Raw genomic sequence first — 107,385 nt, 5'->3', positions numbered from 1 at the left:
CTGGGACATTATCTGTGAGGCTGACAGTCCCATCCTAGAGAATGTCTTTAAGCTGTATGCAGTCACATAGGTCATAGGCAATGGAAAGGTGTAGGGTGACCAACTGTCCCACTTTGCCCAGTCTTAGGGGCAGGGAATCCCAGAACTTGCAGTGCCAACACTGAAAAATTCCTAGGCAAACCAAGGCAGGCTGGTCACCTCAATGAATAAATCAAGTATAGAATCATCCTGAGGGCTGGCTTCTTGCCGACTGTACTATCCAGGTAGTGTTTGAAATGATGACGCTTTACTCACAAAGGCAGATTATAGCTGAGCTTGGGTTGGGCCTATTAGAAAGGCATAGAGAAGTTACAGGATGTGTGGGGACTGTAAGAGAATTGGAGATACGCAGCTCTTAATACCTGAGATGCTTAATACCTGAGATGCTTTTATCAGACAGCCTCAACTTTAGATGGGAGACTAAAAGAAAAATAATCAAAGCTGTGCCCTTTAGAGGTATTTCACTTTATATAGAGAAAGCATTTTTGTTTTACTATAGAGTCGTTGTTTTAAAGTTTCCTACCATTTCCTGAACAACAGTAGAGGAATACTGGCCATAATTTTTAGCCCAACTGAAAGCTGGACAGCTTTTGGCACAGATAATGTCCCAACTCTATACGTTTTAGGTGTTTCTGAGACACTAGCTATTGGCAGTGTTTTTAAAATATGGTCGGTGCACCACTTCCAACAGAATGGCCTGGGGTGCTTGTTAAAACTGAAGCATTCTTCAGACTTAAATTAATAGAATCACAATCTCTGTGACTAGAGTCTGGAAATTGCATTTTTAATAAGCTGCCCAGGTGATTCTTAAGCACTCCTTCCTGCTTTTGTCAACAAGTAAAGTTTGCAAGACATTTCAAATTTTATTTGCTATAAAAACAGTATAACAATATAGTATTTCTTCAGAGAAGAAAAAGCCTTTAATCCATCCAGTAATTATTTTTATTTTATGATCTTCTAATAGTTGTCCATATATACACACCTTTTTCACATAATTACAATCATAACATATGCCCAATTTTGTATATACATAGCTGTGCATTTCCTTAACATTTTATATGAGCTGTTTTTTCATACGCTACAGCTTCGTAATTGATCACTTTTCATGTTTGCACAATATTGCTTCAGGCAGATGTGCCATAATTAATCATATGAAAGGGTTAAAATTGTAGTTTTTTCCAAATTGGTTTCAGTAATTTGTCCTAGTTCAATGACGAGATTTTAGAGTGAGTTCTCTTACCAACCAGAAAGAAGAGGGTATCTCTGAGCAGCCATTATTCCAGTGACATGATGGGTTTTGATATCATTTTAGAGATCTTTTAGATCTGAGCACTGAATGGCTAGGGCAGGTAGTTTGTTCTAGGTGGAGTCTGGGTCACAATATGAAAGATAATAAACAGAGTTATGGAGAGAAAAGTGCTGCATGGTGTGTCCCTTCTTGCCAAAGAGGGCCTAGAAAGGGAGACTTAAGACTTAAGGGGAACTTCTGGAAAAGTACCCTTAAAGAAAGAAGTTATGCCCTTCTTTGCCCCTTTGTCCTTCCTTGGTCAGGAATATAGATGTGATGGCTGGAATCTGAGCAACCATATTGGACTACATAGGTCTCACGTTGAGGACTGTAGAAAAACAGGAGAGGAGTCTAATACTAGCATGGGATTACTTTCAATACTTTTATATGAGAGAAATTAATTTCTATTTATTTTAATCCACTCTATTTTGTGTGTCTTATTAATGCAATGGAATTAAATTCTAACTCATCCAGAATTTTTCCCTTCCAGAAAGTTTTCCCTGACTCCCAGAGACTAAATCAATTCCTGCTTTATATACCCACAGGACCTTCATTTATATCTCTTCCTATACTGTAAACTCCTTGAGGGACAGCCAGGGCCAATATCCTAGAAACCAGAAAAATAAACATAGTGGTTAGCAGAATAACAGGCACAGCCCTGTATTCTCTACCTCAGTGGCTAATGGAATTTATAGGCTGGCTGATAAGCAGCCCATGTCTGACTGCCCATAAGCATTAGCACAGAACTTCAAAACAAAACAAAACAATACCCCGGACCTCTAGAATTTGAATATTTCAGGATGGGAACCGGTAGTCTATGTCTTTTAAACTCTCCCCACATGATTCTGAAGCCCACCAGGCAATGATTAACAAATTGACACCTGGATATCCCATAGGATAGCATCAGGATTTTCCTCCCACCAAAGTCTCTTTCTTTCTTGTCTCTTTCATCATCATGTCACTTTAAGAGCCAATAGTTCAATGTCTTTCCAAACTCAAATTAATGTAATTGCTGAACTGTCTTTGAGATTGAATCCCAACAAATAGATAAAGCGGTGTTAAACAGGAGGGTTTTTATACTACTAATAAATACAAGCATAGAAATCATTTTGTGTTTTCAAAGCACTTAGCACCATGAAATTATTTTGTTTCCTTTTCTATTTTCTCCCCACCAGCCCACTGCTAGAAGGTCCAAGAGAAGGAAAACATTGTTTTTCTTGCTTGATCCATGATGCTTAATACCTAGCACTGTGCTTGCAATGTATTACATGTTCAGTAAATATTTGTCGGATTAATTGATAGAAGCTTTGCTTTGTTGTGCACCAACTATGTATCACTCTATCTGGTATTTTATGTAATTATCTCACTCAATCCTTCTAACAAGTGTGTACATAGGTATTCTCATCTTTATTTAACCAGTGAAAAAACTGAAGACTTAAAGAAGTGAAGTGACTTATCCAAGGCCACCCAGCAAGTGAGCAGAAAAGATGACAGTTACACTCAAGTTTCTCTGCCTCCAACTCAGACTCCTTTCTGCTTCACCATGTTGCCCTTACTAACAAACAATGGTAGGGTAAAATCCACCATAACTGGAACTTTCTTCCATCAGATACAGAAACCTGAGCTGGTTTAGGATGGAAGAAAACATGACAGGAAGCTGCAAATTTAAATGGGCCATCAACTCATCCCTAATGTTGTCACTACCTTCCAGAACATAACTAGCTGCCTGCATTTTCCCTCTATTTGTGACCACCACCGACCACCTATATCTTAGGGCATCCTTTGTAACCACATGATTCTGGTGTGGGTGATCACAGTGATGTGCCCAAGGGGTGGATGATCTTTTCAGCAGGCCAGAGCCTTCACAAGGACTTTGCTGAGCGGACATGGTGGAGCAACGGTGCTTTCCTCATAGAAGATGATTCTCTAGGAATGTGACTTTGGATCTGCCCATGGCCATGTTCTTTTTGTTTTGGGTAAAGCCCATCATTGGTAGGAACGAATGACACCAACACAGAAGCAGAGACAGAAAGACATAGAGATAACACAGACAATGAGTCTTTCATTCCACTTGCTAGAGCTCAACTACACCTACACTGGTCCTAGCTAATTCAAGCTTTTTTATTTTGCTGTGGTAGTAGGTTTTATTTCTTGAAAATTAGTCTGGACAAGCATAGGGACATATAAGAAGGCCACTTTATGTGGTCCAAGGAGCCAGCCAACTTCTTGGCACCCAGTGAATACTCTTCACATTGTGCATCTTTCACTTCCAGTGATGCTGTATAGTATAGTATTTAAGAATTTCTATCCATTTTGGGATCAGGCATAACTGTGAAAGAGTTCTGGCTCCATTACTTTGGAGCTATGTGACATCAAACAAGTAAATTCACCTCTCTGAACCTCAGTTCTCCTTTCTGAACAATACAAATAATAATTATACATACTTCACAGGCTTGTTGTAGAGGTTTAATGATTATACATAGTGTTGGGTGCATATTATGAGCAGTAGTTGTGTACTGATATTTCCCTTTTGTGTTTTTAGCAACAACACACAAAATGCTCTTCCCACTCTTTTTTATAATGTCTGTGGGACACACATTTAGAATCTTCCTAGTTGCTAGAACAAGGCTAACCTTGAAAAAAATGATTGGGAGGGAAATTAATTTGTCTTATTCAGGTGTCCACCTGCTCCAGTGTTTGGCTTCTCTCTTAAGATATGATGGTACAAATGTTTGGAGGGTACTAGCCACTGTCACCTCCTCACATCTGTCTAAAACCTTTCAGAACACGTTGCTTTATCCGTTGAGTTTCATGAAAAACATAAGTGACAAGGAAAGAAAGAAAGACCCAGAGAGGAGCCACTGACTCGTGCCACCTCAAGCAGCTCCTCCTTGTTGGAAGAACAGAACTAAGGTCTGCCAGGGGAAGAGTTCGATTTTGTGCAGAGATAAAATACAGAAACTGGTAGTTATGAAGTATTCAAACATTTTCTTAAAATGCCTTAAAGTAAATCTGAGTTTCTTGGTTCTAAATTTCTTTTCACAACAAATTATACTCTTTGTAATGAGTTAGAAAAACACAGAAAAGCCTCATAGCCTATCACCTGAAGGCATGATCATTCTATAACTTTTTCTGTACAGTTCTGCATAATCTTGTTCTAATTATCAGTAGATTTATTGTTATTTTCTGTTTGTAAGAGAAATAATGATTATTGTAAAAAATTCTTAGTAGTGGACATAATAAAAAATATAAATCATTGTAATTCAGTCATTCAGAATTAATCATAGTTCATTAATCACTCTGGTTCATAAAATTTTTGCAGACTTTCCACATGTATACTCACATAGTTATAAAAATGAAATCATAGAGGGACTTAAGATACAACCCCCTTTAGACTCTCTTTCTCTTTATGTAGTATGTCATAAACGCTTTTCTATGACACTAGGTTTTCCTCTATAACATGATTTTTTAAAACTTTTTATTATGAAAATTTCAAACTATATAAAAACTTCTATACCTATCACCCAACATTTACCAATTTTATACTCCCAGCTTCCTACACTCAATGGAATTTTTCAAAGCAAATTGCAAAATTTTATCACTTTAGTACGTATCTCTACATAAACATTTCAGTATACATCTCTAAGATTAGGATTCTTAAAAAGCAACCAAAAATTACAGTCATTCATTAGTATCATCAAATATAACCAGTGTTCAACTTTCCCAATTGTTTCACAAATAATTTTTTGTTGTTATTGTTGCAATTAAGATGTTCAAATCAGGATTCAAGCAAAATCTCCTCATTACATTTGGTTCAGACATATCCTCTCTCTTTCTCTATATGTTCCTATTTGGTCTTTTTTCTTTTTTTTAGTATTATTTGTTGTTAAAGAAGAAATTAGGTTTGTTTTGTAGAGTACTTACATTCTGAATTTTGCTGACTGCATCCAGTTGATGTTATTTAACATGTTCCTGTGTCCCCTAAATTTCCTATAAATTGGTAGTTAGATGTAGAGGCTTGATTAGAATATTTCCTAGATGGTAGGTTATACTTCCACCAGGAAGTACTAGTCTAGAATACAACTTTTAATGGTTTACTTGTATAGATAGATAATAAAGTCTTTTTATCCAATCCCTTACTATTGGAATTTAAATTGTTTCTGACATGCATTGTGATTACCAACATTTAGACAACATGTTTATAGAAAAAACAAATTCTTTTCTTTAGAACAGATTACTATAAGTAAATGAAGAGCCAGAGCTCAAAAAGTATGACCTCTGAAAAAATTCCAAGGAGTTAAACTTTCCAAGAGGTTCTCCTGGTTACTCTGAGGTAGGCCAGAGCATGAAGGCTGGTTGGGTCTGAGGATTAATGAGAGGATATTTCACCCTAGTGAGATTGTTCTCACTTTGATTTACTGTGTCCTATGCCAGCCAGCAGGGAAACGTCTTCACATAGAATCAGGGGTCCGTGATGGCAGATGCAGCTGCCCTTCACCCCCATGCCAGGGCTTCCTTCTTCTCAGGGAGGGTTCCACACATCTTAGGCTTAGCATGCAGAGGAGCCCGTGATGGACTCATTCCTTGGGATCATTTGTTAGGTATATAATGCCCAGATTCTGGGTTCTATGACTATCTGTGACCCCACAGATACTTAGCTTAGTTACTCCCACATGATAACTTATCTGTCATTGGGCCTGGTCAGGGTGTCAGTATAGCAGGCTGGCCCAAGGCTCCTCCACAACTTTTTTTTTTTTTTTTTTTTTTTTTGTGAGCCAGTTAAAATTTTATTATTTGTTAAACGTTACAGTAAAAGTAACAGACAAGTTTGGGTGTAGGGGAACCCTGAGATGAAATATAACCAAGAAATGCAGAGGATGAGCAATCATAAGTAGATGAGGTCAGAGGTAGAGTTTAGATAGGACATGATTTCAGTCTGGGGGAAGTCAGGAAAGGATTTCTGCTCAGACAGCGATATTACAGCAGAGACCTCATGAATAAGAGCTGGGTATAGCCCTTCCCTGATGGAAAAAGGAGCTGGATGGCAGGTAAAGATGTATACACAAACTGTACAAGAAACAAATAAACTCTATTTGTTTAAAAATACAAATGGCAGAAAGCTGCAAGGTAGCCCAGGTCCACAACTTTTGATGGGAATCAAGATGTTTGAGTCATTCCAAAAATCCCTAGAAGCTGAATTTTTCAATAGAAGTTCAAGTAGCCCCTTCTCCATTCTCTGGTTTGATGGAAGAGGGAAGGAGGTGAAACCTCTCCTACCTCCAGCCTGGGTGTTGAACTCTCTCATGTAATGATGCAAGCCTGTGACAGGCGAGGCTAAGGCAGATCAACTTCTGACTCCCCTTGGCCTGAGAAGAAAGTCCACAGCACTGACAAATACAGAAGCATTTCGCATTTGCAAATTATCTTACTGGAAAGGCAGTGTGACCCAACAGGTGCCTTTATGGAGCTGGGTAGAAGCAACTTGAGCATAGGTCCTATGCTTTCGATGCCCCAGTCTTGAGCAGGACTATACCTTGCAAGAAAAGGGTAGATGTTGAAAAAGATTTGGAAGTAGGAAAAGATGCATAATATAAATGAAAATGATAATAGAGGTTACTGATTCAGAATACTGAATTCTGCTGCCCTGAGCAACTCTGGAGTCAGCCTTTGTAACAGTCCAGCCTTGGTTAGCTTATCAATCCTGGACGAATAAAAGCCCCAGGATCTACCCACTCCATCAAAAACAAGTCTGAACAAGCCTGGCACTGTCCATCAAATAACGAGGCGTTTTGATGGTTCAGTTCTGACCACCAGCCAAATGTAAATCGAGATCTCCAAGTCATCCATCATGCTTTAGCCATGCGTGAGGTTAATGCTCTGTCTTTTAGAAGCACACAAAGGACCATTTGAGTAGGAAAGTCCCACAAATCCTGCTGAAACACACAGCCCACATTCGAATCATCTTTCTGAACAGAGTCTTGGTTTGGAAGGCACAGCTGTTGCTGAGATCCCTGAATACAGCCTGCTGTTCTCTGTGGGCGCTAGGGTAGATTAGCGTGGTTAACTTGAGATGCATTAAAGCCCTCTGGACTGCTCCTTCCTCCAAATAGCCAAGCTGGTGAGGGCCAGATGCTGATGTTTGCTGAAGTATCCATGTCTACTTGACAGTGGGCAAAACTGGGTGCTAGCTGAAATTGTTGTATGACTTTCAGAATGTCAACAACCCTCTAGGGAGCCTGGTTCCATTGAGTCAAGACAGGAATAGGCTCTACTTCATACTGCAAAGTGTCCTTGGGAACAAACACTCATCACCTCTGCATTCTGGGAGGATGATGATTAGAAGATGTGGACTCTCTGACTCAACCCCCAGAAGTGTGGATTTTAGAGAATTCCATGAAACATGAGACAAAGACCAAGGACAAAGTTGGAGTCAGGTTTATGCCTCTAGCAGCTGTGGTTTTCACATTGTTTCAGATTGAAGAGCTTGAAACAACAGCTGCAGATTTATTCCTTGATCTTGGGATGGGAAGCGATGGGTGCAAATACAATGGAGACACAAATGCCATGACTATTTTTTTCCTTTAATAAATCCCAAGTCATGTGTGGATTTTGTGAAATAAATTGGAAAGTAAGTGCTCTGGTACAACCTAATCAAAATGAATACATGGAGTTATGTATCCCCAACCCCTGTGGCTTTCCAAATTCAGATTAATATTTTTGCTTGAGAATGACCCAGACTCATAGACTTCTGAGAGACCTGACAGCATCTGGTCTATGTATAGGAGCTGCATGGTCCACTTCGTCATTTCTCATTCTCATGTCCATGACAGGCATTGTTGGTTACCGAGCTCTAGCCATCTTTTATACCTTCCTTCTCATCTCAGTGATCCAGGCCCTCTCTAGTGATCATATGGAGTTGATGCTTAAGATAAAAGTCATTTGCCATCCATGATCTGGCCAAACTCATGCATTTCACAGACTGAAGACTGAAGACCAGGAAGGGGAAGAACCTGCTCAAAGTCATGCAGTGAATCAGTGTATTTGTAGAAAGCTAAATAAAGGGTTTGAAATTCTCAAATATGTTAAGTAAATAGTGGGTCACTGCTTACTTATCTATTGTTTGTGCTCTGTTTTTTCTTTCTGTTTTCTAGATTGATTCAAATGTTTTCCGATTTTTTTTCCAATTAAAAAGCAAAACATCTCTATAGAAATACAAATAGTGAAACAAGAAACTCCACTGAAAACACTGCCCACACATAAAACCATTGTGTTCAAGGTCTATACACCTTTTCTCTATGTATGTATACAGACATCTACATAGCTGAATTTTTATATAGGAGTAAACTAAGTTTCCTTTTCAGAGTTCCTGATCACAAGAAATTCTTAATAAAAACACTACTTCAGACCATGCCTTTGAAATTGATCCATATTATACATATTGTTTTGTGATCTGCTTTGTGTAAATGTTCATTAGTTGTAATGTCTAAATATGCACTGAGTTTCTGTTGTTACACATTTAGACTGTTATCAAAATTTTGCTACACTAGGTAATATCCAGGCTGAAACTTTGCTCTCAGGTTTAATTGTTTTCTTCAAGGGCAAACAGTTTTGAAGGCTTCTGACACACATGGACAAATTGCTCTCCAGCAGAGCCCAAAGCAGGGGCTGGTAGTTTCTGAAAGACTGAAGTCATGTTTTTTAGCTTCACCAAAACAAGCTCTCATTATTTGTGGTTCTTTTATTCTCTCATATGCTTTGTGTACCCAGATAGAGTGTAGAATTCCTAAAGGCAAAACAACCCTCTTGTAGTCCCCTTGGTGAGAGGCATGACTGAACAGATAATAATAATAATGAATTAACATTTACTGAACATTTACTAAATGCCAGATACCAGGCATTAGCTCATAGGGTTCACAACAACCCATTTTGTAGGAAAAGCTCAGAAAGGTTGAGCAACTTGCCTGATAACACACAGGGAACCAATCCCAGGTAAGTGGGGCAAGAGCCTACATACCAGCCCCTTTGCCCTGTTGCCGCCATGTAGTCACTACAAACACATATCTGTACATTGTTAATTAATTGATTATTTTCCTTTGGTAGGACAGACCTGAGCAACCAGAAGGGAGAAGCCATAAACATGGGCTGAAAGTGCTCTCTTAGTTCTCCCCCTCAGTCCTTCCTGGAATAGCCCCAGTGGATTTCAGCAACGTTAAGCTGGGTTTGAGGGTATGACCCGAGGTAGTATTTTTATTAAGGATTTCTTATGACTGAGAACTCTAAGGAGGCACTCGAATTATCCCATATAAAAATAAAGCCATCTAAGATTATCGGTGGCATTTCCTTTTTATAATGTTTGGCACTAATAATAGCCCCAAACTCCTCAATCCAACTTTCCAGCTATTTAAAAGAACAGTGCATATGAGCATGTCTGAACGCTTGTGACTGGAAGGATTTATTCCATTCAGTGTTTCATGTAGCTTCCCTGAAGGAGGTGAAGGGCTCAGGAGTGGACAGCCGTTCAGAGGCTCCATGCTGCCTGGGGAACTGGTGAGGCGCCCTGGCAACTGAGTGGGAGCCAGAGAGGGGAGCCTACGGAAGTGAGGAGGCGGTGTGACGCAGGAGGAGGAGAGGGACCAGGATGGGTTCTTTTACGGAGAACTCAGAATTAAGTCAGAATTAAGTCTGCCCTAGGCCCCAGGCCCCCTTCTCCATATTGTTGTCCTTTGGGCAGCCCTGTCTGACAGGGAACCTGAGGGGGCACTGCACCTTCTAAGAGCATGAAAGATGCTGGTGAAGTGGACAGTGATTTTATAGACTAACTTGCTCCCTGGTGGTTTCCTGCCCTTGTCTCCTTCCATGTCTTCCACAGCATGTGTGCCCATGGAGGCCCTCTCCCTGCCGCAGCACCTGTGGGACAATTCACCATGTTTCAAGGCAACTTTCTAAAAAAAAAAAAAGTGATAATTTTTGGATGCATAATTCAAATATAATAATATGGACCAATTTTAAGTTTACATACAGCTGGGCAAATTTTGACAAATGTGTGTACCCATACAACCACCACCACAATCAAGATTTAGAACACTTTCGTTACCTTGAAGCATCCTTCCCTGCCCCTTCCAACCACCTCTCCCCGCCCAGCCCCAAATCCTTCACCGCCACAAGACACTTCCTGTCAGTACAGCTTATGTAACTGCCTTTTCAAGAATTTCATATACATTGAATTATAGAGTATATTTAGTATATTCATACTCTGTGAATTATAGAGTTTTTTGTTTCTGCATTCCCTCACTCCCCATAAAGTTTCTGAGAGTCGTCATTGTTTTTGCATATATTAATAGCTCCTTTTCACTGTTGAGTAATATATTACTGTTGGCTGTACCACAGTCTGCCTAGCCATTTGAGTGTTCTAGTAGTTGTGCATGTAGTTGTGCACTTCGTTCGTGTCAAAATCTTTTTTTGGGCATATGTGTTCATTTCTCTTGGACAAATACCTAGGGGAATTGCTGGGTCATAGAATAAGCGTTATGTTTAACTTAATCAGAAACGGCCATACTGTTATCCAGAGTAGAACTCTCAGAGTTCCAGTTGCTTCACATCCTTACCAATACTTGGCAGTGGCAGTAAGTTCCGTCATTATCTATGGCGTAAAGTAGCATCACGTAGTGGTTTTAGTTTGCATTTCCCTGATAACTAATCTTGTTGAACATCTTTTCATATGATTGTTGGACATTCACGTATCATCTTTTTTGAAGGGTCTGTTCAAATCTTCAGCCTATGTTTTTGTTGTTTTTTTTTTTTAAACCGAGTTACCTTCTTTATCTTGAATTGTCAGTTCTTCATATATTCTGGTTACAAGTCCTTTATCTGATATTTGTGTTGCAAATACATTCTTTCAGATTGTGGCTTGCTGTTTCAGTTTCTTAATAGTGTCTTTTGAAAGGCAGGTTTTACAAATTTTGATAAAGTCTACTTTGTCAGTTTTTTCTTATGGTTTATGCTTTTGTATCTTTATGAAATCTTTGCCTACCTCAGAGTTACAGAAATTTGTAGTTTTAGCTTTTACTTTTAGCTCTGTGATCAAGGTAATTTTTACATATAATGTGAAGTAAAGGTCAAGGTTCCTCTTTTTATATACGGATATCCAGTTGTTGCAGTAGCATTTATTGAAAAGATCAATTTTTCTCATTGAACCCCCCTCATTTTTATGTCAAAAATCTACTAATCATAAAAGTAAAAAGTTTACTTCTGATTCTGATACTCAATACCTTCATGACCTTAGAGAGAAGAGAGATAAGAGTAAACACTAGAAACATGACTGCTTTTTTTTTTTGGTGATAATAACAATAGCTAATATTTAGTGAGAGCTTATTGTGTTAGATGCTGTGCTAAACAATACAAATTAACATTTAACATATGTGCTGGAGCATATAGAAACATGACTGATTTTCTCTCATCTTTCCTTCTCTCCTGAGGCTCTCTGAGGCTCCATTATAAGATAGGATAATAGTACCTACTTCTAGGGCACTTTTTTTTCCTTCAAAAAATATTTATAAAAGATATGTGTCTTTGGTACAGTAGGTCCTCCATAGCTGTGGACTGGGACTATATCTGGTCTGAATATGAAAATCAATTATATTAACAAAGCTATTTTCCATTTGCAAAGCAATTTTGAGTAATTATTCAGTATGAGCCTGTCCTCTTCTTCCATCTCAGGTTGTAAGACCCCTGAGAGAAAGAACTGTGAGATCGTCATGCTTACACTTCATTTATACTCAATAGAAGTTAGAGGTGAACTGTAAAATTTGCTGAAGGGTAGAGACTGTGTTTGCTTTTCTTTGAATTCTCTCCCAGTATCTAGACAGTGTCTGCTACATATACTAGATACTCACTGGTAGTGTGATTTCATTTAGTGGGACAAGAATTTATCTAAGTACTTCTTGAAATTAGTCATGTTCCCAGTCTTTTCTCTCATCTCTACTCCCTCGGCAGAGATCTCATGGGTTCTGAGCCATCTTTGATGAGCAACCCATGACTCCTGTCTCCTACCCACTGCCTGGCTTGCTTCAATCCCCCCTCGTGTTTCCAACACCCTCACACTCCATATGTTTAAAATGACATTCATCAGCAGTATCTGAATCAAAGCTCTTTTGGTTGCAAGAAGAAGAAGCTCACTCAAATCAGCTCAAGTAAAAAGAATGTTTATTGAAAGGCTTCAGGGAGAATCCCACACTAACAAGGGTGGGGGGACAGGGGAGCTTGCAGGAGAGCGTGCTTGACTCCGGTGACCAAGGACAGCAAGAGCATCTGACATGTCTGGTTGTATTTGAACAAGTGAACCCGGTGTGAGAGGTCTTTTCCAGTAGATGAAACAGCTTGGATAAGGGCCAATAAAATAGGAATGAGCTACTTTATCCCAAATACTGCCTGGCACTCTGGTTATTTGGGAATCCAACTCATCTTCCCAACTGGCTTCTGAATATGACCGTGATCTTTCATTTCGTCATATTGCTTTAGAACAAAATAATAAGAATCATCACCATCATCATCATCATTATTACCACCACACTATTTTTTCTGCACTTAATGATGTGCGATGCACAGTGCTAAATTCTTCTCCATATTTTTATTCTAATATTTTAAAAAAATTCTTCAGAGCATCTTTGAAATTTATAGCCGAGGAGTTTGAGGCTCAAGGAGGTATGTTCCTTAACTCAACTAAAGTGATTATTTAAAAGGCACAGAAGAGAGACTGGAATCCAACCAAGCCTGTTCCCAAAGTCCCTTAATCTTGAAATTTAAGGCCTGTTTAGAGCATGGTCTTAACTGGCAGCTTGCTCATGGAAGGAAAAGGCTCCACGTGATTGGTATTGGAAGTCCCCCCACAGTCATCTAAAAGTAACTATTAAACTCTTAAAGCAATAATGAGCTAAAGATCTTTAATGAGGACTTGGTCCATCACAAAGGTTTCTGGCTCTTTGAAAAAGACAGAAAAGCATTATTTCTTCTGACAAACTCTTCTCCACATGGGATCTTAATCCTAAACCTTGCAGGAATATTGACTGAGAGGAAGTTCATTGCTCAGCCTCAGTTAGCATTGCTAATCTTTGGGCAAACAGCTCTTTTTAAAGTAGCTTCCTTGGATGGCTTTTTACATAGAGAACTCTGGTTGCAGAGAACACATGAGCAGGGATTTGTGACTGATACACGATCAATAATCAGTTTCAGGAGGAAATGACGGACTTAAGTGGCCCCTGGTGACCCTCCCTGAGCCAAATGCATTTTCAAGTTATCTACAGCACTGGCTTTTTAAACCAGGTCTCTATTCAAAGAAAAAGACTACCTTGTACCCTTGTCCTCTTTGAGATGGAATCTTCAGGGCATCAAAGAAAACTCCCTCATCCCTGGTCTCTGAATCATGGCCCCGTATACCATTGAAATTACTCACAGTGTGTAAAAGAGGAAGTAGGTCTGAAGAGAAGGACCCTGGCCCAGGAAGTAGTATGAATCATACCACCCAGCTGGCATTAAATTCAAACTTTATTCTGCTCTCAGCCTCCCCCACATTGCATACTCTGATAATTTGTCTAACACACAGTCTCATAAATATAGCTCTGTTTGCATCTATGTAACTCTCTTCAGTTTGCAAGGCATTTTGCATCATTTATTGATCCATCTATCCATTCATTCAGGAAACATATACTTAGTAGAAGAGTAATATCATGGGCCCACCATGTACCAGGCACAGAGGCTGTACTGATCATCACAAGGGTCATAAACCATCATGAAGTTGGTAATCTAGGATAGTATCTTGCTTTTTCCAAATGCAGTTCAGCAAAATTCAGTTTGTGATGTAAAAGTTATTTCTTACTGAGGATCATGGTCAAAAACATGGAGACATACTGGTTTAGTGTAGATTATTGTAAAATGTTCCTCAAACTATCCTCCTCACAGCCACTGTTGAGTTCCTGAAGTCTAGTGCTGGAGACAGGAAATAACATTACTGTTCTGCTTGTAATAGTATTCATCAGGCATTGTACCTTGTGGGGGAAGCAAAGGTGGTCAAACATATCTGTCTTTGTCTTCAATCCTTTTGGGCTCCTCATACCCTCAGGATGAAGGCTTGACACCTTAGCCTGATTCAGAAGCCCCTTCTGGATGATCTGGTCTCATTCTCTTTGTCTGCATGCTTCCTATACCGCACTTCCTACCACTACCTCGGTCCTCAGATGCCCTCCTGACCCCAGTTGCCTGGAAACACCTCACCTTTGAACACTCTCTGTAGGTGTCACTTCCTCTGTGCCTCTGCCCTGCTCTTTCAGGCAAACTGACTGCTGCTTGTTTTGGTCTTTCACCTTTCCATCCCCCTTTTTCTGGTCACACCTTCTTTCCTTTGGGAAGATCTCCTGCAACTCTCCATGCGGTGCTGATGACAGATCGGACTCATGATCCTAGTCTGGAACCCTGTATTCTGGCTATTGGAATTGGTCTGAGGATGGTGTATAACTCACTCCATGCCAGTCACAATCCATTAGCTTCTGTGTCAAGATGGTACTAGTTGGGTCTCTAAATGTCATGCATATACAATCTCTAACTTTATAGTGCCCTTATTTGTCCAAACCTGTCACCTTTTACCACACTAAGTTCCTTCAAGGCAGTGACTGTTCTTTGATTAAAAAAAAAAAGTGTGTGTGTAAAAACAATACGATCTCTTTGTAGGAAATCTGTGGGTAATTTCTCTGTAGAAAATTTTAAAAACACACAGAAATATTATTAAACACTTATAATCCTCCCTCTCCCAAAGACATTTTAACAGTCTTTCTACAGTGTAGATTTGACACAACTAGGATATAATTGAACATACGATTTTATAACTCATTTTTTTACTTAGTGAAAAGTTACCCATGTAATTAGTATTTTTCTACATGATTTTTAATGGCCACCTATTATTTTGTCAGGTGGATGAAGTATCATGATCTATATATCAAAACTTTATTAGAAATTAGGTGGTTTCTACTTCTCATTATAATAAAAAATGCTGTGTATAATTTATATCAAAGGTAACACTGGAAAGAAAGGTCTTTCATTAAATGATGCTGGTCAAGGAAATATCCACATGGTGGGTGTTTATCTATTGCTCTGTACCAATATCACCACAAACTTGCACTTTAACACAATGCACATTCATTATCTTAAAGCTTCGGTAGACAAGAGTTTGGACATAGCTTCACCGGGTCATCCGCTTCACAGTCTCACCAAGCTACCATCAAGATGTTGGAGGCTCAACTGGGGAAGGATCTGCAATCAAACTAATGTGGTTATTGGCAGAATTCAATTCTTTACAGGCTGCCAAACTGAGGGCCTCAGTTTTTTGCTGACTGTTAGCCAGAGACCACCCTCACCCCTTGCTGCATGTCTCTCTCCAAGGAGTAGCTCACAGCATGGCAGCTTGCTTCTTGAATGCCAACAAGCAAGAAAGACAGAGAGGGTGGTGGGTGGGGGATGGGCAGGGGGGAGAGAAAGAGAGAGACAGACAGACCTCTCCAGTTGGGTGTTATGATTTAAGTGATTATCATGTACACATAATCACATACATCCTGTCCCTTTGCCATTTTCTGCTGGTGAGAAGCAAGTCACAGGTTCCCCAGCATCACTAGGAGGGGCTCACGTAAGAACACAAACACCAGGGCAGGAATCATTGGGACTGCCCTATACTCTGCCTCAGTGAGTTTCCTACACTTTCTTGATACATGGTACCATTAACATCTCAGTAATTTTCTCCAAGACATCTCTTGGCCAAAAGAAATACATAACAATTCTGTTTATTAAGTAGTTAGATCCAAACAACTTAGTAAGTACGTATATCCTAACAACTTAGTATTCGTTTGAAAAAATAAGATACATAAATTGAAAGTAAAAGTTTCTTATTTTTAAAAAACACAATTTTTACTAATGGACTTGTGCTCCTGTTGGGAACTTACCAGAGATAAGCAGAAGTACCATAACTAAGCAGAGCTTCTCAGGCCTTGGAATCAGATTGAAAACCATTATGCTCATCTGATTTCAAGTGATATTTTTTATCTGGAGGGCTGGTCATGTTCTCTTTCTTGATCTGGGCACCAGTCATAAGGATGTATTTAGCTTGTGAAAATAGTTAAGCTGTGCACTCAATTCATGTATGTGTGTTGTACCTCAATACAAAGTTGAAAAAATGAAGACTGCGGCAGTGAACATCCTTGTCACTGCATCATTGCAGACCTCCCTGCTTCTTTTTTTTTTTTTTACTAAATTCCTAGAAGTGGAATTGCTAAATCAAATGGTTTGAACATTTTATGGCTTTCAATACATCTTGCCAATTTGTTGGAGATTGCTTTTATTTATCTTTGTCTCCCCATGCTTAGCACCATGTCACTGCCTCATAGATATTTGTTGAGTAGATGAACAGATGAATAAACGAAGGCCTCCTGTCAGTTCCTTGAATGAGTCAGCCCCCTTTGAGCCTAAGAGCAGTTCCCGTTTGCTCTGTGGAACTCTCTTCCCCCTGTTCTTTATGCTGCTGACTGTCAGGTTAAAAGACACTCAACTGAGGGCTTTCACTACCTCTCAGCTGTCTAAAGTAGTCTTCCTCTCTTATTCTCTTTTTTAGCTTCTCTTGTTTGCAAATCCCAATGTGTAATGGTTAAATTTGGTTTGTACAGTTGTTTTCTTATTGTCACCTTCCCACTAGACTCTCAGTACCATGAAGACTGGAATGGCATGTGTCTTGTCCACTATTATAATCCTAGCACCTAGAACAGTGTCTAGAATGGAGAGGGCTTCTGTGTAAGTGAGAAATTTTCAACTACAAGGGACAGACTCCTATCTCAAATAAGCTTAAGTGAAAAAAGAAAAATTTGAGTTCATGTAATTGAGAAGTTCAAGGGATAGGTTCACTTCAGACATGGCTGGATCCACAGTTTGAAATAATATTATTAGGCCTCTGTCTTTTCTATGTCTTGCCACTATTGGACTCCATTTTTAGACAGGCATTTTCCCAATGTGGTAGCAAAAATGACAAAACAGCCCCAAGCTTTACTCACCATCTCAGAAGAAAAGGAAGCAACTTTTTGATAGGGCTGCCAAGGGCCCTGGGGAAGAAGTTCATTGGTCTAGCTTACAGCTACCTGCCCATCACTGAGTCAAGCACAACAGGCATGGGGATTGAGTTCTAAGCCAGCCCTTGGTTCCTTGACTGGTTCTGGGAAGGTGGATGAAAGGGAGAGGAAGCTGCACCCCACCCAAACCACAAGCACGGATATGAACAGATGCAAAGCCACCTGGGGCTGCCTTATTTACCTAACTCCCAGTCCAGCCTACCACTAAACCAGCTGCAAGGCCTCAGTTCTCTCATGGGGTATACACAGCTGTTAAACTAAAACCAGGCAGCTGAGACCTACAAGTCATTGAGCTATTTTTCCAGTTAAATGGGGCCAGCTGAAATTATAATGCTTCCTTGAACCTTGATTGTCATTTTTAATCAGGCAATATGTTGGCATTCCCTGAATGCCTTTGCTCTTTGCAATTTATTTGGGGTTTAGGTGAGGTCTGCCCTTTGGAACAGCCATAAGGGTGGAGTTCCTATTTAACATTTTCCTCCTTCCCAGCCTTTATCCTAAATTGGGTCTGTTTATACAACTTTCTTGATCAATTCAAAGATTACACCTTCACCGTCTGTTTCATCCATCTTCTCCTCTTGCTTCGGTCAGATCAGCCCAAAGCTGACTGAGCTAAATGACAAACAGGAAATTTCTCATTGGTATGCAGAGGGGCATCAGACACATAAACTCACTTGTGGCCTTAGTGTTCACCGCCTTGCAGACTCATCACTTTAGACCTCCATTTGGCTCCCTTTTCAGGGTTTGCCCATGACCTTGAGGAAGTCAGTTCCTTCTTTCTGGACCTTGGTAGTGCTAACTATAAAATGAAATAATTACCTTGTCTGCTGAACAGTCTGGCTTCTGAAATGCCCCCTGGGTCTCTGGTCCTGGAATTACTTTTCCCCTCTCTTTAGCAATCTGATGAAAAGGTTACCTTTAAGGATGGAGTGGCTGCAAGATCAGCCACATGATTTGTGTATCCCCATACAAAATGAAAATTAAGGTCCCTTGTCCAAAAATTATTAAGTATTTTAATGTACCAACAGTAGAGCTTTAGTCAAGTATGGGGATCTTCTAAGAATGGAGTCCTATGCAACTCCCCAGTCATACTCCTATGAAGCCAGCCCCTGGTGCCTGGATTAATCAGATAGGATTAACCAGCTCTGCTTATGCCCCTCCTGAAAATTCTGCATTATGGCTCCACCGTCTTTCGCAGGGACAGCAAAATCAAATGCCTATAAAATAAATGAGTGATGTGGGTGGGGATGGGGGTTATTATGACAAAATGGAGAATAAATGGTCTACCTAAAGGGAGCAGCTAATACTGCTCTCCAGCCAAGTGTCACCAAGGGAAATTTTATTATTACTGTTCTACAACCTTCTAATTTTTCAAAAGAAGCCAGGATCAGAATTTTTGTAAAAAAATAATAAATCTCCTGATTTTTAAAAATGTTGATCACTGTTGAGAAAAATTATCCAAAATTTGGAAATAAGGCAAAAGGATGACTGCAATTCATGACATCCAAGAGCAGTGGTTCTCAAAATGTGCTCCCTAATCAACAGCATCAGTATCACCTGAGAACAGAGCATCAGCATATGCTTGTGCATGCTTAGATATAAGTGGAATGAATGAAAGCAATGATACAGGGGCAGGAGGGGGAATTAGGATTATTTTGTTATTGTAAGGTACTCACACTACCCGAGAAGTGGTATATGTTATTTGAAAATGAACCTGGATCAGATGTAAAGGTACATTTACCTTTATTTACAGTAGCGATATGATAGATATTAATCCAACTATATCAATAATCACTTTGAATGTCAATAGTCAAAATGCACTAATTAAAAACAAGCGTTGTTAGAGTGGATCTAAAAACAAGACCCAATTATATGTTGTATACAAGAAAACCATTTTAAACATAATGACATACATGGATTAAAAGTAAATAGATGGAGAAAACTATGCCATGCTAACTATTCAAAAGAAGGCAGGAAACACTATATTAATTTCAGTCAGAGCAGACATTAAAGCAAAGAAAGGTGTCAGCAATAAAAAATAAACAAGTTTTTTTGCTATTACATAATGATAAAGTGGTCAATATTCCAAGAAGACATATAATCCTTAATGGGTCTGAGCCTAACAATAAAGTATCAAGCTATGTGAGGCAAAACCTAATAAAATTGCAAAAAGAAGCAGATGAATCCACTATCATAGTTGGGGACTTCAACACCCCTCTATCACAGATGGACAGATCCAGCAAGCAGAAAATCAGGAGGAACATAGTCGAACTCAACACCATTCATCAACTGGATATAACTGACATCTACAGACTACTTCATCCAATGACAGCAGAGTACACACTCCCCTCAAGATCACAGAGAACATTCTTCACTATAGACTGAATTCAGAGCCATAAAAAATACCTTAACAAATTAAATAAATAGAAATCATACACTGTCAGCTCTCCAACCACAGTGAAATTAAACTAGAAATCAATAACAAAAGATAGCTGGAAAATTTCAAAGTACATGGAGATTAAACAATATACTCTTAAATAACACATGGGTCAAAGAAGAAAACTCAAGAGAAATTTAAAACTAATTTGAACTAAATGAAAATAAAAACATAACATCAAATTTTTGAGGCAGTGGAAGCAGTGCTCAGAGGGAAATTTACAGTATTGAATGTATATATTAGAAAAAGAAAGATCTGATATTGATAACCTAAGCTTCCACTTTAGGAAACTAGAAAAAGAAGAGCAAATTAAATAAAAAATTTAAGCAGAAGAAAACAATAAAAATTAGAGCAGAAATCAATGAAATTGAAAACAAAAAATCAATAAGGAATATCAACTAAACCAAAACTGCTTCTTTGAAAAGATAAGTAAAATTGATAAACCTCTAAGGAGGTTAAATAAGAAGGGAAGACATGAATTACTAATAACATGAATGAAAGCATGGACATCACTAGAGATCATGTAGACATTAAAAAGGTAATAAAAGAATACTATGAAAAACTCTGTGCCCACAAATTTGAAAACCTAGAGGAAATGGACCAATTCCTTGAAAGACCCAGTTTGCCAAAACTGACATAAGAGCAAATAGACAAGCTGGATAGGCCCATACTCATTAAAGAAATTGAATCAATATTAATATCAATATTAATAACCTTCCAAAACAGAAAGCATCAGGCACAGATGGTTTCATTGGTGAATTCTACCAAACATTTAAGGAAGAAATTACAGCAATTCTCTATAATCTGTTTCTGAGGATAGAAGCAGAGGGAATATTTCCTAACTCGGCAAGCATTACTCTAATACCAAAACTGGCAAAGACGTTACAAGAAAAGAAAACTACAGACTAAAATCTCTCATGAACACAGATGCAAAAATCCTCAACAAAATGTTAGCAAATCAAATCCAACAGTGTGTAAAAAGAATTATACACCGTCACCAAGTGGATTTGTCCCAAGTATGCAAGACTGGTTCAAAATTTTAAAATCAATTAATATAATCTGTCATATCAACAGGCTAAAAAAGAAAAATCACATTATCATATCAACAGATGCAGAAAAAGCATTTGACAAAATTCAACACCCATTCATCATAGAAACTCTTAACTTGAATAGAGGGAAACTCTTATCTACAAAAAATCTACAGCTAACATTATACATAATGGTGAGAAACTCGAAGCTTTCCCACTATGATCAGATACAAGGCATCTATGTCTCCTCTCACCACTCCTTTTCAGCATCATACTGGAAGTTCTAGCTAATGCAATAAGATAAGGAAATAAAAGATACATAGATGGGGAAGAATAAAACTGTCTTTGTTCATAGATAACATGATCATCTATGTAAAAAATCTGAAAGAGCTAATAAAAAAAAACCCTGAAACTAATAAGCAATTATAGTAAGGCTGCATGATACAAGGGTAATATACAAAAGTCAAATGCTTTCCTATATTCTGGAAATGAACAAATGGAATTTGAAATTTTAAACACAATACCATTTATATTAGCATCCTCCAAAATGAAATCTTTAGGTATAAATCTAACAACATATATACAAGATCTACATGAGAAAAACAACAAACCCTGATGAATAAAATCAAAGAACTAAATAAATGGAGAGATATTCCATGTTCACATTGTCAAGATGTCAGTTCTTCCTGACTTGATCTATAGATTCAATGCGATCTCAATCAAAATCTTAGCAAATTCTGTTATGGATATCAACAAAGTGATTCTAAAGTTTTGCTTCTATATGGAGAAGCAAAAGACCCAGAATAACCAACACAATATTGAAGAGGTAGAAGAGAGTTGGAGGACTGATACTACCTGACTTCAAGACTTACTATGAAGCTATAGTAACCAAGACTGTGTGGTGCTGGCAAAAGAAGAGACAAATAGATAAATGGAGCAGAATAGAGTTCCCAGGAATAGACCCACATAATATAGTCACCAGATCTTTGATAAAGGAGCAAAGACTATCATTTCCACAAATGGAGCTGTAACAACTGGACATCTATCTCCACACAATATAAAAAATGAATCTAGACAAAGACCTTACACTCTTCACAAAAAAATTAACTTAAAGTAGATCACAGACTTAAATGCAAAATGCAAAACTGTAAAGGTCCTGGAAGATAATATAAGAAAAAATCTAGATGACCCTGGGTATGTGATGACTTTTTAGATACAAAACCAAAGCCACAATCCATGAAAGAAAGAATTGATACACTGGATTTCATTAAAGTTAAAAGCTTCTGCTCTGTGAAAGACAATGTAAAGGGAATCAAAAGATAAGCTATAGATCAGGAGAAAACATTTGCAAAAGGCACATTTGATAACGGACTGTTATCCAAAATTGTACACAAAGAACTCTTAAAATGCAACAGTAAGAAAACAAACAGCATGATTAGAAAGTGGGCCAGAGACCTTAACAGATGCCTCATCAAAGATATACAGATGGCAAATAAGCACATGAAAAGACTTTCAATACAATATTTCATTAAAAAAATTGAAAATTAAAATGAGATACCACTACATATGTATTAGAATCCAAAACAGTGATGACACCAAATAGTGGCAACGATGTGGAGCAATGGGAACTGTCATTCATTGCTGATGGGAATGTGCAATGGGAAAGCCACTTTGGAAGACAGTTTGACAATTTCTTACAAAACTAAGTATCTTAACTTACAATCTAATGATCATGCTCATTGGTATTACTAAACTGCATTGAAAATTTATGTCCACACAAAAAACTGCACATGACATATAGATAGTAGCTTTATTCATAATCGCCTGCGTTTATTCATAAATGCAACCAAGATAAATAAACTGTGGTACATCAAAACAGTGGAATATTATGCAGTGATAAAAAGAAATGAGCTATTAAACCCTGAAAAGACATGGAGGAAATTTAATGCATAGTGTTAAGTGAAAGAAGTCAGTCTAAAAAGGCTTCATACCATATGATTTCAACTGTTTGACACTCTGGGAAAGGAAAAACTATGGAGACAGTAAAAATTTCAGTAATTGTCAGGGCTTGGGTGGAGTGATGAATATGCAGAGCACATAGGATTTTTAAAGTAGTGAAATTATATGTTTTTAACAGTGGACACATGTCATTATACATTTGTCAAAACCTATGGAGTGTATAATACCAAGAAGGAACACTAATGTAAATTATGCACTTTGGGTGATATTTACATATCATTGCAGGCTCATCAATCATAACAAATGTACCACTTTGGTGGGGGTTGTCAATAGTGGGGGACATTGTGCATGTGTGGGAAAGGAGAATAGGGAAATAGAGAATTTTCCATACATTCTGTTTAATTTTGTGAACCCAAAACTGCCCTAAAAATAAAGTCTGTTAATTTAAAAAATATATTTCTTTTATGGTCAGGTATCATTAGGGAGCAAATAAGTATCAAAGCCTCTTTTCTGGCTGTTCTGCCAGATGTGGAGGCACCACCCTCTGCTTGAGGATGGCCTGAATTCAGCCCAATCTCCAGAGTGACAGAGAGGCAATAAGAAAAAAGGCAGTTTGGCCAGGAGTGTGAAGCTGGGATGCTCTGAGAACTTGGACATGGTAGATTCCACAGCCACCTCAGGCAACTGTACCTCTTCAAACCTCGGTTTGCACATCTGTAGTAATGTGAGAGTAGCGCAGTGGTTATAGACCACTATGACATCAGAGGCTTTGAAGTTCCTCACAGTTCAGTGTGAGCTCAGGCCTTGTCTCCAACCTGGACATACTTAAGTTACTCTTCCACTACCAACTCCAGCCTCAGCTGCATCTATAAAGTAGAAAAATCAGTAGTACCTACCACAGAGGGTTGTCCTGAGTGCATATCCTGCACTCCCAGTGCAGATAATGCACTGGACACATTAATTATAACTACTATTATTAGGCTGAACCATTTTTACACTGCCAAACTTTCATCCTTCCTGACCTACAAAATCAGTAATTCCATATGGTTTGACCTAATATCTCTCATTGGACTGTTATGGGCACTAAATGAAATAATATAGGCTCTCTGCTTGGCACCATTTGAGGAGCTCAATACATGAATGTTATTATTATCCACAACCCTGGGGGACAGTACCCATTGTTGAGAAATCAAAGGACTCAAGTTACACATTAAGAAATTTGATTACCCTTTGTAACTATTACTTAATTGACTTGTCAGTTCCTATTCCTGTTTATCTTTTCCCTAATTTGCCCCTACCCTAATTGTTATAGCAGAGACCTTGCCTTAAAAATATCTGTATTTGTAGATTCTAGCAAATGCCAGGCACATAATCAATGTTGTTGAATGACTGTTTGCAAGAGCTTTATGGGTTTCCCAGAGGTTGGGAGGATTTGCTTCTCCTGTGGATTATTGAGGGGGAGAAAAGAACTAAAGACTAAACTCTTGAACATAACCAAGAGACTTGAGTAAAAGATCCTCTGTGGGCTTCAATTCCTTCTACCAAAATGGATCTAATAATCCCAAACTGGTCCCCTCATGGGGCATTTGAATTGCAAAAGGGTTGCTGGGAAACTATACACCTATTAGAATGGCTAAAATCAAAATAACTGGCAAAACCAAGTGCTGTTGAGGATGCAGAGAACTGGAACTCTCATACCTGGTGGGAATGCAAAAATGTACAATCCCTTTGGAAAATATGTTTTTTGCAGTTTCTTACAAAGAAAAACATATATTTAACTACAAGACCTAGCAAGGCTGCTCCTAATTATTTACCCTAGGGAAATGAAAGCTTAGGTTCACATAAAACTTGAAAATCATAATAATTTTATTCATAATTATCAAAAACTAGAAATACCCAATGTCCTTTAACTGGTGAATGGATAAACAATGGTACAGCCACATAATGGAATACTACTGAACAATATGAAGGAAGGAACAACTGATACATGTGACAATGTGGATGAATCTTAAATGCATTATTCTGAATGAAAGAAGTCAGACTCAAAAGGCTACATTCCGTATGGTTCCATTTATATGACATTCTGCAAGAGGCATATCTGTAGGGACATGAAGCAGGTCAGTGATTGCCAGGGGCTGGGAGTTACGGGAGACAAGAGAGTTTTGGAGATTATCTTGATTTGTGGAAGTGGTAATTTGATGGTATATGTTAATCAAAACTCATGGTCATGTCTATGAAAAAAAAGAAGAACATTAATGTATGTAAATTATACTTGAATAAACCAGGATTTTTTTAAAAAGCTGGTGACTGGGAAAATAGTTTACAAAGCAAAGTTTTCCCAGGGTCAACATTATTTCCATAGGACAATGAAGACAATTCTTCCACAAGCAATATGGAAATTTGTGCTGAGTCAGAATGAAGTAATTATTATTAATTATTTAATTTATGATTTAATTAAACATTTACTGTGCCTTCCAAATGCTGAGGGATTGAGAGAAAAACAAGGTGTAGCCCTTATTCACAAAGGGCTCATCACACTGTAGTGGGGGGTAGGGTAAGAAAAAGATAATTATAATACAACTGGGCCATTATCTTTGATAATAATCAAAGAATAAGTACATAATTAGACTCTTCACAATTATATGAGAAAAGCATTATGAAAAAGTTCCCCATCCCTGTACTTATCAGTAGAGCAGGATAAAAGCTATCATTTATTGACTGCTTACTGTGTGACAGGTGCTATTCTAAGCACCCATTTAAGCTTCATAAAAACTCAATGAGCTAGGAACTGTCATTATCAGCATACTTTATAGATGCAACAAAGTTACAGAAAAGTTAATTTGCCCATGGTCACACAGCTGGCAGAGAACAGCAAAGGGATTGAAAGCCCGGCAGGATGGCCGCCTCCTAACCACGAGAGTACACTATCACTAGAGAAGAAGTCACCCGGATTCCCCAGATTTGGAGCCGGTGGCTCTAGCTCTGCTTCAGTTTCCCATCAGAGGATGGAGTCAAGCTTGTGTAGAGAGGTCAAGTATGCAAAAATCTTTGCATAAGACTCAGGATAAACTGTTATTCCTTTTGTATTCTTTTCCTTTGTTTACCACTTACCCACCCACCTGCATTACTAAAATAATACATAATTATTACAGAAAATGGAAGAGGTATGAAAAAAAAGACAAGCAGGAACCAAACTAAACAAAAAAACCTTCATCTAGCCATCGATTCACCATCCAGAGGTGACAACTGCTAACATTTTGGTATGTTTCCTTCTAGTCTTTTTTAAAAATGTCTGTTATTTACATTGCTGAGATCATTCTTCACTGCAGTTTTAGACCCTGCTTTTTGTTACCTAACATGAGAGATAAACTGTCTGTAAACATTATTTTAAATGGCTGGATAATAACCCATCATATAGATATTCTATGATTTATTAACTGTTCCTTCACAGTTGGATATTTAGGTTGTTTCCAATATTTTCATTATTATAAATAACAGTACTATGAACATTCCAGTCCATAAATCTTTGTGTGCATTGCAAATTTTTTTTTTAAGGATAGTTTCCCAGAAATGTAATTTCTAGGCTAAATGTCATGAATATTTTAAAGATTATGTAAGATGTAGTATTCTTTATAAATAACAAATACATTCTTTACAAATAGGTGGAAAGGCTTTGGGGAGTCAAAATATGCTTCTGTGTATGATGTGGAGGAGGGTTGATGAGAGACAGAATTGAGACTTTCTTTCTCCTCAGTCAGGGCAATAATCACTGAACTTTTTTGCTTGTGAGCTACTTCTCAGTTTTCAGGGATTCATGTTGATTAAATATTGTTTAGCTGAGTGCCAGCAAATGGAAACAAATTTCAGGTGTGGAGGTTGTATGCCTCTTGCGAGTAGATTGTCCACAGAATCAGCTGGAGTTGGTACTTCAGCATTTTTTACTTGGCAGAGCACTTCCACTGCCATTATCTCAACAGTTTCTCACAGCTCCTGTGTGAAAGGGATTGAGGCATCTTTCACTGTTCTCAGGTCATTGGTCAGAAACTCAGGCCCAGAAAATAGAAGTGACTTACCCAGAGTCACAGAGCTGGCTGGGGATTGCTGGGACTAGAATTCTAGTCTTATGGCTGGTCAGCTAGACTCCTGTTGGTGTCTGAGTGATATCTTGCTGCCCCCTCCCCTCATGCCCATTCATTCGATGAAGCCCTAACCTTTAGTGTGACTGTATTTGGGATACGGCCTAGAAGGAGGTAGTAAGAGGAAAGGAGGTCATAAGAATGGGGCTTTAATCCAGTAGAGCCCTTCCTTATAAGAAGAGAAAGCCCAGAACTCTTTCTTTCCCTGCCCACATACACAGAGAAGAGGCCATGTGAGAATACAGCAATAAGGTGGTCATCTACAAGCCAGGAAGAGACACTTCACCAGAAATCAACCCTGCTAACACCTTGATCTTGGACTTCCAGCCTCCAGACTAGTAACAAAATGGATTTTTATTGTTTAAGGCCATACAGCCTATGGTATTCTGTTATAGCAGCCCTAGCACTTTGGGTACCACTTTGGTACCCAAGTGGGTGCTTCTGTAATAACTGCCTAAAAATGTGGAAGAGGCTTTGGAACTGGGTAGTAGAGGCTGGATAAGCTTTGAGGTGCATGCTAGAAAAGACTTTTTGGTTGGCTTGAAGGGACTGTCATTAGAAATATGATATTAAAGGTGATTCTGGTGAGGGCTCAGGAAGAAATGAGAGGCGCTATAAAGAAAGCATGTATCACTTTAGAGAAGACACACGCCATAATGAACAGAATGTTGGTAGAACTATGAATATTAAAGGTGATTCTGGTGAGGTCTCAAATAGAAATGCAGAACATGTTATTGGAAACTGGAAGAAAGGAGATCCTTGTTATAAAGAGGCAAAGAACTTGGCTGAATTGTGTTCCAGTGACTGGTGGAAAATGGAAATTGTAAGTGATGAATTTGGATGTTTAGCTGAGGAGATTTCTAAGCAAACTATTGAAGGTGTGGCCTGGTTTCTCCTTGTTGCTTATAGTAAAATACAAGAGGAGAGAGATAAATTGAAGGAATTCCTAAGCGAAAAAAGGAAACGGTCTTGAAGATTTGGAAATTCTCAGCCCACCTAACTTGCAAAAAATGAGAATGCATGTTCCAAGGGTGTGGATGGACAAGTGCTCTGTAAGGAGGTCCCCCATGCAGTTAATCAGCCATTTCAGCAAAAGCCGGGAAGAGCAATGGGATCATATCAGCAGAGACACTGCCCGTTTCCACCAAAGGAAATAGAGACAGAATGGAATAAAGACAGGCTTTTGAATTTCTGGGATTCTAGGATAGGACAACAGAGGTATTTGGCTGTGAATATGCTCTGTCCTTTAAGAACAGGGAAGAATGACCCTGATGGTGATTCAGTGTCAAGCTGCCATTTTCACCTTATGCCCAGAGTATACAGAAACAGGGGACAAGGCCATTTCTTTCTGGGTTTCAGAAGGTGGGTCCCCTCTTGGTGTCAGGGAGCCAGGCTTCCCCCACCCAGTGCTTCACGAGTAGAGCTACAGCAAAGTAGGGCCACAGGTTTGGTGGGGCTGCTGAGCAGGCATGGCCACTGACTGGGGCTGTGGAAACTAACACTACTGCCCCAGTGGGCCCAGAAGGCAAAGTGTTCAGCCAGAGGATTATTCTAGAACTTTTAACATTTCATGGAATTTGTCTTGTTAGGTTTTGGACCTGCCTGGGACTCATCACCCCTTTCTTCTTTCTGATTTCTCTCTTTCAGAATGGGAATGGTATCCTATACCTCTATTTTGGAAGCACATAACTTGTCTGGTTTCACAGGTTCACAGCTGAAGAGGAATTTTGCCTCAGGATGAATCACACTATATATCACTTAGATATTTAGGTGAGACTTTGGACTTGGAATTGGTGCTGGATTGGGTTAAGACTTTTGGGGCTGTTGGGATGAGGTGACTATATTTTGCATGAGAGAAAGACATGAATTTTGAGGGCTAGAGGACAGAATGTTATGGACTGAACTGTGTCCCCTCCTAATTAATATGTTGAGGCCCTAACCCCCAGCATGACTGTATTTGGAGACAGAGTCTAAAGAGGTAATCAGGATTAATTATAGTCATAAGGATGGGGCTCTGATCCAATAGGATTAGTGTCCCTGTAAGAAGAGGAAGACAGCAGATACTGCTCTTCCCACACAAGCAGAGAAGAGACCACGTAAGGACAAGCCAGAAGGAGAGGACTTACCAGAAACCAACCCAGCCAACACCTTGATCTTGGACTCCTAGCCTCCGGAACCGTGAAGAATGCATTTCTGTTGTTCAAGCCACCCAGTCTGTGGTATTTTGTTATGGCAGCTTGAGCCGATTAATATAGCCTCTAAGTGCATCAATGGTGAGAACAATATCTTTTATTTATCCCATGGGTATCCAGTGGTTTTGATAGACCTACCATCATCTTCAGGAGTGCCTTATCTTCCCAACACACAGCCTCTTGTTTAGTTGTGCAAACCTGAGTTTGAAAAAAGAGGCTCAATGAAAGGAATAGATACGAGTTCTGAGGCTCAGTTTCTAGAGCCAGGCTCTGCCAAAATTTGGTGTGAGCTCTTAGGCAAGCCATTTCTCTGATTTTTATTTTATCCATATGTAAACTAAGGTGTGCTGCATCAGGCTTTGGAGTTACACAGATGTGGGCTTGAATACAGATTGACATTAACTGTGCGACATTGGGCAAATTACTTGACCTCTTAAATTTGGTTTCCTCAACTCTGAAACAGTGTAATAGTACCTACTGCAGGGAATCATTGGGCTAATTAAGAGATGATGTATGCAGAGTCCCTGGCACATATTAACAGACAAATAAAAGATAGGTTTTCCCTAGATTAACTATTAAATTAATGTATGTAAAGTGCTGAGCAGTGACTGCACTTAGTTGGTTTCTTAGTTATTACATTCTTATTCTAGCACATAGTAAGCTCTCAGTAAGAAATGGTCATTATTTTCAGGGCTCATCTCCATTTCCCTCCTAAAGGCCTAGATCCTAATCATCCTTAATTCCAGTGTTTCCCTAATACAGCTCATGGGCTTCCCCTCTCCCAGTACACATTGGTCTAGGCCGTTTTCTTCGCCTGGTGCTCCATTTCTCCTCCTTCCAAGCTCAGATGTCTTCTCCTGTGGGAATCCTCTCTTCCCCGCCCCTCTCTTCCCAGTCAGAAGGAATGGCTCCCTGATTTGGGTCCTGCTAAGAAAACAGCTTCCTATAGAGCTTAATTCTTTGCACCTGGTTGTACCATTAACTGTTTCAGAGCCTGTCCCTAGGCGTGGTGGCCTCTTGGGGACTGTGGTAGGTAGCCTCTGAGTGTCACCCAAGGCATCTAGTACAGCGCGGGACAGAGGAAATGGGGAGCTGTGCAGAGAAGGGTCCAGTTTAACTCCTAGAAGCCCGAGCCCACCGTCCCCAGGCCGCGCCCACCGCGAATCCCAGCCCCCCCGCGGGCGCGGACTTCTCCTCTGCCACTAGCCATCACCTGAGCCCGCTCGGATCCCCTGGGGTCCCGCGGGCTCCTCCCCTGGAGGTCCCTCTCGCCGCCTCCGGCGGGCGCGTCCCCTCCTCCACTTGGTGGCGGAGCCCTGCGGGGCCGAGGGCGGAGCTTCGCGGCCGATGGCTGGGAGCCGGGCTGGGAGGCGCTGGGCGAGCAGTGGGTTCCAGACGCACCGCCGCCTGGCCGGGGGCTGGCATGGCCGCGTGCTTGTGAGCGCCGAGCGCGCGAGGGGCCGCTGCCACCATGCCCGGGGGCGTGGGCGCCGCCCGGTTCTGCCTGCTGGCCCTCGCCCTGCCGGGATGGACCAGAAGTAAGTGGTCAGGCGCGGGCGAGACACGGGGCGATGGAGGCGGGTGAGCTGGGTGGCACGGGGACCTGGGATCACCCCTGGCAACTCCGCGGGGCGTGTGCACCCCCGTCGTTCCCCAGCCCAGGAGCCTGGCTTTGTTCCCACGTCGTGCGCCCCGGGAGGTGGTGGAGATCCGGGGGATCCAGAGCAGTCGAAAACAGCAGGTCCCCTCCCAGGCTTGCGACCCTTTCTCTGTTTCTTTTTTCCCCGTTTTTCGGCTTTGGGCTTCTCTTTCCGTTGCTTTCCCAGTCTCTCCTTTTTGCCTCCAGTCTTTGTGTGTGTGTTCCTATAAATATATATTGATAAAATTGGAACCATACCATATGTATAGCTTTGTGTCTTGCATTTTCCACTTCACATTATGAGCATTTCCCACATCATTACATTCTTCAAAACTGATTTTAATGACTATAAATGCCATCAAGAAATTAGAGAAGTATAATTTTCGAAAAGTTAAAGTATGACTCTCACAAATATAGGATGAATGGGTGGCAAGGATTTATTCAATTCATTAATGAGGCAGTGAATCGATCAGCGAAGCTGGTTCAAAGCATTGGAGGAACAGGGCTGATACAGACATTGGAGAAATCATGTTGAAGTCATGTACTGGGATGGATACAAAAGTGCTCAGTGCCCACATAGGGTCAAACAACCATAATTCTTAGTTATCTTTCCACTGGATTGAAGTCATTTGCATCTGTACCAGACAGAAATCTATTGTTAAGATATAACTTCACAGAGTATAGTCTTTTAATTACTCGTAAATTTTAAAAGTCAAACAAAGGTACATTTCCCTAGATAATTCAGTGATCTCTGGCAGGGCCTGTTAAACAATGCTCCAATGTGACATTAAAAGGTCCTGCTTTAGCTCTTAGCCTTATTTGCAAAGTTTTGAACACTTTTTCTTAAAATGTACTGTGTTCCTTTATTATTGAACCTTGCTTTCAGCATTTTTTGCAGTCATGAAGTTCATTCCATTCCTTTAAATACTTTATTAAATATGGTATAATTCCTTTTTGATGCAAAGAATCTAGACTTATTAGAGGTACCAGAGTAGGTACTCTGCTTCTCTGGTTCGTCCATGAATATCAAGCATCTGGCATAGTACGTGGTACATAGTTAAGTACTCAGAAAACATGTAATGAATAACTGAATGCATTGCTTCTGATTTTTACCAATAAGATGAAAACAATGCTTGTCTAATGAGATTATTTTTTAGGATATATTTTGATAGAGGATATCATATATCAGTAATCTGAAAGAGAAGTTAATCTCATAATCTCACCACTCTAACAAAACAACTATGGCCATCTTTTATATCACACATTACAGTCTATGTGACTGATGTGGTTGCTTTAGAAAGAATAGATTTTGGAGTTCTCACCCCATACCCAGGAGTCTTATGAAACTGGCCTGTCATTGTGGAGACTAGTTTGCCTAGGTCTTGGGAAATTACCCTTTTATTAAAATGATCTGCAAACTGTTTGAGGTCTGCTCTGCTGGGAACAACTCTCTCCTCTAATAAGGTTCAATTCTCTTTTCTTGCAAAATAGGAATTCTGCTACCTCCCTTCAAGGGTTGTTGTCTTGAGGATGAAGGAGAACTGGGCTGTGAGAGTGGTTTGGAAAATAGGAAATGATATACAAATGCACACTTGCCATTAGGAAGCTCGAGTTAATGCGTGCTTTGTGGGTCAGGAAGCACTTTCAGTGACTCTCCCCAGCAATGCTATGAGATGGGCAGGCAGGTATCATTGTCTTCATGTCACAGTTAAGAAAACTGAAGCTCAATGGGAGTAGTACCCACAGGCTTGACCTCAGAGTTACCCAGTTCTGACCACTTCATTCCTCTCCACTGATGTCATTTTAGTCTGAGCCACCATCATCTCTCACCAGGGCTCCTGCAAGCCTCCAGCCTTGCCTTCCTGTTTCTGCTCTCACTCCCGCCTGCCTCCCCTCCCCCATCCCCATCTCCACCCAGCAGGCAGAGTGATCTTTTAAAAACTGAATACAGATCATATTGCTCTGTGTCTCAATCCTCTAATGCCTTCCAAGTCTATTTATAATAAACTCCAGACACTTTCCATGGCCTCTGTAATATCAGACCCATGGCTGTCTTGCTGACCACATCTCCTACCACCTTGGCCCCTCGTTTCCTAGTCTCTAGCCACATCTACCTTCTGCTTGTTCCTTAAACAAGGCATGTCTGCTTCTGCTCAGGCGGAGCCACTGCGTTTGCTGGGCGCTTCATACCTGGGGTACTCTGCCCCCAAATCTTTGCATGGCTGTCTTCTCCTGGTCCCTCTGGTCTCTTTTAAACGCCATCTTTGCTAATCATGCTGTCTAAAATAGGCACTCTCTCTTCAGTACCCCTTATTCCATGACCTTATTATAAAATTGGAGAATATTTATGTACTGTCCATCCCACCTCTAGAAGGTAAACGTTGAGGAGTACAGACACCTCATTAGCTCCGTTTACCACTCTATGGCTGACACCTAGTAGAGTGCCTGACCCATAGTAAGTGCCTAGAGCCTGGAATCCAACAGGTCGTCTAATGACCTAATATGGGGTTTCTCTCAGGTGGCAGTGCATGCTTGGCTTAGCCAGGGGCAGGGGTCTGGGATTCCAATGGTGTGCATTCTGTATTGGCAGGAGGAAGTGGGGAAGGCAGCCCCCAGCTACAGCATGAACTAATAATACCTCAATGGAAGACTGCTGAAGGCCCCATGAAAGAAAAGGTAAAACTTCAAAAGATCTCATTTTTAGAGGCCGGAGTTGACAGCTCCATTCTTGGGCACCTACTCAGCTTCCCTGTAGGCCCAGTTATCACCGTTAATTCACCGTCCTTTCTGTGTATGGGTTTGGAAGTCCCAGATGGGACTTCCCTTCACTGTGTGACAAACTTCTAGTGAACTTCCCAATGCTATTAGTTGAGCAATAGTTAACCACATTAATGCTGACACAAGGTAAGTACAAATAAGTGCCACAAAAATGACCAACTTTCAATGGGAATTAATTAAATAGTGTCATTGTTATTTTTGCTCTGCATAATACATACTTTATTTTATTGATAAGGTAATGTTCTTGGAGAGAAAAATAATAATGATAATCCAAACTAGTTTTTTAAAATAAGAAGCAGGGAAGTGATCTAGTACTGGCACCAGCCAAATGCATAAGCTTTATCAAGTAAATTGGGAACAAGACAGAAAACATTCTGATCTTGCTGAGAGGACCTGTGCATCAGGATATTCGTTATGATTCTGGTTTTTTACAGCTCAAGTGATTCATGAGAGAGTTAGAAAGGGAGGTGTGATTGCTGTGTGTCAGTAACCAACTCCGGGACCTTCCACTTTCTGAACCTTAGTTTCTTCATTTATAAAATAGGGCTGAGAGGGAATAAAAAGGAAGAGAGCTGGGAGAGGAGTAATTAATAAGATGCCTTTGGATTCAGAGTATCAGTAATTTATTGGGCAACATATAACGGATTATAGTAGGAGAGAGAGAGAGCTGGGTCAGGAAAGATTTTAGACTCTGTGGCTCTTGAGTCTGGAAAGATAAGCGGAAAGGAGAAATGCCTGGAGTCCTTGAAGTTATGGCTAGGGTAATGAACACATGTCCAAAAAGGTTCCAATTTGGATTTTTAAAGGGAACTTAGAGTAAGTTTTAGGACAAATGAGAGTCGCTTTTTATCCTGTAACATTTTATCCTAAAGATGATAGATGCATGGAATTCATTTAATCAGAAAATAGGAGAGGCTGAAAATAGCTTCAGGAAATGCCGAGACAAATTAATGGATGGCCATTGTACAGCAGGTTATTTTTAAAAATTAAGATCTTGGATGGTCCAGCCTGTCCATTATTGCCCAAAGAATGGATCTGATACTTTCTGTGGAGGTCTTTCTGTTCCTTCCAGATGTGGGATGCCGAGCATCCTCAGGAAGAGCCTGAGAAACAAAGTGGAGCTCCAGATCCTGCCTTTGTTCCCAGTCATTGTCTGCCCAGAATCTGGGTCATTGTACTTTGTAGGGACAGTTGCCACAGTGCCTGGGCTATAAGTATTTGTTGAATGAACAAATGAATGAATGTCAGAGACAGAGAGAGAGGGTAGATGGTAAGTCTCATTCCGTCTCTTATTCTCACTTATGTAATTAATTCTTCTGTCTCTTATTCTCACTTATGTAATTTATCCATTAATTGAACACTCACTGTATGCTAAATATTGTACTAGATCTTAAGGGGGATGCAAATATGTAGGACAAGTTTCCAGTGCTCTCTGGAACTTGAGGATCTATTTAACCTAGCCCTAAAGAGAAACGAATTTTAACCTTAAGGAAGCATAAACAGTGAATCAGCTCCCTACACTTCCTAGAAGTGATGTTACCCCTTCTAGCACAGAAGGCAGTTGCAGGAGAAAAGCTAAGTATAGCTGTACAGGGAGGCCCCATAGATCCTTGCAATGCTGTTTCATTGTTTTGCTTGAAATGTGTCCTGGCAAGAAGGAGCATCCTATTTTAAATATCAGTGTCCAAGTGTCTTCCATACCACAGAGAAATATTTTTGGATTACCCACTTAAAAATAAATATTTGTACTCATGTTGCAGCTTGTATCTCTTTGAGGGAGAGTTGACAGTACTTTGAATTGTGTCAACTTTCGTTTTTTTGTGTGGGCTATCACATGGCCACCTTTCTCTTAGAGAAGGGAGTTGCTACAGCTCTGTTGCTATGTGCTGTACCTCAAATGCTCACTTGGGACTGTGTCCCTGATGTTTAATGTGACTGGGCAGGTCCCGAGTCAGAACTCCGCAGAGTGAAGTGGCAAAGGACCAGTGACCAGAAAAGGTGTTGGCAGAGCTGAATCAGGGCATCAGAAACAGAGAAGTAAATTCCTTAGTGAAAGTTATTGGGCAAACATCCACCCAGCTTCCTCTCCCCATGGTTTTGAAATGTCCCTTCTTCAGAGAAGTCAATTGGACAAATTAGCAGAAAAAAAAAAAATAGCAAAGGACAGGGTTGCTCAAGCATCCTGGATCGAAACGTTCAGATCTCATCAGAGCCCTAGGTGGCCGAAAGTCTTAGGGATGCCCAGGACCCTAATGGGAAGTGAGGCTTGAGGCAAAAAGAAGAGGAATGTGCTTGGAAGAGGCAGATAGAACCAGAGGTTAGCAAGCAGGAGATTCACATTATCAGATGCGAAAACTGAGCTTTGATGTCAACCTGTAAGGAACAGAAGCTCCACTTGAACAAGAGCTTTTGTGGATTGGAAGAGACTTTGAGAGTTTATCAGGTTCCAAGTTAGAGAGGATGCATGTAAAACAGTAAAGAATGGATCCTGCTTTTATTGTGTTTAAATATGTAAATATCATGTTTTAAATAAATAATTTCTTCCTTCAGAGAAACTTCAGCTGCCTTCAATTGAATTATTGAAACATGGAATTTTACTATGATTTTGATTTTTAATTACTTTGAAATTTTCCACAATAATAAGGTAAAAAGATAGCAAGTCTGTTTCTTAAATATAAAAGCAATTATAAAAACATGGAAAGATGCACAAAAGAAAATAAAATTAACTGATGAGCCTACTGCCAAGAAATAATTATGGCAACTTTGGTGTATTTCTTAACTTTTCTCCTTTTACAAGAGTATATTTAAATAAAATGCATAGTGTTATGTTTTGATCCTTTGTATTTAATAACTATAGTGTATGCTTTCTTGATAATTTAAAAGTTATAAAGTCATTATTTTTAATGACTGTCTAGTGTTTTGTCATGAACGGATCACCATTTATTTAACCATTATCCTACTTTGGGACATTTAGGTCATGTGTCATTGGTCATTATTACAAGTCATGAGCATCCACGTGTATGAACCTTTGCGTGTCTATCCATTTGTTCTCTGGAGTCTTACATTGCTGGGTCAGAGGGTCTAAACATTTGAAAACTCTTGGTCCACACTGTCAAATTATTTTCCAGTGAGTTGGTATCAGTTTAAATGCTTGCTCGTAGAGTGTGAGAGTGCCTGTTTTACAGTATGCTCCACTGCATTGTGGTTTATGTTTGAAAAAAACTTTGTCACTTTGATTTTTTTAAAGGCATCTTAAAATTTTTCTTTTTTTTTGGTCAGGGGATGGGCAGTTACAAGTGATGTTAGACATGTTTTTCATGCTCACTGGCCATTTGTGTGATATTTTAATAGTCTTTTCTGTGTGTGTAGCTACTTTGGCCATCAGCAAATTTTCTCTTATATATAAGATGTATCTTGTTTTGGACCTATGAAACCTTATTGGAGGTTCTCCTAGTTATCGACTCTGAGATGGTTGAGGGGTATCCAAACCAAGGACTGAAATAAAATAAAAAAGTGAAATAAAATTAGAGCTCACTGTGAAGAGGCTTCCCTGGGTATTTTAGATTACGGCCAAGATGTACTGGGGGCTTCCTGTGTGCCACACACTGTTATAAATTCTTTACGTGTACTATGTCACTTAATCCTTACAAGATGCCCATAAGGTTGACTATTATGATCTCTATTTTATAAATGAGGAAACTGAGCTGTAGGGAGGCTCAGTAACATGCCCACATTCATATGTACAGTGTCTGAGCCTGTGCTTGAATCCAGATACAACTCCACACAGACTTCCTTGTTGAAGACCGTGTTCTCAGGTGTTGGCCCTACCAGACCTGCATGCAACACTGCAGCCACGTTTCAGCTTGGAGTTTCTTTCTATTATCTTCTGGAGAAGGCAGATGGGGAGGGGAACTGGGTCATCCTGGGACTGAAGTTATTTCATGTTTGGGCTGGACATACAGTTGGCCCTTTCATGTTCCCATCCTGTGGGTTAGTGTCAGTGCATGGTGCCAGGTCCTGCGCCCATTCCTGGAGGCCTCGTGCCTGCTTTCAGGGACTGACATTGTCCTGTTGTTGCTTTTAGCATCCACTCAAAGCTGAGCTCAGGGTGATGGCTGAGGGGCGAGAACTGATCCTGGACCTGGAGAAGAATGAGTAAGTGGACTTCTCCTTTGTCTAAAATGAAACAGCTCATTTCCACGTCAGCACCGGATGCAGGTGCTGCTGTGTTGCACGGAAGCAGTTTGCAGGTCAAGTGACCCAGGCTCTCAATCCGTGGTTCCTTTGTCGGGAGCGTCTTGCAAAGACAACACTTCCATAATCTCTTGAGTTGCTGTGAAGTTACTGGACATTGTAACGTCTTCCCTGAGGGGCCTCTTAGAGTTCATTGCAGGCACAAAAAGCTGTGTGTGTGTGTGTGTGTGTGTGTGTGTGTGTGTGTGTGTGTGTCTGAGAATGGGCAAGGTCAGCAGTCTCGTGGCTTCACTAGGCTAGTTCTTCCATCTTCCTCATTTCACTCATCTTGGGTGGCTTCCTGGCTCAGAAATATTTCCACATTGATTTGCTATCAAGTGCAGTTGTATCTTGATTTATGTTATCGAGCAGGTGAGTAGACATAATGCATGGCTGTTGCCCATTGTTCTGCCCTTCCCAATCTGCGTGGACATTGGAGAGCTTGCTTACTTGGCCAGGGGACTCTGAAGGCTTTGGTATTTTCCCACCAATGGTCCCACTTTCATTCTGCTGCACAGGCTTGCAGATAAGGCTGCGTGGTTCAGAGAACTGCCTGTCTCCTTTTGGCAAACTCCAGAATTGCCTGGAAGCAGATGAGTAATCAAACACATCACTGCCAAGAAAGGAATGGATAGGGACCTTCCCCTGTCTAGAAGGATGGGAATGGCTGCTAAGCCTGGAAGAAAAGCAAGAATATAAATTATTCCAAATTTGGGCATTTGGACACTTGCAAAGGAGTTGGGGTTGTAGTAAAAGCATGACTCCTGCAGCATGAGCAGTAATGGGCTTCATGCATGTCTCTCCTCTGCCTCCAGTGGATGGTGGCCTTCAGGAAGCCAGAAAGGTGGCATCTCACACATTTTTGCTACTTTCCTTCTGAGAGTAAAACCAGCCCAAGAATGTGTTCCTATTGACCCATTTTCCTGGAAAAGACCTGACTGGCTGCATCCCAGACGGTGCAGGCTCTGCTACCGGAGTTTCTCCTTGCATCATCTTCCATTGGTCACATAGGGAAAGGCCCTCAGAGGCTCTGTTCTTGACAGTCTCTCAGGCGCCTTCTTTTGTTTCTCTTGGCCCAGACTTTCAGGTCTAGTCTGAAAGTTCCCTTCTGCCACCTGAGCCTGATCCGTCCTAGTCTGCCCAGGTGGAGCACTTGACCTTTCAGTTTCCTCTGACAGTCCAAGAGATGGACTTGTGCCATGGGCAAATCCTTCAGAGTTGGACTGGCCAAGCAGGGAAACCAAGGCTCATGCTTCCCTCATGTTTTGGAACCTTTGCAAAAGATCATAGGACGTTAGAGCAGCAAGATGTCTTAGAAAACATTGACTGCAGGAGTCTTCTGTGTAGGTGTAGAATGACTCAGAGAGGGAGAAGCTCTTGTCTAAGGTCACACAGCAAGTTATCAAGTGAGACGAGGATCATTTGTGTTGTTGAGTTGGGTCTGGAGTCACAGAAACCCAGATTCAGCTTACCACCTGTGTTACCTGGGGTAAACCGCTGCATCTTTTGGAACCTCAGTTTACTTATCTATAGAATGGGAAGAGTAATGCTGATCTCATAGGGTGGTTATGAGGACCAAAATGAGGTGATGTGCACAAAGTGCTTACAGAGCACACAGCGAGTGATGGCTGTTGTGCGTCTTATTGTCCCACACTGGGTTCTGGAGGAGAGCCCGTGGATGTGGTTCTATTGTCTGCTGCTCTAAGCAGCTATCTGGTTTCCCAGTGAGCAGTGGGGGGCTGGATGTGGTTCCCGGACTCCTTGAGTTGGCAAAAGGCAGGAGATTTGACAAAAATGGAAGCAGCAGAGCCAAGCAATATGACCTCACCAGGTATCCCTCGGGAATGGCTTCCTGCTATTTTCGTCTAAATTGGGCTTTTTGTTTTTGAACATGTGTTAGCAAGAGGAACTTCAACTGCACATGACTTCCTAGTGTGTTTACTTCCCAAAGTCTCTTCATTCATGCTGCTTGCAAGTCCAGATTCAAAACAGCTTTAAGGCGGATGAAGTTGTTATTGGCTTTCCAAATCAATGCATTAAAGTTCTCTTGATCCCTTGATACTTGAGGGGAAACTAGGCCCTGTGCTGACTCCTGAGGCACTGATTCTTAACTTCCATAACTGATTCATTCATTTTTATCATCCACTATGCACCCTTCCAGGCACTGGTGTCGGTACTGTAGACACAGCTGTGAATAAAAATTTCTGCCGGAATAGAGCTTATATTCTGGGGGCAGGAATAGTAAATAAATAAGTGAATGTGTAGTGTATCCAATGATAAGTGCTGTGGAGGAAACTAAACAGCAGAAGGGCTCAGGAGCACAGGGATTGGGGAGGGACGTGCTGGTTCAGAATGGTGGTCAGAGAAGGCCTTGGCAGTAAATTAATACTTGAGTTGAGACCTGAATGAGGCGAGGAAGTGAGCCCTGTGGAAATGACAGTTCCAGGGAGAAGGCACAGCCAAGCTCCAAGTCCCTGATAGACCATGAAGGTTTCCATTTCCCATCCTCACCCCCCACCCCTGATACACTTCCCCATGTATTGGATTCTCAGGCCTCCCAGGAGCTGAGGGCAAGGGCTTCTGGGAGTCTGAGGGGAGGGAGAGGACATTTCTAATTTCTTTTTCATCATCCTGAGGTGTCTGGCCTGATCCCATTAAATCAAAGCCCACGTGCTAATGCACAGCCCAAAATAGCAGTGAGCAAGCCTTTAATGGAATTCACACATGGAGAGATCGCCAAGAATGGTGAGGACGGAGGAGCACAGGGGTTGGGCCAGGAGATTGGGCTGTAGCAAACGGGCCTTCAGCTCAGGCAGCAGACACCCCAGGGTGCCTTAGTTCAACAGCACAGCAGCTGGCAGCCTTTTTCTGCTGTGAAGCAACTCAGGAAATATGGATGACATTCCATGGGAGACACACACCCTTTTCTCTCATTGAGTACAAATAAAATAGAGTGACATCATTGGAATATCTGATTATGGCTTTCATGCCACACAGTCCTGGGTTCAGTTTCTGACTCTGCCATTTACTAGCTGTCTGTCCTCTTTTAGCCTCAGTTTCCCTATAATGGCAGAGGTATAATGATAGTGCCATGCCACAGAGTCATGGGGAGGATGAAATGAGCTGGTGAGTGTAAAGGGTCCAGCATAGTGCCTGGTCAGTAAATGGTGGCTACTGTTATTTCTTGCTTCATGTTTTTTTAATTGCAAAAGCAATATATACTCATTGTAAACCATGTAGTAGTACCAAAATATAATAAGCAAAAGAATGACAGTCTCCCACCCACAAGGAGAATCCACTGTTAACAGTTTGGTGGGCATTCCTTGGACCTTTCTGTGCATGTGAGAACGCATACATAGAGATTCATAGATACAGTCACATAGAAGCACATGCACAGGCTATTTTTGTCAGGGCAGGGAGGAGCAGAAATGAAATTATACTATGCAGAGGGTTCTACCTTGTTTTTTAGACTCAGCTATATGTCATGGAAGTAATGTGCTGCCCTCATAAGGTATATATTACATTGCTTTGCATTTACTCACTCATGTACATATCATCTGCAAATGTTGGTGCCTAGCTGTTGTGAGGAGAACCCGACTTGTGATTGAGGCAGTGGAGAGAGTACTGAGTTCAGAGACAGACGATGTACTGGTCAGCAAGCCAGCTTGGCCCTTCTAGGCCTCAGCCTTCCCATCTGTAAAGTGGGGATTTTATCCCAGTTGGGCTCTAGGAGCTTTTCCTTCACCATCTATTTAGAGGACGTGTGTTAAGTGGAAAAATGGAAAAGGAGTCCCTGCCTCAGGGAGTTTGCTCTCCAGTTGTGGAGACATTCCTGGGGGGCAGCATGATAAAGGTGGGTACCCCCAAAACCATGAACCTTGAAGTTGAGGATGAACTACTAGCTCAGGACCCACTGTTTAAGCAGCATAAACACTAGAAAGGAAATTATAGGGAAGAAATGATGGGCTACTATTTTCTCAGCCCACAATTTTGAGACATAAATCCATAATCTTTTTTCTCCATGTGATTTCCTTCATGCTCTGTGGACTGCCTCATCAACCCAGAAACCATATTGCACAAAAACTTGCTTGCTGAAATCGAACAGAATCTTCCTTAACCACAGGCATCTGGGGAGATGACACCTCTGGGGGGAGGTAGGCCCTGACTCTCTCTTGTCTCTTTTTTCCGCTTTTCCCCAAGAGGAGGGCATGTGGAACTGGTGAACCAGCTTGTAGGAAGCTCATTGGCCTGCATTACCAGAGGTCAGGATTATTACAAGGTCACCTTCAAAAACAAATAAGCAGCTCAACTAGCAGGCACTTTGCCCAGAGGACCTTTGGCCATATACTTCTTTATACTAGTCTCTTAAGCACATTCTGGAATACTCATCTCTTCAGTATATGTCCTTCCTTGAGTCCAGATGATGCTAAGATTCGTTTTGGCTTGAGAAAAGGAGAGATGTCCTTTGGTTTTACCCCATTCATTGTGCACTGGCCCGGTTAGCTAAAGAGAGATCCTGTTTGCACAAGTCTAGCTATTAATGGATATTTGTTTTCTTTTGTGTCTGTGTCAACCTCCAAACCTCATGGGGAACATTAACTGTCAAGACAGAATTTGGGCATTTAGAGGTTTGCTGATTACAGTACCCATCATTGCTTCTGACTTGAATCTCTCTTCATATCTCAAATTTCTTACCACTCCTTTAGAGAAACCATAGGGAAAGAGTCTGCTTTTGTTGTCCTGGAAATCAGGCTACAATTTGGAAAATTAGCAGTCATTCACTGCTAGTGGAGTGATCTAGTTGCCTAATTTTCTTCTTTTTCTCTCAACCTATTTGAACTGTACTACAAGGAGGCCTTGTAGAAATATGTAGCTGATCTGGATCAAAACCCTGAATACTTCCAGGCCATGGAGCTATCCCCCATCCGTCCCAGTCTTAGCTCAGGGGTAGACTTTCACACCTTATCTAGGATAAAGGATAGCTCTCTTTGACCCTCTCTTGTCAGGAGCATCATTTGTTGTTGGCAAAATTCAACTTCCTGGATGAAAGAGAAGCTAAAGAGAGGCTTACATGATATCCCAGTGTTCTTGGTAAACCAGGCTTTCCTGAGCTGTATTTAAATGAGTCACAGACATATGGATTACATTTCACTTAAAATACACATGGCTTAAGAAATTAGAGGATATCATTCTTTAACCAAGTATTTGGCAGATCTAAAGTATTCAAAATGTTTTTCCAAACTCAGCACACAGCTGGGCTCCCCATTCCTCACAGCTGACAATGTAACACCCAAGGAGCCTGGTGCCAAGGAAACCGTTGAATGGACGGGTGGGGACACACCAGGATTTGATGAGAGCTGCCTGTGAGTGTTTGAAATTTTCTTCAAACATTTTTTTGAAATATCAGGAGCTGAATTAACCCTGCTGCATGGGCTCTGAGGCAGCGAATGCATAAGTGGATTTAAATTGCAAGTACTGAACTAGACACATCTTGCTCCAGAGAGACCTCCTGGTCCTGTTTGAGTTGTAGTTTTCAAATGTAGCTTTGTAGACTGAGATTGAGTTCCTTTATAGTTCCCATGGTTGTCCAGAACTCCTGGAGTTGCAGATCAAATGGATTGCCAGCCAATCTGATGTGATCTTTGGACAGGGTCTCCATTATTTCTAAATCACTGGGAACATGATATTGCTTAGGGTACATTGCATAAAATCAGCTTTAGTAATTAGGAGAAGTGATCTGAAGGGTTGCAGCTATACAATGGAGAGTATTCCTGAGTATTTCCTGAGAGCCACTCATAGTGCAAAGGCATTTCATAGACTGTCTTGTTTAATCTTCATGGCAGTCCTTTGAAGGAGATATTCTTGTTATATTCACAATGTTCTAGTAATTTACTCAATATCGAACAGACCCAAGACTCAAACTCAGGTGTACCTGCCTCTTATATATTCTACTGCCTGCATATAAAATAGACATCAATACCTCATTGCAGGATGCGGTAGGCTGAAAAATGCCTCCACTCACCAGAGTGTCCACTTTCGAATCCCTGGAACATGGGACGATGTTACCTTACATGGCAAACAAGAGTCTTTGTAAGTGTGATTAAGTCAAGGATGTTGAGGAGGGGAGATTATCCTGGATTTCCTGGGTGGGCCTTAATGAAAGTGCACATAAATTGATAAGAGGGAGGTAGAGAGAGATTTGGTCATAGACAGAAGAGCAGAAGGCAGTGTGACCACAGAGGCAGAGATTGGTGTGACGCAGCCATAAGCCAAGGAGTGTAGGCAGCCTCTAGAAGCTGGAAGGGGCAACGAATGGAAACTCCCAGAGGGAGTAAGGTCCTGCTGACACCTTGATTTCAGCTCAGGATTAGCTCATTTGTTCTTCTGGCCTCCAGAACTGTCTGAGAATAACTTCCTGTTATTTTAAGCCACCAGGTTTGTGTAATTTGTTACATAGCAACCACAGGAAATGAATAGACAGTATTTATGAAGTTTAGAGATAATAAATTATGATGTGCTTAGTACAATGCCCAGCACATAACAGGCAAGTTTAAATATGTGTTAACTTTCATTAATGCAAAGTCAATGAATAAAAATTTTCTAAAGTATTTTGGTAATGCAAAATGTTGCGTGTGGCTCCTCTGACTGACTTCAAGTATGAAAGTGACAAGAGAAAAACATATTGAGAAACAGTGTGTGTAGTTATCACTTAAGCATTTCCTAATTTCTGGGTCATGTTCTGTGATGCTCAGTCTGCCTTCACATAACTTCTGGTTAAGGAATGATGGCCAGATGTTAATACTGATGTCAACAATTATGGTAATAGCTACACTGTACAAGATACCTGTATAACAGACACTGATGTTCTGATGTTTTTGCATGGTTCATCCAAGTGAATCATTACAACAAGGAGGTGTGGATACCTGTATTAGCCCTATTTGGCAAATGGGGACCTGAAGCATGGAGCAGCAACTTGCTCAAGCTCGCCTGGGTGGGTAGGACAGACCCAGGATGTGAAGCTAGGTCTGTTTAACTCCAGAGCCCAGGCTCTTAGCCATGGTGCTGTATTGCTTCTTGAAGGCCCTGCCCTTGCTCACTATGCTCTTCTTTGGTTAGCATTGGTGTTACTTCTCTGTTTTTCTGCCTCCCTCTTCCCTTTCCTTCTGCCTTCCCTAGGCCCTGGTTAGAATTTGGATTTCAGTGTACTGTACAGTGTGTGTAATCCAGGCAGGTATGGATTCACAGCCTGGTTCCTTGCACCCCCACCACCTCCCCCAACCCCCTCCAAAGTGTGCTTTGCAAGTTACAACTTTGCAAGTTTGCAAGTCTCTTTCCTCATCCACTCCATAAGGCTAGTAATAGTGGCTGCCTTGCTGGATATTGACTGAATAGGATAATGTAATGCCCATACAGGACTTACATGATGCCTGGTGTACTGTGAGAGTGCAATAAATAGTTGCTATTATTTGTGATTTGCAGGGTTGGAAAAACATTTAAGAATGAAGTAAGAGGGAATTCCCCTGTGTTGTTTCCAAATGTCATTAAGAGAAGTTGACCTTAAAACCTGTTGCCCTGGGAGGAAATTCAATTCTGCTCTCAGCCATGCCCAGTTTGACCTAACTGTATCTCAAGAACACGGCTTTGCAGGGTTCTCCAGTCCGCCAAACTGCACGTCTTTTCTGTGCCTGCAGAATCAGTGCCCAGCCCTTCCCTTGGCAAGGCTCCCCACTGTCCGATAAGGAGGTCAGGATTTGTTCACTGGTTCTGGCTCTGTCTCCTTCCAGGGACCCACAGCCAGGGCTGCCTGTATAGCCAGGAAGGATATCCATGGTTTTCTTTTGTCTCTAGCTTTTTTCTCCTGGCGGCCCTTCAGCAGGAGCACAGGGTAACATGAATGGGAGGAAGCTGTCAGCTGCCCTATTGGCCTTAGATGGACCCTTGTCAGCATGAAGGGAAGCCATGCACTTGCAGGAAGCCAGAGGTTCATTCTTGAGTTTTAAGATCTATTTACCAACAGGCTATTTACCTTAAGATAACAGCGATAGCTGGCATCCATGAGTGAGCGTTTATCCTGAACATAGTATTTTGCATAGTTTTCTTTAACCCCATGTAAGCTTATACAAATGGGGTCATACTGTATCCTCAGGTTTATAACCTATTCTTTTAAAATTTTTTACTAAGATGTGATTGATATACACTCTGATGAAGGTTTCACATGAAAAACAATGTGGTTACTACATTTACCATATTATCAAGTCCCCACCCATACCCCAATGCAGACAGTGTCCATCAGTGCAGCTAGATGCCACAGATCCACTATGTGCCTTCTCTGTGTTCTCCCCGTGGTCCCTCACACCATGTGTACTAAACATAATACCCCTCAATCCCCTTCTCCCCCCTTCCCCACCCGCCCTCCCACACCCCTCCCTTTTGGTAACCACTAGTCCCTTCTTGGAGTCTCTGAGTCTGCTGCTGTTTTGTTCCTTCAGTTTTGCTTCATTGTATAACCTATTTTTTTCACTTGGAAATATAGCATGGGTAATCATCAAATCATTTATATAAGAGTCTTTTGCAGTGTTTGAAAACTTTGGTAATAAAATTCTAGAAAAAATTACACAAGTAATGGAGTTTTAAAATCAGTGAGATAATATTTTATATGCTATTTTGTAATTTACTTTTTTATTATTTATCTAGATAAATACACTTTCGCATTAGCACATTTATAGACCTATTTCATTTTTGTTAATGGTGAAATAGGATTCCATTAAATGAATGAGCCAAAATTTATTAATTTCCCTATTAATGGACAGTTAGCTTTTTAGTTTCTTACTATTACAAATAATGCTGCATAATAGGCTTATATATAATCTTTAAGCATATTTTCAAGTATTTTTATAGGATTGATACCTAGAAGTAGAGCTGTATATATTTAGCATGTATGTATAAAATGTTTTAATTTTGGCAAATTGTACCTCTCACTCCACAGATTCCTCCCCAAAGTCTGTACTATTTTACATTCATACAACACAGTATGAGAGTACATGGACACATTTCCATGTAAATTTATTGGTCACTTTTAATGGCTGTATGATATTCCACTTTATGTTTATGCCACAATTAACTTTTAAAATTTCTTGTAATGACAAATTATCAAATACACACAGGAGTAATCAAATACACACAGGAGTAGAGAGAAAAATATAATGAATCCTATATCCATTATCCCAATTCAGTTAATAATCAAGATGTCATGATTAATTTAATTTAATCACTCCATATTGATTGGCATTTAAGTTGTTTCCTTTGTTTTTTCATTTTACAAATGGTGCTGGAGTGAACCCCCTGATATTCTTTGGAAGGTACTTCTAGAGGATCATCTCCTATACATGTATCACTGGCTCAGAGGGAATTTACATGGAACATGTGAATAGATAAAGGCACATTGCCTTTGGCTTTCTGCAAGTTACACTCTTTTCAAACACTTATTGAACCTATTTTCAAATACTGTCAAATCTCTCCTGCCTTAAAAAAAAATAACTTTATTGAGCTATAACTTACATACCTTATGGTTCATCCATTTAAAGTATATGATTCAATGTTTTTTAGTATATTTACAGAGTTTGTAACCCCACCAACATTCTCATTTTTAGCATTTTCATCATTTAAAAAAGAAGCCATTTAACAGTGTTGTGGATTAAATGTGTCCTCCCAAATTCACATGTCAGAGACCTAATCCACAGTACCTCGGAGTGACCTTATTTGGAAATAGACTCATTGTAGATATAATTAGTTAAGATCGTATTACAGTAGGGTGGCACCTTAATCCAATATGATGGTGTCCTTATAAAAAGGGGAAATTTGGATGTAGACATACACACAGGAAGAACGTGGTGTGATGGTTAGTGCCAAGCAACTGCCAGAAGCGAGGAGAAAAGCCTGGAGCAGATTCTCCCCTAGAGTCTCCAGAGGCAGTACTGTCCCTCCAGCACCTTGACCTTAGACCTCTAGCCTCCAAAACTGTGAGATTATGTTTGTTTGTTTAAACCCTTCAGTTTGTGGTATTTTGTTAAGGCAGCCCTAGAAAACTAATACAAGCAGTCACTCTTCATTCTCCCCACCCCTACCTGCTCTAGACAACTGCTCATCTGCTTTCTGTCACTACAGATATCTATTTGGGATATTTCATATTAAAAAGGATTATAAAGTATGTGGTCTTTGTGACTAGCTCTTTTCACTTATCAGGTTGTTTATGAGTTTTATCCATGTTAAATAGCATGTATCAGTACTTTATTCCTTTTTATTTCTATCTAGTGTTCCATTTTATGGATATACCACATTTTATTTATCCATTCATCAGTCAATGCATTTTAAGCCAGAGCTAACTTGTCTCTATTCTACAATTCTGTAATATGGTCTTTACTATTCTACAAGGTGGATTTCAGCAAATATTGATTGAGCACCTATGTGTAAAGTCCTGTGCTAGCTGCTGTAGGAAGTGAATGCAAACATACTGTCCTTGCCCTCTGGCAGTTTACACTCTGTGGGAGAGAAAACATGCAAACAGCATAATTCAAGGCAAATTACAACTTTAATAACAGAGGTGAAAGTACAGTGCTGAGGAGGCAGGAAGGAAGAGAGAATTTCTGACTGGGGGACAGAGAAAGCTTCCCTAAGTAGGATTACTTGGCACTCTGTCTTGCAGGAAGCAAGACACGGAGTCTTTTAAAAAATATATTATTATTTATTTTTTATTGAAGTATGATTGACATACAATATCCTATTAATGTCAAGTGCATATCATAGTGATTCTATATTTTAATACATTATGACATGACCCCCACAATAAATCTAGTTATTGTCTGTCACCATACAAAATTATTACAGTGTTATTGAACATCCTATGTTTTACATTATATCCCCATGACTTATGTATTTTATAACTGGAATTTTATACCTCTTTCTTGATCCCCTTCACCTATTTCACCCATCCCCAACACCTCCACACCTCTGTAAGTCTGTTTCTGTTTTGTTTTGAGAAGTGAAATCATATAGTATTTGTCTTTATCTGTCTGGCTTATTTCACTTAGCATAATACCTTCTAGGTCCATCTGAAGGAGAGGAGGGTTTGAATGAGGGAGGCAGGAGAAGTAAGAGGAATAATGAGAAAGAAATTCAGAGTGAGAAATTAACAGATAAATATTTGGTCTGAATCCAGGGGAACCAAAGCTTTAGTGCTAATAATGTCTTAGGAATTCAGTATTCCAACTAGCTAAATCATTTTAAATCATAAAAGTGGTGTGTGGGAAGGAGGGATGGGTTTTTTTTTTCCCTCTACACCCAGGCTACGTGAGGATTTGAGTGGCTGAGAACTCAACTTTTTATTCTCCTGTTTTTGGCTTTGAGTCAGGCTCAGTCTTGCCTCAGGTGAAACCATGTGGTCAGGGAGGTAGGCGGGATACTGCCGGGCAAGATGCTTCCTGTGTACTTTAAAGGTAAGCAGTTTTCTACACTTTTGATGAGAAGAAGCCCTTTTCCCACCCATCCTGACTGAAGGGAAATTTGGGCTGAGCTGAGGGGACAGAGGTGGAGCCGTGGACGGCAAGGGGCAGAGCACAAGGCAGAGACGGCTTCTTCCCAGCCTGGGGAGGCAGAGGCGCCTGCTGAGAAGCAGGGTATAGTGTGGGCTTGCGGGTGATGGATGAATACACATATGGGTCTGGGAGATGTGCTTTGAGAACCTCTATTTTCTCCCTAGTTCCAAGGATGTGCCTCTGCTCTTCATCCAGACTCCCTGAAAGGTGGGGGATGTTTTTGCTCTCCAGCCTTTGTGTGTGGGTAATGGAGCATGACTACCATGGAGAAAAATCTATGGGAGGAGGAGACTTACACTGGACCTCCGATCTGGTTTTGTATACATTAACATTTCACCCAGGAAATATTTTGATTTTAAGAAGATAAGCTTACTCTTTCTCTATTTAAAATGCAGTGACATACACAGACCTTTGCCTGACACCTTGACCACTAAATGAATAGGCTCCTGGGCTCCTGGGGTTATAGGTCTTGCTCAGACTCAACAGGGGCGTGAATTGCATCAGAGAATCCCTGGCTTTTCTGATGAGAGTCTATATGGTGCTAGGCTTGAACTCTGGACTGTTCACTGGGAATTCATAACTTGCTGGTTTTCCTTCCTTTTCCTCCTTCATTCAAACAGTGTGCGTGTCAACTAGGTGGCAGACGTTGGGCTAAGTCCTGGGTGTTTTGGGAGGGAGATGGCAAGCAGTCTCTTCTGTCATGGGGCTTAGAGTTCAGTGGAGGACACAGAGGACTGAACCATCACCAAACAATGCAGGGCTGTGATGGGGGAAGTTGAGACTACCGTGGTAGCACGGGGAAGGGGAACCTACCCTGGACCAGGGAAGGGAAGGCTCTAGAAAGAAGTGAAGTCAGGAAGGAGTATGGTGGTGGTAGCACGGGGAAGGGGAACCTACCCTGGACCAGGGAAGGGAAGGCTCTAGAAAGAAGTGAAGTCAGGAAGGAGTATGGTGGTGGTGGAGGGTACTAGGGTTGGCTTATACAGGCAGTGGTGGGTTCCAGGAGCAGGAATGAGTAACAGGAACAAAGGCTGAAAGCCAAGAGTGACATTTGAAGATGAAAAGGAGTTCTTAATGGGCACAGCAGAGAGTGAGAGGAAAGAAGGAAATGGTGAGAGAAGAGGTCGGCCGGGTAGGCAGGGGTGAATCCTTGAAAGGCTTCTTAGAGGGGGTGGGTGTTTTATCTTGAAGGCAGTGGGAAGCTGATGAAGAATATTTTGAAAGCCAGATAGTGACAGCATCCAAGGTGCATTTGAGAAGGACTATGCCAACTGATGTGCGGAGGGTGAACTGTTAGGGGCAAGAGAAGCAATAGTAATGAGACCCATTCGAAAGCTGTATCATGATCGTAGTGAGGCATCGTAGTGATCTGATCTAGGGAGGTGTGGCTGATAAGGAGGGAAGGGGATGAATTAGAAAGATATTTTAGGTGGAATCACAGGGATGGGGAGATGGGTTGAATATGGTCTGAGGGAGAGGTTGGCTTCATGGGAAAGTCTGAGGTTCCTGCCTGAGGAAGTAGCAGGGCCATGGTCCAATCCCTGGGTTGTTCCCTAGCTTATGGCGGGACCTCCCACACGCCACTTCTTTTCTCAGATCTTTAGTTTTCTCATTAGATGAAGGTAATAAGCCCCAGTCACCAACTTTGCAGGGTCGTGGTGGAGATCCACTGATAAAAATCTGTGTGAAAAGTAGCGTCCTGTGCTCTTCCCAGGACACTGCAAGGCCCAGCAAAAGCAGAGTCTGTCCTTGGGGTTCTCTCTGTAATCTGGGCTCTTACATACTCTTCACTCCTTATCTGCAATTCTAAGCACTTGCTCTCCCAGGAACTGGGGGCCTCTCTGGGGGTTCTCAAGCCAGCTTTTTATCATTGAATACAATGATATCATTGAGTGGGTGGAGCTGGGCCAGGCTGTCCTCAGCCAACTTAAGGAGAAATGGGGTCTTTATGACTTCTGTGCTTACAGATCTTTTCCAGACCCTCCCATAGCTCCCATGTGCCCCACTGCCCCCCTTCCTCCGCCTTTCTCCCCTAAGGTTACGGGTTTGCAGAAAAACTGCAGCCTCTACATTTTCTCCTTTTACATCAGGCTCCCTGGAGAGAGGTCCAGATGGGCCAAGGGGCTATAATGACTACACTATATCTGGCATGGTTCCTTTTTTCCAAGGCCCTCCAACCCAGGAAAGGAAGGACAAGTCATGGAAACAGGATTCCTTTGGATGGAGACTGGAGTGCTAGGCAAGAAGGTGATCTAAGTGTCAGGAAAGATGTCAGGCTCCTTGTATTCTAGAAGCTTTTTAATCTCTTGACTTTTTGATGCTTGACTTGGGGCTTGGGTAAGAATGCACAGGTTAAACTGTCATGTGGCGAGGGGCATGTGGCTGTGGAAAAGGAGATCAGCAGTACTGAGTGGAGATCTTTAGTTCCTGATCCCTGAGCCACCCTTCCTCTCTGCCCTCAGCACTCACACATGCACACACACACAGACACACACTGGTGCACATGCATCCCTCCTCTGTAGCTGTGCAGGCAGCTTGTTAGGGGAACTTGCAAGTCAGTTGCTGCACTGGTTTGCAGCAGTTCTAGGAAGGAAGGAAGAAGGGATGTGAAGGGTCTTGCTTTCAGAGACCAGAGGGTAATACCCACCTTCTGTGTGGCCTGTTCATGTTTCTAAAGTTCTTTTACAGATGACCCTATAGGAGAGGAAAAATAATATCCCTCTACATTTCTACATTTTCAGCTGGGAACCAACCCTCTGACAAAAGACAGATTAACAAGGTAAAAAGTAGAAGTTTAGTAACATGTATACATGGGAGATACTCAGGAAAAAATGAATTAACTCAAAGAGTGAGAATTCAGGCATCCTCTACAAAGAATAACACGTTTGTAGAGAAGTGGCAAGAGAGAGGAAAGTGGTTAACCTTCCAAAGATGGTAAACTGTGAACAGGTAAATATATGGGCAGTGAATAGCAGATAAAGGCTCGTCAGTAAGATTTGTTGTGGAGATTCCTCTGGTGCCTTCTCCAGGCTAACAGGGTCTAAAGTTGCCTCTGGGCTTTTATCTTTCCTGGTAGAGAGGGGAGGAGGGTTGCTTTCGAAAGTTTTTGTCCTTCTTTTAGGCAAGTAGAGGGTGACCCGGGAGCTTTTCTTGTATCTGCTTCTTCTCTATTGCCCTCAGCTCAGAATAATCCTGTGCTGAAGTGGCATATTCTGCCACCCTTCGGCAGCCTCTGATCTTCATGACAGGAGATGCTGGTGCTGGTGGAGGGCAGGAGGACTGTGCTTGCCTCATTCACATCCCTAGCACCATAGTGCAGTGCCTGGCACACAACTGGCCTCAGTAAATATGTGTGGAATTAGTAAGTGGGCCTGCAGATTCAGAGTCCGAGGCACAGAAGAGGTACTGCAGCATGGCCAAAGACGCAGAGCAAGCAAACACTTGATGAGTTCAAGCCAGGAGGAACCTGTTCTTCCTGAGGCCCTGTGCCCCACTGCTTGTACTGTGTTATGCTGCTTAATGAGCAGTTATTCATGAGGATGCACAAACATCCTTCCTCTCTGTCTTCTGCGAGAGTCCGGACCACCTAACTCTGGATTATCTACCACTGACATTTAGCTTAGTCTAGTTTATTTAGATTGATGGGTTTAGAAACAAAATATGACTGTGTGGTGTTGGGTAAATTGCATTTGCTATTTTTGGACTTCTTCATCAGTAACAGTGGAGGGGGGAGAAGCATTGGGAGAAGAGAGGGTGGCATGTAAATATTCTTCTGTTGAAGTCAGTTCTGCAATTTATATGCTAACCTCCCTTCCCCAAAAAAACTTTATGGGGAGGATATGGGGCAATGCATAGAATGAGGGAAGAGCTGAAGAACCAGGGCTTGAAAGAACAAGATCTGGGAATTCATAGACAGTTTTCAGGTGCCACCACTGGTGTGACTCTGCTCCAGCCATTCTCACCAGGTGTCACTCACCTTGAAATTCAGTGAAATGTGATCTGATTGTCCTGGCTGTTGGAACTGAGTCCAGATGCCCCCAGCAGCATGCAGCAAGGCGGGAACATTTGGCTAAATGCAAACTGGGACACTGTTATCCCAAGAAGGTGGCAGGAATGCCAGAGGCAGGGATAACAGATGTCCACTATGATCTAGGAGGGCTCTTCAACTTCTAACCTTCTTGGCTTGTGCTTTTTGCTTTAGGATGCTAGGAGACATTGGGTGGTGTTTATCAAAGTCACTGGGATGTTTAATCAGAGCCTAAAAGGGACCAAGCGCTCACAGGCCAGGTTGGTTTGTGGTCTCCACCCACCTGCTTTTGTTTGCTCTATTTTCATGAGGTGGCCCACCTAGTCCCCTCTTTGTCAGCATATTCTCAGAGGTCCAGCGATCCTGAAGGTTTCTTTTCTTCATTTCCCCTGAGTCTTAGCAACAGTTTAGCTCTGCACTGGGGCTGTTACCTCTGCATCAGCCCCTCCCTTCAGGTTAATCTGATAAACCTGTTACCAAAATCTGGTTGCTTTAGAGGCAGCTGTCAGGCAATGTTTTCAGTTTCTTATTTTTCTTAGAAGTAATAGAGATAGTACTCCATTTCCCTTAACTGTTCTTAGCCAATTCCAGTAAATACCCATAAGGGCTATTCAAGAAAATACCTGTAAGGGCTATACGTAAAACAGATCTGTGAACCCTCCTTGGGTGAGCCGTTTTCAGTGCCCCCCAGGTCCCTGCCAGTAAGCGCCCTGATCCCAAAACGGTGGCCCTATTTGCCCAGAGAGGTCACTCATTTTTCTGGAGGCAGCCAAGAGGGAGGCACGAAGAGGATTAAATAAAGACCTTGCTGGCCCAAAGAGTAAACAGTGCTCATCCAAACATCCTTTGGTATGTAACATAAAAGAAAAACACAGGACCAGGAGCTGGTGGGAAGGGAGCCAGGTCTTGTGGGGACTGGGAGAAGATGGAATGGGAAGCAGTTGGTGAAAAGGAGTGTTGATTTAAGGCATTGTTTGGAAACTTCCTTAATAGAAGGTTAAGGAAAACATGCCGAGCCTCGGCTTGTTGCCAGGCGTGTGGGTGGCACCATCTTGCTTTGCAGTGCTGCTTCTGGAGCTGGTCCTGCGGCGGTGACGGTGTGTCTTCCAGGGACCTTGGTGTCGGAGGGCGACACTCTTCACGTTAGGAGCAATGTTTAAAGGTCTTCCTACCGTGGCCTTTCTGTTCCTTCCGAAAGGAAGTGGGCCCCTGTGGCCCCCGGGCCAGGCCGTCCCTGATCTGGTCTGAGCGCCTTGCCTTTGGCCCGTCGGTGTGCTTCATTCCTTTGGAGTCAGAGGTGGAAGGAGCACCGGTTTGGAAATCTTGGTTTTGAAACAGCTGCCTCTCCTCCCCCTTACTTTCTCTCCCTTCGAAAACAAAAGAAAACTAAGCAATACTTACTGAATTTTTTATTTTGTCCTAAATATGGCTGAGCCAGGTCTTGTGGGGACTGGCTGTGACGTTAGAATAGCACTGTGCTTTCCGAAACCCCTTCGCAGCCTGGGCATTGCATTTCCATTTGAAAGAAAGGGAGAGGCTGAGTAGCTTGCAACTTGCATAGTATCACCTAGCTACTTACAAAATAAAAATATCAAAATTTTCAAACATACCCAAAAGGTGAAAGACTAGTCTAATGCGCCCTCAGATACCCAATTGTCTGGATTTAACGATTAGTAAGATTTTGCCATATGTGTACATAGCTATTCCTGGAGAAAATAATAATATTTGTAGACCACAAATACCTTGTACTTTACACATTTCTTAACTTAAATATTCATAGGCACTATTCTAACATTCTACATTAACCCTAGGAAATAGAATCTAAAATTCTTTCTATTTTATAGATGAGAAAACTTGAGCCCAGAGAAGTTAACCCACTTGCCCAAGTTCACAGAACTTACTGTCAGGGCTAGTATTTCAGTGTATTTTCTCATTTGATTCTCTCAACAATGCTGTGAGATAGTAATTATTACTCTGTTATTTGCAGTTGAGGAAATGGAGGGGGTTTATGTGGCTCAAGTGAAACAGTTCTCATGCAACTGGTGAGCACTTGTCAAAGTTTTATTTATCTAATTATTGGGGGAACCAGAAAGATGATAAAACTGGTTTAAAATTAGATAAGGGAATAACATATATATGTGTTTTTTTGAATAGTGAAAAAAATAAATGCTGAGATAAGACTGCCCAAGTAGGTACAGAACTGGTTAATATCTTGGGAGCAATAAAATTGGAGTTATCTTTTCTACTGGGAGGAAATCATTTGCATCTCTGTTGTACCGTATGAGGTTTTTAAAAGTTAACATCTAATTTTACAGGGCTGCACACAAGAGCTGCCCTAATGAATTGTGAATAGTCTTTCTAAGCTCGTTTTCCCCCACAGAGTCCAAAGAACCTTTGACTGGCCTCCCAGTGCCCACGCCTTGACAGTGCTCATGCACAACTTTGAAAGGAAGCACAGTCATTTTTGCCTCATTTCCTCCAGGGCTTGAAAGGACAGTCATCTAGAGGGTAGTGCGTCTGGTACTCAGAACTAAGCTTTCTGAGCCCTGGACTTTCCTTCTATGCTGCTCTGGTATCATCTTTAGGTTTGGGGAGGGTGATTAGGAGGATAGAAATGGGGAAAAGAATTTAAAATGGTAAAATTGATCCAGTGGAGTAGGAGAATTCCCAGAACCTAAAAAAGCATCACCTGGAAAAACTATTAAAAATACAGACTTCTGAGTCCTTCTCTAGAGAATAGAATTCTCAGCAGGGCTAGTATGGGGTCCGGGATTGGGCCTGGGATTTTATATTTTTCCACAGCATTTCCAGGTTGAGCCATAACTGGGCTAAGTCCCATGACGACAGCATTAAGAGTGTGAGCGAGAAGCAAGGGAGGCTTGCTCACCAACACGGATGGGCAGAGTGAAGACCCTCCAGGGAGAAAAAGAGGGACTAACAAGGCTGTACCTCCCCAGGTATCACCAGCACCTAAGTGGCGGGATACCCTTGAAAAAGCTGGAGGAAGCAAGATGTGGGGCCGAGGGGTGTCACTGGGATTAACTAGCCACCGGACTATCATGTTTGCTTGTGCTGAGCATGTCTGCCTAGGTTGTTTTTCATGGTAGTTTGGAAATTGTTATCCCTTTGTCTTCACTGGGTGTGCTTATCTAATGCAGAGGAAGGGGGAGTTGAGAACAGCGAAGATGTTTTGCAAATTTGTTTTAGTCCTGCTGCTTCTTGCTCCCTAGAGGGAGTTGCAGAAACCTCACCATTAGAGAGGCATTTGAAATTTGTCTGACAGTAAATTGGCCTTAAAGCGATTGGTTTTGAAAGCCCCGAGCCTTAGGCAAGGAGGGTCAGGGCCATTTCAGACTGCAGTGTGCTGTTGGGGTCTGGCTGTGTGCACAGACAGGTTCCAGGTTGCTACGGGCAATTCTGTTGTCCCCCTGGCAGGTGACCTTATTTTTTAAGTCTGGTATTTGGGAGGCAACTTGTTTTCCCAGGTGGGATTCAGAAGATGCAGGTTTTGCTTGGGGCCTTTGGGGTCTGAGCCCCTTGGGTTGAGCCCGAAGTGAGCAGTCCCTCGCTGGCTGCTACCAGCACTGGGAGAGTGACTGAGGGTCTCTGCCTCTTTGAGCCTGGAGGGCGTGGTGGAAGCACTTCCGCAGAAACTGCTTTCCCCTCAAAGCCAGAAAAAGGAGGGGGTGGGGTGGGAAATCTTGGACAGCCGTTCTCTCTTCCTGGACGCACATCACTCACAACTTGTTTCCTGAAAATCCTAATCCACTCCAGTGGTGAGAGATGGCTTCCTGCCGATCTGCTGAGCCAGCCCCTTGTCAGGGAGGAGATGAGAGCAAGATGTGGCCAGAGGAGGGGTGAGTGGAGGAGCGGGGCTGCTCAGTAGCCCTGGGGCCTTCTCTCTGAAGGGACAGCAGTACCTTTGGTCCTGAGGGCAGCGCCAGGGTGCCCTCAGGCACGTGACCATAGCTGGGCCTAGCACTGGGCAGTGGGGAGCATTTGAAGGCAGAGTTTGGTCTGTCAGTAAAATTGCACAAATGGTGGTGATGAAACACAACCCTTCCTTTTGCTTCTAGAAGGAAGGACCTTCCTGGCAATCATCTGCATCCCCATTTGGGGAAAGGGTCATTATTTGAAAATAACTGACCCTGAAGTTCTTGCGCATCCATCCTATTTTTCCTGCCCTGTGCTTTGCTTCCCCCATGGCTCTTCTCTGCATATATTCACACGTAAGAGCCAGTGGCCTTCCTTTTGAGATATCAACGTATGTCCTCAAGGCTGCTGTCATCACCATCAAATTGTGGTTTGGACTCCTGGTTCCTGGCAGTGCTTTAGTTTTATGCTTCCACCTTCTAAGAGAGACAGAGCTGAAAACTGCCTTTAAAGTGTGGTCTGGGCCAACAGACCTGGGTTGGAAACCTGGCTCTGACACTGCTGTGAGAATTTAGACTCTAAGGCCAAGTTCCCAGTGTCCTCAATTGCACAGTGGGAGAGGGGCAGTGCCTACCTTGCAGGTGTGCTGTGAAGGTGAAATGGTAATGCTTAAATACCTGTGAACTATTTTGATGCAGTTTTTCTGGGTTTCTCAAGCTCAGAATGATCCAGGATGTGGTGGAGGCAGGAAGGGGATGGGGGCTTGGGTATGAGGCACCTTCCTCTGAAGTTTGCCTACCTTTAAAGTATATCGAGAAGGACTTGTGGGCTAGGGCGGTGGTTCTGCATCACAATCACTTACAATAGTTACTACAATAGATGGGTGGGCCCCAACCCCAGAGTTTCTCTCTGCTTCAGTATATCTGGGGTGGAGCCCAACATTTAAACTAATTTAAAATGTAAAACTACCTTATTTCCTGGATCTGCTTTCATAGTCAGCATTTGTTTTAAACAAATTCCTGGGTGACACTGATGCTGCTGGTCCCAAGAGAGCAGTTAGGTAGAAGCAGGTCATTGCTTGCAGATTCAGGAGACAGAATGAGGCCAGTGAGTGCTGGTTATAGAGAGGTAGTGTTTGTTCTCTGTGAGAACTGCCTCTACTATTCTGTGTGATCAGAAATGGAGTGGGTGGTCTTAGGGGCTCCTTATCGCGGAGGTGTCTCCTGCCGAACGGTCTCTGGCAGATTCCTGCACAAGGTAGAAGCCTCATTGGTTCTTTCATTTATTCATTCATCCACTTATTCACAGAATAACCAAGTACTGCCTGCCTGGTAGATGCTGGGAGCTGGGGAGAAACCTGGAACAAGGCAGCTGTGGCCCTGCTCTTAGGGAGCCCACAGTCTGGTGATTGGGGCTAAATGATTCTTAAGGTGCCTGGTGACACTGAGGCTGTGACGGGGGCAGGTCCTCAGAATAAGAAACTGCAGAAAGATGCTTACCCTTCTGAGGACACACAGGAATGTGGACACCTCTGAGGTTCAATCTGGATTGCTCTCACTGGAGCATCTTAATGTCATGGGGTAAATGATTTTTCCTCCTAAGACTCAGAAGAGGCTGACGATGTATCTACCAGGAGTGCATGTCCTACAGGAAATTTCACATCTCCCACCAGCACCGGGGTGGACCATTAAACTCTGGACCACCGACCAGCCGTGCATCATGCTGACTATGAAAGCAGAGCCAGGAAATAAGGCTGTAGGGGTGAGCTAATTGCTTTTTCATTTCTCTCAAGTGTTATGCTGGAGACTTAATGGCTGGAGAGAGTTAGAGCAAGTTAGGTGGATTCCGTCAGTTTTTCTGGGTTCTTGCATCACAGTCCCTACCGAGAGCAAAAATGATACTCACTGACCTTTACTGGGCTCCATTCTGTGCCAGGCCTGGGGGTGAGCCCTTTCATGCATTTTGTCATTTGACTCGTCTGAAAGCCCTATCAAGTAGTATATTGCCCTCTTTTTTGGAGAAGAAGAAAAAAAAGTTCAGAGAGGTGAGGAACTCGCTCATGGCCATAAAGACAGTCAAAGTCAGAGCTGGAATCGAAACTTCAGTCTCTCAGACTCCAGATGGTGTGTGTTCTAAGGTCCTAGTATGCTGATGACTCATCCATCCATTCATTCATTCATTCACTCATTCATTCATTCAGTAATTAGTTAAGTCATTCTTTCATTGAATAAATATTAAGCACTGATACATACTGGTGAGCAAAACAGCTTGGCCTTTGTCCTCATGGGGCTTATAGCTAATCTCCTTCAGACAAATGGGTCACTCTTCCCTCAGATCCTTGGCTGGTTAGATCCTAAGGAGGAAGACAAAGGGCTGGGAAACCAAACCTGGCAAGTTAGCCCCTGACCCAAAGATTCCATGTGATTGAGAGTTTCTCTACACAAGTTGGGTTTTGTGCTTTGCTTTATTTTTACGTTCCCCACTGGGTTTCTTTTCTCTTTGTCCAAGACTGTATGTTGAAGGGCTTGACATAGTGTAAGAGAGAATTCTTGTGGCATTTGCCTTCTGACTGTACTCGGGGGTGGGTGGTGGAGGGGGTGGGTGGATTTGAAAGTCAGGGGTCTCAGAACTTGGAGCCAAAGTGACAGTGGAGATCCTCTCCAATGACCCTGTCTTGCTGGGAGATGTCCCCTCTTCCAAAACCAGGGTGTGCCCTGCAGATTCTTTTGGCTTTCTGTGCTGGTCTCAGCCTGTGTTTTCTTCTTTTTAAAAGCCCTTTCAAATTAGATTTCCAGTTTTCAAAATAAATACATGATGATTATTTTTTAAAATCAACCAATTTTCAGAAATAAGTGACTTACATGTTGTGAACGTCAGCAGTCCCCTGAGATGTTGTGAACGTCAGCAGTCCCCTGAGATAACCACCATTAACAATGGGCGTGTGCTTCTCCTGTTGTATTTAATGTGAACAGTAGTGTCTATTGCTATTAGTTTTTCATTTAAATGGGTTTTTAAAATATACCCTTCCTTGAAATTTTTTTGTTTTAATCAAATTCCATTTTAGACCTTTCCATATTAACATATTTAGATCTACTTAATTCTTATTTTGTTAACTTCAGTTTCTCTTCCATTAGAAATTGTTTTTGCCCCCTCACCTTTACTTTCTGTGGATGCTTTCTGCTTCTCATATGGCTGAGCTGCTTGAAACATCCACTTGGCTTTTTATTTTTCTTTTAACTCTTAGAGAAATTCTAGGAGCCTTGTTTGGTGTCACCATGCCTTTGGTGAGGGACTCTTAGCTTCACAGGGTCTGTGGCAAGAGAGAAACCAATGTCCAATTTCAGAAAAAAGACAGGGAATTTTTTGGAAGTATAATGCACAAACTGCTGGGTCTCAGGAAATAGGACCCACTAGGTCTCAGAAAGGACAAGCAGAGGCCAGGCAGTAGGAACAAAGGAACAGATGAATTACACCTGCTCAGTTCTTGCAGTATTATTCTATTGGCTTAGCTGGGATCACAGGTCACCCCTGGCTAGGGTCAGGTAGGACGCTTGATTGACAATCTCTCTAAAACGTGCAACAGGGAGGAGGTATTCCCTTAAAGGAAGATTTCTGTGCTATACTAAAAGTCGGTAGATTCGGTTTTGGAAAAATCAACCCAATAGGATCCATAGACCCTGGGACGTTTTGAGTATGTGTTTGCATATATGTGTACCCAGGACCCAGAAAAAGTTAAAACCACTGCTGCAGTTCTGTTGGCTACATCTGGTTGTGTGCATGATCCCAATGAAGACAAAGTTAATAAGAAACTTCCTCCTGGTCTTCTTTTTGTTCCTTAGACCCTTATGGCTGCCCAGTTTCTCCTACATGGTGATACACCCAGTTCAGTTAGGATGACTGGTCACTGTTTGCAGGAGGGTGGATTCCATCAGCAAAAGAGACAAATGTCTGTTTTTATTCTTTGCAGGCACCTTTTTGCTCCAACCTACACAGAAACCCATTATACTCTGAGTGGCAGCCCTCAAACCACCACACTGAAATCAGAGGTAAGTTCAGGTCAAGAATTATCTACTAGCTGCTGCCCTCTCCCACATCTGGGAAGTGAGGAGATGTGGGGAGACAGTCCCTTCTCTGAAGGGACTGTTTCCCCTCGTTGGGGACCAAGGGAATGAGCAGGAGAAGTAGGATGTGAATTTGTTGTTTCATAAGCACACCCTCTCCTTTGCTGGCTAAAGTGGTCAAAGAAACAGCATATTTCAGGGTAATTGCATCTGATTAAAGTTGGTATAAATCATCATGAGCATACATATCTCAGCCAGGGTGCAAACGTCTAAAAGAAAATGACTATCAGTCATTACAGCTCAGACTGACTTAGCACAATCCCTTGAATGAGGAAAGGGATGCAGGACAGCTAAGTTTTCATAGATCTAGGAAGTCTAGAGCATAGTAACTCTGTGTATCTCATAGTAACTAGTAGCTGAGGGCTATGTTGGTTTTTGCTGGATGTGAGGATCAACACTGCCTTCTTTACCAAGACCTTCCTGGATGGGGCAGGAGTTGGCCTGCAGCTGGCAAACTGGTTCTATCTTCTCCTCTCTGGGGAGGCTGTCCAGTTGCGGCTCCACACCTTCAGGGCTCTGTGGTGGAACTTCTTCCTGCGCTGAGACTTCTGCCTCTGCCTCTGGGAAGTGGGGAGGGGACAGGTCTGCCTCGAAAGCACCTAGCCGTTACGACCTCATAAAGCATCCCCTTCTGGGTTGGCTCCTGCACTTCTGTACCCACAGCTCCAGAGTGGGTCCCAGTGTACACACTGCCATGAGCTCATACTTCCTGTATGAAAGCCCCTTCGGGATGGCCCCTCAGTCCGAGGAGCTGAGAGGAATGCCATGACTTCAAGGCTGTTCATTTACTTGTTCTTTGTGCTCTCAGAATCGGGCAGAGATGTTGTTAAGGGCCTTCCAGAAACAGAGGCATGGAAGACAACTTCCCCTCACTACCAGATGGCCCTCCTTCCTAAAGCTCTTGCTGGCTGAAGCATATCCTAGCTGAAGTAGGGGACAACTCATTGTTTTCCTACATTCTCTGCTACTAGGCTCTTGCAAAGCCCCCACCCAGCCTCATGGGGCTCCTAGTTTGCTTTCTTATTTGGTAGCTGAGGACTCAAAAACAGATGGGAATGGAATGAATCATGTAGTTGTGCTTGACCCAGATGTTGAGGGCCATCCTCTGCCACCAAACCTGGCCTGGGGTAGCGGGAGTTCTGGGAACCTTCTCAGACCCATCGGCTGGATCTGTAGGTTACAGCCCTAATCTGGTCAGGTCACTGGGGAAATGGGTTTGGGAATATGTTCCAGTAGAAAGAGTTACAGAGTTTGGGGTCTGAAGCCAGGATTGTAGCCTTGGCTTTAAGTAGCTATGTGACCTTGAACAACCCTTTGACCACACCAGTGTTGAATTTCTTCATCTGAAAACTGGATATGCTAAGATCTGACTCTCAGGACTATGGATGGGTAACATGAATCACTGATTTTATGGGAATTTATAAGTATCTCTTCCGATGCCACATAGTACAGATGAGGAAATTGAGAGGAGAAGAGAAAAATTAACAGGCTCAAGTTCAAATAACCAGTGAGAGGCAAGGCTTAGACTAGAACTTAAGCCTCTGTTGGTGCTAGATGATAACAGAGCTTTGACGAATTAAGTCCTATGCCCTTTCCTGGGGCTGCTTTTGCTCGGAGAGGCAGAACATGGGGTCTAGACTCAGACTGCTGGGGTTTGAGTCTCCACTTTGCTGTGTGGCCTTGTGAATGACTTAAAACCTTTCCAGCCTTTAGTTTCCCTTTTAAAAAAATGAGAATGATAATATCTACCTCATAAGGCTGTAGCCAGAATTAAAGGAGAAAAATCTATGATGTTTTCTCATAGTGTTAATAACAGTAAATTGCAGGTGTTATTATCACATGTGATGACATGTGTGAAAGCCCTTTGTAAGTATAAGGCATGTTACAGAAATCAGTTGTTAGGCCATTTCAAAAAGCACCAAGGCAGTGAATACTGTTAGCATCAGTCCAGAGATGGGAAGATGGAAAGCGTTTCTTTACATCCCTCCATCCCTACATTTGAATTCTCTTTATTTGTAGAGGTTACCAGATTTTGAAACTATAGCTAACCCACATTTCTGAACTTTTTGGCTTCCCATCATTTCATCTGTGAGCCCTGTTTGTCCTGTACAGGGCCAGCCCCCTCTTCCACCTGTGTATGATCCTGGGCTGTGGAGTTCAAAGCCCCGTTGTTGAATTCTAAGGATCAGGTTTAGAACTTGAGAGCTAGATGATGCGGCGCCAGGTCCCAGAGTCCGAGGGCAGGTGGAGGAGCTGCCGAGGTGTGACAGGCTGCCTTTTGAAAGCAGATGGAATCCTGACTGGATGGAGGGTTGCCTGCCTCACCTTCTCTTCCTGGTGCAGGGGGATGTCCACTGGCACGGTGGCTTTCCTTTGTGCTCCTTTAAAGGTCAGGGTCTGACTAGTTTAAAGTCCAGGAGAGTTTGATGCCAAGGAGGCTGGTGCCTGTCCCTCCTCCCGAATACCTGAGCTTGAATGGGCAGAGGTGTCACTCTGCCGGCCGAGCATTATTAGCTGGCGAAAGGGCACCAGTGGTCTGGAGACTGACACAGAGGTGAGTGCCAACCTAGTCTGTTTCCTGGGATCTGGTTGCATGGCTCAGCTGGGTAGCACCTAGAACTGGTGCAGCTAAGGCTGAGGGGGTAGCCCCTTGGGAGGGCTTCTAGCTCCCTCAAGGTCATGTTCTGCCTTTGAGAGAGGAGAAATTAATGCCGATGATATGATCACTCATGCTTCTGGCCAGCTGCTCTTGGCCAGGTAACCTGCATTAGCTCTGACATGTGGCATTCTGACAACCACCTCGTGAGGTGGAGACTAAAGACGCTAGAGGTCGGAGGGAGGTTGTGGAACTGTTTACGTAGCTGGAAGGAGTGGGAATTTGAATTTAAATCTGGCCTGGATATGCCAGAATTTAGTTATTAGGCTGTACTCCAGCCTAGATTCGGGTGGGAAGTGGAACCAGATGATACAGACAATTGGGCTAGCCGCTTCCTGGGTCACATCCCTGCCAGTTGCGGACTAAGGAACAACTATGACAGGCGTGGTCCCGCCGATGGGTCACTGGGACTGTAATGGAGGTGAATGCTGGAGATTTCTGACTGGCCCTGCTCAGGCTCAGGGTGTTGGTGGGGGAAAAAAAACTATGTAGTCTGCAGCTACATAGTTTATATCCTTCTAAAGACCTTTTCAGAACCTGGTTCTGCCCTGGGGATTGTACCTTCTCCCTCTTCTGACTTGTTTGGGAATAAGCTTGTAGAAATGAGTCCCTTGTCATCACCCTGACGTGTGCGGGGACAGTCCTGGTTTGTGCCCGCCTGGCTGGGTTGGCACTCTCGTGTGCTCAACGGGGTCCTGGTTTGCCGCACAAATGCTCTGGTTACCCTACTGACACAACACTCTGCTGGCACCTGCAACTTGCATTTCAAGCCACTGTTCACAGTTTGTAATTAAATCTTTTACAGCTTTTTAATTAAGATTGGCTCTCATAAGACAGCGAGTCCCACAAAGGCTAGAGCTGTGTCTGGGTTTGCTCATCGTGTGTCTCTGGGGCCCAGCCCTGGCCCTGGCACACAGCGGTGCTCCACAGCTGCTTGCAGTCACGGAGGAATCCAGCCCGGCTGGCAAGACCAAGCGGCCATGAGACACACTGGCTGGAGCAGCATCAGATCCCCTGCATCTGTGTACGCTGGTGCCAAGTCAAGTCTGACCCAGGCACCCAGGGGTTCAGGGAAGGAAGGCCATCATGAGCTGTGGAAGATGGGTGTTTCCTAGGGCTGCCATGACGAAGGACCGTGAACTTGGTTTAAAACAATGGAAATATATTCTCACAGTTCTGGAGGCTAGAAGTCCAAAACTAAGGTGTCAGCAGGGCCAGGCTCCCTGGGTAGTCTCCAGGGAAGCATCCTTCCTTGCCTCTTCCTGGCTCCTCATGGCGCTCAGCCACCCTGGTGCTCCTCCCCCGGGAGCTTTGTCACAGGTCTCTGCCTGCTCTGCCCTCCACTCTGTGTGGGGCTGTCCGTGTCCTCTCCTCTTCCTATCAAGACACCAGTCCAGTGTCTCTTGCTCTTAATTTAATTGCGTTGGCAAAGACCTGATTCCAAATAAGATCATGTTCTGAGGTTCTGGGTAGACCTGAATTTTGGGGAGACATTACTGAGCTCTACAGGGCTCATGGGCTCTTCAGACACCAATGTTTCCCATGGCCAATATCATGTCACAGAAAGGGCCCTAAACTACATTTGAAATTGTGGGCTCTCCAACTAGCGGAGAGACCTTTGGCAAACCTCTCTGTTCCTCTGAGCCTCAGCTTTTACATCTGTTCAGTGGGGATGATGACATATCTGCCCTGTCCTACCTATGTCTCCCAGGACTATTCTGAGGATTGAATAAAATGGTGGCTTGGAAAGTTCTTTGCAGAGTGTAAGGTCAGGGTTGGTAGGTACTCCTCCCTGACCTCCATGAGGCATTAACATTGCTTATCGGTGTTCTCTAGTCTGACCACCCCCTTTCTCCTTGTCAGGATCACTGTTTCTACCACGGGACAGTGAGGAAGGCAGAACGGTCCAGTGTCACACTCAGCACCTGCCGGGGAATGAGGTAAGAGGTCCTGACAGTGCTGGGGGGCACCTGGCACTCTTTCCAGGAATGGAATTTTTAGGACAAGCAGAGCTGGCCTCGGGCGGGGACCTTGAGAAGCTGTCTACTGAGAATGTCTGCAAGCCAGTTCTGAGAAGGGCTAAGCTTCAGAGGGACAAGGGAAACCTGGATAAATCATAGGTTCACTGGGATTGAGCTTTCTCTTTCCTGGGGAATTTGAGATTTTATTATTACTATTATACTGTTATGTGTCAACTATTATTTCTTAGGTATGGTGAAGCCAACAGATAAGGAGATGACTACCATTGAAAAGACAATTTGTTAGACTCAACATCCCAAGAGGCAGGAGCGTGCCATGCTGGGGGTGAGGGGGCACACAGGGAAGCGCGGAGGTCAGGCAGGAGGCAGGGGGAGGGAGGAGCCTGGGAAAGAGTCTTTATTGTGGTTTCTGCAGGAAGGAACAGGCGAGGCACGGTGAGCAGGCTTAGGGCTGGCTCGTTTGAATGATTTCAGTGAGATCTGGGGCCCAGGGACTTTCCATAGATGTTTGGTACTCAGGCCTGGGATGAATAGGGTGAGATAGTGGCCCTCGGTAGTGGCCCAGGCAGTGAGAGCCCACATTTGATAGGCACTCTCTCTGGGGAGTTGTTTAGTATCTCTAGGAATGGGCTGGCCCTGGAGGGGCAAGGCCTCAGATGCCAAAGCACCAGAATATAGAAAATAAAAGACATGGTTCGTACTTGAAACCGACATGTTTGAGCATTTAGTCCCACTTGCCCTTTGCTGTTCTCTGCCCTTTGTTGTTCTCTGGTAGAAGTACTTGTAGGTGGTGAAAAAGGAAATGGGCAGCTAGTAAAGAGAGAGGGCTGGAGGGAAAAGGAGAAGCAAGGATAATCTTCAAGACAGATAATTAACTGAAAAGTTCCAACTTGGTGGCGTGTAGAAAAGAGAGTGACTGTTCATTCCCTGAGCCAAACTCTCAGGTTTGAGGCAGCAGCAATTTATCAGCTGGGTGACCTTGGGCCTCGATGGCCTCATTTGTAAAATGTGGATCAGAGGAATATATCGCTAGTGTTGCAAGGATGGGCTGTATTAATAGACATCCACCATTTAGAACTGGCTGGCACATAGGAGCGCTCAGTAACCTTCCAGGCCCTTGCTTCCTACATGGGGTTTGCTGAGGGGAGCGGTCTCAAAATGCACTTTCTCAGTCACACCCAGACCTTCTGCATCCTAGTCTGCATTTTACCAAGAGCTCCAGGGCATATACTCATTAGAGTTTGTATCTCAGAATATGTGTTCCTTGAGAATATGAATTATATCTCAAATATCTGTTTCTCTTCTCCAGCCTACCCTTGTACTTTGCATATAGTGATATCTATACATGTATGTTGAAGTAATATTAGTTATTTAGACTCTTCCGACTTTCCCCTCCTTTTGGAAAAGAGATGATGATCTGAAAAACCTGTATTCTAATTACTTATACTAATTTTATGGGTTTTAATTGACTATACTGTGTGGTACCTATACCCAGTGTGTTGATAAACTGGCTCAAGGGGAGTAAAAACCCTGATTTGTAGCATCTGCTTATATGCTGGTAAAAATACTCCCACTGTGACCAACCTAAAGCTGTTGACGTGATGTTCTGAAGGCAGAGTTGGGAAAATTTGCCCATGTCTTGTTCTCATGAGTCATTAGGAGGTGTTTCCACTCTATACCCTTCCTCTCTGTTGATTGATTCACTCAATAATCGTTTCTTTCATTCAACAAATTAATATTCGGTGCCTGCTGTATGCCCATGCCCTACATAGGCAGAGGAAAGACAGGCATTGAAAAGTAATTTCTGGGCCCTGAGTTTCCTTATGTGTAAATGAGCATCAGTGATAGGCTCAGTAGAGAATGAAGTACTGTGTTAACTCTACAAACATATAGGATGATTATCATTTGATAAGAGTGAAGCCATGCTAAGACTTACCCAAGCTCACATGCAAATGGAAGGCCCCTCATGCTGCAGAACCCACGTGTCTGTTTACAAATCGGGCCATATTTCTGTAAAGCTTCATGGTTAGTTGACTGGAGGGAATTAGGACGGAAACAAGCTTTGGCAGGGAGGCCTTAACAGTGTTGGCTCCAAATCGCCTGTTTCAAGTGACCTGGTTGAGCCCAGCCAACTGACCACCCAGTGATGTTTACAGGCCCAGCTGCTGCCACCTGCAGCCTGCAAGTAAACATCGCCTGTTCCAAGGAAGAGGAGAGGGAACATGCAGGTGCGACTTCTCTCTGCTTTTCCTCTGTCCTCTTACTCTGGAATAGTGGGAACTTAGCTTAGCCTCTTGTAAATCATTACTGCAGCCATGCTGACAGGGAACTGGAGGAGCCGCCCACATGTTTCTGTTTTGCATGCTTCCCTCAGGTGGGGTCCACCAGCCTCACTTTCCCAGCTGTCTCACTACACACCTTCAGAAACCAAGGGTGTCTGTGGGCCTGACTGATTGAAGAGCTTGAGGCACATGCCAGCGGGAGGGCTCAATTCTAACACTCCAGTCACCCCAATGCTCACAAAGCCTCACTGTGATGAAAAATCTCCATAGTGATTGTGCTTCTCTCCTGGAAACGTGGTCCTTGTGATTGGAGAAAATAGGTAGGATTTATACCAAATGGGATCTTCAGGCTGGTGGAACAAATACAGAGGAATACACCTGAGTTTCTAATGGTTGCTGGGCCCCCTCTTCTCTCCAAAGCAGTACTTTAGGCTACTTTAATTGAGGTAGTATGTGATTGTAGCAGAAACAAATTCAAATAGTACAAGAGAGTGTATGATGAAAAATAAGTCTCTTTCTCACTCCAAATGTCCAGATTACTACCGGTTTCTTGTTTATCCTTTTAGAAGTATTCCTTGTGAAAAAAAAGAACAAAAATATGTAATACTGTATTTTGTAACCATATTTAGGCCACTGACCCCTTTAAGAATTGAGTGGCAGCTATAGATACGTATTAAATACACCAATAAAAAGACGTGTCATGCCATTTCATTATGGATATTGAGTTTTTATGTCCCCCAAGACTGACTCTGGATAAGGATACATCCTTTAAATGTCTGCACGATTTCTCGCATGCACCAGTGCTTGCAAACTAACATGGAGTATAACTGCAAGGAGCAGTGGTTCTTTGTGAAGAAATCTAGACTGTACTGGGATTGTTCTGGCCTGAACCTGTGTGTGTGTGTGTGTGTGTGTCTGTTTATGTGTCCCTAGCACATTGTCTAAGAGCAAGAGAGGTACAGATTGCAGTAAAAACATTTTTTCACCTGATTGGTAGATCATTTATTTTTAAAGAAGATGCTCATTAAAAATTATCGTTATGTAACTAATTAGCATGTTAACAATCAAGTAATAACAGGAGTGTAAAACCAAAAAAAGTGAGGGTTCTTTATCCTGTCCCACCCTTCCAATCACTGTTGGGGGAATACATAATTGAAATATAATATTGTGTATATGGGTGGTTTTTCTTAATCCAAAAGAGATTACTCTATACATAATGGTCTATAATTTTTTCCCAACCTAAGGTTATATCTTAGCTATACATACAGATCTGTCTCCTTTGAATGACCATGTAGTACCTTATGTACTAATGTCTGGCAAGTTTAATTGCATAAAAAGTCTTTGAAAGGCATACAATAAATCATCTATAATGATTTTTTTTTTGATGCATCACTCTTACAGCAGCTGTGTCCTCAAAATTCTGGGCCACATTCACTGTGGTTATGACTTACCTGTGGTCCCAGGACTCAGACTCTGTGGAAAAGGGAAAGAGAAAGAGGACATGAGACTGAGAATGATTGCAAGAGAATGTGTGTGAATGTGGGCGTGATGGCTGGGAAGGACCTCAGAATTTAGAGTCGAGGGACTGGAGTTTGAGGTCCAGCCCCATACCTCCCGGCTGTATGATCTCAGAACTTTCTTCTCCCTATTCCATTTTCTCCTTGTCTTTGCTTTGGCTGGGTTAGTGCCTCCCGTGGGCCTTAGGCACTCCCACAGCCGGGGCCCCTGGTGTGGGAGGCTGCTGAGTCCGCGAGCATGCCCCACTCCAGAGTAATAAGCCACACGCCAGGAGGCCTGGGTCTGCCCCTGGTTCTAAGAGCAACTCACTGGGTGACCTGAGGCAAGTTCCTTCTCTTCTGGGCTTTGGTTCCTCATCTGAAAAAGGAGGGCAGATCAGACCATGAAAGACTGTGAAGTTCCACACTGCAGAGTGGGCAGAACCTCAGGAAAGTGGGTGCCTGGGCAAGAGGAGGTGGCTCACATGCATGCAGCCAGTCCATGTCTGTCCGCTCCCTTGCCCAGGAGTGGCGTGGCCCTTCCCCTTTGAATACCTGGCCTTCCTTCTGCAGAACAGATAACAAATGCTGCCTCTGTGTCAGGCGCAGAGTTCATCCTCACAGGGCAATACTGTTCAGTTGTGGCAAGTGTAGATTCTGGAGTCAGACAACTCCTGGCTTAAAACCTGACAGATTACTTTCGTTTTTTTCCCATCAGTTGTCTCACCTGTAGAATGGAAACAATGGTGACACCATTGGTGGATATACATTGGGTGACGAGTGCAACCTTTGTAAGGTCAGGGACTTGATTGTTTGGTCATACTGCTTCCCCATGCCTGGAATAATTCCTGGCACATAGAAGCTTCTCAATACATAGGTGTCAAATAACTATCAAATAAAATACTTTGCATGCTGCTTGACGTATGATACATGTTCAGTGACTATTCCCTGTTGTTTTTAAGTGTTCCTTCAACTCTTAATAAACACTGCCTAACCAGTCAGTTATTGTAGCAACGCTGTGAAGTGTGCAGCATTACTGAACAGCTTACCACAAAGCTGGTTGACAGCAGAGCCAGACTCAAATCCAGGTGTGTCTCACTCCTGAGCCCCAGCACTCCACTTGCCTGCTGCCCTATCCCAGTGGGGACAAGTCACCTGTGTGCCTCCTTTTCTCCCTTCCGTGCTGCATTCGAAGTTCCCTGGAACTCCTTCCCAGTGGATGCGGATGGGAGGAAAGCAAGGAAGAGTAACAGGGTGGTCGCCTGCTAAGGCGGTTCTGGATGTAGGGTGGGGGGTGTTTCCCCTTGGCTTTAGCTCTGCCCCAACACATTCCCAGGAAGAGGTTCTTGCCTGATTCCCTGAAGGATGCATTTGGGTCTGTGCTGCAGTCATTCAGGGGTTAAACAAGAATTGCCAGCTGCCTGCCTGGCCTGCCTAGTGTGTGAGGTCCTGGCCACCCAGCCTCTTGGATCCCCCTTCCACGTCCCCGGCTAAGCTTTGCTAGCACTTAACATTTAGCAAGTTAGATCAACTGGGACTCCTAGAAGGATAAATGATGGTGGGTGCTCAGGGGAGGCCACCTAGCAGGATGTTGGAGGGGGTGGGGGATCATAGGGGAGGGCCTCAGAAGCTAGATTCTCAGAAATCTCCTCCTCCATCAAAGCTGGGGTTCACTGCGAAGAGCTGGGGCTTGTGCCAGCCTTTCCCTCATCTCCAGGCAGTCCGAGAGGATTGCAGCTGTGACCTGGAGCAAGTCACCAGGCAACCCAGTAGGGGAAGGGAGAGGAGTGGCCATGAGTCCGATGCTGGAAGGACCTTCAGTGGCCTTCTGAGCTTGTGTTTCTCAAAGTACAACCTGCCCACTCCCTGAAGCAGAATTGTCTGGGGCTTTGTGAAGAGACAGGCTCCTGCTGCAGAGCCTGGGCTCCAGGCCAAAGCTCCTGAGGCCTGTGGCCATCTAGGGAGTTACTGTGGGACTCATTAGCAGTGTAGACTCAGGCCTACAGAATCTGAGTCCCCCACATCAGCACTCTTAATATACTCTGTAGAATATTCTAATAGCTAGCTCCAGGAGCCGTGACCCTAGGGATCTCCAACCCGTAGGCTGGAACTCACTGATGGAGGTAGGTAGCATAAATAGGTTAAGGGCATGGGGTCTAGAGCCTGCCAGATGTCGCATCTTTGGCTTCAGATAACCCATGAGAGCTTATTTCCTCTCTTTGTGGCTATTTCCCTATCTATAAAATGGGACCCATGATGGTGCTTTATAGCATTGATGTGGAAATGAAATAGGCATGATTGTTGTAAGCATAAGCATGGTACCTGATGTACATGGTTGACTTTCAAAAAGTGGTATCTAAAAATGAAAAGTAGGCTGAATGCCTCCTTTGTCGTCTTATCTCCCAACTCATGCCTTACTTTAGACAGGCCAGTTGGGTAACTGCCAATCACACCTCAGAGGAGAGTTGCTGGCGCCTGTTTCTTGTAACCATCCGTAAGCTGGGGATATCTTTCTAACCCACTCTTAACAGCTATTCTGACAGAGGCAGTGTGAGGTCATGGTTCAGGTTTGGGGACCTGGAACCAGACTGCTTAGGTTCTTATGACCTGTGTGGCTTTGGGTCAGTTAATTTAACCCTGCTAAGCCTTAGTTTTCTCATTTGTACAATGGGGATACTATTTGCAAGAATCATAGAAATTGTTGTGAATAATAAAATACTCAGCACAGTGTCTGGTCCACAGCAGTAGCTTGATAATTTATAACCACCACGATTAGTATGCACCATGCACCGAGCTTCGGCTTGCTCTCAGTCCTGTTTGGTGCAGAGGCTTATTCAAATGATGCCTGGTCAAGAATACTGGAACTTTCACCAGTCCCACTGTGGAACTTTCCAGTCACTGGATGTTATCTCCACAACCACAGCTTGATGCACACAAAGCCATCAGCTGGTTTGTGGTCAAGCCCTCTGAGTATCCAATGTTTGTATCCATTAGGGGAAACTGAGGTGACAGGAGAGGCCTTGGTCAGCCTGGGAACAGGATGCCCGCAGCAGCTGTGCCCTCTCCCCTTTCCTGTCTGGGCTCAGGAGTGGATGTGACCCTTGCTGTTGCCCCACGCCCACCCCCAGCTGTTCAGGGAGCACCTTGGGTGTCCCGCTGAGGGGCTGGCCCAGGATGGCTGCGTCAGCCCGGGCAAGGCAGCCAGGAAGTCGTCAGGCAGGATCCCTGGCACCGGAATGAGGTCAGCCAGTGATGGATTCCAGGAAAGGCTGCTGCTGTTCAGAGCCTGGCATTGTCTGTCCTGAGCATCACAGGCTCTGCCCAAAGGGCAACACCTGGGTGGGGACCTAAGGGAGCAGGGGTGGGGATGGAAGCCGAGACAGCCAAACAGAGAGGTCCTGCCAGTTTGGAGTGGCAGAGGCTGACTTGGAGATACTTTAACTTTCTGGATGCACAAAGGCCGGAGGCAGGCCGGAGGCTTTGGAGAACATGAAACAATGCCCCTGGGCCTTATTGCTGAGCTTCTTCCTCTCCCAGAGCCCTGGGTGTGTTCCCTTGCTACAGTATTCTGGGTGTGTTCCCTTGCTACAGTATTCGTCTCCCTGTGTCTAGGATGGCAGATCCCTCCTCATGGGCCTCTTCTCACCCTTCCATTGACTGTGAGTCATGGTGCTGTTTCCCACTGAGTCCAGGTACCACTCTCAGAGGCCTTACTGATGTTGCACTCCAGGCAGCTGCATCCAGTCCCTCAGGATTAGCACGCAGGAAACCTTGTTGCTGTCTCTGTTACATGCCATAGTGATTTAGTCCTGTGTTCAGACGCTAAACTTCATGAGGGCAGGTACATTGTCTGTCTTGTTCACTATTCCATCCTCAGCAGCTGGCACATAGCTGGAGCTCAGGAACCATTTGTGGAATGAATGGCTGTCTGTCCTCCAATGGGCTGTGAATTCTTGAGGACAGGGATTAGGTCTAGACTACATCTGGTATAGTGTAAGTGCTCAGTGAGTGAAAGAATATGATGAAAAAACACCTATCCTTATTCTGAGTTCAACACTAGTATCTATAACCAAGAGAAGGGGAAGAGTACTCACACGCTTGATTGCGGAGACCACTTTACCAAAGAGCTGCCTTGCTGACACGGGGGAGCTGGGGCTAGCTGGAATGCCATCAGTGACACCTCTAGCTTTGGTTTCCAAGTACAAAGACACTTGTCCTTCCATTTAATCGTCGCAAGAATCCAGTTAAGTTAGTAAATTATCATTTGCATTTGCACATGGGGAAATTGATCCTTGGAGTGATTCAAGAGGTTTGGTGAAGAGCACTGGACAATTTAATGTTGCAGCTAAGACCAGGACTCCTCCCACCAGGCCAGCGGTTGTCCCCAGTCACCATAGCCTGAGTCTATAAAGTTTCAGCTTATGATTTGTCAAATGCCAAGTTTGGATTTGGGAGGCTTTTGGGAATCCTGGTCCTACCATCCTTTGTAAGTATTAACTGTCCCAAATAAAGCCTTTCTAGAACCTTTTGAGCTTCTCTGTGATAAGCTTTTTGTATCCCGAAATTGTGCAGTGCATTTCGTGTAGTACATGTGCATCTCTCTGGAGAGGGAGGCTGAGTTTGCATCAGATTCTCAACAAGGGGTGCATGATCCCATAGTAAGGTCAGGAACCAATGATCAAAACCAACTGTATCATTTCGTGTAGGGGGAAACTGAGGCCTAAGCAAGGAACCTTTCCAGAACCACAATCTTTGACCAGAGATTCTATTTCTCCTATTGACAGAGGGCTGATTATGGTGAACGGTAACCTCAGCTACATCATTGAGCCCCTCCCTGACAGCGAGGGCCAGCACCTTCTCTACAGATCCGAACATCTCAAGCTGCCCCCAGGAAACTGTGGGTTTGAGCACTCCAAGCCCACCACCAGTGACTGGGTCCTTCAGTTTACGAACCAATCCAAGAAACGACCTCGCAGGGTGAGTTTCTCAGTGCAGGAGTCAACTTGGGGATAGACTTGTCCCTTCTGAGAGCCCTTGCTTTGGATCCAGGAGTATTTCTAAAAGAAAGGGAGATGGGTCAGAAGGAGGAAATAGCTTTTTTCTCTTACTCTAAGTGATTGTTGAGTGGGAGATACCCTTGTATTTGATGGAATAACTACTTTTCTACCATTTCTACATTTGGGAAAACACTAATACATTTAAAATACTCTGAGATGCTGATTTCAGAAACTTCAAAATGTGAGAGAGAAAAAATATGCCTCCCCTTTGGGAAAAGCCACTTAGCCATATGCACAAAATGCTTGTATTTATTTATACCAAAAATAGAGGTATGTCCTTTAAATGGCTTTTAGGAACTTGATTGTCAGTGTGTTCCCTCACAGTATGGTGACCATTGTTGTGCCTGTGCCGGCCAGGGCAGCTCATTATTTTTGAGGATAAAGGCCTGACCCCAGTGTCCCAGAGCAACCTCCAGCCATAACCAAGCTGGTGGGCAGAAGGTGTGGTGAGGGTGATGGCAGCCACAGCCGGGATGGTCCTTAGTGCCCAGGGACAAAACTAGCAAGAAGGGTCATCGTTTATTAACTAGCACCATTTTTCAGCAAGTTTTTGAAATGAGGCCAAGTCTACCATTTCTACAGCTCTGACCTGCTTGTATCTCTTTCTTAGATGAAAAGGGAAGATTTACACTCCATGAAGTACGTGGAGCTTTACCTCGTGGCTGATTATGCAGAGGTAAGAGGGAGGCAGGGGGTTTTGGCAGAAAAACTGCTCCCTGGACAGTTTCCATCCCAGGCTTGGAACTGCTTCCAGGAAAGGCTGAAAACCTTCGTCTTCTGCTAGTTTGTCATGTGATTTTGACCTTAAATCTGACCAACAGCTCTTTCTGCTATTTACATTGCTGGGGAGAAAACAAGGAAAAGTATCTTTTAGCTCAATACATTAATCAGATAGAAAATTAGGACTATTCATGTTATTTGGATTAATACCTCTTGAACTGGGTCAAAGTGCTTATTCTTAGAGAATCCTTGAATTCACTATAGAAATTTAAAAAATTTTTTTACAAAGAGAGTAAGTGTATTCTCAATCATCTGATTGAACACAATTTTCTTGCCCAAATATGGGTCCATTTTAATAATCACATTGGTGCCAAATGAGAACCTAACGCCATGGTCCCCAAAATGTGGTCCCCAGACCAGCAGCATCAGGGGCACCTGAAAACTTGTGAAAATGCAAATTGTTAGCCTGAACCCAAGACCTACTGAGTCCTACACTGTGGGGCCGGAGTCCAGCAATCCATGTTTTAACAAGCCCTCTGGGTGACTCTGATATACACAGGCATGTTTGAGAATTACCAACCTAAAGGAATAGCTGTTTGACCTTTAATTCCATATTTCTCAGATTAGGTTCTCGCAGGCCGTAAGAGCTGATGAACACTCATCTCTCTCACTCTTCCGTTTCATTTAATCATCAGCAATTTCTTGATTCACTGTTATGTGCCAAGCACACTGGCTGATCCCCAGGAGATAAAGACAGACCTGCTCAGCATCTCAGAGTTTCCAACAGCAGCGCAAGAACTCCACAGTTCCCAAGTGTGAGAACTGCTAATAATGGTTCATTACAGAGGACTGGATTGCAGATCACAGGGAATCCAACATGGTTTGGGGATCTGGGGAAAGCTTCCCTGAGGCAGTGATATTGAAGCTGTACCTGAAGAATGGGTTCAGGCTACAGAGTCTGTATTTGCCTAAATGAGTCATATTTCAAATGCAATTCTCACTTTATGTAGCAAGGAAACCACATAACCAAGCACATCTTTAGGGTATGGAAGGTCATGATGAGCCAAGCACTCGCCTTGTTCCGAGTCTGCAGGCTCACTGGTGCTCCCCTTAGGACAGTCGCCACACCTCCCATCCGTCTCCTTCCTCATCCGGATGGGTCAGTGACCAGCTGCCCTGAAAAGTGTCATCCTCAGGCAGCTCTGCCTCATCCACATCCTGGAGCACAGATCTTGGCGGCAGCAGTAGGAAGAACACTGGACTGGAAGAGCTGCCTTCAAATGTTGGTGGCAGGAGGAGGAGGCCCTTGCATTGTCTTAAAGGACAAAGAGTTGTTAACTGGGCAGAGAAATGGAGGTGAAGGGCATGCCAGGCTGAGGGGACATTGTGTGCTGCTCTGACAAGAGTTTTGCTTTTTAATTGATGTCAGTATTGGGTTTTGCAGCAGCTTTTTCTTTTCTCTTCTGTTGCTTTCCTTTCCAAAGACTGCTGTGTGTGTAGGATGGGGGAGTGGTGGGAGCAAACTCCAAGGCTGTTTAAAAAGCTGCAGCTCCCTGATCATGGGAGGAGGTAACGGAAGCTGCTCCTGCCCCTCGCACTGCCCTGGTGGGAGGGCTGCTGGGAACAGCTGAGCTCCTCTGACTCCGGGACATTTTTCCATTTAAGTTTTGCATGGAAGATCATCTAATACAGAGGTCTTGAACCGCTTTTTGACCCACAGAATCCTTTGTTCAGAGGAAAAGCCCCTGGGGCCCTGAGAGTTAAACATATAGAAACCCAGCTGCTCTGATGTGACTCTATAGAGATGACCCTGCTCTTAGGCCCTGCACTCTCCCCAGTGGAACCTGGGAGCAAGGTTTTAAAACCCATGGGGTGCAGAAGCTGAGCAGCCTCAGTATTCCTGACCTCCAGGGTCACAGTGAACTGCCAAGAGGGACAGTGTCTGCCCAAAATGCCTCCAGGACTGTGGTGTCGCCTAAGCCATCCCCCTGTTCCCAAGGAGGAGGCTTTCAGCACCAGCCTCACAGGCCTGCCCTACAGGGCATGCATGTGGAGGTGGGTAGGGGAATGTGCTCATTTCTTGGGCTCCTGGGCTTTGAGTAATTCATGGTAGGATGTGGGGTAGGACCTGTAATAGGCCAGGCTGCATTGCATGCCCACAACCCCACCCCCCAGCTGTACCCTACTCCTTCTTCAAAGGTCATCTCATTGTCTGCAGGCAGAAATGTATTCTTGACAATTAATTAATCTGAGAGGATGGGAAGCCTGGAAGGGGATGCCTGCCTTATCTGTGATTTACAACCTGCTGCTGAGACAGGCCAGGCTCCTCCTCCCGGCTTGGAACTCAGAACAGGGAACAGAGACCCTGGGAGTGTTGTGCCTAAAGAGAGTTGTCAGCAGTCAAAACAACAGAGCAGCTGTTCACTCCCTGGGCACCCCCGGGATGGAGCACCTGGGGTGGTTCTCAGCTTATTTATTCCTCAGGTGAAACAGGAAGTCCAGTCAGGAAGAGCAAGACAGCTATAAAAAAGGTGTGCAAGCGACTCATGATAAAACAGAATGGGAGGAGTTGGGAAAGGCCAGAGGATGCACCGTGTTTTACTTCCTGGGTTACCCTAGGAAGTATTAGGTTGAGATATTCCTTTCATTAGATCAGAGGTCTGCCCCTGGCCAAATCCAGCCCACCACATGTTTTAAATACAGTTTTACTGGAACACATCCATGCTAATGCTGTATGTATTGTCCATGGCTGCTTTTGAGCTACAATGGCAGAGTTGAATAGTTCTGATAGAGACATGTGGCCACAAAGCCTAAAATATTTACAGTCTGGCCATTTACAGATAACATTTGCAGACTCCTGCGTGAGACTCTTCTAGGCAACATGATACATTCCTTAAACTGTAGTGGTATTTTCAGGAAGTTGTTTGATGATAGGTTTAATATATTTGAAAGACAATGAAAGCAGACTCTGATGTTCTAATAAATATTCACTAAGTGATGCAACACTTCCTATCCACTGACAAACAGCCAGAATGAGTAACTTCAGGCTTAACACCTTGGAAAGATCTAAGTCACAGGGTCTTAACATTGAATTTAACTCTGTAGAAAGTAATGGTGAAAGTGAGATGATTGACAGTTCTGATGAGTGACAGCTCTGAGGAGCCCAGGAAAAGTCTAAAAGCAGTGGGCGAATAGGAAATGGTGGGTTTCTCCCCCGTGTTGTGATTGGGACACACCCTCATCCCAATAAATATGCCAAGGTGTTTTATTTGGCTGTTCTTTTTATTTCTTGCGTGGGCACTCTTGGAAGAATGTGAAGATCTGGACTTGGAGTAACGTGTAGGGTGTGCCCAGGGTGATCCGATAGGTACCCAGATTCTATGTAACAATGGCAGTGTACAGGAAATGCCCATCCTTTGCAAAATTTAGGTTGCAGATGTAGCAGATTTTTATCTTCACACTTCATGAAGCTTTTCTTCATCATTGCAGCTGAAAGAGATCTAACCTTTTGAAGCAGGAATGATAAATATGAAGCTGTATACTGAAATGTTCTCCTCCTGGTCCCGGGGCAGACATTTCTAATCAAGCACAGCACTCTTTCCTGCTGAGTTCCGTGCAGTCTCAGAATTCTTCTCGCTGTAGAATGCACTGCCAGTCCCTCTGAGTGTTGTGCCAGATAAAGCCTATATTGCTAAAGTCTCTTGGGTCCTCTTTGCCAGCACCCATATTGTGTCGTTCACTCGGCCCTCCCATTGGGGTTATTTCTGTGCAAGTTTTCCCAGCCCACTTTAATTGTGCACTCCTTCAATACAGAATCTGCTATTGTTATTTCTGGCCCTCTCTCTTCAATTGAAGCTTCTCTACGCTACCAAAAGGATTTTATACTTTGTGTCCTACTTAGTGCCAAGCACAATGCCTTGCATGGGTTCAGCAACCATTTGACTGATGTTGACTGGTGTCATGTGTAGGGAGGACTTGTGGAGCCCCATGATGGTGTCATCACGTTGGGGTGATGACTGAGGCAAGGATGGAATCGGTCTCTCTTCTAAGCCCCAGTGGGAATTTGTGGGAGGCTTTGTAATGTGGAAGACAGGAAAAAAAGGTTGACTTCAAGGGCCAGAGAAAGAACTCAATTCACTGCCCACCTATTACACGCCTCACTGTGCCTGGCACTGAACTAGTAGTTGGGGACACCAAGATGTCTGTCATCCAGGTTCTGCCCTCCCTGGGCTGACACTATGTGTTGGGGGGAGAGAGTTCTAAAAATGACTGATTATAGAACACAGACGAAAATAAATGTTAATTCAAAGACAAATAACAGGGCACAGAAGGGGTCCTGGAAGCAGTTCTGGGGTCAGTCTCATCTAGTTCTGCTTGTTCCGTTTAGTTTCAGAAGAATCGACGAGACCCAGATGCCACCAAACACAAGCTCATGGAAATCGCCAATTATGTTGATAAGGTGAGACCAGGTGTGTACTTTGTGGGGAAAGTGCCAGCACCTTAGAGGGTCCGCAGGACAGGAGACCATGTGGTGCCTGAGCTGCCACTTGGTGGATTGGCTGCCTCAGCCAGTTTCTGCGAGGCTGTAGCAGTGCCACAGAGGTTCAGGGTGGTCATAACAAGGCCCTCAGCTATGTGACCTGAGTCAAATAACTTACCTTCTTCAGGTTGCTGTTTTGTTTTGTTTTGAATTTTCAAATTAATGGGTTGGCCTAAATCAATTGCTTTCGATTATTTTTGTTTTTCCTATTTCTGTGGAATCCTTCTTTTAAATGAAGTGTCATGCCAATGTCTAGTATAAATGTCAGGTGAAAGTAGACTGCTCCAAGCTGAAGCAGAGGTGAGGACTCTGAGTGCTGTCCTTGATCCCTGCCCCTCATCCCTGTGGTGGCCCCTGCAGAACCCAGGACATGGAGAAACCCAGCTTAACAGCTTAAGAACACTTTGAGGTTTCTTCAAGATTCCTTCCAGGTATAAAGCCTAGAAATTCTCTGACTTCTAGAGAACTGAGGTAGGTCAGCATGGGAAGGTTGCAGAACCTAAGTTGAGGAGTGGGTTGTTTGGGCCGATCTGCATGGTTGCTATCTGCAGAACGGTTCTAAAATTACGTCTTGTCTTTTACAACGACTGTGTGGATGGTTAACTTTCTAGATCAGGCCTTTTTAAACATACTCTTCGGAAATACCCAAGTTCTTGAGTTCTACAAAGACAGGCTGGTCTGGTACTTGGAAGTACTTTGTTTATATGAAAGAGGGTATTTGTTAGAGTGCAAAATGCAGTAGAATGGGCAGCCTAGAATGACAATAGCCTCTTGACAGGCTAGTAGTATATAGCTTTTAAAACTAGATTTTAATATGTTTGGGGTCACAGGTCTCTGAGAATCTGAAAACATTTATTATACAATTTCAGGTCATTCACAGATGTCTGAAGCTTAACACTGGGCCTTACAGGGATTCATGGATCCCAGGTCTAAAGGAAAATTTTCTTTTTCTTTCTAAACACTAGAGGATAAAGAAGAGAATATAAATGTTTTTAGGGATTTACAAGCACATTTAGTAGTGTTCTGAAGTCATCACATAGGAGAGTCTATGCCCCTTGTTTTTGTTCTGCCCTGGATGGCTCTGGAAACACCAGGCAGTGGTCAGTGACAGGTGAAAGGTGGGCATTTCCTGGAAGAAAGGAATGCAGGGATGCTGTTTGGTCCTCTTTCTAGCTCACAAGGCACTCACCGATAACATCTAAATGATCCTACATCCCAAACACTCAGGGTCTGAGAAAACAAGGACAGCCTGTTTCCCTGAGGGTATACAGGACACAGGCCCTGTAATCACCCACCTGACATCTGTTCCGGAGGCCTGGCAGGTGGGAGACTTGGCCGGGGCTCCCCTTCGTGGACTCCCCAGCTGGTCTGGGTGAAAAAACCTAAGGTGCTGATGAAATGGAAGAGAGAAATGGAAGAGAGACACCAGCAAACCCTTCCTTTCTTGAAGCCCTCACCTTGCTCACAGCCCATTCTGTGCAGCAGGCTCGGGTCTCTCCTGACGTTAGTCCCTCCCAGCTGGGGTGAAGGAAGGCAAACTGCTTCTCTGAGGCTTGCTGACCCAGCTACTTGCACTGAACTGTTGTTGAACTAAAACTGGAATGAACTGCACTTATTTGCTGAATGATGAACCCAGTCCAAATTGTTTTTCCTTAACTGTGAAAAGCCAAGTCTAAGTCCTTAAAAAGCTCCCTAGTGAAGCAACTTTAAATTGGAATCCAAACCCTTTATTTTCTGTAATGACTGACCTGGCACCAGACAAGAAAATAAAAATTTCCACTGAAATCAACTGATATTTGACTCAGTCTGGAGCCCGTTTTACACCACGATTTCTTGGGGGCAAGTTGATTCTCTGAATGTAAGTAACAGCTCTTATGCAGTGTAAGGTCATGAGTGAGTGGGCTCTGAGGTCTGATAATCTGAGATCTGATCTTAATCCTGGCTCCGCCATTTTCCTGCTAAAGTTTGGGCAAGTTACTGAATTTCTCTAAGCCTTGGTGCTTAATATATACTAAATGCTTGATAAACATTAGTGTTGAGATTGTTATTTTTAGCTGTGGTAATACCTGCCAATTTTGGATTAAGATGGTATCTCCTGCTCAGGAGACCTATGTTTACATGAGCCTTTTTTTTTTCAAAGTCATTACCTCAGTAATCTCTAGGAGAGGCCAAAGAATTCCTTGAACCTACACACCTTCTAGTACTTAGCTCTAAAGAAAACCCATTTCCTGCTTACATGTGTATGAGATGAAAGATACCATATCATGAAGATCAGCTGTTGCTCTAGCTTTAAGGTCCCTGAAAACCAGGTCTCATTTACAGAATTTCAGGATCTCTGGATTGGACTGAACCCTGAAGATGATGTGGGACTTTTGTACTCTAATGCTTGCAGCCTCTTTTTGGTATCCTTGATGAAGACTGAACACCTCCAGTGATGGGAAAAGAAACTTTTGAGAGTAACATATCTATCTATTTGGATGTCGTTTTTACCCATTTACTTCCAAAATGAGTGGGAGACCTCTTACAATAATGTATATCCACACAATGGAACACTGTTCAGCAATAAAAGGGAACGACAAGCTGATAGGCGCTCCAAGACAGATCAAGTTCAAAAACATGCTATGCAAAAGAAGCTGGAGACAAAAGACCACATACTGCATAATTCTGTTCATAGAAAATGTCCAGAAAAGACAAATACATAGAGACAGAGAGCAGATTAGTGGTTTTCTGGGTCTGAGGATGCAAATGGGAAATGACTTTAGATGAACACAAGAGATCTTGCTGATGTGATGAAAATATTATAAAATTGGATTGTGGTGATCACTTTACAACCTGGTAAATTTACCAAAAAACATTAAGCTGTATACCTAATGGGTGGATTTATGGTAAGTCATAGCTCCATAAAATTGTCTTCAAAAATTTATTTTATCTCAATAAAGTTGTTTTTAAAAAAGTCATATGCAAGAGCTGAGGACTATGTAAAGGGATAATTGTACCAGACAGCCAGGCTCAGGGTACTAATTACAACAGCAAAGCTTAGCTCTGAGCTTATTTATGACCAGCTTTATTTGGAATCTTTCTTCCTATTTTTAAATGAAATATGTCTTCTAGTCTGTTTTACCTATTGACTGAGCCCCATGTTCAGGGGAAACAGTGCTGATACTTATGAGAGCCCTGAAGATATTTGAGAGCAACTGTGTCCTATCCCAGTCCCGAGAAGATAGGTCACCCCAGCTCTGCCACCAGAATGTTGTGCCTTTCTCTCAGGATCTCATTTCCTCCTCCTGAAAAACATGGATAGTAACACCTGTTTCCTCCTGCCCTGGGAGGCACATGCAGAGGGGAACTCTGGTATCCGCTCTGAGCCCTTAGGCTAGGAAGGGGCTTAATTATCCCAGGTGGCGTAGACTGAGAACGCTGTGGCTTCTCTGTGTGTGCCTGCAGTTTTACCGATCCTTGAACATCCGGATTGCCCTCGTGGGCTTGGAAGTGTGGACTCATGGGAATATGTGTGAAGTCTCGGAGAACCCGTACTCTACCCTCTGGTCATTTCTTAGTTGGAGACGCAAGCTGCTTGCCCAAAAGAACCATGATAATGCACAGTTAATCACGTAAGTAGCCTTTCTCTGTACACTCTGCCTTGGCCCTGGCTGCCAAGCTGCTTCCCGCAGTGCTGTGCCATCTGCCCCCTTCTTTCCACGGTGCCCAGCAGTGGTTGCACCAGGCTATCCTGACTCCCGGTAATCAAGTATTTCTCAGGCATGTGCTCTGTACCCCCAGCACACCCTGGAAAAAATTTTAAAGCCTGAGTCATAACAATCCCAAGAATCTAGGTGTTTACAACCTAGATAAGAAAATCAGGCTTATACACATTCAGCTCAAACAGTTGGGCATGTGACTGACCGTTGGTCATGGGGCACTTTGAAACAAAGTTCCTAAGGGGCTCATCTTGATCTTGGTGCTTTGTTCTAGTATATGAGCTGATCTCCCAAAACAGGTGCAGGAGGGAGGCTTCCTCGGGTTGTCCTTCACTTGGTTTCCAGGGACTCTGGGCTGACAGCCTGAGATGGCTTAGGTGGCAGATCGTGAAGGAACTGTGTTTGCTGGGAGGGAGAGTTGGGGACCCTTGGGGTGGGGGAGTTGTGTTGGACAGAGAGAAAAGAATAGACACTGTTGGAGTCATGGTGGCATGTGGGGGTCGGGGGATTGTCTGGTATTTATTGGTGCTGACTTCAAAGGTATTCTGAGGCATTTATGACTAAGAGCACATGCTAATAAAACCATTTTCCTTCTGTTTCCTAAATGTCTCTCTGAAGCAACAATCAGTTAAACCTTTGTTTACTCTAAAAGGAACAAAGGGAAATAGTTACTCTAAAAATCTGGGCTATGAGTGGTTACTTCATGATGGTACATTCACCTAGCAAGAGTTTTTGGTGACCAAAATTTTGGCCTGAATTTGGGAAGGCTGGTGTTCTGCTTGAATATAGGTTTCTAAAAGGACTTCAGAGCTGCGTCTAAGTTCCTAACATAACATGTAGGGCTTCATATTGATTTGAATATCTTTCCCACTCCTTTGCAAATGGTTTCTGTGAATAAGAGTCTCCCTTGAACTCAGCAAACATTTATTTAGCACCCACATGTGTCAGATTCCAAGCTAAGTTCTAGTGACCCCAGAATAAATAAGACAGTCTCAGCTCTGAACTATATCTTTCTCTAGATAAGAAGACAAACACAGAGATATAAAAATATCAAATAATGAATTTCCATGCGGATCCTTTAGATATATTACATGTTTGTGGCGTGCACAAAAACACTGGTACTGTATTCATTCCTGTCCCCTGCCCCACCTGTATGCAGCTAACAGAGGGATGTATTAAACTGGGGGAATGCAGCTGGCTGTTGGCAGATTAGGATCACAATTGCAAAACAATGTCAGAAACAGCTCATCCTGGCACCCAGCTGCACTTTGTGAGGCTCCTGATGGGACACATGTGTTTCCTTGGCCTCAGAGTGATGTGAGAGTGAAGCATCAGCTCCCAGCTGCTACCCGATTCCCCACCTCCTGCCAGACACACATACCACAGAGCCAGCGATGTGGCATGGGACCCCGGCGGCTGGCGGAAGTGGGCTTGATTCACTTCAGTGTGAGAACCTTGCCACTCTCCCCTCAAGCCCTCCCTCTGACCTCTTCCTCTGCAGCAGGAATGGGATGCAGCTTTGCAAGTCCTGCCCATTTCCTTCCAGGGAAGGGGGCTCTGGGCATATTGTGGGAAAAAGTGACTTTTTGTTTTTCTGGAGCAGAGAGGGAGTAGGTGACAGGAATTGAGAGGTGTGGTGACCTGGAAGTTGTCCAATTGGCCTAGAATGCCAGGTCCTCTTTCCTTGGGAATGATCTGGGAATTTCAGTGGGGCCAAGGTCTATGAAGAAGGCCACTTGCTCCTGGGCACATAGGAACGGCCCTCTCAGCGCCCATGCAAATCACCCCCTCTCCTTCCTGCAGGGGGATGTCCTTCCACGGCACCACCATCGGCCTGGCCCCGCTCATGGCCATGTGCTCCGTGTACCAGTCTGGAGGGGTCAACATGGTGAGTCTCAGCCAATACACTGATGCTGCGGAAGGTGGGAAAATGCCACACAAAACAGGCAGTTATCTTGTAAAAAATAATTTTATATTTATTACTGCAGGAAAAAAAAGCTTAATCCCAAGAAGGGCAATTGTTTAGAATGAAATCATTACATTCTAAGAGGTAGAGGTATCCAGGGATGAATTTTCATTTATTGTAGTTTATCTCCAATTGTCAAAAGCTCAAGAGAACCCTGAAGCGATTACATCAATACATCACTAGATCTTTTATATATTCCAAACATACAAGGTGCTGGGGATTAGCAAGATAATAGAGATCAAAGACAACATTTTTTATTCTAGGTCTTGTATTGTTATGCATATCACTGTGACATGAGAGCCTATCTCAAAATCTTGGTGAGGAAATTACTGCCTTCTTTTGAAACTGCCTGACTCTGTGAGGGCATTTGACTGTTCATTTCTAACCTGTGAAGTATATGTCAATGAAGCTTGCCCTCCATCTACTTGTCCATCCTTTTAGGGTGTCCGCCCCATCCCATATTTATCAGTAGATATGACATGGTAGCTGAAAGCCTGGGCTTTTATTCCTGTGCCCGTGCGCACAGTGATTGTGGAGTAGCAGAGGGCTGTGAGGCTTGCCTAAAGAAAAGGTAGGGTTAGGCGGGCGAGCTGTCTTCACCTGAACTGTCTCCCTGAGCAGGACCACTCTGAGAATGCCATCGGTGTGGCTGCCACCATGGCCCATGAGATGGGCCACAACTTCGGCATGAGCCACGATTCTGCAGATTGCTGCTCAGCCAGTGCAGCTGATGGCGGGTGCATCATGGCAGCTGCCACGGGGTGAGTCAAGCGGGATGGTGAGGATGGGAAGGAGGGCGGAGCGTGTGAGGCCAGTGCAACCCAAGCGTTCCTCCCAGCTGGCTCCAGGGAGCCTCTCCTGTACCTCTGGTGGAGCCCAGGGAAAGAAATTCGGTTGACGACAGAGAAGCTGGAAGAAGGCCAAGAAAGTAAATCTGTGGAAGGAGCAGTAGGTTTCAAGCAGGCAGTTTGGTGCTGGTGGGATCCTAGGTATACTTAACTCCTGTCTTAGGGCTGTCAGCTGTGAAACTGGCCTGACAGCCTGTGCCTTTTTCCCTTCATGAGTTTTTGAAGAAAACCCATTCTGATAACAGCACGAGCCTTCCTCCTCCCTCCACCCCAAGGGAGTTCGGTCAGTGCTGCTATACCCAGGCTTGACTGAAAGTGCGATGTAGCCTCCAGAACAAGTTAAAGGAAGGGATGCTCCTGTCCATACAGGGCATTTTCAGGCTGGGTTTACCATGAGGAATGAGGACAAGGCAGCTGCATCTCCCTGTCATTTTGAAAGGTTTTTAAACCAGAGCTTTGGAAAGAGAATTTTGGTAACAGCCTCAGCCTTTAGTCACACCTTTCCTATTCGGTGTCTGGGCTCAGAATGCAGAGAGCACTGGGTTCTTCCAGGACCTGAGCCACTCTTTGGGAGTCATGATGGTAAAGGACATTGCGTTCCCCCAACCCAAACCACCGTAGGGCCTGCTTATGCTCCTTAGAGAATGGTGTTTCAGCGTTTCCAGGAGGAAGTGCGCTGTTTCAGAGCCCCAGTATTTTTCTACCATTTCTTGTTGGTGATGCACAAAGGATGATGTTGGCATGCAGGATACGACTCCGTGGGCCCTGCTTGTTCCCTGAGAGCCCATGGTCACACTCGCCCCTTTCTCTCCCAACCTCAAAAGCACTTTTGTAGACAAATAATTGAGAGTTATATTAATTACTACTTACATGTGTTTTTAAACTATTAACAAAGTTTTATTAGTAATAAATTCCCTGTGACATGACAAATTCCTTGTGACATACCTGTCAACTGAAGGAAACCTCCAGATTAAACTTGAATTGGTTTAGTGAGTTGCAATCAGAATAACTCTTTATAGACCCAAATGGTGGTAGTGACCTGCCATCTGGGAATACATGACATTTGATTGTATCTCCCAATCACAGGACCCCAGAACCTTTCATACTCTTGCAATAAAAACCACACGTTTGTAAATTGGCTGGTTTGAATTTGGAGCACTTCCTGTATCCATAGAACAGAGATCAGATCATTGACTCAACAAAGAAATGAAACCAAAAATCTTGGCCATTTTTGGCCTGGTTTTCTATCCCAAGAAAATCTCCACTAACATCAGCTTCAGGAAAAGTTTGGGTTGGCTGGTATTTTATTCATCTGTCAGGCTCAAGAGATTTAGTATAACACATTCATAATCCTCACTTATCACAACCCCTTCCTGCAAAGGGCAGAAATTGCTGTTTCTCATTCTTAAATACTTCCTCCATGCAGAGTGAGGGGAAAAAACATTATGGATGGTTAATATTTTTTAATTCTTAGTAAGATTTGTAAGTAAATGTATTGGTGATCTTCCAAGGGCGCAGAATGTAATGTGCCTTGGTGATGTTCTAAGGGGGAATGTATGCGCATAGGGCGAAGTGGCTCTGCATCCAGGTGGAATCGCAATCAGCCCCATGGGCAGCAGGATTGATGCTGTTCTGGCTGCTTGGTGCTCAGACTCCCAGCTAACTCCAACCTTATTCTCTGCCAGGCACCCCTTTCCCAGAGTGTTCAATGGATGCAACAGGAAGGAGCTGGATAGGTATCTGCAGTCAGGTGGTGGGATGTGTCTCTCCAACATGCCAGACACCAGGACACTTTATGGAGGCCGGAGGTGTGGGAACGGGTACCTGGAGGATGGGGAAGAATGTGACTGTGGGGAGGAAGAGGTAAGGTGTCGTGGTAGGGAAGGGATGTGGGAATGGAAGAATGTGCCCTGGTTTCAAATCACAAAGTTGGAGACAGTGCAGTTGGAAATGTCTCAGTCTCAACATTTCCTGCCTGCATGGCCATCAGAGACCCCCACAAATAAGATGTGGAAAGTAAGCCTTCAGTATGGACCATTTTCACAGATTCTCCCAGTTTGAGGATGGTACTCTTTGTGTCCAAGTCAGGATGGAGTTCATGGGATTGGTCTCACCGAAAGCCTCAGTCTCCTCCCCAGTGGAGCTACAGGTAGCCTCGTTGGCCCTCCAGCTGCACCGAGTTCATACTGGGGGCCATGTAGCTGGACATAGGAACTTGAATGTGGGCCTTATGAGGATGCTCAAAATAGCAAGCTTGTGCTGGTTAGCCTGGAGAAGAGATGGTTGAAAGGGGATGTAGGAAGTACTACTGTCCATCCTGAAAAGGGCTGCTAGGAGGAAGGAGCAGAACTGTTTGTGGATAAGCTGCTTCCTTCCTTTTGATCTTCAAAATGAGTGTGGTGGGCTTCTAACATAGCTGTCATTTTTAGCAGATGAGTGTTGTTCTGCGAAAAGCAGAACTGGGTAGTTTCATCTCTGCTTTTTGAAGCATAAAAATATGTATGTTAACATGCAAAACAATTTGGGAGAGAATGCATGAGTTAACAGGAAACCCTGGGGTGGAGACTGAGAGTTTATGTGCATGTGAAAAGACTATTTGATTTTATGACCTTCTCTATGGTTTGATTTTTTTATATGTCAGCATGTAACTTTCATAAGAAAACAAGAAATAGTTATTAAAGACCCTGCCACCCCCACCACCATGAGTCGAGAGAGATTAACACAGACCCTTCTGAAAGGAGGGAGTTGTATTGTAATGGGGGGATCAGAGTGGGTGAGGAGCAACCCACCAATGGGTTCATCCAGTTGGCTTATATTCAGAATAGCTGCTTATTCAACAAATATTTACTGAGTGTGGAGTACTATGCTGGGGGCTAGAGACTAGACAGATAGTAAAAATAAATGTGGTTCCTATCCTTGTGGAACATACAGTCTAGTCGGGGAAACACACATTGACCAAATAATTGCAAAAGTATAAAAACACAAGTCATGGTAAATGCTGGGAGAGCCAATGACATTGTCCTATGAGAATATGTAGTATGTAGTAGATGGGAGTATGACCTCTGACCCCAAAACCAAAGGCTAAGTTAGGAGTTAGTAAGGAGCACAAGGAGAGAAGGCACGTTTCAGCTAGAGGAGGAACCGTACCTTGAGGTGGGAAGAAACATGGTTATGTTAGAAGAGAAGGAACATGGGTCTGCTTGGAGCCCGAGCTGGTGAGAGATTAATGGAAGGTATCTGCAGGCAGGTGGTGAGATGTGTCTTTCCAACATGCCATACATCAGGATGCTTTATGGAGGCTGAAGGTGTATTAAGTGTCTTTATTTCTTCTTTTTGGGGAAACAGGTGGCTGGGTATGTGTAGTCAGGTGGCAGGATGTCTGTCCAACATGCTAGACCTAGACAATTCTGGCTCTGGTGTGCTCAGTAACCATGGGGTGGACCACAGGCAGACACTGCTTGAATTCAGCTCCAACGCTTGCCTCGAGTCATGTGTGCACCAGTCAGCCACTAGATGTGTCTGACCTGCAGTTTTCCCATCTGTGAGACAGAATAATCCTGCTCCACAGGCTGTGGCAGACCTGTGCGTGGAGCCTGGCACACTGTCAACAACGCAGATCCACCTAGGGATGTAGTGGCAGTGTGATAAGGACACTCAGTCACTGGGGTGTCTCAGCATCTTTTTATATCTCATGCTGTATGTCAGGAAATCAGGACTCATAGGTCAGGAAGGAAGAGAGGAGACCTTGGAACTCCTAGAGACCTTCTGTTCCAGAAACATTCAGGCCAGTGAGAATAGAGCAGCAGATGGTGAGAGAAGGCTGAGGAAACAGGCCCCAGGAGCCACTGTGAACTGTGTGTGGAGGTGTTCCGGCATGCCTTACTCCTGATGGCCTCTTTTTATGATTCTAAGGCCTGGAGGTATAGGAGGCAGGCAGGGTAGCAGTACAAGACAGGGTCTCTGGATTTCCATACAGAGTAATACCATTCTAAACATCATATTTCAAAAGATACATGATTACAGGGGGAAGTGCACATATTTTATTAAGTTAAAAAGCAGTGTGGATACTATGACTTTGTAAAATAAGCATATGTCTATATATGTATAGGAAAATGCCTGCAAAAATATTCACTCTCAAAATGTAGTTGTGTCTAAGCTGTGGTGTTAATCATTGTGCATTTGTATATATCCTAACAATAAATACAGCTTAGTGATAAAGCTATAAAGTGGTTTTTTTGTTAAGACTTCCTAGGGAGCTTGGACTCCAGGAGCATGTGGGGTGGGTGGGGAAACATAGGAGGCTGGTGGAGGCTCTCGCCCTGCCCAGACTCCTGTCTCCCTGCCCTGCCGCCCCAGAGGCTCACGCCCACTCCCACCACCTCCACAGGAATGCAGCAGCCGCTGCTGCAATGCCTCCAACTGCACCCTGAGAGAAGGCGCGGAGTGTGCCCATGGCTCCTGCTGCCACCAGTGTAAGGTAAGCGGCCCTGGCCCCCTGCCCCGCGTCCTGACCTGACAGCCCCATGCTCTGCTGGGGCCAGTGGCCAGGATTCAGACCTCCATCCTGGGGTAGTGACGGCATCAAAGTTTCAGAAACATGGAGCTGGGCAGGCCCATTGAACAAAGTTGACTATTTCCTATACTGGGCCTCACTGCATTCAGATCATCTCAGAGGGCTGTGCCTCCTGGAAGATGGAAGATTTTTTTTTGTTTTTTTTGTTTTTTTTTACAACTTAATTTTTTTTATTAAGGTATCATTGACATACAATCTTATGAAGGTTTCACATGAGCAACATTGTGGTTACCACATTTACCCCTATTATCAGGTCCCCCCACATACCCCATTACAGTTACTAAGACAACTTAATTTCTGCTTTAGAAAATGGTTTGGCAGTTTCTCAAATATTTAAACAGAATTGCCATGTGACCCACCAATTGTATTCCTAGGTATATGCTCAAGAGAATTGAAAACACATGTCCACACAAAAACTTGTACTGAAATATTTATACCAGGACTGTTCATGATGGCCAAAAGATGGAAACAACTTAAATGTTCAACAGTGGAAGAATAGATAAACAAATTGTGGGATATCTACAGCATGGAATATTACTAAGCTGTAAAAAGGAGTAACATTCTGATATATATTGCAACATGAATTAACTTCAAAAATATTATGCTGAGTGACAGAAGCTAGTTACAACCACATATTGTATAATCTCATTATATGAAATATCCAGAGTAGGGAAATCCACAGAGACAGAATAAAGATAAGTGATTGCCAGGGGTCAGAGGAGGAGGGAATAAGAAGTGACCAATAATGATTTTTCTGGGTTTCTTTTTTGACTGATGGAAGTGTCCTAAAATTAGACAGTGAAGATGCTTGCACAATTCTGTGAATATACTGAAAGACACTGAATTGTGTACTTTAAATGGGTGAATGTTATGGTATGTGAATTATAAAAGATTTTTTTTTTAAAGAAGTATCCAGGGAGAGTGGGTTTGATTAATAATAACCATAATTTTGATTAACATTAATAGATCTCTTATTAGGGAATTCTTCACTAGAGAATTTTATATATCTTATCTCATTCAGACCTCACAAAAGCCCCATGAGATGTATATTAATACCCTCAAATTAGATGAGGAAACTGGGGCTCAGATGTGATAAGTGGCTTATCTGGGATCACATAGCCAGGGTGGGGCAAGCCAAGTTTCCCTGACCCTGGAGCCCACCCTCTTAATATTGATGTGGAAGACATTGCTACTAATATTACTATGTGTTTACAATCTCTTATCTACAATTCTGAAATTCAGAAAGTTCTAAAGGGTGACCAAAAACATTTTTTAAACTTGTTTGGTGGCGAAATTTGACCTGAATTGACATGAGACTAATTATAGTCTCTAAAAACAAGCACACTTAAAGTCAATAATTTGTATTTTTTTGCAGAAGTAGTAATATGTTTGATTATCAGGCATAATCCCAAGCCTTGCTGGGGGGTTATATAATATACATATGGACTGTGTGCATGTATATACATATATATGTGTGTGAATATGTACAGGGTCTGCTTTCTAAAATCTGAGAAGTGTGAAGCCCATCCAGCCCCACAGTTTTGGATAGGGACTGTGGATCTGTGCTTCCACCTAGCACCTCTGAGTGTTCATTATGTGTCTGATACTGTTCAAGTGCTTTATTTGAACTCATTCCTTCTAACAACCCTACAAGAGGGTTATTATCCCCATTTACTTTGCATGAACATAGAGGTTAAGTAGCTGCTCCAGATCCCACTGCTGGTTAAGCACCTGGGGTTTGAACCCTCACGTGCTGGTTCCGGGGTGGGTCTTCTCTACTTCCATCCTGCTCCTGGGTGGTAGAGATGCATCCTACAGCCTCCTCCTCAACACGTGGCCCATGTGCACCCTTGCAGCTGAGCTCTATGCTCTTCAGCAAGCTGCTCAGCTGGTCCATTCTCTGCCTCCCTCTTTGGAGGGAGGGCCTTGTGGGTGGTGTGAAGTAACATACCTGGGAGCAGGGAGGGCGCTGTTCTCAGATGTAGCTTTCCTTGCCTGGCCTAGGGAAACTTGTCATCTCATTTGACTGTAGGGTGGACCCAGCATTCACCTAGGAAGGTGCTGGGTTCTGTCCCTAAGGGTCTTGGACCGCAGTCCAAGAACAAGCATGGAGAGAGAATGTTCATCTCATTCACTCCCAGGACTTCAGAAATCCTGAAAGTCTCAGAAAGTATTCCTTAGAGCAAAGTATGTGGGGAAAGATGAGGCTTGGAGTCTGAGTCTTCAGTTCAAGCCCTGATTGTGTAATTTGGAATAGCCTACTAACCATCTTGAGTCTAGGCTCCTTATCTATAAAATGGGAAGAGTAGTGATAACACTGACCCCAAGGGAAGCTGGAAAACTCAAGTGGAAACTCAGTCTTTACCATTCGTCCAAAGGTTTGCTATTGATCAAGTTTTTTTATTTGCAGAATGAGGCAAATAATAGTATCTGTCTCATGGATATTGTGAGGATCACATGAGATGAGCATGTGTAACTTGGTCCAGTGCTTGGCTCAATGATGGGGATATATTTTTGTTGAAGTGCTTTGTAAAGTCAAAGATACTGTGTGAATACCAGCTTAGTGTGTTTGTGTGTGTGTGTCACCCAGATGTACATGTAAATGTTTAGGAGTAAATGTGTATTTATATTTGTATTGCATTTGTAAATACATAAGTGTGCATGGATCTATGTGTTTACATATGGGAGTTTGTATGTGTGTATGTATCCGTATGTCTACATACACATGTATATGGCCTGGCTCTTCAGCCATTACTAACCATGAGACTTTGGATCCATTGCTTAACTTCTTCTGCCTCAGGTTTCATCATCTGTAAAATAGGGATAATTATATTACATAGGACTGTCATGAAAAGTAGATTAAGTAATAGTGGTACTGGGCATGAAAGTGGGAGCTCTGTAACAGTAGCCATTATTGCTGAAGTACTTGGTAAACTGAATACTGTTGCACAGATGTTATTTTTTAACTCCTCCTTATGACTGCTATGAAGAGGAAGGGAGTTATCACTGGTGAAAACTCAAAGTGACTATTCACATTAGGAGGTTAATCATGGTCAGAGCTAATGAGGCCATGTAAAATAAAGGCCTCTGAAATTATGGTAATGGAAATTCTGTTCCACAGAGTGACGTGCATGAGCCCTTTGCTGGTAGAGTTGAGGACAGGTGGGGGATTAATTGTACTTTCCCTCTCATTCCTCGGCTCAGCTGCTGGCCCCTGGCACCCTGTGCCGTGAGCAGGCACGGCAGTGCGACCTCCCGGAGTTCTGCACAGGCAAGTCTCCCCATTGCCCCACCAACTTCTACCAGATGGACGGCACCCCCTGCGAGAGTGGCCAGGCCTACTGCTACAACGGCATGTGCCTCACCTACCAGGAGCAGTGTCAGCAGCTCTGGGGTCCTGGTAAGGGCCCTCCTCCTGCCCCCGCCCCCAGGCCAGCCTCCTGCTTCAGGCACAGGGGTAGCTTAGAATCAAAATAGCATCTCTGGGTGCTTCCTTTCTCATCCCCTTGGCTCAGTGTAGACCTTCAGGGAGAATCAGTGGACAGTGTTCTTCCCAGTTCCTTGATGCTTTAAATTCTAAGTGGATAATGGATAAGAATAATCTACCAGAAAAATGGGCAGAGGATGGAGACAGCAGAGGAAGTGCAAATGGCCCTTAAGCTCTGAAAAGATGTTCAACCTCACTCATACTGAGTGAAAGGAAATAGTCATTCATATATCAGATTGGCAAAGACTAAAGAGTTACCATAATAATGTAATAATAATACCATAACAACAAGAGCAACAATAGTGTGGAGTTTGGAGAAACAGGTAGGTACAACCTTATGGAAAGCAATTTGGAGATTCCAGGATTTTAAGTGCATTTATCACTGGACCCATCCATTCTACTGTTTAGGAATATATCCTACACTTGTATTTGCACACATATGTGGAGATAGCTTTACAAGGATATTCACTGTTAGTGATAGCAGTAACAACCTATGTATCTTTCAATAGTGACTGATTAAATTAATGCTGGTATATCCATACAGTGGAACACTGCAGCTAAATAAAAGGAAAAGGCAGCTCTGCACGTGCTGAATAAAGTCGTCTCTCACAATAAATAAAGTGAGGAATGCAAGATGCAGAATAGTGAATAGAATATGCTGCCATTCTTTATTAGAGAGATCATCTCTAGAGGATACCCAAGAATTGTGTCTAGAAGATAGAGATACAGTTATCTCTTGAAGATACACTGTGAACTGTGATTAATTTTTAGGTTGTGGGGAAGCAAATAGGAGCTGTAATGGCTAGTTAGAAAAATTCCAAGACATACTTTATTTCTTTAAAATTGTGCACATGTTTTACCTTTTTTTAAAAGTCTGAAATGAGGCAGGCCTTCTTCATTAGAGAGAAGGCTTAGCACACAAACTTCCCACAGATATGAAACTTCAATAAGGTGTGAAGAACTGATACAAAACCTTTTTCTATGACCAGTTCTTAATGAGAAAATGGGGGTGGAGTAACCTGATAGGGGTAGGAAAAAAAGGCCTGAATATTTCCTCCCTAAGAACTTTAACCTCATGACTTTACCAAGGGAGCTTCTGATTTCTACTGAAGTTGGCTAGTGTACTGATAAATGTTTCTTGCCCACCTAGGAGCCCGGCCCGCTCCTGATCTCTGCTTCGAGAAAGTGAATGTGGCTGGGGACACCTTTGGAAACTGTGGGAAGGACATGAATGGGGAGCACAAGAAGTGCAACATGAGGTGATGACCCAGAGGCAGACCCCATGAGATGCGGGGTGACAGCAATTTCTGCTCTGTCCTCACTCCTGCCCAGCTCAGTAGTGTGGTGGCCTCAGAACTGGGCCTTTAGATAAATCGGCTGGAGTCAGTCTCTGTTCCAGGCCCATTGCTGGATAATGCACCATTCAGCTACAAGGAAGTCAGAGGGCGGGTGTGGGTGGCAATGCTTCCTAAAAAGCTGGTCAGACCTCCTCTTGGGACCTTCTTACAGAACGGCAGGGAATCAGCCCTTTGGGGTCATTTCTTCAGGGCACTAATTATACCTCGTCTGAATACCCTGTCATTCATTCGCTCATTCATTCATTCATTTCAACCCAACATCCACCCATCCATCCATCTGTCCATCTATTCATCTATCCATCCATCCACCCATCCACCATCTATTAAGGGTTTACCATGTGCCAGATACTATCCTGAGCACATGGAACTTTTAGTTAGCAATGTAGTGTGATAATGGAAATATGGAGAGAGATACCCAACCCAATCTCAGTGGGTTGAGGTGGTTTTCCAAAAGAAGTTATGCCTAAACTAAGATCTACAGAAATGATCGAGTTGAACAGAATGGGGTGCTAGTACACAGGAGAGTAGATAGAGGAGTAAAACTGGCAGCAGGAAGAACTGATAATAGTTTGATACAGTTAAAGTATAATGCTAGGGTGCAATGCTGAGAAATGAGCCTGGATAAGGACCTTCATGGAAAGCCTTGAATGCATGGCTAAGGGAGTCTGGCCAGGCTTGAGAGCAGTTTGGAAATTAGGCTCCAGTGTGGCAAGTCTGGAGGCAGGGAAATCAGTTTCCTGGTGTCTAGGTAAGAGGATGGTGGTGTGAACTTCAGTAAGTACCTAGAAGGCAGGATTGACAGAGCTTTAAAATTGCTTGAACCCAGGACTGAGGGGGAATGGGGATTCAGGAATGGTGCCAGGCTTCTGGGTGCAGCACCTGGGTGCACAGGAGAGGGGCAGAGGGGGCAGGCTGCCCAGATCAGGCAGTTGTCCTTGCAGTAAAGAGGACGTGCCAAGGCCAGCTCTCTGGCCTAGATCTGCTCAGGGACAAGGACCTTGTTTCCTGTCCTTGGTCTAAGTCCACATGGGGTCTCTCCTGCTGGGTCCCTGGAACACACTCATTGCCCCTTGCCTCTCCCCAGCCTAAGCCTGCTGTCTTGGTCAAGAAAGATGGAAGCTCTCTGCACCCTGGCTCTTCCCCTTCCTCTGATTCCACCTCCTTCCCTCCTTCTCTGGGGCGTAGAGATGCCAAGTGTGGGAAGATCCAGTGTCAGAGTTCTGAGGCACGGCCCCTGGAGTCCAACGCGGTACCCATCGACACCATCATCAACATGAACGGGAGGCAGATCCAGTGCCGGGGCACCCATGTCTACCGAGGTCCTGAGGACGAGGGTGACATGCTGGACCCAGGCCTGGTGATGACTGGGACCAAGTGTGGCTACAACCATGTGAGTCCCTTCCTCCCATCTCACTCATGGGCTGGGCTGCAGAGGGGAAGGAGTGATTGAGAAGTGTGAGCTTTGAAGAGAGATGCCCAGGCTCAGATCCCAGCTCCCACAACCCCTCTGAGCCTCAGTGGCTTCCTTATTAAGCATGTTAGTAATAGCAAGAACCACCCCATAAAATTGGTATAACGATTAAATAAGATAATCCCTGTAGACCATGGAGATGGGCTAGGTATTATTACTTTTGTCCTCATCATTAATAATCAATATTATTATATGAATGAGAAATGGAGTAGACTAGGAGTTGGAGAAGCCCAGGGAAAATAATGGCACTTATCTCAGAGTTAACCAGGAATGAAATTATAAAAACATATGAAATACTTGGTGTAGTACTTGGCACAGAGTAGCCTGCTGTCACCATTGTCATTATTTTAATGTCTAATGTTAAAATTAGTGCTCATTAATATATACTTAAGTGATTAACATATAATCAAAATATAGTATATAGGATGTAATAACATTTATTATATTAGTAAATATAATATTTTAACAATATAATTATTTGTTTTCTCCTTAATTACAAAAGTAGTAACAGAATTTAGTTAACACCATCCTGTCCTTGGCATTTTAGGTTGTTTTAAATTTTTTACTGTCATAAATAACCTGAAGTGTGCTGCCTTTTTGAGTTCCATATGTTCTAAGTGCCAAACCCTAGTCCCCTGATGGCCAACCAATGTCTCTTCCGCTTTGCTGATGGCTCAGTGTCCTCCTCACGACAGATTTGCTTCGAGGGTCACTGCCGGAACACCTCCTTCTTTGAAACGGAAGGCTGCAGGAAGAAGTGCAACGGCCATGGGGTAAGTGCCGGGGCTTCTGGGCTCCTGCGCACCGCTGGCGGTGGGAGCTGGAGACCCCTGGAAGCTGACCCCGCCTGCCTCTCTCTCCAGGTCTGCAATAACAACCAGAACTGCCACTGCTTCCGGGGCTGGGCCCCACCCTTCTGCAGCACGCCCGGCCTGGGGGGCAGCATCGACAGTGGGCCCATGCCCCCCGAGAGTGAGTGCCGCCTGCGCAGTCAGAGGGGTGGGCGCCTGGGGCAGGTGGCCTGCTGCAGAGGGGTAATGCGTCAGCTGCATCCTCCTGATTCTGTAGATGAGGAGACAAGTAAAAGCAGGGTGGCGCTGGAGAGCGGCAGAGGCTAGCAGCCTAGCGCGGGGCACAGCTCTGTGGCGCCTCCTCTGTCCTTTCCACTGCGCAGGGTGAAACTGCCTGGTCAAGGGAGATTAAGATAGACGTGAGGTTACTGAAGAATCCCATCCTTTCTTGGGGGTGGGATGGCGACCAGTCTTTCTCAGTAACTAACATAATCATGAACGTGGAGCACTTTATAAGTAGTTCAGATTCCCTTGGATGAACAAGGCTTAAAATGGAGATTAAACACATCTCAGTGATTTTAGCCTTTTGATTTCCAAGCTTTTGTTTTTTTCAATAGTAGCAAAGCACTTTTGTTGAGCAATATCTTTCAAAGATAAAAGTAGTGTGTCACTGGTGTCTATATATTTTGTACATGTAAATGTATAATTCATGAGAGGCAGCTTTGATGAAACCAAGCATGGAATTGTGGATTATGCATGCGAGTTCTAGTCTTACATCAGTCTAAGGCTCCTAGCATTTTGTGTCGGTTGCTTTGTGTCCAGAAAAACCATGATTCAGGCTGGAAACTAGTGGTAAATAATAGAAGTGGAGCTACTTGCCTCAAAAGAGACTCTCTTAATTAAACATAAGTGGTTGGAGAAGCTTTATTACAAGATCTGTACAAAGCAAATTGACCGGGCTGCTTAAGTTAATATTAGTAATTTCCCAGTGGTATACGATGTGTGTTTTTTACTACACTTTTTGAGTTAAAATAAGTAATATAAGCTAAAGGCAGCTCAAATATTCTGAAGAAGAATCAGGAATACATTGTTTGAAATCCACTGCTATTAGCCAAAATAGTGTCTCAGCCTCTCCCTTGGGCTCTGTTTCTGGAAGGTGCTGGCCCTGTGATAGCTGGAGTGTTCACAACCGTCTTTGTGCTGGTGGTCCTCACAATGATGTACTATTGCTGCAGACAGAACAGCAAACTAGGCCAGCTGAAGCCCTTTGCCCTCCCTTCCAAGCTGAGGCAACAGCTCAGGTATGATGGGGTGCCATGAAGGACTTGGGGTCTGCTTATGGATCATAAAGCAGTTCCTGGTGGAAAAGTTGGTGGTGATGGGTCTAATTCAGGGAGGGCGCATTTGAGGCACTTGCCGCCCTCTTCCCTTCTGCGGTGCTCCAAGACCATGGCAGACAATTACTAGTTGGCCTTACTATGGAAGTACTCTCCACTAACCTGGCCATCGCTTTCAGAATCCTTCTCAGTAGACTGACCCCGACCAGTTTAAGCTGGACTGTGAAATGAAATCTTTACTTGTTTGATTTGCTTTCCATTTTAAAGAGCAGGAGACAGGCAACAGAGTGGGATTGACTAGTCCAAGTCAATCACAGGGGTGGCTGGACATCAAGACAAAGTTAACTTTTTTTCAAGCGATTGATTCTTCTGGATATTTCATATGAGTAGTCTCCGAGTTCCCTATTAAACTACAGTTGTTCTGGAGGGGATTTTAAATCCCAAGTCTTTCTGGATCTATAGCTGAGGGGGCTTAGTTGATGGCTGGTAACATCCTATGTCTCTGGGAGAGAAAGTTCTTAAAAGGCCAAAGAAAAAGTACTGAGGAAACTGCTTTGTGAAGGCCAGCTCCCTTTGCTTGAGAGTTCTCCATCTGCAAGGACTCCTCACCTAGCGAGACATGTTCAGGAGAACCGGTGCCACCCTCAGAGCAGGCTTGGGGAAGGTTTGGCTACTTGCTGGCCATGCTTGGGTCAGAGGGAACTCGGGCACTGACGCTCAATGAACACCCTCCCTTCTCCTCCCCCATTTCTTGTTACCAGTTGTCCCTTCAGGGTGTCCCAGAATAGTGGAACTGGCCATGCCAACCCAACATTCAAGTTGCAGACGCCCCAGGGCAAGCGAAAGGTAAGGGGTTTGCACCACTGCGCTTTGCTACTGTTCCTTATCCCTCAGGACTGCTGGATTGTCCTAAGAATCTCTGTGGGCCTGTGGGATTGGTAATAAAAGCTGCTTTCTTGGCTTGAGAGATGTTCATTTGGTTCTGACATGCCCTCATGACTTCAAAGGTTGCATCTGACCTCTGAGATCCTAGGGATTCAGCTGGTCAGCATGCCCTCCCCTTGGCCTCTGGTCATCTCAGGGAGGCCCACAAAGGCATCCTGGAGTCTTTAAGTACATTGAGGGTTCCTGTGTATCAGGCATTCTTTGTCTTTTGCATGCAGGTGACCAACACCCCTGAAACCCTACGGAAGCCCTCCCAGCCTCCTCCCCGGCCCCCTCCAGACTACCTGCATGCTGGGTCCCCACCTGCACCATTGCCAGTTCACCTCAGCAGGGCTGCTAGGAACTCCCCAGGGGCTGAGTCCCAAGTAGAGAGGAAGGAGTCATCCAGGAGGCCTCCCCCAAGCCGGCCAGTGCCCCCTGCACCAAATTGCATCCTTTCCCAGGTAAGTGTATTCTCGGCAACCCTGGACTAGGGGCATTGCTTTTAAGGTCACTGACAGTGGGGAATGAGAGGGGCTGTGAAGATGAAACTTGCAGAGTCATGAGCTGCCTGCCTTTCCTCCATTCTGGTAAACACAGGGGCACGTCAGGGGTGAGAGCGCTGCGCGGAGGGAAGTACACTCCCCAGGCAGCCCCTCAACTACGGAGGGTTTCCTCCCTGGCTGTGACAAGCCACTGCCCACCTTCCACCCCAAATCACCTTCTTTCAGTACCTCGTGCTCCTTCTCTCTCCTCTAGGTCTTTGCAAATGCTATGTCTTCTGCTAATACTCTCTTCTTCCCCTTGCATAGCCAGCTCCTGTTCAGCCTCACATCTCTGAATGCCACTGTCCCCAACAAGCCTTCTCTGACCCCCAAACCTGAGTTTGGTGCCCCTGTACATCTCTCATCATAGTACTTCCCCCTCCCCCCAGCTGTACTTGTCAGTATCTTCCACTAGGTGGGAGGTCTTCCTGGGGGGCTGCCATGATGCCTTGCTCCCTGCAAGGGCAGGTCAAGGGGCAAGGCCCCTGGGAGATGGGAGCAGGTCTGGGCTCCAAGCCCCAGCACTGGCATCCCTTGGAAGTGGAGCCACCCTGCCAGCAGCCCAAGCACTCCATGTGTCTGTGTTCTGACGTCTCCAACTGTTCTTCCTGGCAGATGTTCCCGCAATACGGGCACAGATGTTTCCAGGGCAGTGGCCGGGCATGGTGCCTGCCAGGGCTGGCCTGTGTGCTTTGGGTGTGACTCCTCAAGGGGGGCAGAGGACTGTTTTCTTCTCGGGGCCGCTTTTCTTGGGCACCATCCAGAGGGCCAGTGGGGCCCAGGCTGCCCCTAGGACTGTGGGGCTGGCAGAGATCTTGCAGGACCCCCGAGACAGGGGCAGTCTCCTGGTCTCCTGACGGTTTGCAGCTGTTACTCTCCTGTTTTCCTCTTCTGGGCCAGGGGTGGCATGGAGGAGATCCATGCAGAAAGGGAAAGCCTGATGGAGAGGGGAGAGGGAGGGAGAAGAGAAGAGAGAAGAGAGCAAGAGGAGCCGAGAGAAGAACTGGGGAGGGGGCATTGGCCTGCTCAGGCGGCCCTAACAAAGGACTGCAGGTGGGGGGCTCAAACAACAGAAATTTGTTTTCTCACAGTTCTGGAGACTGGAAGTCCAAGGTGAACTTGTCAGTAGGGATGTTTTCTTCTGAGGCCTACCTCCTTGGCTTGCAGGTGGCCACCGTCTCCCATGTCCCACGTGGTCTTCCTTTGTGCGTGTGCCCTGATGCCTCCCTGTGTGTCCAAATTTACTCTTTGAGTAAGGGCACCAGCCACCAGTGGATCAGGGCCCACCCTAACAGCCTCATTTTAACTTAATTAATTCTTTAAAGGCCCCATCTCCAAATATAGTCACATTCTGAGGTACTGGGCATTAGGGCTGCAATATATGATTTTGGGGTACACAGTTCGGCCTACAGTGGAGGGAGTGGAGGGATAGGGGACAAGAGGGATAAAGCAACTGCATGGAGACATGTGGGTAAAGGGAGAACAGAGGAGGGTGGGGGGAGCAGGCCATGCAGGCCATTGTTCCTAGAAGCCCACACAGAGGTTTGTTCAGTGGAGATGGGGCCAGCCTTACCCCAAGGTCCTGAGCAGTACACTGGGGAGCACCAGGGACAGTAGAATTCAGCTTGGGGGAAAAACCTGGGAGGCTTCATATCCTGCCCGGATTCTTCCTTTCCCTGGTGGCTGCTGGCAGGGGTCCAGAGCACAGAAGTCTGCCCAGCCAGTAGCGGGTATCCTGAGACAGAAATCTCAAGCATGGCTTCTGCTGGGCATCTGGGCCCAGACAGGTTTCTCCAAGGTCAGGCAGTGGGAGGCAGTTGCAGGACAAGTCTGGAGAGACTCGTCACTTCCATGCTAAGGACCATTCCAGGAAGTGAGTTATTGCTACTATCTGTTTCTCCTGGGGAGTAGCCAAGTCTCACAGAGTTGAAAAGACTAACCTGAGATCCCAGTTTGTAAGTGAAGGAGCCAGGATTTGAACTCAGATCTGACTCCAAACCCTTCACCACCTGGTGGCTGAGGCCCTGAGGTCCCTAGCTGAGTAAGACATCACCTGTCCTGGGGACAATCACACTCTCCAGATCTCAGCTCCACTACCTTCTTGCTGGGTGACGTGGCCCACCCTGGAGAGGTGATGGGTGAAGTTTTGCAACCTCTTCTGTTCTCTCTGAAAATTTATAGAAGCTTCTACTCTGTACTAGGCAGTGTGGAGCAAAACAGATGCTGTCTTTGCCTCACAGAGCTCAGATTCTGCTGGGGAGACAATCAAATGCATGTACTTACAATGGTAATCAGTGCTGTGAAGGAGAGGTTCATGGTGCCCAGAAAGAGAATTATAGGGGGAATTGTTAATAAATTTAATTTTCAATTAAATTAAATAAATTTGTTTTAAAAAAATGAAAGGCTCCTCTAGCAGTGTGATGGGAGGGGGATGAGACTGGGCACACACTGGTTAGAAGGTTTAAGTGGTCTCTAAAAGAGACATGATGGAGGCTGGGAGCAGGGGGTGGTGGGGGTGATAGAGTGAAGCTGGTAAGAAATGTGTAGAAGAGGTAACAGACGGGATTTGGCGGGTGGCAGGGAACGACCACCTACCCAGTGTCTGGTGTGTGCAGCCTTACTGATGGAGATGCCGCTCCCTGAGGGAGGGAGCGGTGGCCGGAGTGGTTCAGGGACTGTTTCTGCCCTGGAAAACTGTCTGGGTGGGCCTCCAGTAGACCTGAGCTGGGTCATAGCAGATGTGGCCTGAGGCAGGGTGCTGCTCTGGGACACCCGGAGTTGCATGCAGATAACTCTCCTTCCCAGATTAACACCCTTCCCGTCCCCTGCACCGCCCTGGGTGACCCCACCTGGGTCACTCATTGTACGCAGCAAGCAGCCAAGGGAGCAGAGCATTTCCCCACGTCAGCCTGGCATCTGCTCCCAGCTGTTGCCTCCCCCAGAAGGTCTCTGTCCTGGCCTCCAACAGCCTCTGCAATTGAGCAGCTGTCTGGGCTGGAAGGGTAAGGAATCACATTGACCTTAAGGGAAGGGATGGATCTGGAAAACATGGCTTTTTGGTCACAAGAATCTGCTGCTCTTTCATTCTCTGAACCTTATTTTCTGCTCTGTTTTCTGCTGGTTGAGAAGCTTCTGTGAGAAAATCTCAGTTCCCTGATTTGCTCTTGCCTCTTAGCATGCTGGCCTTTTGGACATTTTTCTGCTTGTTGATGACCTTCTCAAGAAGGGGAATAATCAGGGCAGCAGGCACTGGAGCTCCCGCCTGTGGAACTGGCTTCTCTCCTACACCCACTGGCTTGGGGATTTGTGGGTGGTGGCACAGTCTATTCTTTGCTCCTTAAAACAATTTTTTTTTATCACAGAAGGAATACATGGTTATTTTATGAATTTTTGACTAGCACAGAAATTTATTTATTCAACTAATATTTGTTGAGGGCTTCCTGTGTACTAGACAGTGTTCTGGAAGTTTGAGCTTTATCATGAACCGAACAGACAAGAAACCTTACCCTTGCTTCTGGTCTAGTGGCAGGTGGAAAGACAGGAAGTAAGAAATGAGTAAATTGTGTAGTATGTTGGAGGGGAATAAGTGATATATACCAAACAAACGAAAAAAAAAGAGAAGTGGATTAGGATAAAAGAGAGGGAATGCTGAGTGCCAGGCAGAGGGGGGTGTTATCATTTTAAATAAGGTGCCTGGGAAGGCTTTATTGAGAAAGTGACAAAACATGAAGGTACAATTTAAAAACACAAAGGAAAGAATCTCTGTTAATTGTGCCATCCATAGACAAGCAATATGAAAAATATGTTTCTTTTTTAATTTTATTTTTATTTACATAGATACTATACACATATGCTCTTGTTAAAAACAAGTTGAGTGTTCATCTGGACAGCCCCTCCCCTCACCCCCACCCCCACCCCAGCCTCTGTTAGAGGTTTGGTCTGCATCCTTCCTGACTTTCTTCTATACATGTGCATCTGGGCAGGGGCCAGACTGGTCATGGTGACCTATTGTATATAAACTGTCCTCTACAACTTGTATTTCAGCTTGCAAGGACTCTTGATCATCTTTCCACCTCAGCGTATATCAACCTAGTTCATTCTTTTTAAATGCTGTGTCACCTATCACTGTATAGTTTTCCTGTTTGTCTCCTGTGGAAATTTTGGGTGTTGATAGTTTCTTTTGCTGTCCCAAATAGTGCTGCAAGGAGCACCCTCATAATTTCATTTCTGTGCACCTGTGCAAATAGTTCTCTAACGTGAGCAATAGGAAGTAGAATTATTAGATCAGAGAATGGCTACTTCTCATTTCAACACATGCTGCCAGCTTGCTCTCTAAAAAGGCTTCTTCCTGAGCATGTGAACACACGCACAAAATTTCTTTTCAGATGGAACCACATGGTATATCCCTTCTCTCACGTGATTTTGATCTGTAATATATTGAGAACACTTTCTAACGGGTCCCCTCTGGCCTTTGAGTGAGGCTTGTGGCTTTCTCCCCAGGACTTCTCCAGGCCTCGGCCACCCCAGAAAGCACTCCCAGCCAACCCAGTGCCAGGCCGCAAGAGCCTCCCCAGGCCAAGGGGCCCCCCCATACTGTGGCCTCCTGCTGCTGGTGCTCAGGAGTCCCGGCCTCTGGTATCATCTGCCCCAAAGGTGAGTCTGAAGAAGCCCTCAAGGTAGAAGCTGGGGCCTGAAGGGCCCAGGGAACAAGAATGTGGTTGAGCAAACAAACCAGTTCATGCTTCTGATTGTAGGGCTGAACTTCAAAAGCTAAGGACAAAAGCTTAGCATTTCTTGGTGCCTGCTTGACAATTCCTTAAAGTGGTGTTAGGGGTTTTCTGTTTCATGTGAAAGGCAATGTTTAGGAACCTGGTGCCTTCAAACTTGCACCTGAAACCCACCAGCTAAATGGCTCAGGGAAAGTCATTCTCTTGAGTCTCAAAGTTTCCTTCTCTGCAAAGAGGTAATAAGAAGCAGGAGTGGCCAACCATAAGGCTGCCATCAAGGTCAAGGCAATTAATTTATATAAACTGCTGGCCGGAGGTAGGCTGTGCACAAATGGCTCCTCTTATTGCCTCTCTCCTGGGCTGATGTATTCCCAGGCTGCCAGTCCTGGGTGTTGGGGCATTCCCAGGGTGGAGGGAGGCTGATGGCCACATCGTCCCGCAAGGCCCTGGGTTATCTGTGGACTGAGCTGCAGCTTCCGGGAGGCGGGAGGAGAGAGGAGAGAGGATGGCTCATCAGCTCGGGGTGGGGGCACCGCCATGTAGGGTTGATGGTCTGGACAAGCAGACATGTCCACAGACTTCTATGGGAAACCATTCTTTCTCAAAGACAGACAGGTCTATCCTTCAGACTGGTCAAACACAAGAGGCCAGCTCTCCATTGATCCCACTGATCACAATTTAGCTGATGTCTCTCTCCTTCTCATCGCTTTCTTTTCAGTTTCCTGAATACAGATCACAGAGGGCTGAGGGGATGACTAGCTCAAAAATCTGAACTCATCCAAAAGGCTTCTCCCTTTCCTTGAGGACTCTGGGTACCACAGAGGACCCGTGGCCACAGAATGTGGAAGAAGCATGTCCGACCTCCTCTTCCCTGCCTCATCCGCTCCCGTAACCACCACATCTCTGAAAATCTCCTTGGCTCAGTGCCTCCTTGGCTTCCTCGGATGCCCAGAGGGACAATATCCAATGGCATTGAAGTGTTGTTTTGTGCAATATACAGCTCCAGGTGGGGAGGGGAGAGTGTGGAAGAGGATGAATGACAGCTAGTCCTCCATCCTCCCTTAGCTGGCCTGTCACCTCAGAGCTGCCAGTGGAGATGTGCCAGGCAGTCTGAGCTGGTGAGCCTGACCTGGGAAACATCCCGTTTAGCCCTTCAGGACAAGACTTAACTTGGAGGAGCCATCCATGCACGTCCTGGGGTGGATGCATGAGAGCTTTCCATTGCTTCTTTCTCTTTGAAGGTCCCAGGTTAGACAGAGGCCGGGCACTTTCCCATCCCTTTTAGCTCTTAGATTGTGAGGGGTCAAACCAGCTGTGGCTGTGGCCCTGCCCGGGGATTGGTTGAGGTCACAGGTCCTAGTTCTGTGGCCACTTGTGAACAAGTCAAGTCTCTTCCTCATCCTCCCAAAGCCTCTGCATGCCTTTATTCACATGG

At 43.9% G+C, this 107,385-nt stretch overlaps 1 protein-coding gene across 3 annotated transcripts; it reads left to right on the top strand.

Moving 5' to 3' along the window:
• Positions 1–30,563: 30,563 nt before the first annotated feature.
• Positions 30,564–106,805, top strand: ADAM19 (ADAM metallopeptidase domain 19). Of its 3 annotated transcripts, XM_017677270.3 has the most exons (23): positions 30,564–30,771; positions 33,463–33,548; positions 37,735–37,805; positions 61,342–61,420; positions 66,015–66,091; positions 74,693–74,885; positions 75,576–75,641; positions 80,073–80,144; positions 83,670–83,836; positions 85,727–85,811; positions 86,511–86,650; positions 88,423–88,600; positions 91,125–91,214; positions 94,515–94,710; positions 95,948–96,056; positions 97,341–97,545; positions 98,322–98,399; positions 98,490–98,598; positions 99,574–99,718; positions 100,516–100,600; positions 100,918–101,142; positions 105,724–105,876; positions 106,669–106,805. In XM_017677270.3, the coding sequence occupies exons 1-23, from the start codon at positions 30,705–30,707 to the stop codon at positions 106,720–106,722; spliced, it is 2,730 nt and encodes a 909-aa protein (XP_017532759.2). In that variant the 5' UTR covers positions 30,564–30,704; the 3' UTR covers positions 106,723–106,805. The 3 variants fall into 3 exon arrangements, with proteins under 3 accessions (XP_017532759.2, XP_036881011.1, XP_073087529.1); XM_037025116.2 differs by lacking the exon at positions 106,669–106,805 and having other exon boundaries at positions 105,700–105,778; XM_073231428.1 differs by lacking the exons at positions 30,564–30,771; positions 33,463–33,548; positions 37,735–37,805; positions 61,342–61,420; positions 66,015–66,091 and adding an exon at positions 68,339–68,358.
• The last annotated feature ends 580 nt before the right edge of the window (positions 106,806–107,385 follow it).

This window comes from Manis javanica, chromosome 1 (assembly GCF_040802235.1).
Source record: "Manis javanica isolate MJ-LG chromosome 1, MJ_LKY, whole genome shotgun sequence".
Taxonomy (NCBI): Eukaryota; Metazoa; Chordata; class Mammalia; order Pholidota; family Manidae; genus Manis; species Manis javanica.
The sequence above is the reverse complement of the archived record's forward strand: the minus strand, read 5'-3'. Positions and strand labels throughout refer to the sequence as shown.

What these genes read in the sequence shown, in the direction of transcription:
- ADAM19 (XM_017677270.3), top strand. Translation starts at nt 30,705, where the DNA reads ATGCCCGGGGGCGTGGGCGCCGCCCGGTTCTGCCTGCTGGCCCTCGCC. An exon ending in CGCCCCAGGGCAAGCGAAAG is followed by an intron (nt 100,601 to 100,917) that starts GTAAGGGGTTTG and finishes TTTTGCATGCAG; the next exon opens with GTGACCAACACCCCTGAAAC. An exon ending in CAAATTGCATCCTTTCCCAG is followed by an intron (nt 101,143 to 105,723) that starts GTAAGTGTATTC and finishes CTTTCTCCCCAG; the next exon opens with GACTTCTCCAGGCCTCGGCC.